The sequence below is a fragment of the Onychomys torridus genome, chromosome 18, assembly GCF_903995425.1.
Source record: "Onychomys torridus chromosome 18, mOncTor1.1, whole genome shotgun sequence".
Lineage (NCBI taxonomy): Eukaryota > Metazoa > Chordata > Mammalia > Rodentia > Cricetidae > Onychomys > Onychomys torridus.
In genome coordinates, this window is record NC_050460.1 from 51,868,115 (window position 1) to 52,011,547 (window position 143,433).

Sequence of the window (143,433 nt, forward strand, 5' to 3'; positions counted from 1 at the left end):
TCTCGAAAAACAATAACAACAAAAATTTAATTAGCATATACACAATATTAGGTTTCACTATGACATTTTCTTTCTTTTTTAAGATTTATTTATTTATTATGTATACAGTGTTTTGCCTGCAGGCCAGACAAGGGCACCAGATCTCATTACAGATGGTTGTAAGGCACCATGCGGTTGCTGGGAATTGAACTCAGGACCTCTGGAAGAGCAGCCAATGCTCTTAACACCTGAGCCATCTCACCAGCCCCCTCATTATGACATTTTCAAATACAACTAGTCACTGTTGATTCTTCCTGAAACCTTTCCCTGTGTTCTCTGAAGTGTTCTTCTGATGTATTTGAAACCTTCTATATTAACAACCAAACACACAGTAAATAGTGATAAAAATCCTACATCCATTCTTCCCCCAACCTCAGTAGTGATTGTTACATGACTGTTTTTGCTTGACTAACATCTCCCTCTTCCAAACCCAACGACTGCCTGTCTCTTGCCCAAGTTTAACCCAAAATCCTTTCCAGGCACACAAACTCCCTTCCTTTCACCTTGCCCTGCCTCCCACAGCTGCAGCCTTTGGGCTGTTTCCCAGCTGCCTTAAGGATGCTCTTGCCTTGGTCCTGGCTATTCCTCCTCATGCTTGTTCTCTCTCTTCCGTCCAGTCTTCACCCACAGATTCCTAAAGCCTGACCCCGCTAACGGTCTACATGTAGCAAACAGAAGCGTTCCTCTCTACCCACAGGATTTCCTAAAACTTGGCTGCTAAGGATAACAGTTTATATGTCTGTCTCCACCTCACCCCGGCTTGCCCACCTTTCTACACTGAAATGAATTCACACGATGACCTATCTGGGTGAAGCTGCCCTGTGCAAGAAGGCTCAGTAGCTGTCTCCCTGAGCTGAACAATTCGGTCTCATGTATATAGGTAAACTGGGTACTAGCATGCACATGTTCAAAGAGTGAACCTTCGATCCTGCTCTGAGCTAGAGATCTCATTTGCAGGCTAGGGCAGGGATTTTGAATTTTATTCTTGGTGTTTGCAGTGATTGAAGTAGGAAGTGTCACCCGTAGGCTTGGCTATTTGAAGAGCTGGTGCCCAGAGGATGGCACTGTTTCAGGAGGTGTTTTAGCCTTGCTGGACAAAGTGTGTCACTGGGCGGGGGGGGGGGGGGGGGACGGGGGGAGGCTTTGAGACTTTATAGCCTTGCTCAGCTTCCATTTTGTTCTCTTTGCTTCGTGTTTGAGATTGAAGATGTGCTCTCTCAGCTGCCTGCTCTGGCCACCATGCCTGCCGCGTGGTGCTTTCTTTCCCCCACTATTACGAACTCTCTGTAACCGTAAGCCAGAATAAACCTTTCTTCCATAGCTTGTCTTTGGTCTTGGTGCTTTATCACAACAGAAAAGCAATTAACATAGTGTAGTTGTGTAATGTCTAAGATCACAACAAACGTTCTCTGTCGTCATCCATACTTAAGAACGTTGAAGGGTGTGCTTTGAATAAAATGTTATGCCTTTTGTCATGCAAAATGTATAATGATGAGGACAAGTAAAACTTGTGCTTTTCAGGGAGAGTGTAACACAGAATCACACACTTCCCCTCCACCACACCTGAAGGCTTCCACTGCTCCCAGGACCCACTGAAACCTCAGAGGTTTAGGTGCAAACATTGCCTGCCAGAGGCCAGCCACATCTGGCTGCCCACTGGGTCCCCTGCACCTGTCAGAGTTTGGGTATAAGCGCTGAGTTTATTCACTTGTACACACATTCATCTATAGACTTGTCTTTGTCTCTACCCACTGCTCAGGAAAAGGTGAGGGCCCTGGACTATGAGGTGCCAGATCTGTGAAAGGAGCCATGTCATCTTTTCCCAGCATCCTCTGGGGTCTCAGCACTTTCTGGGAATTGATGTCCTGCCACAGAAGGTTCATGCTGTGCCTGGGATTATAGATTAGGGAATGTGTGCAAGTGTAACTCTTTAAATTAGTATAACTAGAGAATATTTATCTAGTTGACATGGTAGTTGGTTAATACCATTTCCTATGGGTCAGTCACTAGACTAAAATGCGTTGATAACCACTAAATGATTTTAGCCACCAGGGAGATGGCTAACCCCACACACCCCACACATTTATTTATTTGTTTATTCATTCCTGTGTGGGTGTGCATATGGAGGCCAGAGACAACCTGTTGCTTTTTTTCCTTCCACCATTTGAGGCCTGTGAACAGGAGACTCAGGTTGGCAAGTTGGCAGGTGGCACCATTTCCTGCTGAGCCTTCTCACTGGCCCCAGCCCTTGTCCTTTTAGACAAGGTCTCACTGAATAGCTACACAATGGCCCTGAATTTGCTATGTGACCCAGGCTAATCTCAACCTTGTGACCCTCCAGCCTCTAGCTCCCGAATACTGGGGCTGTAAGCGTCTCACTAAACTTTACAGTGTTAACTATATAGTTATGACTCAGTTTAACAGCGGGGGAAGCTGAGACCCATGTTCATCAAATAAAATTCCCACAGCCACACAATAGGTTGTCAAGGGAGATGCCATTTGAACATCAGCAGACTCCAGTTGTGGCCCCTGCTTGGTGGCTACCCACACTATCCTGGCAATGACCTAATGGAGGATTCTGGCAGTCTGCCATCTGATTAACAGTTTGAGTAAAGATTACATGGCATGGTGATCAAATTCACATATAACCTAAAGTGTAAGAAGGACCTGTATTCACAGAGGTAGGATTTCACAAGGTGAATTTGCTGAGAAAACAGACCATAACAAATGCACTCCTGAGCGTAGGCTCCTTCACCTCGGTGCTGTTGACACTTGGGGCTAAACAGTTTTTCCTTTGTGAGAAGCTGTCTGGAACATGGTAAGAGGTTTGGCAGCACCCCGGCTTCTGGTCACTGGATTCTACTAACAACCCCCAGTTGTGACAACCAGAAAGATTCCAAACATGGCCAAATGTCACCCGAGAGATAAAATTGCTTCGGGTTGGGAACAACTGACTTCATTTTTATCTCACAAGGCAAGAGGAAGGTGGAGTTGAAACTGAAATCAAAGTCACCTGACTCCAGATGGCAAGCTCTTATCGTGATGGGTTAACTTGCAATGAAGGTAAATTCCTGTAGCTAGAGCCCAAACCAAATAAAACAGAGTATAAGCCAAAGAGAGACTTGTACGAGTGAGTAAATGCAAAGAAAAACAGGTGGTTGGGCCAGGAGAGGGCCAGAAAGCATGAGCGTGTCATCCCGGCACCAGGAAACAGTCAATGACAAGAAGAAACGCTTCGAGATGGAGGCGCTGATGAGAAGAACCTTGTCTAGAGAAAATCCAAAGTTGGAGCAGAGAACGGGAAGAGGCCACACACACTCAGCCCAAGAGGGGAAGCAGCGGAGGCGAGACTCGCCTGGGAAAACCTGGAGATTCCGGAAGTAAGCCAGTATATGTCTTTTAATGGTTTCTCCTGGGTGAAATAAGGACCGGAGGCATTTCAAAATTGTGATGCACAGTTGGCTGAGGTGGGTCGAAATTAATGTCTTAATTAATTTTTTTACTTAATGAATTGATTAACAAAGAAAAAGGAAGGACATGGAGAGAGACATAAGGAAAGAAAAGAGGAAACTGCTCACTATGAACAACCTGAAAAGTTCAACGGACCTAAGAATAAAGGCAATTAGTTCTCCAAACGGCATAAACTTCCGTAACAAATCTGCCTCGAGTTTGGACTGTCTACACTTACTATCAATCCATATGGCTTCTGCCTCACCCTTGGTGACAGCCATGCACAAGGCGTCTCTGCATACATCAAGGAGGTTGTTAATGAACTTGTACACTCAGACGTTCGGTCCTCGGCCTGGGAGCGATCATCTCCCTTCTCCCAGAGCTGTGCACCTTGGTGACTGAACCTAAGAAAAGACTCCTCTAGACAGTTGTTTTCATCCCTTCAACAGCATCCCCAGGCTCTCTCCTTTCACACGAAGATGTATTTTTACAATTTTAACCTTTCTCTGGTGGGGTCTTGTTCTCAGGACACCTTTTCAATTTTCCCAGTAAGGGCACAAAATTTACTTTTAATGGTACTGATCTTTTTGTTTTGTTTTGCTTTGGTTTGGTTTTGGTTGAGACAAGGTTTCTCTGTGAAACAGCCCAGGCTGTCCTGGAACTCACTCTTGTAGACCAGGCTAGCCTCAAACTCACAGAGATCTCCTGCCTCTCCCTCCCAAGTTCTGGGATTAAAGGTGGTGCAGTGGCCGCACTAATCTTCTTAACAACTGCAGATGCTGGCTCTGTGCCCTCTTTTTGTCTACAACAATAGAGTTTCTCACATTCTTCTCCTCATCAAACCACACATTCCCCCCATCCCCTCCCCCCCCCCACCCACCCCACTCTCTCTGTTCTTCCACTGTAGATCTGACCAAACGTAGTGAGCAGTAACCATGCCACACCCTGAATGCTGTGCTATCTTGAACTGTCCTCTGCCAAAGGAATTATTTCATTACAACCTCACCTGAATTCTTGGAACATTAAGTAGAATGCAGCAAAATCCTTTGCCAGAGTGCTATCTATACACATGGCCTCTGGTACAGTTCAACATAGGCCTGTTGACCTCTGAAACCCCATGAACACAGTCCCCACTGCCAGCAGTTCTCTTGGGATTCTTGTCTTCCTCACTCCCAAACAGAAGAGCCCACTAAGCTCCGCTTGTAGAACTCTAGGGTTTTTCTAGCCTGAAGCTCCAGGCTTCCCGTGGAACACTGCAAAGGCCTAAGAAAGGCATGTTTATGCTTATCAAAGCAGAGACCCCACTCCTGGTACCAATTCTTAAAAGTACATTTTTATTACTTTTGATGATTTCCATACACGTATACAATATAAAATATGTTAACCCCCATTCCTTCCCCAAGCTCTCCCCAGATTCATCCCCACCCTTTCCAAGTTGATACCCTCATTTTTTTTTTTTGATAGTCTACTTATTCTAATGTGTGTTACCCATATACTCATGGGTATGAGGCCATCCGCTGGACCATGGCCAACTTAACCTGGTAGTCATTTTATGTATTAGATACTTTTTGTTGTTGTTGTTGCTATGACCAATGGACCTGACAAGAAGCAAATGAAATGATAAAATACATTACACATATACATGAAATTCTCAAAGAATAAATAAAAAAAAGATTTGAAACAAAACAATCAAACAACAGAAGAAGCAACTTGAATGAGGGTTTATTTTAGCTTTTAGTTTGAAGAGACAAAGACCATTATGTCAAGGGCAGCATGACAGAGTGTGATGTGGCTGGTCACATTGTGTCCACAGCCTAGAGGCAGAGAGAGAGGGAAATGACAGGGCTTGGATTGTTTCTCCTTTTGATTTAGATTAGAATTCCATGGCCTGGAATGGAGCCACCCACACTCAAGGGACATCTTCTCACCACAGTTAAACATCCTCACAGGCAGACCCCAAGGCTTGTCTCACAGGAGATTCTAAAGCCTGTCAAGTAGATAATGAAGATTAATCTTCACAGAAGGAAGACAAAGAATGACAAATCTGGGTGAGGTGGTGTATGAGGCTTTATGCACTGGGCTTAGTTCATTACATGCAAACATGCATTTTAGAAACAACCTAAGACGCATTCCTTCTTGCCTGTGGAGCCTTGAACAAATCCATTGGCTTTATACCTTATCTTTCTCTCTCAATTTCTGAAAAATACAAGTCTACTTTGTATTTGTATGGATATCCAAACCTTGGCAGTTCACATACATAAAATCCTTTTTCTAAAAGCCATATTTGAATTTATGTGTACAAGTGTGCTGCTTACATACATGTGTGTACAACAAGTGTGTGCAGTACTAGAAGAGACCAGAAGATGTCAGGTGTCAGATCTCCTGGGACTAGAGATACAGATGGTTGTGAATCTCCCAGAGAGGATGATGGGAACTGAACCCAGGTCCTCTGCAAGAGCAGTAAGTGGTCTTAACTTACTGCTGGGCCATCTCTTTAGCTGCTAAAGTGAAACCATGTGAGGAGTGTCTTTCACTCTTAGTTTCTTTCACTTAGCATAGCATTTTCAAGGCTTGTGTGCTCTGTGGTATGAATCATTCTTTCTTATAGTGGTTAAATAATATCCACTTATGGATCTGCCTCATTTTGTTTATTCATTCATCAGCTTACTAGCATTGGGGTTATTTTAACTTTTTAACAAGGTTATGATCATTTGTGTGTAAGTTTTTGAATGGACAGCTTCATTTCTCTTGGATGTGTACTAGGGACAGGATGGATGAGTAATAAAATTCTCTTGTTGAACATTCATAATCTTGAGAAATTGCCAACTTGTTTTCCAAAATGGCTGCCAGTTTTATAACCCAGCCAGCAATGAAGATCATAAAAGTTTTTTTTTTCTTCACTTTCTCCGCAATAGCTTATAATGTCTGTGTTTGTTTTCAGTTATCTGAAGGACTATCTCATGGTTTTCATTTGCCATTGGAAATGTGAAGCCAGGCATGGACACACCTTTTTGTCCCAGCACCTCAGGAGGCAGAGGTAGGTGGATCTCTGTGAATTCAAGGCCAGCGTGGTCTACACAGTGAGTTCCAGGACAACCAGGGTTACACAGAGAAACCCTAGCTCAAAAATTGAAAAAGAAAAAATATTTTGTATGTCTTCCTTAGAAAATATATATTCAAAATCCTTTTGTCATGTTTTTTTTCTCATTTGTAATTAGATTGGATCATTTCCTTTTTATTGATGAGTAATGGGCTCTTTGTATATTTAGGATAGAACCATTATCAGACATGTGATTTGCAAATATTTTCCTTCCATTATTTAGGGTTCTCTTGCAGAGGTTTTCCTGGTGGTAGTCTTCGAATCACAACTTAAATTTTTTTTTATGAATTCTAGTTTTTCTGTTCATTTATGTCTGCCCACTTGTACTAGTTTTTAAATTATATATTGTCTAAAACAACCTATGATTAACTTTACAAAGGCTTTTTCCTAGGAATATATAGTCTTATGCCTTTTACTGTAACCTATCATCTATTGCAGCTAATTTGCCCATGCCACTCAATAGATGGGTCCAATGCCATGACTCCGCACTTTGCCATGAAGCTACCCTCTCAGTCTAACCCAGAGGTTAGTCTTCGTTACATCTGTTACATCCACAACCTACATCACTCAAATGTACACGTAGCCCATCATAGGGAACAAGCTAATAACCCCACATCTGGGGACGGGGTGCATCTGCCCAGCTGGTGGCAGACTCTGCAGACACTTATCCTCTGCACTTGGCATTTGATCATCTTTGTGTCTTAACTGGCACATTCAGTTACTGCTGGACACTTCCTAATAGGTCTGCATAACTCACTATAAATGTATATGTGGTTTCTATTCATTCCCGTTTCTCTGCTCCTCATCCCCCCCTCTTTTGATCTGGATAACTTTTCATTAGTTGAGCAAGTATTGGATGTTGTGCTTTATTCTGATTGACTGGTCTGGAAGGGAAACATTCCACTTTGGTTTCATTAGTGTCTTATTTAAGTTTTTAAATTTTTATTTATTTATTTATATTTTATGTATGAGTGCTCTGCATGTATACCTGTGTGCTGCACGAGGGCATCGGATCTTATTATAGATGATTGTGAGCCACCATGTGGTTGCTGGGAATCGAACTCAGGATCTCTGGAAGAACAGCCAGTGTTCTTAACCACTGAGCCATCTCTCCAGCCCTCTTATTTTAAAATTTTAAGCTATCTGGGCACACGCCTAGTAGTGCACACCTTCAATCCCAGCACTTGGGAGACAGAGGCAGGTGGATCTCTGTGTTCAAGGACAGCCAAGGCTACACAGAGAAACCTTGTCTTGAAAAACCAAAATAAAATATTAATATAAACTGTTCAACAAAATAGTGATAGTAGTGAATACTTGCTACTACTTTATTATTTTCAAAATTTCTTCTTCTGTGACCTGCAAGGCTTTGAGATTGACCTGACTGGGATGACAGGGATGAAGACACGACAGATCCATGGTTAGCAAAGCTGGGCTCAGAAGGGCCTTGTGCTCGGATGGAGACACAGCAGTAGCAGCTAGGAAGCTCAGAGCTTTTCTGCTCTACAGCTAGAGGAGGAGGTTGGGTTAGCAAACCTCGGTAGGGGGTCCCAGTAGGGGGGCAGTCTCAGGCAGCAGTCACCAGGAGGAGGCAGCTGTGGTTGATGGCTTCTGCACACAGTCAACATCTAGACTTGGACCAGGACAAGGCATTGCCTTTCCCATCAGTCTGAGGCACTGGGGTTCTTGACATGGCCATGTTCAGGTCAACAGTACATGTTCACCCAGGATATCATCTGCTCACCAGTCTACAGAATTCTCAATTCAGCTTTTCCTCTATCCTCATGTTATTTAAAACTCCCCCAAACAGGTCGTTATTCTCATTGTTGAGATTTAAATTGCCCTTACCTCTCATCATTGGCTGATATTTCTGTAGCCAATGGTTGTCTTTTTGGTCTGGTGTCGGATAATATTGTTTTTATTTATCTGTAACTGTTCTTTGCATTTTCATGTTGGGTTGTGACTTCTTGAATATGAATTTTTTTTTTAAAATGAAAAGTTCTCAGCCATTCCCATTTTAAGTGTTGCCCCTCTGCATTTCTCCAGTGGCCTACTAGATTAACAGTGGGCCTGTCCCTTAAACATATCTCATCTGCTCTTATGTTCGTTTCTTTGTTTTTAATCTCTGGACCTCTCTGTGCAGCATTCTAAGGTTCTAAGTCCTTTTTCCTTTTTGCTAAGTCATCTCCTGAGAGCTTTAAATTTAAATTTTAAATTAAAATACCGGAATGGGGGTTGGAGAGATGGCTCAGTGGTTAAGTGTGCTGGCTGCTCTTCCAGAGGACCTGGGCTCAATTCCCAGGACCCCTATGGCAGCGCACAACCATCTGTAACACCAGTTCCAAAGGATCTGATGCCCTCTTCTGGCCTTGACAGGCACTGCACACACAAGGCGCACAGACTACTAAACACCCATGTGCATTAAAAACAAGTTCAAGCCCAGCCTGGTCTACAGAGCAAGATCCAGGAAAGGCGTAAAGCTACACAGAGAAACCCTGTCTTGGAAAGAAAAAAAAAAGCAAACAAATGAAACTGAAGGAGTTTTCAGGTGTCCGAAGCAGCTAGGCCAATATGTTCCCATCTGGAACAAGACAACCAACTCTACCAGAAAAAAACTGCCTGGATACATCCACTCCATGCTGGCGGTTAGAACAAAGCACAGGATGACGCCCAGCCACACAAGACAGAGTAACCCTCTTGACTAAAAGTGACTGATTTGTGTTCCTTTGTCAACTATTTGCCAGATGATAACTTGGAGACACCTACTCCATAGTCAAAACATCTCAGGACATTCAATTACCAAGCGCAAAATCCACAGTTATCTTGTCCCACATTTCCTCTAGTGTGTGTATGGTCGTATCTACAAAGAACTAAATAAACCTAACTTTTGTTTCTTAAAAACTTCAGGGGCAGCTGGGCAGCAGTGGTGCACGCCTTTAATTCCAGCACTTGGGAGGCGGAGCCAGGTGGATCTCTGTGATTGGAGGCCAGCCTGGTCTAGAGAGAGAGAGATCCAGGACAGGCACCAAAAAACTATACAGAGAAACCCTGTCTCGAAAAACCAAAAACTCAGGTGCATTCCTGGTCTTTGTGCAATGACTTAAGGTTGACTGAGTTACAGAATCTTGCCGTGCAGTCTAGGAACTCATGACAAACTGAACGTTAGGTGTTTCTTTGTTTTCTATTCTATTTAGCTCATCTGTAATTCTGTCTGTTTTTATGTTTAACGATCTTCCCTTCTGTGCTTTCCATTGCATTGTTTATAGCTGTGATTCTTTTAAACAATTTTATCCAACTCAGTTCTTTCTGATACTCTTATTGACGGAAGCTGTACATAACATCCCGCTCTTCTTTGCCTGAGGATGTTTGTTCGGAGTGGATTATAAGTCTGCATTATGTAGTTTTCATTGTAATTGCATCTTCATTGTGAAGCTGAGTCCTGTGTTTTCAAGGTACCCCAAGGATATTAGCAAGCCAGTGCCAACTTTTTTTTTTTTTTTTGAGACTGGAACTTGCTCTGTAGACCATGCTGGCCTCAAACTCACAGAGATCTTCCTGCCTCTGCCTCCCAAGTACTGGGATTAAAGGCGTGCACCACCACTGCCCAGAGTCAACTATTTTTTAAAATTAATTGATTTTTATTGTCATATCGTACACAGAGTGTGATTCACCCTTTTGGAGTGTGCTTGACGAAATCGAAGAACTGTGGCCATCATCCATTATCTGAAGTCCCTAGGCCACTTTTCAGGAAGGCAAGATGTTTTGGAGATTGTAGTGTGTATGGACTCTCATCCTTCATGAATCTTCATCCAAAGAGAAATGTCTCCAAAGATATTAAAACACCCAACTCTATGGGTCACAGGTCCCATACTGCCGCCGCCTCAGGTTCAGACCCCACGCTTACCACCCTCTTGCAGCCTTGTCTCCTTCCTGTTTGTATTAATATATTTTCCTGAAATATAACATTTATGCAGAAACATACACCATCCTAGGTACACGTCTAAACACCATTTTGTGATTGAACACACATGGGCACCCAGATGAAGATGAAGAATACCACCAGGACTTTCCAGACACTTCTCTCTCTCACACAGAATCATTAGTCTCACCTCTGACAGCACACATTAACTAAACAGCTTTGTGTTTATGCTCTTCTGCTTACCAAAAAGGATTTAAAGAGAATTTTTTGGATACCAGTTCTAGCCAGTCCCGTGCAGGACAAGTTTCCAGGAGTAGAGGCTGACAATCCCTACGCGTAGTCATGGGTTTAATATATTATCCGTTCATAAGTGCAACTACACAGCAGATTCTGAGTCTGGCTTCTTTTGTTTATTATTTACTTATTTACTTAGTTGTTTTGGAGACAGGGTCTCGCTATATCACCCCAGATATCCTAGAACTCACTGTGTAGACTAGGCTGGCTTTGAACTCACAGAAACCAGCCTACCTCTGCCTCCCAATTGCCCAGCTTCCTTCCTTCCTGCTGTATGGTGAATAGGACTTAAATAATTTTTTTTTTTTTCTGGCTAGCAGTTTTACATGGCCTACCTCAGGACAATTTTCATATGACTAGGCTGGATGTATCTTCAGACATACATCCTATATCAGTAGTTTTTGCAGATCTGCCTCTTTGAATCTCTTTAATCTATAACTTAAATGTAAAACACACCAACACAAAAGAGGAGTGAAGAGAGAGACATACCACTAACTCATCTTCTGGTCATGACCTCCTACCTGGATGGGACGTTAACAACATTAAAGGCAAAGCTAGTGAAAAGGTGGGCTGAAGAAGCTGAGTAACCAGAGGACAAGAGGATGTGCTAGCTCGGGGACAGGCTCTCAGAGAAGTTGACACACACACAAAATGTGGACAAAAGGGTCCTGGGGGCTCTGCAGTATGCAGAGCCCAACGGGGCTACCTCAGTCTACTCCTGTTCTAGACTTCATACACTAGTGACATCCGGGTGACATTTGCAGAGGAAGAGATCTCTAGCAGCGTTTGTGTGATTCTGGTTAATGCCCGAAGAAGAGACAACCATGAGGAGAAGATTTTGGTAACTTTCATACACTTCTGGCCTATGCATTCTAGAAACACTATCAAAACCCCTTTCAGGTTCCCGGGACCCCAGGTCACACTTTGAACAATTTAAACGACAGGAGACTGTCTGTCTGGCCTCTTGGATTGGCAGAATTATTTCTTACGTGCAGCAGTGCTCTTGTTTCCTAAATAGCTGATACAGGGGTCATCTGGCCCACCAGACAGACTGATGCTTTTCCTGATAAGACCACAGGGGACTTAATGGCAGACCAGGCTTAATGGTGGCTGTGACCCTGTGCTGACCCCCTTGAGCTGACCCTTAGAGGAAGGTTCTTTGATATGGGGATGGGCCTAATGGCTGGTAAGTCAGGGCTGCCTCCTCTTTTCTAGGGATGGAGCCTCGTAATTGGAGGTCAATCCTGGTGAACAAACATTCACATCCTAGCACCCTAAACTTCCCTTATCTCTAACAGGTCTGGTTGGTGCATTTTAGCTGAATTCCACTTGTGTGATTTACTGCCTCCTAAGCAAGTCCAGCGGCAAGTCCTTTATAGCACCAATTCTAGACTTTCTTCCTTATCTCTAGCAAAGCAGTTGTTTCTGTGGTGGGCGGGTGGGAGGAGGTGATCCTGGCAATGTCTGAAGACATTTGTGGTTGGCACACTCCCGGCATCTAGCAGGCAAGGCAGAGGTGCATGGATAAATAAACAAAACAGACATCTTAAAATGCACACTAGAGCTTACTCCAGCAAAAACTGTCTAGCCCCAAGAGTTGACACGGTCCATGTTCAGATGCCCCGGCAAGGCCTAGGGGCCAGACAGGTTCCAAACAGTGTAGGACTACCTTTCTGAAAGCGATGGTCCCACAGGAGCATTTTCTACCTCTAGCCAGCTACATTTGGGCCACTCTAAGTCTGTTTAAAACGCTAGTGGATCCCGAATCCCACCAAATCATTGAGAGTTTGAGTGATGTCACATGGATCTGATATTGACAGAACCAGTGATGCCTGGGGATATATATATGTAGTCATTACAATTAAGCGACAAAAATTTCCTATCACTTATGCTGCCACTATTTTGATATCAGCATTGAGAACATTCAAGTTTTAAGGGTACCCAGAGAATCAAAATGCAAAATAAAATGGTATTTGAGAAACAAAGATTTCGATGTCCCCCCCCCACACACACACACACCTTCACCTGCAAGGTACCATGTTCCTTCCTTCACATATCTCGGGACTTATGCTCAGCGTGAAGCAGCGGATTTCACTATTTCTGCTATGGAGGTGGTAATTTACACTTGCCCTTCTTCCTCCAGGGAACTCAGGCTACCGCTACCCTCTGATTCATTCCCACTGGAAAGCTGAGGGGTGTTATAATGATCCGATCTATTTTGTAGCTGGTGTTTCCATTGTAATGCTATTACCGAACCAGTGTCGTGACAAATCGTCTGTTTATGAGGAGAATCACTTCTACAAGAAGTAGAAAATTAGACATGCAGTAACAATAAAATCCTGGAGGGGGGGTGTGGAAAAAAAAATCTTCCAATTTATTCCCATCTGTAGCAGCAGAGAAGCTTTAGAAGATGGACTTCCTTCTAACATCTTCTAAAACCGATTAGCAACTACAAATACGACGTTAAAAAAAAATGCAGTTCCCCCAGTTCCTAACGAAGACCTAGACATTCTCAAGCTTATACTGACATGGGCCCTTTAAGAAAACCCAGTCACTTCTTAACTCCACCCCTCTGCCGACTGGAAGCCTGCAGGTCGCTTTCCGAAGGCTGTTAGTTTTAGTGATAAACACCAGCGAGCTCATTTGGCCCCCTACTCTGCCTGGAAGGAATGTTCCCGGGGCTGTAAGCCCTCTCGACGTGGCAGTCTGGAGGTGGCGAGGGAAAAGAACAATAGGAAACTTGTGAAGTGTGGAGGCCACGCCCACCCCAGACTAGCCCTGCGTTGAATAAAGCGGAAAGAATGCACTTAAATCCCAGTCCCAGGCAGTGCTCCCCTTACCCCGTCCATCTCACCCTGAGTCGGCTTTCCAGAAGCTTCCTGGAACCGAAGGAGCCGAGTGTCTCCTTGTCCCGGACCCAACATGGCAAAGTCAAAGGGCTAACTTAGGTGACAGCAGAGGAATATTTAGGTGGGCTCTACATTTCTGTAGGGCAAAGCCAAAGGCTTTCCAAACCCTCATGTTCAACTGTTATTGTTAAATTCTGCTTCACCGATGGTGTTTTCAGAAGCCCCCCCCCCCCCAATAAACTCAAGAATGTCAGGGGAAGTTTGGGGGGGATCACTGCAAATTGGCATTTCTGAGTTGACCAGAAGCAGCCATCTTGGTAATGATGAGGTCAAGGCTCCACCGTTGGCAGGCTGAGTTTATTCGAAGATCAAATTTAGGTTAAAAGGGCACGGGGGGGGGGGGGCGGGGGGGGGGGTAGTGGGGCTGGGAACCAAGAAAGCGATTTCTAAAGTCATACTAAGTGCTTTAAGAAAGTCCTGGAGCAGTTGACAGCTAGAAAACACACTTCACCCCCCCCACCTTCCCACCCCCTTTTAGCATTTTGTTTCCATGAGTTTGTTCTTCCGTTGACTAAACTTGGATAATAAAACTCGTCTAGTCAGTTTCACTTTCCAATTTTTTTTTTTTTTTTTTACCCATAAGTGAAAGCTGTTTTGTATCAGCGGGGTGAAGTGTTTAGACCCTTTTCACCTGCTAGGCCCGTTTCCTGCAAGCCTAGAACGGAGGGAAGGGGCCTAACAGTAAACGAGTTTGAGTTTCTGATTGTTTGAGCCTGGCTCTCTACGGCAGTAATTACGGTTTTATTTTTACCTCCTGGAGATTTTGTAGGAGTTGGTGAGTGGTAATAATGGTTATACAGTTCCCTCACTTAATCGTGGCTATTTGTTTAGCATTGTGCCTGCAGTTACTTTGGAAAATTGGCACTTGAAGTGCGTTGCAATCCTTCTGAAAAATACTCCCCTTTCTTGACTAGACACATCTTGGTGGCTTAATCCTATTTCGTGACCTGTGCACAGAGGGTTTGCAAGATGCAAGGGCGGGGACTGGGGGGGCTGCGCCTGGGTTTAAACAACTGGACGAGAGGGGCTTGCTTGTCTTCTCTGCAAAATTCTTTGCCAAGCAAGGCTAACCTGTGGCTCTTGTCGTGACACCCCCACCCCCACTCCACCCCCCGACTCCCCACCCGGGGCCCACTGCACGGGGAACTTTCTGTTCCTAGCTCCAAGTGAGCCTCTGCTTGAAGCAGCCAGAGAGATCCACGCGCGCCGGCGCCGACGGAAGGTGCCAGGCTACAGCTTGGCGGGGGTGGAAGGGTGGGGTGGACTGAAGAGCCCGGCTGCCCCTCCCACGTGTCCCGGCACCTGCAAGGGCTGGCGCGGCGTGGAGTCCGCCTTTCTCCGGAAGAGGCGGCGCGCGGCCGTGGGTTGGGGCCTGGGACGCAGGGGCCCGGGGCGGGAGCACGTGCGCGGGAAGGCGGCGCGGGCCGGAGCGTGCGTGCGTGCGTGCGTGTGAGTGTGTGCGTGTGTATGTGTGTGCGCGTGTGTGTGTGCGCGCAGCTGGTCGCCCAGCACGGGGTTGGGGCTTGCGGGGCCGTCCCCCCAGCGGAGCGCGCCAGATCCCGGCGCTGCAGTACTGCCCGAGTCCGGGCGGGGTCTCTGTTCCCTGGCGGAGCAGCTCGCGCGGCCGCGGGAAGCGCCCTCTCTTTCTCCGCCGCCGCCGCCGCGCGTCTGCGCCCTGCCGCCCGCGCCGCGCTCTGAGCTCCCCGCTCCCCGCCGCGCGCCCGGCCCCGCGCCCCACTCGCCGCGCGCCCGCCCGCCCGCCCGCTCCTCCGCGCCCCGCTCCCGGCCCCGCGCCCACTCGCCCCGCCATGGCGGACAGTGCGAGCGAGAGCGATACAGACGCGGCGGGCGGCGGCCCGGCAGCCATGCAGTCGTCCTGCTCGGCGACCTCGGGCGGCAGCGGCGGGGGCGGCGGCGGGAAGTCGGGGGGCATTGTCATCTCGCCGTTCCGCCTGGAGGAGCTCACCAACCGCCTGGCCTCGCTGCAGCAGGAGAACAAGGTGCTGAAGATCGAGCTGGAGACCTACAAACTCAAGTGCAAGGCGCTGCAGGAGGAGAACCGCGACCTGCGCAAAGCCAGCGTGACCATCGTGAGTGGCACCCCGCGGACCGGGGGGCGACCCTGAGCGCGCGCCCCCGCGAGGGGCTGCGGGCCTGCGGGCACAGGGAGCCGGCCTCGGGTCCCACTCGTGCCCTCCCTCTCTTGGGGTGTTGGAGGTGCCCGGGGAGACCCCCCACGTCTCCTCTTCGCCCCGGGCGGAGGCCCCTCTGAGGCTGGGCTGGAGGCTGGCGGCGTGGCTTGGGGGGCGGGGTGGGACTTTCTCAGCCCTCCGGCGCCTGAAGGCTGAGAATCGGGGGACCCCCTCCCCTCGAGCCCTCATGAGTGGACGAAGCTGGGGTCTGTTCGAAGGTTAGTGGGGGAGGCGGGGTGTGCCGCTGGATTGGGCACCCAGTTGGCAGGAGGAAGGCGCTTTGCTGGATCGCCGGCCCAGGGGGAGGGAGAGAGTGGCCCGGAATCCGGGAAGTGGAGTTTTCTGGCCAGTATGGAGAGGGAAGGGCGGGCACTGGGGCTACCACAGTACCTCGTTCGGAATCCCTGTCCTTTTGGACTGAGAGGGTGGGCGGGTACAGAGTAGGGGGGAGTGTAGCGTCTGGCACTGGCTGGGACAGGGTTGGGGCTGAAACCAGGATGGAGGGGTGGCCGCTGGGACTGCCTGGCTGAGCGAGGATGTAAGTGCGTCTCCTTCATTGCTGGTGGAGTGCTTAGGAGTACTTGCCTGTGAGTCTAGGTACTTGACGGGAACACAGGCCATCTGTTCTGTTTCTACCTGGCCCCTCGAGGCTCCCTGGAAGAGGGTAAGATTAGTCTGAGATCAGCCTCCTGGTCCAGCCGAGTGGAAAGGCCCCCGTAGCGGTGATGAGGCGAAACGTAACTAGAAAAAGTACGCGTTGTGCTCTCACCTCCCACCCTTGCCAACTCCACATCATTAACATGCAGAATCCCCCACAGACAACCCTATTCAGATCAAAACAGTTTCCCAGCCAGCGGCACGGAAGAAAATGTCAAGAAATCAAGGAGGATAAATTGCCAGAGCCTCTTGCACACAGCTGATTAGACGAAACCGTCCATTGGAGAAAAGAAATTTGGTGATGGGTCAAGGATCACATCCTGGAGACGAAAACGGGACAAATTTAAGCTGCCCTGTGCCAAGAAAAAGTGAAGTGTGTGTGTGTGTTCCCTGTGCCTGGCTTCTGCATGGCCTTTCCTGGTTTGTGTGGATAGCAGCAGATTTCCACCAGGGAGGCAGTGTGATTTGCAACCTAAATAGCAGTTGATTTTGTAGGAAGGCATCTTTCTTGCTCTCATCCAGTCCCGTTCAGTGGAACTGGACCCACAAGCATGCGTCTCCTGGCTACAAGTTGTTAGATCGGCCTTTTGATGCGAAAGGAAAGCGATGTGTGGAGGTGGCCGGTTGCAAGCCTCCAGTCTTCCTTGCCTAAGAGAGGACGTGGCAGAGTTGAGGTTGGAACCGAGAGGACATTGGTGGAGGTTGTTGGTTTAAGATCTGATCTAAATGAAAACTATTTAAAGTTAGTTGGAAAGGAGAACATTAGTCTTCTGCAGACCATGAGCCGTGGAAGGAAAACTTACACGTGAGGGTACCTCTAACCTCTTCCCTGCAGTGAGCAGCAGGTTAGACTGCTGTTTGTGTAGAGGCAGGAGACACGGGGGAAAGGGTTATCTGTTTGACCTGTTGACCCATAAGTAGGCCTGGCACTTGTACACAGACACGGTGGCCTTGCAGGGACAAGCATGTTCATTTCTGGCGTGCAAGACCAGAAGCCTCCTGAATATTTGGGAACAGGGGTTAAGGGAGCAGCTTTGTTTCCTAGCACTCAGTCTCAACGACAGCTCACAGGCAGGCAGGTCAGCTTCCTTGTGTCAGTGTTTTGTAGTCCTATCCAGTAAGGGTCTTAATTGTTCATGCTGACAGTTTGCAAGTGTGGGGCAGGTCTCCGGGTTTGTTTTTTTTTAATCCCTAATGTATTCAGGGAGCTAAAAGTGCATGTGGTCCACCTGGGTCCCTCATTCTTGGCCGGTGTTAGAGAATTGTCGAATGCAGCAGAGAGATTGCTGAGGTTTTTGGGTGAAGGCTGGGGGTGGGGTCGGGTCTGACCTTTCCATCTGCTTCTGGATGCCCAGGAGAATGCCACCAGTTGAGTTTGTGCCAGCGACAGGCTGTGTGCAGTTCCTGACAGACCCTCCCTGGGAAGGCTATGACAAGGCCGAAGGAGAAATGGGGGCCACGGCGATTTTCCACAGTTTTAGTTAATTTGACAGGAAGATCATCCTATTTCTTGCTTAAGTTCTTCTGATTATAACACTAACTTGTGTGTTGATGAACGATACAGGTGATGAAGGCTATACTTGGACCCTTTCAGGAAGGCATATTGGAGAGAGGAGAGAGAGAGGAGAGAGGAGGTGGGGGGGGGGTTTATTTTTCAGGGTAGGTTTAGGTTTTTGGTAAAAATCAACAAAGTAGTTTCTCCTACCTGCTTGCTACGCCCTCTGTAGGCACAGCCTCCTCCACCACCAGCCCCAAGAGTCCCATGGTCGCCCATATGTGTTACATCAGGGCTCACTGTTAGACTTGTATATTCTATGGGCTTGGCCACATCTGTAAGGACATGGCTCACTCACTGTAAGAGCATTAGGAAGGAGAATTCTTCCATCGTAGGAATTCTCTGTTCTCCTTTTTTCTTCCTTTAAGATGCGGATACTGCTGAGCTCTTGTTGTAGTTTTGCCTTTTCTCAGGATGTTCTGTTGGGTGTGGAAACAGGTTGGGCTCTGTCACTTGGTAGAATGAACTGAAGGGTCCTCCATGCTCTTTCTTTGTGTGTGTGTGTGTGTATGGATGGAGGCCTGATACATGAATCTCCCTTTGATTCATCCCTCTTATATGTTAAGGCAAGGTCTTTCCCATTTGAACCCACAGCCTGCAGATTGGGTTAGTCTAACTAGCCAGCTTGCTCAGGGCCCCCTCTCTCTCTCCACCTCCCCAGGCCTAAGATTACAGGCTGGTACTAGGTCCATCCAGCATTCATGGCTTTTTCTTGGGTTAAGGGAATTGGAACCCAGTCCTCAAGACTATGCAGCAGGTACCCTCTTTCCAGCCCCTCTACAGTATTTATTTTTGTGGTTTGTTTCTTTTTAGTTCTTGGGTGTAGTAGCCATTTCTCTCTATCTACTGGAGGACATCTTAGTTGCTTTCAGGTTCTGGCAGTTGTGTACACATCTGTCTGAAACATTCACATCCATTTGTCTAGACTAAAGATTTCAGCCTGTTTGGGTAAATACCCAGGATTAGGGTCGCTGGGTTATGTGGTAATTGCATGTTTACTTTGGTAAGAAATTGCCAAACTGTGTTCCAAAGTTCCTGGAAGTGTTTTCACCCCTCCCAGTGTTAGGTGAAGTTTGGGGTGCTCTTCCCCTCCACTGAATGCCATCCTGCGGCTTCCTGAATTCTGTCTTTCTCACAGGCTTGGAGCGGGACCTCTTTTTCCACAGTCAGGTTCAAGGCAGAAACTTCAGCCATTAAGCTCTTCTGTCTCTTCTGGTGTAGGCAGCTCATTCCACCATGATTACCATTTCAAGAAAGGTAGATCCTTTGGTCTGTTTCCTCGGCATCTGTGTAGCAAGAGGTAGCCATTGCCTGTGGGGAGAATGACCTGTTACGGGCCTCTTCTCTCGGACTGTACATCATGGGGGGGGGGGGGGGGTCAGAGTCTGCAGTGTAATTTATCTGGAGCTTAGAGGGGGCTAAAGTGTTCTGAGTGATTATACAATTTTACTCGTTAAATCAGCACTGGAGCCAGGCTACTGATTATAGATGACGATTTCTTTTTTGGGAGGGGGAAATCATAAACACAAACCCAATGTTTAGTTTGCTTGGTGTTTATGTGCTAGTCCAGATCTGTCTGGCAAATCCTGGGAGAATGTGGTCTCTGATTGTCTTGACTCAGAGCCTGAGGGTGGTCCGGGGGGTGGTCGGCCCTGTGCAGGTGTGGAAGTGCAATCACGGGGCAGGCCCTGTCGAATTGCAAAATTCTCAGGCAGCTGCTGGTGTTACAGGTGTGAGCCATGGTCAGCTGCCTGCTCCAGGTGTGTGTCTTTTCTAGATAGGCTCAGACATTCAGTATGTTTAGTTTGGAAATAAAGGCCCGCCATAAATCACTAGGATTTAAGTGTCTTTTCTGACTATAAAACAAATCCCTTCTTTATAGAAGTTTAGGTCAGTACAGAAGTAAAAAGTTGGGTTTGTTTGTTTTTTTAACAGATTCTATTTGATGTGTTTGCCCATATGCACATGTGTGCACCACATGCCTGCAGTGCCCTCAGCAGCCAGAAGAGGGTGTTGGATCCCTTGGAACTGGAATTGAGAGATGGACGGGGCTGCTATGTGGGTGCTGGGAACTGAATTAAGGTCCTCTGGAAGAGCAGCCAGTGCTCTTAACATTGGAGTCATCTCTCCAGTCCAATGCAAAAACATTGGCAAGTGATATCGTAAAACAGTGGCTGAATGCCATGTTTAGAAACCCCGATGCTCTGTCCGGCAACCATGGTGTCCTTACCCAGTGAAGGACACCCTATGTATAGTTCATATCGTGTATTTGGAATTATTTACTGTGGAGCCTAACTCAGGTGGCAAGTTTCCACATTTAAGGCTTAATTTTGGCAAGCCAATCAGTTTTGCCCCTGGAAAAGGGTGGAATGTCATTCTTTCTCTTTCTAGAAAAACAAAACATATTTTAGGTTCCTAAGGAGACACCACCCACTTAAGGCACAGTTTTGAGAGAGATGAGAGCTCAGTGTTGGGTCTGTCTGTACACTGCTCTTAAAGAGGCTGTCCTTGCATATCCTGCATTGGAAGTTTGTTTTACATCTGTGTGAGTGCCTTGTGGGTGTCTCAGACAGAGCGTCCCAAACCTGAAGGAGGTCACTGTATTCTGTTGTAGTCTTCTTGTTATCTGTGCGCTCGAAATGGGGACTAGGTAGAGAATCCACAGTGTCAAGTTCGTGGGGACTGCCGTTCAGGACTAGAGAAACCAGAAACCTGTCTTAAGCGAACAGCCAAGCCGCTGAAACTTTTCATGTGTGCTGTCTCTGTCCAGGTCGGCGCTCTGTTGGTTTCTCAGGCTGCGTGACTGACCCTTCTTGCTTCTCAACCACACTGTTCTCCTCAGCTGCTGGCCCGTGTGCTTTTTCTGAGCGCACACAGGCCTGAACCGAGTTCCCCCGCCCCATCTGACTATCCCCCGGCTTCTTTTTGCCCTCTCCTACTCTGCCCTGGATTCTTCAGTGTGAATTCTAGTAGCCTGTGCTAGTCTCCACACCCAGTATGTCCCGGCAGTGATGCTTTGTGAACCATAATGGGTAATCTCAGAACCCATCTGCTACCAACCTCATCTTCAGGAGAGGTGGGTCTTCCTGTAGGGCCAGACTTTCCCTTCTTTGTCTATGTCTCTGAGCATCTGGCATCTGGGAGACACATGAGGGTTGGTGATTTGTTTTTGTTTTTTTGGGTTTTTTTGGGGGGGGTTCTCTGTTTATATTGGTCTTCTGGGGTGAGGGTTTTGTCACCTGAACTTTATGTGCATAGGCCACTCCTACCATCACAGCAAACCCCATCTTCGAGGTTTGCCTGATAGAATAGGTGGATGAGTGGATACACTGTATATTGTGGGGACTCACTGAGCCTGTGTGCCCGAAGCCCTGGCCTCTACCTTGTAGGCTACCTTGTAGCACATACCTGGATGTTGCTGCTACATTTCATTCGCAAGGGGACAAAGTGTCTTCAGATTGAGTTTCTGAGGAAGGCCTGGGACAGAAGCAGGCCTGTTGGAAGTGCTCATGTTCACATTTGCTGCTTTGATTGCATCGATGGTGACACTATTCCAGATGGTTCCTATGGCTTCTTTTATATAAAAATCACCTCCACTGCCTCTGGGAAACACCCATAGTCATCATAGGGCAGTGAGATTGTGCACATGAGACCTGGCTATTGAGGATGGGTGTGAGAACAGGATCAGGAGGCTTGAGTCCAGAGCTGTCCATTGTTAGCGATACTCTGAGTGGAGGTGGGGAGTCCATGCACTCCGTAGGTGCGTTCTTCACACTCTGCTCCCCCTGAAGTCATGCCTTGTGGATGTACGGTTACACCTAGCCATGCTAATGCTTGTGTTTAAAATGCAGCCAGGCTGAGTGAGGAGGAGGAAGCCCTGTTTCTTGTCCTTCGGCATAATTTTTTTTCCTCCGTGGGGAGGCATTGCATTTTCTCTTCAGTCACAGCGCCAGTTGCTTTTAGGTATATTGAATTATCGTCAAAGCTAGCCAAGTAAATGCTCACAGGTTTTAGTGTGTTCCTGACAGGAAGGGATGCTCTAGAAAACACTTGGAATGGCCAGAATCTTGGAATGGAAGCTTGCAGACTTGTCTTGTTTTCCACAGATTATCGTGTGTGTGCGTGCGTGCGTGCGTGCGTGTTAAAGTTGTCCGATGCATTGTGAAGCTTATCCCCCATACCCATGTCAGTGGGTTGCAGATGCCACTTTTCACCCTCTGAGGGATGAGACTAATGAAGAATCAGGGCACAGGTACCACATTGTGACTGACGTTGTGTAGAATCAGTGCTCCTTTTGGGTCTCTAGATCCAGTGTGGAGTGCATTTTATGTAAAATTTAATTAGTGTCTGTTTGCTATACAGGTTGGTACATTTCCGTTCCCATATGTCATATGCTTAGACCATGCCACCCTTCGGTGTGAAGTGTGTTTCAGTGATCCAAAGTCAGGATGCTTCTTTGTTTGAGGGCAGGAAATTAATCCACGAGCCCTCTACCCTGTACCTTTATTTCCCCAAAGGCACAAGACAAGTAGTAGGTGTAGCTTCAAAGCGGCAGGAGCCCATCCCCAGTGACTGTACCTGACCTTCTGTGTGCCAGGAACTGAAAAACATCCAGAGGGAATTTGGGGGCTCCTCAGATGCTCACCCAGGACCACACCTGACTTGACTTTATCCATCTTGGCCCTGGCTGGGCGCTGCAGGCGGTTGAGTGCAGAGGGAAGTGTGGTTTTACCTCCAGCCTAGAGGGCCTGATCCTCAGTACCCCCATGCAAGGAAGAAAGGAAGTCAGTACATACTCCTTCAGGATTTCTGAACCAGGGCATGTCTCCGTTCAGTTTTCTAAAATGAAGTTTCTCTGTCTTGATAAATATCTGTAAGGAAAGCATGGTGTCTGAGCTCTTCCCAGCTCCATTAGCTCGTAGTTTATCTTGTAAGGGGGAGATGTCGAGAGCTGCTGCTCGGTTTACCCGTGCTGAGGTGGCTCGGAGCCTTCTGTTGATTTTTCATTTTCATTTTTATTTGGTGGTGATGGAAAAGAAATGTCACTGATGTTTAAGTTATGTGATTTGTGTCTGGCAGTATAAGCAGACAGTCCTCCGTGGTTCTCTCCTACCCTTCCTTTCACAGAATGCTGTTGGAGGGACCAGACTGTCAAAGTTTTTAACCCCAAACTGTGGGAAAACAAAAGACAACTTAAGGTAAAGTTAATTAGCGAGAGGATTTTTTCTGGGCAGGTTTGAATCCCAGCCAGTTAAAAGCCCAGTGCTGATGGATGGGGCTAATCTTCCACACATCTGTTTCAGATCAATCCAGCCCCCAAGGAGGCCAGGTGTGCCTCCAGCATGATCTGCTTAATACCCCCCGGGGCATCTCAGGACACTGGGGAATCAAATGAGGCCATGCTCAATGGGGAATGGAGGTGGGGTGTCCTCACAGACATAGGTCATCCTTCAAAAGGGCTCTCCAAAGAAGGAAAGAGGAAATGAAAGCAAGAATACTGGATTAGGGGCATGCTTCGGCTTAGAAACCTTAGTTGCCTGTGTGGAATATTCCATGTGGTGGTCAAGTGGAATCTTGCATGGCATTGGCCTTGAAAAGTTAAATGAGAGGGGGCTAAAAGATGGGTGTTCGGTGTAGAAGCGATTCCTCAGCCTACAAAACTATTGTGTTTGTTCAGTTGTCCGTAAACACCAAAAAAAAAAAAAACAAAAAAAAAACTTGTATTCTGCAGAGAGTCATTTTGTGCGGAAGGGGGCAGGTCACTTTGTCCATTCAGAGCCCACACACCACCTGCCTCCAGAGGGTTGAGGCCATGAGATTGAATACAAGATTGGCTAGGAGCATTTAGTGTCTCTGTTACCAGAGAGCTCATAAAGCAGATAGGTGGCCACATTCCGCCCAGGTACCACTGTGAAGGCATGTGTCTTCTGGAAAGAACGTGAACTCCTGCACGCCTCTTTGAACCTTGAACACCAGGAGTTCATCACGGGAAACTGTCAGGCACCGGGAGGAGAGGCCAGGAACTTTTTCTTACGTGTTAAAATTCTCAGTGCGCACTCTGCTATGTCAGTCACCAGGTTGCAGTGTAAGATTCAGGGCCTCAAGGGCGTTCAGAGTATTGTGTAGTGTCACTGCTAATCCCAACCAGAACTCCGCACTCATTAGTGGCCCCACTTTTCCTCCCTGGTGGTGGGTGATCTTGTTTAATAATCATATTTATTTATTCACGTTATTCATCTGTGGTGTGCCCGGTGGAAACCATGGCCTTCAGCATACTAGTCAAGGACTCGCCCATTGAGTGACATAATCGGCTCCATATTTATCTATTTACTTGTATGTGTGTGTGTGTGTGTACACCTGTGTAGGAACGTGGAGTGGGGAGAGGCAGGCAGAGGTGCACATTCCTGTGTTGCTCTCTACTTTTTTGAGATGGGGTCTCACAGAACCTGGAGCTCATGGCTTGGCTAGACTGATGCCAGCCCTCAGGGCTCCTCTTGCCTCTGCCTACACAGTGCTGGGACTCTGTTTTCCATGGATGCTGCTGCGCAGGCGAGTTTTATGTCAGCTTGACACAAGCCGGAGTCATTTGTGAAGAGGGATCTTCAGTTGAGACGATGCCCCCACCCGGTTGGCCTGTGGGCAAGCCTGTGTGGTGTATTTTCTTGATTGGTATGGGAGGGCAGAGCTCACTGTGAGCAATACCACCCCTGGGCAAGTGGTCCTGGGTGCTCTGGGAAAGCAGGCTTGAGAAAGCCGTGAGGACCAAGCCAGTAAGCAGCATTCCGCATGGCCTCTGCATCAGCTCCTGCCTCTAGATTCCTGCCTTGCATTCCTTCCCGACTTCCCTGGATGATGGACTACAAGCTAAAAATGAAATAAACTCTTTCCTTTCCGTGATGCTTATGGTCTTGATGTTTTATCACAGCAGTAGAGACCTAGCCGAGACACTAGATCTCTAAACTTAGGTCTTTATGCCTGAGGCCAAGGTCTTTACCCTACTGGCCCCCCTCTGTTCAGATTTTCTTTTTTTTTTTTTTTTTTAAGACAAACTCTGATCTACTAAAGCAGTTAGCTGTTTTGTTAATGTCCTGGAAATGAAGTTAGAGTTGAGGCTTCAGGATGCCGTTGATCTCTTGCTCCAACAGAAGTTTTACGTGCCTGTTTTTCTGCCCTGCGTCTGGTTTTTCCTGACTGTGAAACAGTCATGCACAGCGCTCTGGCCCTGTACTGGACACCGATGCCCTAATTTGTATGGGCACCTTGAGTGAGAAGGGTCTTGGTTGCCATACCACAAATTATTTGCCTTTTTGTTTTTATTTTTGTTTTTTAATGTAAATTCATTAATATTAAAATGAAAAGCATTGCATTTTCTGAGCCAAATTTTGAGTCATCTTTTACTTCAAGGGTGAAGGAACAAAGAAATAAACCTAAGAGAAATCTTGCCAATATTTTTTCCCACTTCCAAGTTTTTTTTTTTAAATGCATATGAGTGTTTGCCTGCCAGTATGTATGTGTGTTGTGTGTGTGTGTGTGTGTGTGTGTGTGTGTGTTCGTTCGTTTGTTCGTTCCATGATAGGCATGTAGAGGTCAGAGGACAGCTTGAGGAGTCTGTTCTCTTCTCCTATCATGTGGGGCCCAGGGTCGGCAGGCTTGGCAGTAAGCACCTTTGAACCTGCTCTCGGGTACCGCATCTACTCACTGCATCCTCACTGTGATCCTACGGATCAGTACTTCTCATATCCTTTGCTGTGAACCCACAAACAGGTGTGCTGAGGTTTCATTATTTGGGGCTGGGGGTCTCGTGATGTTTCAGGTGAGGCCATTGTTGGAACTTGAGTCTGGCTTCCAACCTAAAGCTCAAGGTAACAGCCAGTGGGAGGGTGGTGGTACATTTCGTTTAGACGGTTTGGTGTTGATCTGGTTGTAGGTGTTTGCTTTTTGGTTTCTATACACTTCATTCACCCACTAAGGTCATCGGGGCCATAGCCCTATCCACAGCGAATTCCCCAGGATGCTGGGCTTCGGGGAGCGTTGCCAGGGCAGCAGACTCTGTCTGGGAAAAGCAGCCACAGCAGAGAGGGTGTCTGTGCTGTCTGGGGCTTGTTCTGCTGCCGTTCTCTCTGGTCCACCGCCCAGCGCTGCATCAGGGCGCACCGCATTTATTCCACTTCTACACCGCGTCATTTGTTCCCATCCCAGGCTGGAGCCAGTTTCTAATTCTTTGCTTCCGTTAAGAAATAGCCTGGTTAGCATAGCACGAGAACCCCACCCCCACCAGATACACTGAGTACCTGCTGCATGTCAGAATCCATGCCTGTACGTGTCGCTGAGGAGAGACTCTTAGGGAGGCGGGTGGTTGGCCTGGCTTGAGATGAGAGAGAGCTTTGCAGTCAGATGGCTTGTTCTAGAACACTGGTTCCCAACCTTCCCAATGCTGCAACCCTTTATTTAATACAGTTCCTCGTGCTGTGGTGACCCCCCCCAACCATAAAATTAAGAACCATAATGTATCTATCTGATACGTAATCCAGAGGGGTGGTTATGACCCACAGGTCGAGAACCCCTGTTCTAGAAGAAGGCCAGTTTTTAGCCAAGGCATGAAGGAGAAGCTGGATTTAACCTAGAGGAAGAGGGGTCGATCTCACGCCCAGACAAAACCCAGCTGTCTAGGGATGAATGCATCTTGGGAGGAGAGTGGGGAGCCGGTGGGCACATCTGGGCTCTGCCCCAGCCCTTGGGTAGAGGTGGGGAGGGAGATGTCAGGGCATCCTGCCTTTTAGACACTTGCCTTGGTTGCTTATGGCTTACATGTGTTTGTTTTCTGTAGAAGACTCAGTGTTTTGTTGCGGTAAAATGGTCTGTCATATTCCTCCTCATGGTACGAGCTGCATATTGTCACCTTACATGTGTTCTCACCATACTCTTTGTGGGTCTCCCAGCCACAGGTATAAGGATGTTTTGACACCTCGAAGATAGCAGTGTGTGCTTCTGGAACAGGACCTTGCGTGATGCCCTGCATGTGTGAAGACCCTGCTAGTATGAAGAGCTAGTTTTGTGGACTAGGAACTTAACACAGCTCTTCAATACAGTGTGTGCTGTGCAAACTTTTGAGGGGAGAAAGACATAAATACCTCGCCGTGCTCGAACTTCCCACACATGGCTTGAACGGTGTGGTGAATTTAGAAAGGAAGCCGAAGCTGCCGGCTCTGCTCAGCTCAGGGTAGCAGCTTATCGGCAGCACCCTGAGATCTTCCCATCGGATCCCTCAGAGGTCTTTCTGACTCCTCCCAGGAGACATTCATTTTGTGTCAAATCATTGGGATTGTGCAAAGTATTCTGTGCAGTTGACGTCTTTGAATCCTTCTTGGTAATAGTTACTAGTATGCAACAACATCTGTGCAGAGTACAGGCTGGGTATTACTCCTGGGGAATGTTTTATTCCGTGAGTGCCTATCAGGTTTCAGTTTTTAGTTTCTGCCTTGTGGATTCTGATGGCCTTGCACCCTCCATGTGTCCCCTGCCCTGTCCCCTAATGTGAGTTTTAGAGATCATCTCAGCCCATCCCTCTCTACAGTTGCCTAGAGTACACTCCCAAAACAGCCCCATTCTAGCTGATCCTTCAAGATGACGGTGATATTTTGAAAGCTGAGAGAACAACTTAAACCACACCTGGATGCTGGAGACCTCAAGCTAGGGAGAGCCTCACCTCAGCTCAGTTTCTCAGCACACACACTTCTCTGGCACCAGGGGATGAGATGCCTGGGAACTTGGCCAGTGTCCAGGGCTTGGTAAACTAGGCTTGTAGTAGCCCCATGGGTCTATGCTGTTACCTAGGGGGCCAGCTGGCTTCCTGATTGATCCCATTCCTTCCCACCCCCAGGGCTGAAGAGCCCTTTCCATCCTTTCTGGAAAATAAAGCCAACGTCTACCTTCCTGACTTGAGCACTGTGGAAAGACAGGGCCGTCCTGGTCAGCTTCTCTGATGTGTGGCCTTTGTCCCTGCTCCAGGCTTCCAGAAGGTGAACTTTGGCGGGCAACACCCTAGTGCAACGTGTGCTTGAGAGCCGGTTTGAAGAAGAGAAGCCAAAACATAAACCTTTGCAATGGTGGTAGCATGGATGGGGCTTGAGTCCCAGAGAACAGCTTGAAGAATAGGAGCATGAGCCGGGAGGGGGGTGGGGGCAGGTCTGGTAGACCGGCTGTCTGTCACCTGCCCTCTTTTTTTCTCTCCATTGTGTCAATCTCCTCCCTAGCTGCCTGGGAAAGTAGGAAGGTTGAGGTCTGTGCAACGCTTGAGCTTTGGGGATGGTGGTTAGGGCAGGACGCACACCTTTTCCTCTTTGCTCTCACCAGCTACCAAGCCCGCAAGGTTGCCTTTACCTCCTGCTGTGTCGTCACTGGGGATGCGGGGCTGCAGCAGGGGCTAAAGGACCTTGGGGTTTCTGTCTTCAGGCTCCTCTGAATGCCCGCCCACTGAGCTGAGGGAGACGGAGCACTCCGTCACCCCGTTCCCTCGCTCCGCCCATACTTGACCTGCTTCTTCCATACTTGACCTTGAGCTCTGGGGTGCCGAGTCACTGGTACCTGCTGGGTGATATAGGAAAAGGAAAGTGGTCTTCATGTTGGCCAGCAGTGGCTGCTTCCTGTGAGTACACGGCCCTTTATGTCTCCAGGCCTCCCAAGTCCTCTGTGGCTTCCAGGACCTTTGGTTCGTGCTTCCGGTTTTATGTGCCGCCACTCAGCTTCTGGTAGGTTAGCTCTGTTAATAAGTCCTCTTTTTGGTTTTATTTGTTCTTTGAGGGAGATGGAAGATAATGGGGAGACACCTGGAAACTGGGAAAGGTTACAAATGAAATAGGATATATATCCTTTATACACACACACACACACACACACACACACACACACACACACACAAACACAAAGTTTTTATGTATACCTTAAATGTTGCATAGGATAGACATTTAAACATTATTTGCTCTTTATCTGAACTTGATTTTAACTGGGTGTTGGGTGCTGTCTGGCAATTCTGAGCCGTGGAGGTGCTTTCCAAATCCGGGCTTTTCTTCTGATCCTGGGCCATCTCACCTCTCGGGTAGAGGACATCACTTAGGAAGACTCTCAGACCTGTCCGTGGGACTTCCGTTTCCTGTTTCCAGTGGTTGTGAATTTACCTCTTGCCTATTTTCGTACTTGCCCTCCCTTCTGGCCATGGAGGCAGCCCAACCCCGTGAGCCTTCTCCACTGGGTTCTGGACACTTCTGATGGGTTCCGGGATGGCGCCTCTTGTCCTCACCTCACCTTTCCTGACCCTCCACCCTCAGGGTCCTCGTCTCCACTTCCGGCTTTCACTGTATGCGTCAGGTATCTCTCTCTACCGGCCACACGTGACCCCGTCTCTTTGGTTCTCCTTCTCTCCTGAGCTTGTGGATGGCCCGGGGAGAACTGGCCTCTTGGCCTTTTACCATTTGGGAATCTACCTCTTAGGACCTCACTTTTCTCTTCAGCATGCTGAAGGGTATTCGGAGTTTGCTTCAGACACCTACCAGTGTTCGGCCCACAGGCGCACGCCTTGGCTGCTGAGTTCCAAAAAGCCCTTTCCAAAGCGATGTCTTAGGGCAGACATCAGACCTACCTGCACTGGGACTCTGATGGTCTTTGGGTCTGAGACCCTTGATGTAGGATACGGAGAAAAAATGAAGGCAACTAGTGTGTTCTCTTTGGACAGGGCCTTGAAGCAAAACTGGGGGACACAGTGTTGCTGCAGCTTTGGAAACTGAAGAACTAAGGTGGAGGTGTTCCTTGGCCAAGGCTATTCAGCTGGTTTGGTGGCACCTGGGTTTGGCAGTTTGTGTCTGTGACTGCCTGCCACTGGGGGCCTGTGGAAGTCCTCAGATGCTAAGACCAGCGCAAACGGTTCTGTTCTTATTTCTAAAATGAATTCAGGTGCTCACCCTGTTAGTCTGACAGTTGCTTTAATTTTTAGGGAGTGAATCCTTAATAGAGAAATACTTCTTAAACCCGCTCTTTCTTAGACATGCTTGTAAATGTGTTCTTGTCTCGTGGCCTTCCTGCTTAGCTTTTATAGATGCCGAAATGCCTGTTTATTTGACAGGACAGTTTTTGGACACCTGGGAAGTGTTCGCTGTAAGCTTAAGATACCTCTTTTGGGAGCGAGTCAGGGAATGAGGAGTAAGCTGGTGCCCCACCCATCCAGAGCTTAGGAGCCTCATGACTCCAGTGATAGATGGCGCTAGACTCTTGGAGAAACAGGTAGGGACAGTGTGACTACCAGGGTGGTCATTTCATTCAGGATTCACCGAAAGCATGAGATCCTGGGAATCAGCAATTCACAGCAGTGCTGTGAAGCCGGAAGCTGAGCAATGAGGCAGCCTCGGGCATTGCAGGACCAGTAGTCCCACGCTCTCTCTGATGCAGGAGGATGCAGGAGGCAGCTGGTGTTTTTGGAGTCTGTGCGCATCTGTCACCCAGAAGATGGATTCACAGTGGGGAGATGGGGCAAGGTGGGGGAAAGAGAAACACCGGATGTGCCCTCCCACCTTCTGTCATGATTGCCTGGCGTCGGTAGAACACAGTTGTAGGTGACTTCAGGAACTGGTTACTACTATGCAGACAACCCCTGCCTTACAGACCAGGAGAAAGCAGTGGAACCCTCTCGGGCTGCTTGTTCAGAACTAATGGAATGAAAAAGAGAATGGGTTGTTTGCCCTGGGCAGTTAACTGAATGTTTTGCAAATGGTAGACTACTAAAGACGTCTAGATTCTTCACAAGAGAATGGGGGTGGGGGTGGGCATTCCAGGGAGAGGGAAGAGTGCAGACAAAGGTATGTCATCCTGTGCAGCCCCAGATGGCCGGACCAGGGCTAGAGTCTCTCCTGTCTTGTTCTCCTTTAGGACCTTGTGATGGAATGTTTCCTCGCCAGTTGATGTTGTCACTTCTGGCTGACGTGTATCCTCCCAGGGGATGCCTGTGGGAGGCTTTGCACATGGATGTCTTACAGGCCATCTGCTTCTGACACACACACACACACACACACACACACACACCATTTAGCTAGTACCGAGTGGCTTATGATGCTCCGGCAACGTTGGGAGGAAGTTCATGGACAAGAATAGAGATGCTGCCAATGGGCTCTCTGGTTCCCTTGTGTCAGCATCCTGGAGAGAGGGCTTCCCAGCCAGTGCCCTTTGAGGACTTGTCTCTCAGCCCCATGTCTGCTGTTTGACCTCATGGGTAGGATCTGCACAGTCCTCACAGTCCTCTACTGTGAAATTAGTTTCTCAGTGCTAATGAATTTTATTTTAATTATGGGTAGAGGGTGTGTGTGTGTGTGTGTGTGTGTGTTCAGATACTCAAGGCCGGAAGTGTCAGATCCTCGAGCTGGAATTATAGGCAGTTGCTGCTCACCAACCTGTGGGTTCTGGGAACTGAACTAGAAGAGTAAAACACATTCTTAACCACCAGGCCATCTCATTTCCCCAGCCCTATGCTGATCGTGACTTCTGTAGTCAACTCTTAAAGATGTATGTATTTTTACTTTATGTGTGTGACGGCTTTGCCTGTAGGGTGTCTGTGCATACCTGGTGCCTACAGAGGCCAGAAGAGGGTTTTGGATCCCCTGGCACTGGAGTTAGAGGTGGCTGTGAGCTGCCATGTGAGTGATGCGAACCCAGGTCCTTTACGAGAGCGGCAAGTGCTCTTAACTGCTAAGACCCCCCCCCCCCCCCCCATGTAGTAAACTTTTTATTATGCAGAATTTTCAGGCATACCCCCAAGGATGTATGGAACTGCACACTCCCCATCTTTCACGAATGACTGATAGCTACATGACCAGCCTTGGGGGAAATGTATGTTTGGAGGGCAAGGAGCACAGGCATCTCTGGGCTTCTGTGTATTGTCCGTGTGTGTGTGTGTGTGTGTGTGTGTGTGTGTGTGTGTGTGTGTGTGTGTGTGTGTGTCTGTCTGTGTCTGCACGCGCACGTGCGTGCTCTCCCATCTGTCCTCGTTCTGACTCCTCACCTCTGTGCTGAGCCCCTTGGCCTCCATTCTCTCCTTTCCCCCTTGAGCTGTTGACAGCAGGTTCAAGGGCCTTTTGCCCTATGCCCTGCTTACTGCTAGCAGTCCCCCAAGCATCTAAGGCATGCTACTTTAGCCCTCAGGAAGGTGTGCCAGCTGGCATCCCAGCACGCAGCAGTAAGTCTTCCAGGTACCTTGCGGGTGGAGCAGGAATCTTGGTTTCTGGAGCTCCACTTCAGGACGTCTGAAGCAGGCATCTTACATGGTCTTCCCTGGGAGCTTTTAGCTGAGCAAGGTCTGACAAGTGCCCCGAGGCTGGTTCCCTGTGGCTTCCAGAAAGTCTGGCAGGGTATTTGAACCTCACAGGCTTCTCCACACACTGTAAACATGCAGTTGTCACTTACAGGATATATTCTGATTATGGTTTCTCCCCCAACAGTGCCTCCCAGATTCTCCTTGTCTCCCCACCCACCCAAATATTCCCCCCCCTCATCAAAATGCAATGGGTATTTAGAAATACTAATAGTATAAAACAAAATAAGATTAAAAATAAACTGGAATGGGATGGAGCAAACTAATTACCAGGAGAAAAATAGCCAAAGAAAAAGTTCAAGAAACACATATAGCGGGGCTGGAGAGGTGGCTCAGCAGTTTAGAGCATTGGCTGCTCTTCCGTTGGACCTGGGTTCAATTCCCAGCACCCACATGGCAACTCAGCAACTGTAGCTCCAAGATCTGACACCCTCACGTAGACATACATGCCAGCAAAACACCAATGCACATACAAATTTGAAAGAAAGAGACACATGTAGACAGAGATACATACATTTTCACACACAGAAATCCTGTAGAAATGCAACACCAGAAATCATTATATATATATGACCCGTATGGGGAAAAATACTATGCCCAGGCAAAGCATTGTGAGGCAAGAAACCACTGAGTTCCCTTTCATTTGTCCATCTACTGCTGGGCATGGGAGTCTGTCCTGAAGAGTGAGTGGTTTGTGTACCCAGTGAGGCACTGTTGGAGAAAACTAATTTTTTCTTTGTGAGTGGTTATCAGCTGGAGATGGCTTTTGGGTTAGGGATGGGGGGGGGGCACTTGTGTCCACTTCCCTCTCAGTGCTGGGACCCTGTCTGGCATAGACCTGCACAGGGGCTGTGCATGCTGCCATAGTATGTGAGTTCATATGTGTGCCACTCCTGCTGTGTTTGAAGGCCTTGTTTCCATGGTGTCCTCCATCCCCTCTGGCTCTTAGAATCTTTCTGCCTCCTCTTCTTCAGGGTTCCCTGAGCTCTGAGAAGAATGATTGGATGGAGGCAACCCTTTTGGGACTGAGTGTTCCCAAGTCTCTCACTCTCTGCAGTTTGTTCCACTGTGGATTTCTGCTTTTGTTCCCATGTACTTCAGGAGGAAGCTTCTGTGATGATGGCTGAGCAAGGCCCTGATCTATGCATATAGAAGAATGATGTCATTAAGAACCATTGCTACATTCCTTCAGCAGAACCACTGGTACTGGATTTCTCCAGGTCTCTGGCTTGTCTAGTCTTCTAGAAACTTGGCCACATGCGAGGTGTCCAGTATGGGTTCCATCTCATAGAGTGGGCCTTAAGTTCAGTCAGGTGTTGGTTGGTTGCTCCTACAAGCATTGTACCACTATTGCACTTGTGTATCTTGTAGGCGGCAGGTCACCATTGTAGATGGAAAGATTTGTAGCTGGGTTGGTGTTTACATTTCTCCTCTGTTGGCATACTGTGAGCACTAGTCAGTAGGGGTGAAGGCTATCTGTAGGTGCCTGATTGACTTCCGTTTTCAATGAGTTGTGTAGGTGTGATTTATCAGCAGTTGGGCCTTACCATCAGTTTTTGGAAAGCAACTGATAGTTTGGGCAATAGCCTGGGTTCTTTGGGGATTTCCATGGGGCTCCTTTGAGTGACAACGCAATGAGATGTAACCCATTCCCAGAACTGGAAGTTTCATTTCATGACAAGAGATGTCTAGTTGGGGCTTTGTTTCCCATGTTATTTGGTGAATCTATTTATATTTCTTTCATGCGTGTATATATTTTAGGAAGCTTCTACTGTATCTAGTTTCTGTACAACCCCTCAAATGGCCAGTTTTAGCCGTCTCTTCCCATATTCCGTCCCTTATACCCTCTTACCTCCCACTTCCTGTTTGATCCCCCTGCTCTGTTCTTCCTCACAGACCTTCCATAAGAATCTCTTCTAGTTCCCCTTCCTAGGGAGATCCATCCCTCCACCTCCAGTCTCTTACTTTATACCTAACTTCTGTGGTTATATGGCTCATAGCTGACTTACCAAGTACTTAACAGCTAACATCCACATACAAGTGAATACATACCATGTTTGTCTTTTTAGATCTGGATTACCTCACTCAGGATGATTTTTCTTATTTTTTTTTTTTTTTTAGATTTATTTCTTTATTATGTATATAGTATTCTGTCTGCATGTACACTTTCCCAGCAGAAGAGGGCACCAGATCTCATTATAGAGGGTTGTAAGCCACCCATGTGGTCGTGGGAATTGAACTCAGGACCTCTGGAAGAGCAGTCAGTGCCCTTAACCTCTGAGCCATCTCTCCAACCGTGCTTTTAAAAAATTTTCTTTATTGCTATTGTTTGTTTTTTTTTTGAGACAGGATTTCTTTGCATAATAGCCCTTGTTGTCCTGGAACTCACTCTGTAGACCAGGCTGGCCTAGAACTCACAGAGATCTATCTGCCTCTGGCTGTGCTTCCTAAATTCTGGGATTAAAAACTTAGTATGATTTTTTTTTTTCCTAACTCCATCCATTTGCCTGCATATTATTTCATGATTTTGTTCTTTATAGCAGCTAAGTAGTATTCCATTGTGTAAATGCACCACAATTTCTTTATCCATTCTTCCACTGATGGACATCTAGGCCTTTTCTAATTTTTGGCTATTACGAATAGAGCACCAATGAACAAGTATCTCTGTGGTAGGATGAGGCATCCTTTGGGTACGTGGTGAAGCGGTGTATTGCTGGGTCTTTGAAGTAGATCTATTCTAGCTGCCTGAGGAACCGCCACACTGGATGAGTGTTCCCCTTGCTCTACATCCTAACCAGCACAAGCTGTCCTCTGTTTTATTAATCTTGGCCATTCTGACTGATGTTAGTAGTTTTGATTTGGATTTCCCTGGTGACTAAGGATGGTGACCCTTTCCTTAAGTACTTCTCAGCCATTTGCGTTTCCTCTTCTGAGAACTCTCTGTTTAGAGCTGTACCCTCTTTTCCAATTGAGTTACTTGTTTTCTCGATGTTCAGGTTTTTGAGCTTCTTTTAGATATCAGCCCTCTAGCAGATGTGTGGTTGGTAAGAATCTTTCCCCGTTCTGTAGCCTGCCACTCTGTCCAAATGATGGTGTGTGTCCTTTGCCATGCAGAAGCTTTCAGTTTCATGAGACCCCATTTATTGTTGATCTTAGTGCCTGTGCTATCAGTTCAGAAAGTTTTTTCCTGTGCCAGTGAGTTCAAATTTATGCCCCTCTTCCTCTTCTGTTGGCTTCAGGGTAGGTGGCCTTATGTTGATGTCTTTGATCCATTTGGAGCTGAGTTTTGTGCAGGGTGATAAGTATGGATCTATCGGCATTTTCTAGATGCAACTGTCCAGTTTGACCAGCATCATTTAATATGCCTTTCCAGTATGTATTATGGCTTCTTTATAAAAAAATAAAAACAAAACAAAACAGATGTCCATAGGTATATGTACTTATGTTTGGGTCTTTAATTCAATTCTGTTGATCAGTATGTCTGTTTCTGTGCCAATGCCATACTGTTTTTATTACTATAGCTTGGTAATACAATTTGAGGTCTGGGATGGTGCTATCTCCAGCAGTTCTTTTATTATTCAGGATTGTTTTGAGCTGTCCTGGATCTTTTCTTCTTCCATATGAAGCTAAAAATTGTCGTTTCAAGTTCTGTGAAGAATTGTGTTGGAATTTTGATGGGAATTGCATTTTATCTGTGAACTGCTTTTGGGGAGGATGGCCACTTTCACTACATGAACCCTATCGATCATGAGTGCGGGAGGTCTTCCCATCTTCTGATGCCTTCTTCAGTTTCTTTCTTCAGTGTCATAAGGTTTTCATTACACAAGATTTTCACTTACTTGGTTAGCATTAACCCAAGAGATTTTAAATTTGTTCTGGAAGCTACTGTGAAAGGTATCGTTTGCCCAATTTCTTTCTTAGACAGTTTGATTGTATATAGGAGGCCCACTGATTTTTGTGTTAATTTTCATATCCGGCTAATTTGCTGGAAGTATTTATCAGCTGTGGGAGATGCCTGGTGGAATTTTTAGGGTCGCTTGCGTATACTATCATGTCATCTACAAATAAAGATACTTCTTCTCTTCCTATTTGTATTTCTCTGGCCTCCTTTTGTTTCACTGCTCTAGCTAAGGTATATTGAGTAGGTATGGAGAGCGTGGACAGCCTTGCCTTGTTCCTGATTCTAGCGGAAAGGCTTAAGAGAGTCTCTCACTTGAGTTGATGTTGTCTGGGCTGTCTGTAAGTCTTCTTTATTGTGTTGAGGTATACCTATTATATCCCTAGTCTCTCCACGGTGTTTTCTCTGTTACTTTTCTCCGTAGCACTGCTTTGTATTTCATGTAAGATCTTGAATTGGGACAAACAACCCGTGGCTGGTTGATCAGATGCTGAAATGTTTGCCTTCTAGATTCATTTATGGCAGCATTTTTCTCCTCCCAGAAGCTCTGTTATCTCTCAGGTTTAACTGTCTCTGTCCTGGGCGAGTTCGGGCTGTTTATCTGGCGGATTTCATTCACTCGGCCGTGTTTCCCCTTTCCTTAGCATGGATTTTGAGCAGTGGACCATCCGTCCACTTACTCTTCTTCCATAGTAGCCGGTCCTTGTCCATGACACAGGCGTTGGGTTACTGCAGCTGTTCTGTGTGTCAGGGCTTGGAGGATAGGTAGGCTCTTCCTCTTTTATAATTGGCATTTTCCAGAGAGAGAGGCAGACCCCGGACAGCTGACTTTAAATGGTGATAAGCCTCCTCAGAAGACGTGACTAGAGCTCTCAGGCTTGGGGCAGCCAGGGAGAGAGTCCCTGAGGTGACAGGCCGATTGCCACCATCTGTAAACTGACGACATTGAACAACAACAAAAAAAGCTCGTCATGCGGAGAGCTGGTCAAAGAACGTTCTGGGCTAAGGGAACAGACCATGGCTATCTCCTGAAAATGTCAGAAGCGTGGCAAGTTTAGGGAAGTGAAAAATGGATGTCTGGGCGCCATTGGGATGTGGCTAAGACAGATCTAGGTACGAGTGGGGTCGTCTGCGACCGGGCACACAGTCCCACATCTAATTCAAAAGGTAGCGCTGGCTGGAGTGCCTTTTAAGTTAGGAGCTGGTCTTCATTTACTCATGTTCTTTTTCAGGTACTATGCCAGAGTAGACCTACTTTCATCTGAGCAGAATCAGGCTGAAGGGGGATGGGTACTCCATCTTTCCTTTTTTTAAGTTTTTCATTAGGGTATGTTTGTGCCTGTCATCTTCATGCCTTAAAATCCAGATGTGGCAGAAGGATGCAGCTGTGTTAAGCAAAGCTGCAGCTGAGTCTGAAGAAGGAAGTGGAGATGGGAGAGGGGGATGTGCTGTAGATGCAGCCCAGATGGGTGTCTCCCTTCAGCCCCGTGTGTTTTCTCTGCCCTTCCTGTCTGTGTGTGCGCTGAGAGGCGCATACACACTCCTAACCACCCTGTTTCCCCCTGGCTGTTGGAGTCTGAGGCTTTCCTGGCTCACTCTTCACCGGCTCCCTCGTCGGCATCCTTGGCCTGTGGACAAACCCTTCTACCTGCAGCCCAGATGAGTCAGAGGCCAGACTTTCCTTATCTGGAGGAGCCTCTTGGTGTGGTCATCTCCAAGATGACTCAGAGGAACACTTTGAATCTTGGCCAGCATATTAGGATTGGAAAGGAAGCCTGGGAAAGAAAGTTGGCTTGGCGGAACTGGAAATGAGGTGGGTCAGTGGCTGGGGCCGGAGAGTAAGTGCAGGCAAGCAGGGAGGCATAGTGCATAGTATGTGGAGTCCGGTGTAAGAGGATGCTCTCACCCATGGGTCAGTCACTTAGTAGAGAGGTATGTGGATAAGGACTGGGTGTCTATGGATGCAGGCCACCAGGCGGGAGTCCATAACTGTGACATATGTGTTTCTCTGACATGCCAGTGGGTTGCTCTCTGCCTCAGGGACTAGATTCTGTAGGTGAAGACAAGCAGATTTATCCCCTGGCAGCTTCTAAAAGATGCATCATGTGTTTCTCTGATGTGCCGTCTTATCATTAGATATGATTTATTGCTCTTCTCTGTCCCCACACCAAGTTGTCTACTGTTACCTCGCTATGTGGTGACAGGAGAGGGGACACATGGCTTCCTTAATGGTGGGAACCACGTCACATGTATACAGCATAGGTAGTTTTGTATTTGAGGACAGGTTTAAGCAGCGAAGAGCTGCTGCCTCTCAATCTGAGACCAGAGCAAAACCAAGGATGGGATCTCCATCCTTGCCACATCTGTCTCCATAGTAGAGACCACTGATCTCAATCTTAGGCTTTTTTTAAAGATAAATTTTATGCAGATAGAAGTGTGTCCTTTTTGAAAGCTATTCCTGAGTGAGCACGCACTGTACCCGTTGTCCTCCCTCCACTTAAGGAACACTGCATTTATCCTTCCTCTGGGCATAGTGCTGCGACCTTCAAGGGCTGGATCTGCAGTGGTTGGCAGCAGGTCAGCGCCGCATTAAGCATGCCCTCTGTTACGTCAGGCGTGTTGCTTCCCACAAACTCGTCCCCTTAAAACCATTTCACGCATCAAACCCGCAGTGGTCTCTGTTGCCTGTTGGAATATCTCGGAGTGGAATTGCCAGTTCAGTTAGGTGTGTGCTTTCAGATTTTTCTGTTGATGTTCACTTGGATGCTCTGGCTGATTGGTCTCTGTATCTTTAAAATATATATATTTTCAGAAATTTTATTAGCTGTGTGTGCATACGGGGTGTTTGTATGTGTGTGTGCGCACACACAAAACATCATACATGTGGAGGTCAGAGGACAGCTTTCTTAGGGAACAGATCCTCAGTTTCCACCTTGTTTCTTCAACTCCGTGCACTCCAGGGTCCCTGGGCCAGCAAGAGCTTCCAGATGGTTCTCCTGTCTATGTCTCCCATTAAGTTGTACTGGGATACTGCATCTGTTGTTCTGTGGGTTCCAGGGATTATACGTGAGTCATCAGGCTTGCATGGCCAGAGTTTTTACACACCAAACTCTTCTCTCCTACCTGCCCAGTCCTCTTTCAGCCCAAAGACCTTTTTTCTCTCTTCACACTTCGCCTTCTCTTTTTTTTTTTTTTTTTTTTTTTTTTTTTGTAGGAAGAAACATCTTGTTTTCTTGGAGTTTGGAAGGTTCTGCTTTTACTTAGAAAAACTGCTGCATTGCTTCCATTTGCTCCCCACCCCCAGGATTACTCTACTTTTGCTTAAATGATGTGAAAGTGAATGGAGAACAATAATGTGGTTTTTCATCACCAACATTCTTCTCAAAAACAACTTGCAAATTTGTAAATACTGGGAGTTGGAAACCATGGAAGGCACATTTTAAACACCTGTTGATAGTAATTTCCTTTGACTTTAAACATCCCATCCTGGGGGAAGACTTAAAGTCTCAGAAGGCAAACAACTCACAAATCCCAGGAAGTCCGTGAAACTTACCAGATTCATAAGGCCTCTCTTTCTCCCAGGTTATACAACAGTAAGGATGGGTAAGGAAGAGACTCTCCAACCTGTCCTGTTGGAGTGCAGTATATAATGTGATGATCCTTCCTTAGTGATGATCACAGTGGGGACAGTGGTCTTTGAAGAATCTTAGAATCTATTAGGAGCTTTGCTCAGTTTAGGGCTTTATGTTAAGAGTGTGTGCTTTAAGTTCTGGATAGCCACTGACCTTTCATCTGGTGTGTACCTTGTCTAGAGTTTCTTAAAAGAGGCCCTGCCCTAACGAGTGTCATTTCACATGATAGCAATCGAAGCCCTTTGTTCTCAAATATGTTTTTTAGAGCAAAGCGCATTTGGTCATTAACTATATAGTCAATTGAGTCTATGCCAATTTATGTAGGTCAAGCCAAGCAAGGAATACAAGTTTTTATTATTACTGTTTAGTTGGATAGGATTTGTAGTTTGAGCAACTTTGCAGTGGAACTTTCTCATTTACTCACCCAAAATAAGGCATAAATGATAGACCAAAGAAATGATCCCACTCAAGTCCAACTTGTGACCCAGTTAGTTTATTGGGACAACTTAGGGGTGTATGGGTGAGTTACTCGCAGCGTGGCTGACTCAAAGGCAGCTGGATCCCTGAAAGGTCCCAGCCTAGGTGCCGACTCACAGAAGCTAGGAATCCTGGAGTCCTCTGCAGTGTTCAGGTGGCTGAACAGGTCAGAGAGTCTCTTCCTCACCCATTCTTACTGTTGTATAACCCGAGAGAAGGAGGGGCCTTGTAAATCTAGTAAATTTCAGGGACTTCCTGGCATTTGTGAGTTGTTTACCTCCCTGCCTCTGGGATGTGATGTTTTAAGCCAGAGGAAATGACTACAAACGGATGTTTAAAACGTGCCTTTCTCTCTCTTGGTTCCTGTTGAATTAAAAATTCAATTAAAATGTAGACAAAGTGCTCTGTTGTGAGCCCTCTTGTGCATTTCATATGAATTCACAGATATTTATCATTCACTCCCAAAGGACCCTCTCTGCACCCCTCTCCCTGTCCCTCTGCTCAGCCATCTGAAAGTAGGGCTCCAGTATATTGCTCCATTCCTGCATCCTCAGTGTGTCTCCCAGGGACACAGCTGGGAAGTGAGGGTGTTTCACAGTTGACCACCTACCCTATCCTGGTGTCCCCACAAAGAAGAAATTCTTTTCTTCTGTCTGAAGGGAAACTCCTTCAGTTGCAAAGGCAGTGGACTGCCAACCAGGGGACATTCCGGACCAAGATTTCTGTTTGATGAGGGGTGGCTCTTGATCGGCCTCTCTGTCACTTCCACTTTGGGTTGCATTTGACTTTTTCCCTCTCTTCCCCATGACCGTTCGTGTCTATTCATCCTTCAAAGATGAGAACTGTCTTAACGAATTTTAGGATGAATTGGTATATAAACAGACTGCCCAGAACAGATCTGAAATTACAGTAGACCCAGGCTGACTCTTGAGAGAGTCAAAGTTCAGAGCCATGTCACCCCCGTCATGGCCCTCAGGGACAAGCTGGTAGAGTTTCCCTCCTCTGCAGCCCGCGGCACTTCTTCTGCCTCGGATATGCTGCTTTGAAGTTCATCTTAAATCTCCAGAAGACTTACATACATGACACCTCATACTCTGGCTCACACCTGCTTCTCACGGGGGTGCCTGGACCCCACTTTGTCTTAACAGCAATAGCCCCTCCTCTGGCCCTCTTTCAGTGTTGTGCTTGTGACAGACAGTAGGAGGAAAGGGGGGTCTCGGCTGAGTGATATAACTGGTCATTGCTTGTTGACAGTTGAGAGTGGGTGATGGATATTGTGATGCGTGTGTTGTCATGGTCACAGAATCTGGTGTCACCTAGGAGATGAATCCCCCCCTCCGCCGCCCAGAACTGCAGGGGATTATCTTGATTTGGGTTCATTGATGTGAGAAGACACATCTTGACCGAGGGCAAGGCATTCTGGACTATATGAAACAGAGACCGCAAGCTGAGCAAGCTTTCACGGCTCTGTTTCTTGACTGGGTGTACCAAACGTTCGAAAGCATGGCTGCCTTGACATCCTCACCATGACGGGCTGTACTCTGAACTGTGAGCCGGAAAAACCCAGTCTGCCTTCTGTTGCTTTTGTGAGAGTATTTTGTCAGCAACAGGAAAAGAAACTAAGTCGGAGGACAGAGGATGGTCAGCAGGTAGGTGCAGCGGGAGGGCGTCCCTGGACCTGCTGAACACGCTAGAGGTCACAGGCAGGGGAAGGAGGCAGAAAGGGGGTGTGGCAGGGGAAGCTGGACATTGATTTACTCTTTTCCGGGTTAAAATAAGAGAACCATCTCGGCCGGGTGGTGGTGGTACATACCTTTAATCCCAGCACTTGAGAGGCAGAGCCAGGCGGATCTCTGCGAGTTTGAGGCCAACCTGGTCTACAGGGTGAGTTCCAGGACAGGCACCAAAACAACACAGAGAAACCCTGTTTCGAAAAAAAACTTAAGTAAGTAAATACATAAATAAGTGAGAGAACTATCTCTTCTGATGCTGTCACCACAGAGCGCCCCTCCCAGGTGGCACAGAGCAATTGCAGAGCCCACAGGGGATGACATCCCATTGGTTGAGTGTTGAGTGCTATCCCGAGAACTCTGTGTCAGTAGTTCTACTCATGAGTGGGTGGAAAATCAGCCCTAGAGAGGCTCAGAACGGCCAGACAGTGGACACACACTACCTGCAGAGTTTGTATGACTGCCGAATCTCTTCCTTGAAAAGACATGTTGTAGTATAAACTGACCCATGACTGTGATTCAGTGATAGTTCAGGGCATCTCCGGAGAGTGAACATAGTTGTATGGTACGTTTCCAGGTCACATAGCAGAACAGTCCTGAGACCCTGGACACCCACCTCCCAGTTCGTCATCCCAGCCACAGTGGCCACACCCCAGTTGTGCAGGATGCTGTTCAGTCTTTCCCCCTTAGAGAAATTCCATATAGTTTCTCTTTTCCCTTTCCAAATCGGACCTTGGGTCTGGGGCCATACCATGGTGAATACACGAGTTTGGACTAAGATTAGATCTCAGGAACTAGACTCTCCAGAAAATCCACTTAGACGCTAGGGCTGTACGGTCCCTTTTAGCATACTGTTGGTATTTTCAGAATGTGGACATGTAGAAAATGGGGTTTATCTGGATCATCATTCTGTGACCCTTCAGCTCCCCGGCTTCTCTCACTATGACTGGAAATGGGGCTTAATCAGTACATGCTTTCTTAGTGTTGTGTGTGTGCGCGCGCGCATGCGTGCACACATGTAAGTGGAGTGGCTGGACTGGCCAGCTAGGATTCCTCTGGTTTCCACCTCCCCTGTGCTGGCATTCATTACTGGTGCACACTATTATGCGAGTACCAGGGGAACTTGGGTCTTCATGGCCGCATTGCAAAGCCCTTTACATGACCAGCTATTGCCTCCCACCTCCCTCCCAATACTGCTTTCTGATAGCATTCAGCCATTTGATTTCTGGTACGAGCATGTCATGTGTCTTTCCTTACCTGTGAGCTGCCGCTGTGTGGCTTTTCTGGTCTCGAGAGTACAAAACCAGTGTGTGGGAATGGTGAGCCTTACCTCGTAGTATGCAGCCCAGCCATGTAAAAGAAGTGAGAAAGTGCTTGGGGCAGTTGATTCCAAGTCCAAGGCACTGTATGCAATGAAAGTCAGCAAGGGGAGGGCTGGAGATGTGGGTTCTGTCCTTAAGTGCAATGTATCTGTGTCTTCTGTCTCCCTCCTCTTCAGCGTCTTCCAATCTTTTATGTGTCATATGTGTCACTGAATGTATTCTGGTGTTTGCAATGACAAGCCAGGAGACAGTAATCATTTTAACGGCGTCGGCCCCCCTGCTACGTCTTACTCCCTGAGTGTAAGCCCGGGGTTCATCTCCTTGCCTCAATTGGAGATGTCAGTTTTGTTGTGTGCGTGCGTGCGTGCAGGCCTGAGTAGAGACCTGTGCACTGAGATGCCTGTGCATGTGGAGGTCAGAGGTCAACCTGGGATAGCATCTGTCAGGAGCTGTGCACCTCGTCCTTTTGAGACATCCTCTCACTGGAATTCACTGGTGAGGCTGGCCTGGCTGGCCAGCAAGTCCCAGGGACCCGCTTGTCTCCATCTTCCCGTCACTGATGTATGTCAGGGCAGCCACGACACCTGGCTTTTGATATGGCTTCTGGGGTTCAAGCTCAGAGTCTCCTATTGGCGTGGCAGGCTTTTCACCTACTGAGCCCCACAACTTTCTTGTTTCTTTCCACCGATGCCTGTTCTCTTTGTTTTGTTTTTAAATAGAACAGGATCCACCCACCCAGCTCCACCTCTTCCCTAACTGTACCCCAGCCATACCATGGTCCAAGAAAGCCCAGCTGCCTGCTGTGGTCTACTTCCGCACTGACCTTGGGCCCTAACCCTCCCCTAGGAAGCACTAGCACTCTCTGCTTTCTTTTTATGGCCTGAGCCGGGATGTTCTGTACCGTTCTGTACCATGCTGAAGGATGCCGAAGGATGCTGACGGAAGCAGGCACCCTCCTGTTCTGCACGCGTATGGGAGTGCACCAGTAAAGTTGTTTGGGAGTTCTGGCGAGACGCTGGGAGTGCTCACTTGATTCAGTTGGCTGTCATGACTAATACTTTATACTCTTGGGTATTTATTTAAAAAATCCCAGCATCAGGAAGTATAGCAATAAATCATCCAGTGTTGAGCTACCCACTTGTTCTATGAGCTTTCTTAGGTTGGAGTTTTAAAAAATGCGTTCTTTTTTGTTGTTGTTCCTTTTTATGTTCGTTTGTTTTTTTGTTTTTCGAGACAGGATTTCTCTGTGTAGAACCAGGCTGTTGTGGAACTTGCTATTGATCAGGTTGGCCTTGAACTCAGAGACCCATCGACTTCTGCCTCCTGAGTGCTGGGCCACTACCGCCCAGCAAAAAATATATTCTTGCATTGAAAAAAATAATAATGCTAAAAATTTGTTGTTATTGTTGTTATTACAGGGGATCAGACTCGGCCTCACAGACTAAGCGAGCGCTCTGCCCATCCCATTCTGCTAACATTTTATTCAAGACATCTATGTGTGAATTGCACACGCGTTACATTTGTCCTTTTGTTGTGCAGATTGGCTGTGGGGCTAGTTTGGTGGCTTCCCTTTTTTTCTTTTTTCCCCTTTAGTTAACAGATGAAGTTTATGTAACATGGTGGTCAGCTTTAAGTTTGGTGGAACTTGGTGGAAAGAGCTTGCTTGATGATCTTTGTAGGCAGAGCAGCTTTTCAAGAATGCCAGAAAGTTCCATGGTGGGGAATAGTGGTAACTAAGTAGTGAGGTCTCTGGGTATTCAGTATGGAAATATGTTGGGTTTTGACGGCTTTTATTTGTTCTTTGACGAATCTCACACATGTATATAGTCTCTCTTGAGCCTACCCACCTCCAGCTCCTCTCCGCCTCTTCTTAGACACATTCCCTTCTGTACTCATCATACCATCCTCCTCCTCATTGTCTAAAGCACGGAGTCCAGCGGTGTGCTCCCTGCTGGGATGTGGCCCATCCCGTTGGCTCCGTCTTGTGTAGGGCTCCTGCAGGTAACAGCAGTGAGCTCCTGGGCCTCTTGGCCATATCCTGTCCAGATGGCAGCATTTCCCAGCATTCCCTCCATCCACCAACTCTTACGTTCTCATATGGTTGACGTGTGCGAGGATGTGTCGGTGCCAGTGTGTGCTGCTTACACACACACTTGGGGTCGTGAATTGTGTCGCTTCTTGGGAGTGTTAAAATCACCCTGTTTCCGTGTGTGCAGAATGACTTCCGTATTTTGGCAGGTGTGCATACGCCAGACTTTCTTCACAATAACAGCACACTTGGCACAGCAGAGAACACACGTTCTTTGCTGCTGCATGGTAGATGTTTGGGGTAGTCTGGTGCCACTGAGTCAGTCTGGAACGTGGAATTGAGAAGCAGGGCTTTTGCCCTAATATGACCTCTTGTTTCAGAAAAACCACACACCAGAGATACCAGGGCTGCAAGGACATAGGAGACCAGGGACAGGGACTTACTCAGACTGCGTGGTGGTGTTAGAACTAAAGAGTCACTGACCAGTGTTTGCTTCCCTGAGAGACACAGCTTGCACTGGACATTGTTTTCCACAGAAAACTTGCAAATGTAATTCCAGTGTCTGGAATGCCTTCCAAGGTAGGAGGATGTGGTCTTGGAAGCTCCCCTGGCCATGAATCTTGGAACTTTCTGTCTTCTAGCTCCCTCTGTGTGATTCTTCCCACTCAGAAAGGTTATCCCAGATCTCCTGGCTCGATCCTGGAGAGCTTGTCACGGTCCTTTTAGATGTAGAGGTCTCTACCTGACTGTCTAAAATCTGTCTAAAATCAGCCAATCTGTCTATTTTCCATCTGTTTCAGTCAGTCTGTATGATCTCTTTTGTGCGTATATGGTGTGTGTTTGTGTGTGTGTGTGTGTGTGTGTGTGTGTGTGTGTATGTGTATGCCACAACGAACATGTAAAGATCTGATGACAACCTCAGGGGTCTGTCCTTGCCTTGTAGACCTTGTGGGTGCGTGTATCAGGCCAACTAGCTGGCCCACACGATCTTCCAAGCATTCTGTTTTCTCTGCACTTCCCATCTCGGATGAGTGTGGGAGTTACAGATACCTGCTACTTTGTGTGACAAGCTTTAAGTGTCAAGGCCCAAGAGTCTTGGGGCCTTGACTTCAATCCTCACACTTGTATGGCCGGCGTTTTACTCTCTCTGCGGTCCTAATTCATCATCAATTCTCCTGCTGATAATACGCACTGTGGGTTTACCCAAGACTGGCCATCGTTGCTGTCCTTGGAAGCACCTTTGACCTAGTTTCCATGTTCTAGTCTTTAGTAACACCTGAGGGTTGACTCGAAGCCCTTCCGTGAGGACGTTGGGATCCTGGTGTGTTTCTCAGCCTGCCTTTTTCCCTGCTGAGGACTGATGGTCTGAACACGGTTGACAAGTTTTCACTTGTTCTTAATTATAGCGACATTTTTCTACGGTCGGGATGAGTTATTTCCCAGTGCCTACATTAATTCCTTCTTGCCGTAGCAAATTTCCACAGACGTCGTCGCTTAATACTGTATAGATTTATTATCTTAAAGTTCTGTTGGGATAAAGTCTGTGTGGACGGACAGCAGAGCGTGGCAGGCTTGAGGACCCACAGCGTCTAGAGCAGCGGTTTATCAGCACCGTCTTGATGCTACAACCCTTTAATACAGTTCCTCATATTGTGCTGACCGCCCCCCCAACCATAAAATTATTGTCATTGCTACATCATAACTGTAATCTTGCTACTGTTATAACTCATAATGTAAATGTCTGATATACAGGATATCGATAGGGGTCATAACCCACAGGTTGAGAACCTTTAGTCTGGCGTCTCTTTTCCTGGCCTTCTGTAAGTTCTATAGGCCGCTTGGATTCCTTGCTGGTGGCTCCTCTCTTCCTCTCAAAGTTAGCCCTGTGCCTTGAGGCCTCTCATGTGGTGACACTCTGATCTCCTCTGTTTCCATTTCCCACTTTCAGGGTTTCTCTGGCCCCACCCGGAGAAGCTAGGATCATAGTAGGTCAGTAGATCAACAACTCCAACGGCAGCCGTACCCTCTGCAGCTTCATGGGAAAAGTCTACAGAGCTGGGGGTTGGACATGGGCGTCTGTCTGGAAGTGAGGCGGACATGATGGCACCTCACACTCGTGCCCCGATGGCCGATGGGTGGAAAGGTTGTTTAGATTCCAGTGAAGGACATTTCTGTGAACACATGAATGTCCGTCTCTCGACTGCTTAATCCATGTAAAAATGTCCACACGGGACCTAGGGAGATGGCTCAGTGAGAAAAATACTGAGTTCAGATCCCTAGAGTCCATGTAAATGCCAGGTAGACATAGTGGCCCACCTGTAGGTGGAGGTAGAAACAGGATCCTCTGGCTGGGGAGACTATCTGAATTGGTGCGTTCTGGGTTCAAGTGAGAGGCCCAGTTTCCATATGTGAGATAGAGAACGATCAAGGGAGATACCCAGTGTCAACCTACCTCTACATACATGTGAATCACAGCCACATACACAAAGGGCTCCACATGTGGCAGCACCCCCCCACAGACACATACACACACACACACACACAACCCCAAAGCCAACAAATGTCTAAATGCTACTCTAGTGCTTGACTGGGCTGGCGAACAGGAGGCAAGCTGAATGCCAGCGAGGTGTTTCCAGAACTGAAAGGACACTAATTTGCCCCTTTGTTGTCTTCCTAGTGAGAATGTAATGCCCCGCCTCTTACTGTATGTATCTTACCACCATTTTTACGTTACTGTGCTTGTGGCGCTGTTAACTTATTGGCGTGGATTTGCCGGGTAAATGTGCAGGGAAACATCTGCTCATCTTCTCCACGTTGTTTCCTTCTAGTATGCCAGCCAGCCAGGCTTATGCTGTAGTCTGTGGGATGCCTGTTGTGTCTGTATGTAACTGCCACACCACCACTGAGTTGGGGAATGTTCTTTCTTCATAAAGATGTACTTGGATGGTCGTAACTGTTTTTGCTAATTTTGAAGGCCTAAACATACCTTCCCCCAGTTTATTAGACAACCTCCACAGAGGATTTGTGTGTGTGTGTGGGGGGGGGGGGGCTTCTGGAATATGCTAGCTGCCCAAGGAGTGTAAGAATGTTAAAATGTATTTCTGTCACTCCTTATACATGAGCTGTTTTAGAGAAAGGGTGTGTGTGTGTGTGTGTGTGTGTGTGTGTGTCTGTCTGTCTGTCTGTCTGTCTGTCTGGTGGAATATGCTTGTTGCCCAAGGAGTGTTAGACTCCATCCTCTAGTCTTGGGGTTTACAATAGATCTGCAGTTTCTACCCAGCTCTGGAAGCTGGAAGTCCCATGGCCAGATACTGACCAGGGTGGGTTTTTTTTTAGTGAGCCTTCAGGGAATCTTTGCTGGTTTCTCCTAGCCAGCTGTTTCCCCCGCCCCCACCCTTGTTAGGGATACCAGGAGTTAGAGTAAGGCCCACCCTAATGACCTCATCCTAACTTTATCTGCAGCCTTTACTTCCAAATAAGGACACCCTCACTACTCACTGGTGCTTGGGAATTAGGACTTTGACCTATCTGTTTGGAGGGACCCAGTTCATCCCATAACTGGTAGTGGACTATGGAAAACCACCCTGAGCAAGCAGGATGGATAATGTAACACTGCCGGTGGGTTGGACCAGTAGATCCCTGAGATGCATCGCCCAGCTGTGAACAGTCACAGGAAGTGCGATAAAGCCGAGAGCCTGTCTAGAGTGGCAGGCGGCTTGTCTGGGTTCTTGGCCAAATGACTGCAACTCTTAGTTTTCAGTCTTCGAGGAATTGTGTTTATGGGATTCTATACCACCTGAATCCACTGCAGTGGACATAAGGCTTTCCAGGAAGCTCCTCCAGGGGAGACTTGGGTCTCAACTATCTGTTACTCTCCACCCCTCAATCTGGGAGGCTCCACACTCCAATGGAACACACACCACTGAACTCGGGCTTTCAAGGAGGTAACATAGTCAGTCTCGCCCCTGTACCCTGGTGTCCAACCAGACGAAAACCTTCACACTGGAAGTTAATCCCTATGGAGCAGGGTTCAATCTACTGGTCCTCCTCCCTCAGGAAATCTAGAAAGAGCAACACATATCCACAAAACACTAGCCGGCTGTCTGTTAAGCCAAAGCCAGAGGGGTTACTATCCATAGGAAGCCAGTCTCTGAAGCCACGCCCCTAGACACTTAAGAGCAAGCACAGGAAACAGCTATTGGCTGAAATGAATACCCAGGGCCGAGGGATCCGTGAGCACAGTGTAGGTTACTGCTTCAGTGTGGTCTTGGTAACAACATGGCGGAAGCTTCGGAAACAATGGAACGGCTGGAAGTAGATAAACACCGCCCCCAATGTTTTTGCAGTTGTGGGTGTGTAGTTAGAGACTTCACTGTCAGTTGCTTGTCTGTCTGCCATCAATATGACTTCTTTTCAAAAAGTAGATCTGTTTCCTGCACCTTGATCATGCTGTTGATCTTAGTTACTAGTTCAGTAGAAGCTGGAGCTGAACGCAGATCCAGTGCTACCAAGCTAAGGGACGGGCAGCCAGCCCATAGCACGGCCTTGCTGTTTCTTCGAGCCTGGGTGTGGTTAGGAAGCAAGGAGATGGCGTGGTTCTGGTGGGGATCTTGTGACACCTTCTTATCTCTTCACACCTCAGACAGAATCAAGGTTGGGCAGTTTTTCCACATGGTAGAATAATTCAGGTCAGTTTGATAAGCCTCTTTCCAATCCCCAGCAGGATGGGCCACCAGCATTGCTGTGTGAGGGAGAGAAATTGGCTGTTTGGAGGGGGAGGATTCATTAACAGGTCTTCTGGTTGTTAGAAACTAAGGTAGTAGTCTCCGACCTGACTGGAAGTGGGGCAATAGGTGGGTCCGGATTTAAAGAGGAAGGTAAACTTCCGTTCTCCAACATAGGCAGAACCGGTGTTTTCCAAACCAAGATCCAGGCCATTTTCTTTTCACACCATACTCTAGTCACTTCGTGGCATGGATGAGTTTTTGAAAGCAGGCCTGGGGAATTGAATTACAATGAGATTGCAGTAGAAAATGTTATCCTAACTGACATACACACTAGAACATTTTTTAACTTGTCAAGCATTTATAAGATGGAGTTTGCCTTAGAGCATAGTAGAGATGATACTTGGAGCATGGGCTAGCCATTTGTCTAAATGTGTCAGGATGATAAGTATCAGGCATGTCTAATAATTATGGAAATTCATGAATTGTCTTAACCATAGGAATTTAGAGCCTTTTCATGTTTTATTATGTTATAAAATATGCATCTCTTTTTCTGCCTGTTTTGAGGCAACTGTGCATTATTATTTCATTTCTGGTATAAACAAAAAGCATAGGTTGGGTGTAATAGTGCACACCCATCATCCCAGTACTCAGGAAGCTGAGGCTGGAGGATCAGGATTTCAAGTACAGCCCAGAGCCACAGTAGACCAAACAAACAACCCACTTGCTTCTTAGAAACAATTCTGTTTTTAAGAGTACAGTTCTGCCCCACTTTATAGTTGTACATGTTATGTGAGCTATTTCCTTTTTGAATGAAATTTTGTGTATTAAAGGTGTACGGGTCCGTAGTTTTTTTAGTATTGTCCTAGTTAGCTTACTTGTCATTTGATACAGTTGAGAGTCACCTGAGAAGGGAGTCTTGGGTGAGGGATTGCCCAGATCACAGGAGCCTGTTGACATGTCTGTGGGGGATTAGCCTGACAGTTACTTGAAGCCGGAGTGCCCAGCCCACTGTGGGCAGCATCATCCCCTGGGCAGGTGGTCCTGGGCTGTGCAAGAAAACTAGCTAAGCTGAGCCTGTGAGCAGCACTTTACATAGACTCTGCTTCAGTTCCTGCCCTGCCCGCCCTCTGTTAGACTGTGACCTAGAACTGTAGGTAAAACAAACCCTTTCCTGTCCTAAGATGCTTTTGACCTGAGTGTTTTATCACCACGACAAAGAGGGAATTAGAATAAATACATTGTCAGGGTTTTTTTTTTTTTTTTTTTTTTAAGTTATTTATTAGCCTGTGTGCTGGGTAGTTTTATGTCACCTTCACACAAACTACAGCCATCTGAGAGGAGAGAACCTCAGTGAAGAAAATGCCTCCATAAGACTGGACTGTAGACAAGCCTGTAAGGCATTTTCTTAATGATTGATGGGGGAGGGTCCACCACTGTGGGTTGAGCCACCCCTGGCCTGAGTTCTAGAAGAAAGGCTGAGAAAGCCAGTAAGGAGCCCCCCTCCAGGTTCCTGGCCTGTTTTGAGTTCCTGTTCTGACTTTTTTTTTTTTTTTTTTGGATGATGAACAGTTATAAGGATGTGTAAGCCAAATAAATCTCTTCCTCTTCACTTGCTTTTTGGTCATGGCATTTTATCATAGCCTTAACCCAAAGATTGCATATATTAGTTATGACATGTTTACGCACCCATCTGAAATGCACTTAGATAATTTCTGTTCACCCTTGACTTTCCCTTGGCGCTTTCCCCTGAACTGACCCCTCGTTCCCACCTAGTCCTCTGTCTACTTGTAGGTCTGTTACTGTTGTTGGTGTGTCAGAGCAGATCTCTCTGCCCGTCCCCAGATCCTCGGGTCTCTAACATGTGGTCTTTTCTGTTAGGCCTCTGTTGTGTACTTTTGGAGATTTATTCATCTTATAATATGTCTCAATACTGACGGGAAGTGCTTCTCCACCATGGCTCTATAACTTTTGGCTAACGTTTTTATTATGTAGTAGTTTATTCAGACAAAATAAACGGACTATAAGACATGTGCCAGTTTCGAGAAGAACTGGATTGCCTAGGTCCGCAAGCCAGGATGGCTCCCACAGACCTGGAAGCACCCCGATGTCATCCACCCACCCCTTATTTCACAAGGGTATACCTAAGCCAGTAACTTTCCAAAATCTATTTTTATCTCTCTAAGTGTGTGTGTGTGTGTGTGTGTGTGTGTGTGTGTGTGTGTGTGTGTATGTGTATGATTGCAGTGCATGGAGAGGACAAAAGAGGGGTTTCCCTCAGACCCCCCAGAGCTGGGTTAGAGGCCGTTGGGAACCATCTGACCTAGCTGCTAGGCACCAACTCGGGACCTTCTGCGGGAATCAAAAGGCCTCTTGACTGCTGAGCCCTCTCTCTAGTCCCCTTACGAGCCAGTTCATCTTGTATTCTGTTTTTTTCTCCTGAAGCTTCTTTGACTGAGTACTGTTTCTTAGCTGTTTGTTTGGACTTCATAACCTTTTAGTTCCTTTGAATCCGCCCTATTTGAGGTGCTTGTGGTATTCATGTACAGGAAGAAGCTATCTCTTGATGAACAGGGCAAGATTTTTTTCCAGGCAGACATCCGGAGTGGACTTGGTACCCTGGAGAGAATAACAACATTCAGTTTTCAGAACATCTGAACCGTTTCACACTGCCAGCTGTATTGCATTGAGAATTCCCATGGCTCTTTGTTCTCATCAAAGTTTGATTTTTATGGAACCTCTAAATTTTCACCAGTCTAGAGTGTACAGGTGGTGGTCTTCATTTCTACTCTGTTAATTGCTTGTGGGGATGATTGTGACTGTTTGAAGGGTTGGTCATTCAGAAGGTAGGCCGTGCAGCCTGCTGTGACCATCTTCCCTTTGGAAAGTTTCTTTTTTAATAGTAATAAAGCCTACTTTGCTACTATGAAGGTAGATTGAGATTGGGTGCCTGTGCTCTAGGGATGTTATTCGGGTCTCTTGTCCCTGATCACACCTCACCCCTAGTGGGATGACCCCATGGAAAAGCAGCTCCTTGGCTCTGATTCCAGGAAATTGTCCCTAGTGTTCCCTCTGAGTTTCAGTGTCTTCTGTCTGCTGAGATCCCCGTTCCCAGCCTTCAGTTCCCTCTTCTGCCGGGTCCTTTAGCAGTCTGTCATTACTGCTATAAAACCCTGAGTTCCTGTATCTGGAAGATCACATCCAAATCTTCTCTCCTGTTGATAGTTTGACCACTTGATTTTTTTTTTTTTTAAATTTGTGCTTGAATTTTTCTGATTTTTGTCATTCCTGAGAGAATGGTAAACAACGTGCATGATCCGAAGTCAGCGCATTCATGCCGTACCACCTCCTCTGTTTGGGCATCCAGTTCCAGCTGAATCTATCTACTGAGCAGCTACGCTGGCTGCTGGGCTTTGCTGGGACTATTTTCTTCCTTGTCCTGCAGGCTGTAAATTGGTCCAGCTGAGGGCTATAGACACCCTGTTCTGTACAGACCCACGCTCCCATCCTCACGTTCCATCTTCTAAGCTCTGGGAGTCTTTGTGTCCCTGGCCTGCTGGGTCTGGGGAGAGCTGTGGATCGTGGGTGGGTTGTTCCTCATGGCTGGGGCACCTTGTGGAGGCTGAGGGTGGTTCTCAGTTCCTCCAGGAGTGTTAGGAGGTACAGCCACAGAGACAGACAGGGTCTTTCCTGTGTATCTGCCCATCTCCTCCTCTGGTTCCAGAACTCTGCCTCAAGTCTCGAGTGTGTCTTGGGCAGGACAGAGATACCTGCTTGTCCCGCAGGTGGTTCATTGCCCAGGTCACAGGGGTAGCACTTGAGGTCAATCTCAGGGTGTTTGGGGGCATCAGGAAGGCAGAGTATGCCATCCATTCCAGTGTCAGTTACTAGGGTATGTGTAGGGCATGTGAATATTCTACGCTACTGTGCTCATCCTGTTAAACAGTATTTAACACTTTCATCACCCCACGGGGGTGCCACCCATTGGTGTTCATTCCTCCCCACCCAGCTGGAGTCAGCTCTTGTTCTTTCAGTCTCTAGATGTGCTCTTGATGTGGCATCTTACAGCAGGTGGCCTTTTATGACTGACTTCTTCCCTGGGTGTAACACATTTGAGGTTGACTTTGTAGTACGGATTGTGACCTCTTTCTTGGCGATGGGATGACATTCTGTAGATGGACATTGAAGGTGGTTTCTTCTTCTTGGCCTTCACGAATGGTGCTTTGGAACTATGCTTCTGTGAACATTCGCATATGAGTTTTGTTTGGAAACCTTTTGTTTTTCCAAGAAAACGGAGGTGCTATGGTGAGCTCTCTATGTGAAGAGTGTGCACGCATGCTCACACTCACTTGTGCACATGGTGTGGAGGCCAGGTGTCAGGTGCTTTTCTTTTTTTTTTTTTTTTTCTCGAGACAAGGTTTCTCTGTGTAGCTTTGTGCCCTTCCTGGAATTCACTTGGTAGCCCAGGCTGTCCTCGAACTAACAGAGATCCGCCTGGCTCTGCCTCCCAAGTGCTAGGATTAAAGGCATGCGCTGCCGCCACCCGGCAGGTGCCTTTCTTAATCATGGCCCACTTTGTCTGTCAAGATAGGGGTCTCACTATGCAACCGTGGCTGGCCTAGAAACTTGCAATGTAGGCCTGTCCGCCTCTAACTCAAAGATCCTCTTCCCTCTTCCTCTTGAGTGCTGGATTTTAGAGGCTTGTGCCACCAGGTCCAGATCCACTTTTTTTTTGTTTGTTTGTTTTTTTGAGACAGGGTTTCTTTGTGTAGTTTTGGTGCCTGTCCTGGAATTTGTGCTATAGACCAGGCTGGTCTCGAACTCATAGAAATCCACCTGCCTCTGCCTCCCGAGTGCTGGGATTATAAAGGCGTGCACCACCACCGCCCAGCCCACCTGTTGTTGTTGTTGTTGTTTTGTTTTGTTTTGTTTTGTTTTTGAGACAGTCTGTCCCTGAACATGAATGTCATCAATTGGTGAGACTGTCTGGCAGGCAAGCCCCAGGAATCCTCTTGTCTCAGACTCAACAGATACCAGTGTGGTCAGCTTTTTAAGTGGGTGCTGGGCTTCCAGACCCCAGTCCTGAGGGTTGTATGGCAAGTGTTTACTGGCTGAGCCATCTTCTCGCCAGCCCAGCCAAATTATTTCAGTGTGTCTTCACAAGACCTCAGAGGGAGGTGACATTTTCATTTAACAAGGGAGAAAACAATGCCTTGAAGGAGTCCTGGCCCCACTGGGCCACACAGTTAGAAGTAGCCACCCACATCCCCATCTTGTGAAGCAGGTAGCCTGCCTCTAGGGTTTCATGTTGAATAGGAGCCTCCCTCAAAGTGTGGTCTGTTTGCCACTGATCTGTTAGGCCAGTCCAGTTCATAGCCTTGTGATGTACCCAGACAGGTAAGCAAGAGTTTCATCTTGACTCACTTGTGCATTCGGTGGTGTTGAATTTATATGCTAGGGTGAGATGTATGTGTCTAAGAGCTAGGTTATTCTCACACACAGCAGCTTGTGCACAGGAGAGTATGTGTCTATCCTGTGCCCGTGGTGGTGGTGGTGGGGACACTAGCCTCTCTCACTTGACAGGTACCCCAGGCTGATAAACTTGGTGACCATTAGGTTCCCTTTAACCTCAAGATCTTAGAGTTCTTGTTATCTAGAAAGCAAATGTGGGTGTTGTCTTCCTGCCCTACATACAGTCTTATGACCATGGTCTGGGATAGAGTCTATACGGTGGCACTATAGTCACTGTTCATGAAGAGCCTGCAAGACAGTCACTCTCTCTGTCTCCATCCATCTGTCTGTCTGTCTCTCCCTCTGAGTGTGTGTGTGTGTGTGTGTGTGTGTGTGTGTGTGTGTGTGTGTGTCTGTGTCTGTCTGTCTCCATCCTGGGATAGAATTAGTAAGTGCTTTAATCTGTCAATTGCTTTTGCTGCGGACTAGCGTGCAGGATGGGGAGGGAGCATGTGCCAGCTGGTACAGCCAGGTGAGGAATTGTAATTCATAATTCTCAGGTATAGAATGGGAACCCTCTCCTTGAGCCTTACGTTGGAACGGTGACACATCTGGCTTGTGGTTGGTGGCACTGCCACCTTCCTTAAACAGATTCCTGCAGAAAAGTGGTTTGTGTTGATAAACCTATTGGTATAACCAGTGTGTACGCTAATCCCATGAGACCCGCCAGCTGGCAGTCTCAAGGGATCCTGTTCAGTTCTGAGCATCTGCCACGGCAGTCAATACGTGCAGGCCGCACCTCGCAAATGACACTTTTGGAAGAATGTGATTTGACCCAGTTGCCTGGCATTATGTTGGGTGGTTCTTGTTGCCCTAACAGTATGTTGTCAGATGCCATTCAGACTAATTTTGGGGTATGGTGGGTTTTTTTGTTTGTTTGTTCGTTTTTTTCTGAGACAAAGTCAGACTCTGTAGCCCAGGGTAGCCTAGAACTCACTATGTAGCCCAGGCTTACCTCAAATTCAGTCCCTTCCCCAATTCCCCAACTGCTGAGCAAGGTTTTAAGCTTTTTCAAATGTAGATCTGGGGATGGCAAGGTAGCTCAAGGGAATGGGGGAGTGTGCTGCCAAGACTGACACAATGGACTCCCACCAAGGCTTCTCGGACCTGGACGTGTTTGAGAGGGCATAAGTGCCCCCCCCCCAAGGTTAAATTTAGATCATCTGTGACTAGACAACAGGATAACAATTTAAATATTATTATTGTTGTTGTTGTTGTTATTATTATTATTATTTGAGTTCATGCTTGCTAAGTCATTGGACACCCTGGAAGTGGAGTTACAGATGGAATTGTAAGTCAGTATGTGGGCTCTAGGAGTCGAACCCAGGTCCTCTGAAAAAGCAACCAGTGCTTTTTTTTCTTTTTCTCCAGACAGGGTTTCTCTGTGTAGTTTTGGTGCCTGTCCTGGATCTCACTCTGTAGACCAGGCTGGCCTCGAACTCACAGAGATCCGCCTGGCTCTGCCTCCCGAGTGCTGGGATTAAAGGCGCGCGCCACCACGGCCACCCGGCTACAACCAGTGCTCTTAACTGCTAAGCCATCCCTCCAGTCCCAGAACAATAATTTTTTAAAATAATTAGAGTAATATATACAAGTATAGTCATAAATTTAAATGATTCCAGTAGTCAATGGATCCTGTCTGAATTCCTAAGCATCGACAGTTCATAATTCTTGATAACTAAGACAAATCACTAGCCAATGTCAAGATAATGTTTTTAAGTCGGTGCCGTGAGTTCTCTTGGTCATTACTGGGTTCTGGTTCATTCAGGCACTTGGATGTCCTCAGCAGCAGTGAATGCTATCGTAGATTGTTCTGGAGTTTTCCAGAAGGGCCACGAGTAACAGGCTGAGAACGGTGGCCCGTCATGGTAGGCACTTCTGTGGCAGTGACTCGGGAAGATCCCATCTAAGGGTTGCTCCACGCTTGCTTTTCCTAAGCAGTTGATACATCTCTCCCTTTGTTTTTATTCGCCTTCTGTTATATTGGAATTATATTTGGTAGGATAAGAAACGGAAGAGCTGGGCGGTGGTGGTGGCGGCGGCGGCGCACGCCTTTAATCCCAGCACTCAGGGGGCAGAGGCAGGCGGATCTCTGTGAGTTCGAGGCCAGCCTGGTGTACAGAGTGAGTTCCAGGAAAGGTGCAAAGCTACAGAGAAACCCTGTCTCGAAAGAAAAAGGAAAAAAGGAAAGGATTGTGGAGAGCGGTTGTTTGGTCCGTTTTCACATTGATAGACTGAGTGCTCACTAGTGGAAGAAGCCCAGTGTGTTACAGAGACACTAGTCCATGCCTGATTGCTCAGATGTCCTCATTTCAGAGCGGCTAGATTCGTACTGGATAGGAAAACAGAATGGTATGTTTTTCCTCATCTTCAGGTCTCCAGATACTCAGAACAATAAGACTTTCTTCTTTGAGTTCCTAATATGCTTGTTTACATTTTGGTTGGAGACTTCACAGAGAGATAGATAAACCTGGATTTGTTTGTTCAGCTTTGAGACGCAGGTTGGATTTTTGAACTGAGATGTGCTTAGGGGCACTGAGATTTTCAAATATTTCAGCTAACAGGGGAGATAGCTGATGTAACTCAGGGATGAGATTTCACAAGGAACCTGATTTATCTCTCTCTCTCTGCCAGCCTGTTGGTGTCTTGGGACCACTCCGGCTTCCTCTTTGGTCTTTCTCTGCTTTCTCTTTGCCTCCTTCCTGACCTCTCAGGGGGAATGCATTGCAAAGATGTCTGTGTACAGATTAAATACAAGAACCTGTTTTAAGTTTGGGATGTAAAGTTGAGGTGATGCTACACACTGGGGGTTGAAAGCCTGCTGGGGGATTGGGTGGACATAGGGTGCTTTTCTGTGATGCGTGGCTTCTGTAGTGATCAGGTGTACCCATATCGTCAGGACACCAGCAGGACGCTGGATGCCATGTCAGATTTTCTCGGAACATTATTCTCCAAGGCAGTGTGGAATACATCTTGCCGTTTGTCTTCAATTATGAACTCATGCCTGACATAACCTGTGCCAATCAGATGGCCCCAGCTAGAACTCAGAACTGCCAGGAACCGTAGCTCAAGGGGTTTTTCATAAGCTCTGGTAGCCCCACTGGGCTTTTGAGACAACGTCTTGGCTGTGTAACTCAGGCTGGCTTTGAACTCATTGTAATCCTGCTTCAGCCTCCCAAATGCTAGGATTATAGGTACGCACCAGGACGCCCAACTTCAGATAGTCTTCAACATGGTAATTATTGTTACTCAGGGTTTCAGTAGCATTTTCTACTAATGGGCTTTGCCAAGAAATAATGTCTACTCTCAAATGGCGAATATATATACGCCACAGACCCAGCTTCCCGCCCCTGTGGTGGGTCAGTTGGGAAGGAACTTCACAGCAGCTCCTTAAAAGTGTGCCCCTTTGCCTGAGAAGAACTGTGTAGAAAAACACAGCCCTGTAAAAAAATGTACTTTGTTATTTAGCGGAGTCCTTTTGTTAATGGTATAAAAAGGATAAAATTCACCCTTTTAGAATGTCTGTTTTGATGGCTGCTAGTGTGTTCAGAAGAACTGTCCATGCAACCTAGTTCCAAGATGCTCCCCTCAGCTCAGCAAGCAGCCCGGGCACAGCAGTGGCCATTCCCTTTGCCTCTTTGGCAACCACAGCCCTTATCTATCTTTAAAGTTCTTGTTTATAAGACATTGCAGCCTGCCATCCCTTTAACTTGATATGAAATGCTGAGACAGAAGGAACTTCAATAGATGAAGGCTGGAGGTTGGTCTCCCGTGTCAGGAGTATGAGCTGGAAACCTCTTACCGTTCCCTGTAGGTCCCGTGCAAGGGAGGAGGTGGCCTGCCCTGCCTGGCTGGAGCCTCCTTTACTGCTTGTGATGAAACTGCCACTCAATTAAGATCATGTGTGATCGTGTGTAAGCGGTAGATAACCCTTTTGAGAGCTAAGCCCAGCAGCAGCTCCACCAGCTAGGCAGAGCCCCCCTCTCTTTCTCTTCTATGACATTTCAAATAGTCAGAATTGGACCGAGTTGGTCAGAACCAGAAAAGCAAGTAGCTCGGGCAGATTATGGTTTAGATAGATAGATTAGCTAGCTAAATACTTGGGATTCTTGCCAATCGTGTGAGTAGAGGATCTTGAAGTTTCTGGAAGAAAAAGGTTGAGTTCTCACCTCTTTCTCTTGACTCTGCCAGGGAGGGTGAGATCATGCCAGGGGCTGGTGAAGTTAGAGGGAGGTAAGGGAACCAATCCCCAGGGGACTTAAACGACTTCTTCTGGTGTCCTTGGCTGTCTGTCCCTGGACTTTATAGCTAGTGGACATGCTCCTTGTGGCTCGACTTTCTGGTGCTGACCCGTCTCCAAGGGCCTAGCTTTTGTGTAGTTCTGGATTTCAGTCCATGGATCACGAGTGTATTTGGCAGTTTTCTAGGGACTGGAGGGATGGCTTAGCCGTTCAGAGCACTGGTTGCAGCCGGGAGGTAGTGTACACCTTTAATCCCAGCACTCGGGAGGCAGAGCCAGGCAGATCTCTGTGAGTTCGAGGCCAGCCTGGTCTATAGAGTGAGTTCCAGGAAAGGCACAAAGCTACACAGAGAAACCCTGTCTTGAAAAACAAAACAAAACAAGACAAAACAAAACAAAAAAAGATAAAGGTAGTGGCTACTTAATGTCAGACAGCCTCCTTTTCCCTGTCCTTCTGGCTGTCTGGTGTCAGGGATTTATGCATTTCTCTCTCCCTGGACTTGGCTGTGTGCTTTCCACTTGTAAAAGCCAACAATAGAATTAAAATATCTATTTAAAATAATAAAGGGCAGGGCTGGGAGAGATGGTTCAGCAGTTAAGAGCACTGGCTGCTCATCCAGGGGATCTTGGATTGATTCCCAGCACTCACACAGTAGTTTACAGTCGCCTATAACTCTGGACCTAGGGGATCCAATACTGCTTCTGGCTTCCACAGGCCTAGCACACACATGGTGCACAAACATCTACCCACCAAATACCCATACACGTAAAATAAAAATCTCAAAATTAAAAAAACAACCTCAAGGAATGTATGTGGACTAAATATATCAAAATGTTGGTGTCTTTTGCTTTGGAGAGAGTTGACTCCCTTTCTTTCTGTCAGGGATTTACCTCTGGAGTGGTTATGTTTTGCTGTTTAGTAAAGCTTTTTAGGAGATGAGAGGTAACTCAGAGAAGAATGCTGTCACCCAGTGCATTATGCTTGGCCTGTTTTGGTTGAACATTTCCAGTGTGTTTTCAACTCAGGAATGACTGCTTTGGCAATCGATCACCCCACCTTCCACTCCCGAGTCCTAGTGCGGAAAGAAAGTAAAATGTGAAATTTCTCTCTGGTCTTACCGTTGGCCTGTAGGCACCTCGCACCTCGTGATAAGTACTCTTGCGGGCTCGGTACCTCTCCTCTGTAACAGTTCCACAAACACACCGATGTGCCTCGGTTCATTTGAGGCATTGAGGGAGTGTTCACTAGTCAGGTGTGTACGGCACAGGCTGGGTCCTGTCGGGAGGGACTTTGCACGTTCAGGTATGAAGACTTCACGAAATCTAGTCTTTGGTAATTTGAACTGGCACTTTGAACTGGCACTTTTAAGAAGCATCATGCATAGCCTAAGGAGGCCCTTCGGGCTCATAGTGTGAAGTTGTACCTAGAACCACTGCTGAATCCTTCAGCTGTGTATGGAGGGGTCCGAAGGTTCACAGTTAAAAACCGAGCCCTTGTTAAGATAGGAGCCTCTAGAACGAAGAGCTGCGTTACATTTGGGAAATTCTCTGTGTCCTCACCACATGTTTTTGTTTTGTTCTTTTAATTCTTCCAAACAGCAAGCCAGGGCTGAGCAGGAAGAAGAATTCATCAGTAACACTTTATTCAAGAAGATCCAGGCCTTGCAGAAGGAGAAAGAAACCCTCGCCGTGAATTATGAGAAAGAGGAGGAATTTCTCACCAATGAGCTCTCTCGGAAGCTGATGCAGGTAAATGGTCTCTGTGACCTTTCCTACCACACATGCTTGCCTCCTTTTCCTCCCGCTCTCCTGGGGGGGAAAATGGCTTTAGAGTGTTTCATCTTACTGTGTGCCCATGCGATTGGCCTCTTCAGTTCTTTGATTTAAAAACGACAGTTGTCTCTGGAGCCCAGGCTCAGGAAGGCGGGAGTGTGTTGCGTGAGTCTTCACGACACTTCCAGTGATCGCCAGGGAAACACAAGCAAGGCTGCAGCTGGGTAGCGGTGTGGAAATACGGGGCTCGAAGCCTACTGAAGCCTACTGCGAGGCTCCTTTCTGCTTTGCTCTTGTGTCTACAGTTGAGTCACAAACATCTCCCTCCCGCAGTCAGAGGTGGGTCTGCTGCACTCACGTGTGTGCCTGTGAAGTGAGGCCATGTTCTAATAGGTGCATGGTGATTTATTGCCTGGATCAGACTGCCACGTCGTTAGTCATGGAGTAAAGCCACAGCAGGAGGGCTTTGGGTCCCCATTGCCTCCTTGCTTGTTTGCAGTTGGAAAAGTTACCAGCAAAATAGAACTAAAAACTCTCTATGACAGTTTTTCTCATATATGGCCGTTGCAACCCGTTCGGGCCGAACAGCTGTTTCACGGGGGTCACCTGAGACCGTCGGAAAACACAGATATTTACATTACTATCCCTAGCAGTAGCAAATACAATCATGAAGTAGCAGTGGAAATAGTTTTATGGTTTGGGGTGGGGGGGTCACCACAATGTGAACTGCATTAAAGGACCAAGGCATTAGGGAGGTTTGAGAAGCCCTGCCCTGTGAAAACAGTATGTTTATTCATACGAATTGAAGAGTCAGATACAGGCAGTCATTAGAAGACCATCTTTAGCTGTGCTGAGATGTCTCTGAAGGAAGCAGGTCTCTGTGTTTTCTGTTCAACACCACGCACAGGTTGCATTCATTACAACGGAGAGTGTGTTTTAAGCGAGGTCCCTGGTAAGAAGGTACTAGAAGCTTGTCACCACTGTGCTAGGCTCTCGACCTCCTCACACGGAGGGTTCCTCCAGGAAGCTTTGGTGTGTGGAGCATCAGCTTTTTTCTCCCTCTTCTCCCTCTTCCTTTCCCAGTCTTTGAGTAAAGACCGCGCTGGAGCGTGTACAGAACTGGATTCCAGTAGTAGCTGTCGGTAAGGGACTGGTACAGGTGGCCAGGGCCAGTCATTAGCAGAGGCGCAGAGCAGAATGTTTTGCATGGTTTTGTTTTTTTTTTTTTTTCAATTATTCATTTGCATTGTGTTGTAGGGAGGAGAGGGAGGAGGCTAATTTGACTTGCTGTGGCCCATGTTGTCAAACAGTACATGGCCTGTTCTCCATGCTGTTTGTAGGGACACGGACACAGCTTGTTTCTCCCGTGTTCAGCTGCATCCTCAGTTTTGTTTTTTTTTCTTCATTTTTAACAATGCTTGAGAAGCCCCCTTTCTTACTGAGCTCACATTGTTGTTAGCATCTGGCTGAAGTGATTTCACAAAGCAGTTAAAACCTAGCCAGTGAGATTGTTTTCTCTGTAAAGATTCACCTGGGGGTAGGGGGGCGGGGCGAGGGGCTGTGTGCTTTGTGTGATTGGCTTTCCCACTCACCAATCAATGTTAAGACTTGGACTTCAAGTGTGTTCTTTCAGTGTTTTATGAATTCAGCTCCACCCTGGAGAGATTGTTTCCGTAATCCTTCAATTTAAATATGCATATATTAGAAACCTAAAGCCACACCCCAAAGTTTTCTTCCTAAAGAGAATAAATTAGTGTTTAAGCTGTATAATACACTAAACTGATCTCCCCACCTGCCCCAAGTCTGAGACTTCATGTGACTGCGTCTCACGTCCACCTCAGTCATGGTACAGAGTGTCTCAGAACACACGGTCAAACTCTCACGGTTGGAAGTAGGGTTGGTTAGCATGTCCCTAGACAGTTTCTCATGAATTTTGGCTTGGCTTATAGACCTCCAGGTGGTTGTTGGTTGTCTGCTTGCTGAAATGTGGTGGTGAACCTGTAGTCTATTTTTGAGGGTATAATTCAGTGGCGGTACATACATTAACATCTGATGACGTCACTGCTCTCTATCTCCAGAATGTTTTCAAATTGAAACTCTTTAACTGATGAACCATACTGCCTCATCGTCTTCTGGGTCTTGGGATTTTGAAGGCAGTGAGTAGTGTGGCATGTTGCGTGAAGGTGGGCATCTCTGGCTTATCTTCAAGTAGGGCTCATTTTACAGCTTTATAAACCCGTTCTGTTAGCGATCCGCTGTAATGGTTGGTCTCATTTGAAAACTTGATAGGATTTATACTGTGAGGGCATTTCCAGATGGGTGTAACTGAGGAGGAAAACCTACCCTGTTTGGATGGTACCGTCCCCATGGGCTGGGGGTCCTGGACTGTGTAAGGAGGAGAAAGTGAGCTGAGCACCCACGTTCATCCTTCCCTGCCTGAGGATGCAGCAGGACCACACTCTCACTGCCATACCCTTCGGTGTGATGGACATGCACCCTCAAACCATAAACGAGGTGTTTCATCACAGCAAGTAATCCATACACATGCCAAGGACCTGCCTCCATGGTTGGCCAGTTGGAGGATTCTTAGCTCCGGGAGAGCACTGTCTGGTGTTGGATCCTCATTTTCCAGGCTCCTGGTGCACATTTTCCTTAATGGATTCAACTGGTCCTTTGTCGGATACTCAAACTCCGAACCACCCAGCGTGGAAAGACGTTTTCCATCTGGAAGATTTTTAGGGTAATTGAGGCCAATAGGCTTTTCCAGTTGTGTAATTACTTTAATATGGCTTTTGAGGTGTTTGCTTCTGTTTACGATGTTTTGAAATAAAAAGCTTGCTAAGAGGGACTGTGTTGTAGGTGCCACAGACAGACGAGTGGCGACTGATCTGTTCTCTGTGTGCTTAGCACCCAAAGGCCATTGGACATCTGTTTATAGGACAGTGTGGTTTCTCTGTCGTGATTGGACATTTCCTTACTATATATTTCAAAGGGATTCCTGAGAACAAGAGACTTATTAGCGGAGGCCCCATAGAGAGCTGGCTGCCTCTGCCTCCAAGGATTGAAGGGAGCGCCATGGCCACTCCGGCCCCTGAGATGCCGTTAAAAACAAAATCCAGTTCATGTAACTGTAGATGAGGGGCCCTTCAGAGTACCAATCTGGGAAGCAGATATGCTGAATCCTCACAGCAAACCACACAGCACCCTCAGGCCTGCAGCATGTACCTCTTCTCCCTACATGCTTTTCTGTCGTATGAAAACTTTATTCTAAGAAATACATGTTTTCCGGAGCCGGAATTGTGGGACCGGCTCCTCGATTGGAGAAAGACTGACCTGAAAGAGTAGGCATTTTGGAAGGCTAGCATACAGTGAGGCTCTGCTCTGTGGTCTCCCAGAGAAGGCGACATTGCCATTATTTGTAAAACGAATCTGATGTTTTTAATGAACAGACTCAGACTGACAGGCGACACATATGTTAGAAGTCCCAAAAGCAGTTCTCCAGAACGTTAGCAGTGACTTGGCTCGGGGCTAAGCGTGCCGTCTATTATTTCTTTCTTAATTTATTACCTTTTGAGGCAGGGTCTCCGTAGTACCCCAGCGCACAACTGCCCTGCAGTCTTTTCAGTGCGGGGATTGCAGACATGCATGGCCCCAGTCAGCTAGGTTATAATTATTGTTTGGACATGCCTTCTCTCACCGGATGCAAGCCACATGCATTGTTTCTGTAACCAGACACTTTTCCAGTGGGATTTTCAAAATTCTTTCAGCTGGATGTCTTTGCCTTTTGAAAACTCTCTCTGCCCCTCTGACTTCAGCCCTCAGCACCCTGCTACCCTGGTCAGGAGTTGCAGGGAGGCCCCTGCACTCAATCAGCCTTATCCCTGGGTGATAAAAGATTCTCACTTGCCCCCATCATTAAGAACTAGTAGAATCAAAATGCCTCGTGGGATTCACTCCATGCTGACCTCTGTTACTAAAAACAAAGTTCCTAATTGCCCTGGTTGCCGACTACTGCTCTTGAGGGTTACCTTGGCTTTAGCAGCTGGATAGACCCCCACTTGGTTTCATGCACACCTGATGAATAAGGTTCATGTCTTGTATGTGTGGGTTGAGGGGGTAGTTGTTACCCTGTTTCTGATATTTGTCTCGATTCCTCACTACAAAAAGTCAACAAATACTTTGGGTCCCAGTCTTTCACCATAGAATAATTGAGGATAATTAGGAATGCTGGATTTTCTATATTCCTCAGTTTTTAAAATCTGCTCCAGTTTTATTTGCTTACCTTAACAACCAATAGGTTCATGGTCTGGTTTTGATTTGCATTTGAAGTAGGATCTGGCCCAGAGGGAAATGCTGTTATTCTAGCTAGAATAGAAATGACTATACTTTTATTCTACTGAGACATCAATGCTATTTTAAAATTATGTTTATATGTGAGTGCAATGCCTGCCGAGGCCAAAAGAGGAGCTAGAGTTACAGATGATTGTGAGCTGGCCAATGTGGGTGCTGGGAATTGAACTCGGGTCCTCTGCAAAGAGCAGTGGGTACCTATAACTGCTGAGCCATTCTCTCTCCAGCCTCTCGGGTGCCGTTTTGGTTACCGGCTTGGCCCCTGAGGTTAGAGTGCCTTCTAGAATGACAATAGTTCAGGTAGTTTTCTAGCATCTGCAGAAACACGGAAGGAAGTTTTGTGCAAAACTGGCGGTAAAGCCACTAGCACCAGGAGATTGTCAGCCGGTGCCGCGGATGGATGGGCGTCATTCAGAAGACGATGGCCAGTGCTTCAGACTGGTGCCGTGCAGCAGCAATAGCATCCTCCCATCTCTCACCAGGGAATAAAAACATGAGCGGTGCCCAGTTCTTGTTTGCCCGCCTGCCCTTGCTGTGGTGGGTAGCTGGCGTGAATGCGCCCCCCCCCCCATCATCTCCTGTATGTCTGGGTACTTGATTCTCAGTTGCTGCCTGTTGAGGAGGATGAGGAGGATGGTCTTGCTGGAGGAAGTATGTCACTGGGGACATGCTTTGAGGCTTGTGCCATTTCAAGTTCACCCCTCCTCTGCCTCCTGCCTGTGGGTCAGGATGTGAGCTCTCAGCTGCTCCTGCTGCCACGCCATTTGGTGACCATGCAAGACCAACCAAACGCTTTCTGTGATACGTTGCCTTGGTCATGGGGCGTTGTCTCAGCCACAGAAAAGAAACTCACCCCCTCCTCACTGATGGAGAAGTTTTGTTTCCTTTCAGTACCGCCAGATTGGATGTATTTTTCCCAGAAACCCCTAAGCGTTAATGCCTCTGAGTAGCCTGGTGTGGCTGTCGGCACTGGAAGTGAGCGGAAACTCCCAGGCCTTCGTTTTCAGAGACGCACACTAGGATTTGAGGCCATTTCCTGGCATTTCCACAAAGGTGGTAACTCATTTTATACTTTGTGCAGGCAGCAAAATCACATGACATGGTGATAATAAGAAGCGGTTTTGTTAATTTCAGGGTCACCAAGGTCAAGAATGTCTTGGCATCCATTCAGATGACATCTTGGCCTCCCGTGGGAAGAGGTGAAGGGACCTTGCTGTATGTTTTCCATTAGGTTGGCTGGACCCGGGGTCCTTGTGGCCAATGGTGTTTGGAGATTATACTGACCGAGCGAGATTGCTTTTACATTATAGCTATCAAAACAGTTGGAAGGTTTGTCTTTCTCCTTGCTTCTCATTCCCAATTACCAGACTCTCATCTCTGTCTGGTTTTCATTTCCTTTCCTGGAGCAAATAAGTTCCATTCATAAAACAGCTGCAGGGAGCTGCCAGATTGCTTAAACTGCATCTGAAATGCCACAGACCCACCGGCGGTCAAAGCATAAATCCAAATGCTCCAGTAAATAGCATGCCGGGCAGCTCTCAGTGGAACGGGATCAGTATGAGGACAAGAGAAAACAATAAAGCTCTTCAGTGAGAAAACATTGTCCAGTGCCTGGGGAAATGACTCCATGGTTGAGAACACTAGCTGCAATTCCAGAGGACCCGGGTTCGATTCCTAGCACCCACACTGTGACTTAACCGTCTACTCTCTTCTAGCCTCTATGGGCACTGAACACGTGTGATGTATAAGACATACATGCTGGCAAAGCACCCATGCACATACAATAAAAGTAATGGAAAGCCCACCATTGCCACCTTTCTCTAAAAGTCTACACGCGAGTGTTCGCACACACAGTTCGTCCATAAGTGAGTTAGTAGTCAGTCTGGAAAAATGGTTAAGGGGTCAGAAGCTTCTGTGACATTAAATGTGAAATAGTATAGATAGTAAGGAAAATAAAGGTTAGAGGAAAAGAAAAATAGTTAGGTAAAGCCAGGGCGAAAGCTTGCTGGATTTATGAGAGGGAGGGAAGCATCGTTATTTCTGGCTGGAAGTGTGCGTCTTGTGTCTTGACAGATGGTTGACTTGACTGGAAGAACTTTAGCCATCCTTAGGAACATCTTTCAAACAAAAGAGGGGCACAGGAGACCCACAGGTGTCGGCCTCCATGGCTGGAAAAGCAGTTCCCATCATTCAAAGTGGGACAGCAGCTGGCGGAGTAGGATGGTGTAGACGGCTGGAAACGTAGTAGAGATGTCTAGACTCTAGATGGAGAAAACAGGCCTTTGGACAGAGGCCCTGGCTCAGTGGAGACATCCTGGCTAGTGGGGATAAGTCAGGCTGGAGGTACTGCCATTAGGAGTTACTTATCTCTATAGGAATCAGTCCCATCCTAGGAGGTGTGCCCTGAGGGTCAAAGATACCTCAGGTGTGCCCTGAGGGTCAAAGATCACATAAGGAGGAGTGCAAGGAGAGGGACCAGGACCAGGTGCCCGGGACACACACAGCCACTGTGGAACTGCAGTCCTGAGAGACAGACAGACAGACAGGAGGAGAAATTGACCAAGCAGCTCTTGTTGGTAGGTAGCTAAATGGCCAGGACACAAGTGAGAAAGTACAGAACTCCGCAAAAGTGCTAACAGCTTATCGTGCACCCGCTGCTCAGAGAGACATCTTTGGATATGACATCTTTGGAGGAGATTGGCATTTCCTAAGTAAGCTGGGAGTCTTGATTCCTGATGATGCGGCAGCCACACTCGTCCCTCGGGGTCACCCTGTCTGCACGTGGACACCCCACTCACCCCTGGAGAGGAGACTCTGTTGTCTTATCATTCCTAATAGCCACCAGCTAGAAATAACTCGGTGTCTATGACCACCAAAGGATGAACACGGCACCCTCATTTAGTTGGACGTTCAGTGCAGTAAACGTAAGAGCCACGGTTTGACTTATCACCAGTACCTTTAATATTTTAACAAAAGCTAAAAAGAACGCACAAGCGTGCAAAGCTGTATCTCCATATGGACAGGCCGTCGAAGAGAAGGAAACAAGAGGATACGAGGAAGTGACTGCCGAGAGAATGGGGTTTGAGGACCTTAGGGGTGGGGTGTGGTCAGGGAGAGGCTTCACACGGGGCTTTGGGGAGCCTGGATATGTCGATTTGGGTGGTGGCTCTTGGGAGGACAGTGGCAGGCATTAGTTGCATTCTGCAGCCTCCTGCTGTGTAGTTGAACTTCAACACCATCACAGCTTTGCTCTGGGTATTGATTTGGTGCGCTCAGTATGGTTTCCTTGGTACATACCGCGTTGTTATCGCTCATCCCGAGGCCTAGTCTCGGGCAGACAGTGCCCACAAAGTGTGGGTGCCGTCATTCATCCAGCCACTGTGTGAGTCTTGGAGTAAAGAGTCCTGGTCCCTACCCTTAAGGGCAATACAGTGTGGGCGGCCGCTTACGTCAAGGCAAAGGGCAGAGCGTTTGAAGCCAGCGACCTTGGCTGGAAACCCTGCATTTCCCTTTACCTGCAAGGCTGCTGGCTGGCTAGGTGCCAGCCTGTGACGGCACGTTTCTGTCCTGTACAGTGCACGGGGTCACTGTTCCCTATACACAGAGCCTCCGGGGGTTCTCCGGCATCTGCCTCCCACCTCTCTTAGGAGCACTGAGATTGCAGATGCATGCTCACACCTGGTGGTCTTCCGTGGGTTCTGGGGATTGTTTCATCAAGGAGCCATCTTCCCAGCCCACTTATTTCTTTTTTGAGATGGCTTCTCTCTGAACCTAGAGCTCTCTAATTCAGCTCTTCAGTCAGCCAGAGGGTGAGCTTCCGGGATCTGCTTGTCTCTCCCCCCAAGCCCCAAGCTCTGGTATTATAGGCAGGCCGACACCTCGCCCAACATCGTACATGGGTGCTGGGCCAACAGCATCCTCAAGCTTAACATGGCAGGGGCTTCACCCACTGAGCTATCTCAGTAGCCCAAGATTTACCTCCACAGCTGCTCCCTTATTCAGGCCCATCCATTTCTGCTTTGGGGAAACCTCATTGCTGTTCCTTGTACTAAGCATGGAAGAAAGCCCAGCAGCTGACTGGATTAGATTGCAGAAGGACTTGAACGTTACGGAAATGTCTTTGGACTTGATTTGCAGCTAGTAGGCAGTTATTTTAGGGTATTGAAAAGGACACTGGATTATCAGGGCTTGCTTGCTGTGCTGGTGGCCAGATTGATGTCAACTTGACACCAACTGTAGTCATCTGAGAGGAGGGAGCCTCCATTGAGAAAATGCCCCCATAAGATGAGGCTTGTAAGCATGCCTGTCAGGTGTTTTCTTAATTAGCTATAGATGGGGGAGGGCCCAGCTCATTGTGGGTAGTGCCATTCCTGGGCTGGTAGTCCTGGGTTCTATCAGAAAGCAGACTGAGCAAACCATATGGAGCCATCCAGTAAGCAGCTCCCCTCCATGGCCTCTACATCAGCTCCTGCCTCCAGGTTCCTGCCCTGCTTGAGTTCTGTCCTGACTTCCCTCAGTGATGAATAGCAATATGGAAGTATAAGCCAAATAAACCCTTTTTTCTCCCTAAGTTACTTAGGTCATGATGTTTTGTCACAGCAATAGAAACCCTAACCGAGACATCTGCTGATCCAGATCTGCTGAAGACCCAGATCCAGGGTCATCAGTGGATCTGGGGATATCCACTGACATAATCTCATGAAAGGTAGTAAGGTCTCAGCTACACTGGGTCCTAGAGGGTGTTTGACAGCCGTAGCAGGAGCTGAATTGGTGTGGTGGAGGACAGAGAGACATGAAGGAGCTGCTGAGCTCAGGAAGGACGGGACCAGCCGTGTCCGGGGTTGGAAGTCAGAGCACGCTCTGAATTAGAATTGAATTCTGAATTGAAGTCAGAGCGCGCTCAGACCCTAATGGGATTCCAGGGCTCACGGTGTGCGTCTGAGTTGCCTCTCAGTCGAGGGGTGATGAATATTCTCAGACATTTTGGGATGCTTTCTCAAGGACTAGGTGAATGACAGTCCAGTGACTGTCCTGTGGTAGGTTTTACCTGTTCCCGTGCAGGTAGGTGGCTGTGGCCCTCTGAGCCGTCAGTCATCTGAGGATATCGGTGGAGAGCAGGAAGTTGTACACAAAGAGGCAGATTACTGTTGAGTGGGGTGCCTCGGGTCTCCTTGAGGAAGCTGGGTCCTGGGGTGGCACTCGGATACTGGTGAGGGCTGCATCCAGGAAAGGTAAGACCCCTAGCATTGCTGTGCAGCCTGGGACCTGGCAAGGGACCCCTTGTGGGCACCTGTGGCTGCTTAGGGTGGTACCCAGGGCCAACAGTTGCAGCTCCCCCCCCCCCCCATCATAGCAAATGCTCTGGAGAGCTCAAGGTTATCTGGTTCTGTAGGCTTGTCATCCCCAGCTCCTCAAGAGGCGGAGGCAGGAGGTTTACGTGTTCACCTGAGCAACTGGGATCCTGTCTTAAAGTGAAATCTGCTAGGTGAACTGTCTTACTATGTAAAGTGATTCTAGTTTCATAGATTTGCTGTTGTCAGTATTAACAGTATACACCATAACTGTTAGAAGTTATTGCATAATCATTGAGATGGCCTTCTATAGAGTGCACTTAAGCCCTTGATTTCAAAACATTATTTCATGCGTATGTATGTGGATCACATGCGTGCATAACCTGGGGAGGTCAGAGCAGGGCATCAGGTCCCTCTGGAACTGGAGTTAGAGTTGGCTATGAGCCATCATGTGGGTGCTGGGGACAGAGCTCTTGCCCTCTGTAAGGGCCATTAGGGGCCGTCTTCAGCCCCTCAACTCTTCAATTTTCAAAACGGCTCTTTTCATCCCAGGAAGCATTTAGCAGTGGAGACGCACTAAGGAAACACCGGTGGTTGATTTCAAGCATGTTGGAGAGTTTGCTCGCTCACTTTGCTCAAATTTACTTCAGTTTTCGTAAGAATCAGAGACCTTACCGGCAGCGTGTGAAGGGCTCTGATGAGATGTATTTGAGGTTTTCACCCGTGTTGGAGACAGAGCAGAGAGGGTCCTGGAGCTAATGTCTGGTGACATGTCTCAGGTCTGCCTCGACTAGGGTTCCTGGGAGCGTATGTAGTGTCATGAGCTATGGTTTGAATCAACAGGTAGAGTCAGGGTGTCCATTCAAGTCCAGGATGGTTTGAATTAAGGTGAGGGTAGGTTGAGTGTCTCTTCTGAAGTGCTTGAGACACAGTGTAGGGAAATTCAGGTATTTTAGGAGTTTGGATTATCTGTTAATTCCTAATGGACAAGGGGACTCAAGTCTGAGCATGAAGTTCATTGAATTTTCGTCGCACAGTGTGAACATTGCACCCAGCCTGGATATGGGTTCGGTGTTGAGTGCCCCTTAGTTTTACCCTGACATGAAGGTAGGTGTGACACTTTCTACCTGTGGGGTTCTCTCGGTGCTCAGATAGTTTCAGATTTTGAAGCGCTCGAGGACTTTCAGGTTAAGGGTACTCAGCCTGAATCTGCCTGAAACGGATAATTTTTAATTTTTATCTCAGGCAAACTGTGTAGTCTTTTGAACATCACTGACAGCGTGCCACGTACACACACACACACACACACACACACACACACACACACACACACACACACACCTCTCTCCCCCTCCCTGCTCCCTCCTCCTCCCCGCTCTTTCTCCCTCCCTGCCTTCCCTCCCCCCTTCATCTTAAATCTCGTCCCATCCCTGTGGGGGTGTAGGACATCCCTGTGCTCCTCTCTTGGAACCGTTTTTTCTGTTTCCTCTGCTCAGAAGCTCCATGCCCTGCCTTGAATCACCTGAGAGGTGGCCGAGGAAGCCGCAGAGGGCTGCTGACTCTGTTCTCTCCTTGGGGGACAAGGACAGCTGTGAATCTCCAGGAGCCTAGGAGTTTGGGGTAGCTTGGTAGCTTCCAAGTGGTTATGGGAACCTGGGGATCTTGTCCTGGTAATGACAGCTTTAGCATCCCGTTTTCCATAGGACATGGCTCTTGAGGAAACCGAAGACGCAGAGCCTCTACGGCCTTTGTTCCAAGTTCACTGTGCAGTCTTTTAAGGGAGACGCCTCGCCTAGTTATTGACAGCAGCCGAACATCTGTCTAAATATGACTTCCTGCCATCAGCCGGAGCCTCTCTGTTCTCGGATTAACATTCTCTGACAGATGATGCTGGTTAGGCCAGAAGCTTTCCCGAGTTAGATTCCATTCTTGATTGTTTTCATTTACCTGGGGCAGAATCAATAGTACTCTTAAAAAAAAAAAAAAAGGAAAGGAAAGAAAAATTATAGGAGCCGTTTTTAGCTAATAAAATGTCTGCCGTTGAGAAACATGTTGGATGTATTTAGAAACACCTTTATGCAAATGGATTAAAGGGTTTAAGACTTAAGTGCCTCCTGCCCTTACCTCACAGACAGGCCTAATGTCGCTAGTCTGTTTCGAGGCACGAGGACATCTTCACAGTGGGGTCACCTGCCACCACCATCATACCTCCAACCACACAGCTGTAGAATATGGCGGCAGTATTTGGTGAACGCCCTGCTTATTTTCCAGGGTCCGATGCTCAGAGTCTCTTCCCAGGGCTCTGTCTGTTTTAATTACTGCATGGTCTTGCAGAACCCGAGTTTTCAAGAATGAGCTAAGAATAGGTTTACCCCGGTAAGCATCACCTCACATCTGCTTTCCGTTATCCTTCTGGGTCCCTGCAAGGGTGACCAGCTTGCTTTTGAAGATGATGTTTTGGAGCAGCTGTTTGAGTTAACGCTTCCCATGGTGGAAGATGGCATCAGATTGAAAAGTTGCTTTTAAACAGAGTGCGCACTTCCTAAGCAGCAGAAATCCTGCCAAATGTGAGTGTGTGGTGTCCCTTTTGGAGTGATCTGGCCAGGGTCTCCCAGTCACCCACTGTACCTTCCCGAGGAAGAGCGGCTAGCCTAATTTTTCTTGGATTTAATCATTTGACTGTCCAAGGGTCAAACATGTCTCTAGGCACACCTGGGGGCAGAGTCTGAAGGCGGCCTTCCCGGCCTGTCTTGGGTCTGCTGAGGGATGGGGTCAGGAGCAGGGTGTGGTTCCGGAGCTCTGTTCGGTGAGCTGTTGTGTTCTATATAAAAATGGAGGTGACTGTCATGAGCCCCACTGCTCAAGGAAGAGCGTCGTGTTCAGCCAGAGTTAAACTTTGTGTACTTTGTTTCCAGCACCTTTGGCTTAGTTTCTCCAGGGTTCTGAAGCAGAGGGCTGACTCTCGCCGTGGATTATTGTCCCTCTCTCATTGACCCCACCCACCCAGGAGAGTGCTGGAGACCATGGCTAGTTATTAGTGGGCACTCTGGCCTCCCCTGTGGCCCCTGGGTTTCTTTAATTTCCTTTTGGTTTTGAAGGTTGGTTTTTATTTAAAAATTACGTAAAATTTTTACGTAAAATTTTACACCATAGCTTTAACGTTTAATTGCCTATCTAAGGTTCCGCCCTGTTTCTCTCCCCCCCCACGCCCCGGGTTCTTTAGCAAGACGTAGGAGGTGTGATGGATGATTTCATTATGCAAAGAAAACTAATGTTGCTGATTTTTGCCAACACCAGCTTACGCGCACCTTGGGAAATCGCATAATTCTGAATAATTTGCTAAGTGTATTTTTGGATTGTGACATCTCCTTCTACAGACATGATGCAGATCTGAGTAGATTACAGTTAATTTGATGACTGGCAGTGTACAGTTTCTACATGGAAAATTCCTTGGGCTGGTGAGATGGCCGAGTCGGCGGGCAGAGACCCTTGTCACAAACCCCAGTGACGTCAGTTCAGCCCCAAGTCTCCGGGCAGAAGAGAGCTCACCTTCTCTTGAAAGTTGCCCTTTGACCTCCACATGCTCTTGGCATTCGTGTGCCCAAAGTCCTTTAGTCTTTCTGTCTGTGATGCATAACTTAGATGGCAGTACATATTCTAAGTGCCCTTCCCTTCTGTTCCCCGAGTTCCCAGTTCCCCCCTGCAGAGACATCCACTGACCTCTTTTAGAATAGATAACCATGCTTAATTGTGGTTTAGTATTTGCTCTTTGGATGATGCCCGGTGTTGACAGGGAAGCAGCTACCAGTCATGCGCTAGTGAGCACAGGCGGGCAATGTGGTTGTGTGTGTGAGTGAGCAGCGGCCCACTGGTGCAGCCCTTCAGAAGCCCGCATTTGCATGGTGTTTATGGCGTTGGAGTTGCTCAGGGCCCACACCCATGTCCTTCTCTTCCAGCTGCAGCATGAGAAAGCGGAGCTGGAGCAGCATCTGGAGCAGGAACAGGAGTTTCAGGTCAACAAGCTGATGAAGAAGATTAAGAAGCTGGAGAATGACACCATCTCCAAGCAGCTCACCTTAGAGCAGGTGAGCCCCAGCTCCCTTGGCTTTGTCTTTAAGCCTACCTTGGCGGGTGGGGGGTGGGGTGGGAGGATTGGGGGGTGGGGGTACCACAGAGAAGGAGGAGAGGGAGACTCCTTTCAGCTCTTCCCTCCCACAGCAAAGGTCGGTGAGTTTCCAGAGTCCCTGTTCATTCTCTCACACGCTCGCTCACTTTAGCCACAGTTAGTCTGCTTCACAAACACTTTGGTGAGCTCCTGATTTATAGCGGGGGAAGCATCGGGGTCCTTTTCTGTGAAGTAGAGGGGGAAAGCTCTAACACCAGGACGGTTTCTGGGTCCGTCCTATGGCAGGCTTGTGGGGACCAAAAGCTGCTTTCAAGAGTGGTTCGGCAGGAACAATGGACATCTTCCCACAATTCTAGCCCTCTCGCAGCAACAGGATCCACCCAGCTAGCCTTGCGAAGACTGATAAAGGAGTGCTAGACCTGGTCGGCTCATCCTGGGTAGTATGACCTCCATTAGCAAACAAAACCGGGAACGCTGGTATAACTGGACCCATCCTCATGTCTGACAGGCTGGGGTGGGTGTCCGTTCCTGAAGTAGCCTTAGAAGCACACACTGGTCCATCTACGGAAGTCATACACAGCTGTGGCAGCCGCCATCCTTCCGTTCAGGCTGCTTTTCCCCAGCACTGTGACCTTTGGTGCCTTTTCTCACTCAGCAGCCCGAAATGACACTTCCCTAAGACGCATTCTAAAAGGCCGTTCACGGTGTGCGGCTCTGGCCTTCCACACAAAGCTGAGCCAGGTAGGATAAGACATCCCAGCCCCGTCTTACAGATGCTGAATACTGTACAATGATTTGGCTACACACCTCTTAGGCTAGCACTCTGATCCCTTCCGTAGCCTGCGTCCTTTCTGTTTGTCCATCCCTGTGCTGACCCGTTTGTCCGTCACTGTAACTCTAATAACTCTAATTGTGAACAGTTGCCTGAGTTGAAGCCGGGATGGGAGTGAGGGGTGTTTTCAGCCTACAGTGACTTTTCTTTTTCTTATTATTTACATAGACACCCCCCCCCCCCCCCCCCCCCCCCCCCCCGCACAAAGGTATCAGAGGAGGGGACTGATTGATCCTGGGTTTTGTGGGACTGAATGGTTTCTTTAAAAATGTCCTCATCCCTTCCATGTCAGATTTGGTTTCCAAGGGCTGGTTGTTTCCGAAGTATACCTAGAGCACTCTATTTCTATTAATCAGCTTTCAAGGGTAGATAGGATATCTGAGTTTTAGAAGACTTGTTTCCCCATTTTTAAACCGTTTTGTTCCAGTGTTTATCATTGCCGTGACGGTAAACAGCCCTGCTAGGTAAACCTCTGAGGATTTGTGTCTTCATCCGGGATCCAAGTCCCAGGCATCTAGACCATTTCACTGAGGGACATCCAGGCAGCTCCATAAGAGTCTCACAGTGTCGGTATTGTTCGAACTGTGCTGGGATGTTACAGTGTTGGTAGCCAGTATTTTAAGCAGCCTCTGCCTAGTATGTGTTCATAAGCTGTGACCCTCTCCCCAGGTGTCCCATTGTAGCCACAAGGTGGAGGAAGTAAGTTAGCGTCAGCAGAAAGGGGCTGTGATCTCTCATAGGCCTTGGGGAGGTAGGGAATGGATATCCGGTGACATCACTTTTCCAGGGGAGACACAATACACATGTCTACCCACCCCAGGTAGGGACCTCACAGCAGGCAAGATATGGACACCACCAAAGTCCAACCTGGTGAACCAGTGAGTTTTATTGAGGTTGCCGACAGGAACGTGGGTGAGGGGTTATCAGAGCAGAAATGACTCAGAGACAGCTCTATCCCCAAGGCCTACCCCAGCACTGGCCACAGCTCACCAGATCTGGAAATGTGGAGCATACTGCACAGCCTGCAGGCATGTTCCACAGATAGCGTCCAGACCTCTCTCAGGCAGGTCAGCCAGTTTCTGCCAGCTTCCAGGCAGCTGGTTGGGCCTCAAAGTCTTCTTTGCAGCTTTGGTTCCTTGAGTCTAAGGTGAGGGACTCTAGGTTTTTATTGCTGACTCTGGCATAAGGGGCCTAGTAAATCGAGTGGATTTCAGGGACTTCCTGGAGCCCTTTTGAGTTTGTTTACCTTCCTGCTTCAGGAACTATGGTGCAGGGTAGAATGTATCAGTCTCAGAGGAAGCTTACACAAAAGGGGGTGTGAAGGCCAACCTGGAGCAGGGATGGTGGAACCCAGTGTCTTTCGGGGTCTAGACTCTTTGCAGGCTGTACATTCTGTCTGTGAACTTGCTTCTGACTAGGAAAGGGTCTCCAGCAGAGTGTGCCTTTGCAGAGCCTCTTGGTGGAAGGGAATCTGAGGTGAGGTGTGTCGAGATTATATTTTCATTAAAGTGGAGAGATGTAACATTGCCTAAAATTTGTCTCGCATTCGTGTGGGTGGGTCTGGGTGGTCAAATGTGAAGAACTATCTTTTTAACTCTGCAGGTAATCTTAACCAACGTGTGGGAGGGATGTTCTGGTTCCTTGTGAGCCACAGTGGGGCCTCTACGGTATCACCTGAGCAGCTCTGTGTATCTGTATGGTATCTGAGTGGGGTGCCATGCCGCCTGTTGCAGGCAGCATGGCTTTGCACGGTGTGTGCTGTTCCGTGCTATGCACACATGGCCCGTTGCCGTCAGTGGTGTGTGCGTTTGTGTTTTCAAACGGTCAGCCACTGTTGTAGCCGTAGGTGCTAGGGGAGAGTGTTCTGTCCTATGGCCCCATGAAGACACCATGGTTAGGCAGAACCGCCCTGAGTGTTGCCTTGAGCACAAGGGCGCTGTCGTTTACCCGTTAGAAGACAGCATGAAGTGGGAGCAGTGTTCAGGACCTGATAGTGGTGTGAACGGAAGGAACCAGGTGTGAAGCTGGGTTCCTCTGTTTAGGTTTTCCTCTTGTTCTGTTTTTGAAGACAGGATCTCAGGTCACCCAGGTTGGCCTCAAACTCACTGTTGGAGCCGAGGCTGACCTCGAACAGATGAACAGTCTGGCCCTGCCTCCAGTGGGATTAGAGGTACAGTTCACCACACCCAGTTTCTAACCCAGGGAATCAAACAAACCCAGGCCTTCCTGGCATGCTAAGTGGGCAGGCATTCAACACGTAGCCCGTGCTGCTGACCCGCACCCCGCTCCCCATTTAGACACGGTTCTATTGAGATGTAATTCACGGGTCACATACTTTGTTTCGTGTGTTCACAGTTGTGCCACCGTTGACTAGTCAGTGTTGGAACAGTCCCACAGAATCAGGCAGAAGCTCTGTGCCCTCCACCTGTCTGTCCCGCTCCCCTTAAGCACTGCACTGCCTTCTGTAGCTGGATCTGCCTACTCTAGGCATTTCTTCCAACACACACCATACAGTATGGGGGTTCTTGAGAGAAACACCCTTCGTTTAGCATAGGCATACCATGTCTGCACACTTCAATCCCTTTTCTGGCCAAATAATTTCCTACTGTATGCGGGATACCACATCTCACTTATCCACTCATCTAATAGGTGTTTGAGTTGATTGTTAACAGTGTTTTACAAAGATTTGTATATAGTTTGTTATTCTTTTCCTGTGTGAACAGCAAGAAACCCTCACCTTTATGACCATAAGAACCTACCTAGGAATGAAAATTGCTGGATCACATGGTCACTATTAAAAATCGCACAAAACATAATTTTAGCATAATTAACACGGTGGATTGAACCTGAGGAAGGGTTCTTGGAGGGCATTCCACCAGAACGCTGTGTTCCTTGGAAGGTGCAGCTTAGGCTGGAAGGGTTTTGAAGAGGTGCATCATCCCTGTTCTTCATGAAGAGGAGGTTGTTACCTGGCCATGAGCTGTGCTCATGGGCTCCCCCTTCTGGAGGCCACACTGAACCTCACTTACACGAGGACCTTGCTGTCAGTTGATGGCGTTGAAAGTTAGGGCCTCCTCACGACAGGTTAATGAGTCGAGTTGGGTCTTCTCTTAGATGCAGGGCCTGGATTCTTTCATCATGAAGGCGGGGGAAGGTTAGCAGCCCAATGAGTAAGGCTCCTGGACCATGCAAGCTGCTGCTGCTGCTGGGGTTTTTGTTGCAGCTTGTGAACTCGTAGTTGAAAGGCCCTGTTGGTGGAAAGATAAATGTCATCCTCAAACCCTATGGGGACCCGAGACAATAAGGATTTGGGGAGATCAGCTCTGCTTTCAGAAGTCACAACAATCTTCTCTCTTTTCCTGTTGCACCTCCTGCAGAGCATTCTGCAGAGGAGGAGAGACTCCTGGGACTTGCTCCCTAGTGACAGATAAATTTGGCCAGTCAGTGGCCCATCCCACTCGGGCTCCCTTCTCAGAGATGGACTCAGAGAGAGACAGAGGTACCAAGCTCTCTCCTGTTACGAAGGTCACATGACAGGTGAAGGGAACGTCCCCAGTCTGGTGTTCTAGACAAGGGGGCGTGTTCTGTGTCCCTCAGGGAACTCACCTTCTGTCTATTCAAACAGCCCACACAGTTCCTGTTTACTTAGGGTTCACTTCACATTCTAAATGCTTGATGCCGAAGAGAATAGGTTTTTTGTTTTGTTTTTTTTTGTTTTTTGCCAGAGCTGAGGACTGTACCCAGGGCCTTGCGCTTGCTAGGCAAGCGCTCTACCACTGAGCTAAATCCCCCAACCCCAACTGAAGAGAATTTATAAGCAGATGTTTGAGAGCCTGCAGAAGAGAGTGGCAACCTGCGGGGTCTTTGCTGAACACAGTAGTAAACATGACTAGTCTGGCCAACATGGCCTTTAGTAAACACTGTCCATTGCCTGTGAATCCTCCTCAGTAGGTCTTTCCCGACAGCTTGGTCACTATAAGTCTCTTGGCTTGCTCTTCACATTTTCTCAGGGGACAGTAACAGCATTTAGAAGTTTTTCCTTTTCTTTTTCTGTGTCTGAAAATCTTGATCCAGAAATGGTTACTGTCACCTGGGTAAGAATGTCCTCACCTGTCTACCAGGCAAGTCACATGATAATAGCTTATTAGGTGGAGCCCAGCTCCCCAGTTACCAGGGCCTTCTCAGCACTTGGCTCAGAAAACTGTCTTGTCTCACGAGAAACGCGGTGCCTTGGATGTGACCAATCGGTGCGGCAATGCGGTGCTGCTGGCATGGCCTGGAACCTGTAGGAGCTGGCAGGAAGGAGTTGGGTCACTGGGGGCACTGCGTTCAGAATGCTGTAGTTCTGGTGTTGGAGAGAGAAACCCACTAGCCTCTGGTTTCCTATCTCTCTGTCCAGTATCCTACTGTGATGCTACACACCATGTTGAGATGCCAACCCAGGGGACCCTCTTCAGAAGCGAACCCAGTCTTGGACTTTGAGCCTCCAAAGGTGTATACTGACTAAACTTTCATCACTCCCTAGCTTTGGGTATTTTGTTACAGGAACACCAGATGGACCACTGAAAGAGATAAAGAAATAGTGGCCATCCAGCACCCAGCATAGATGCTCAAATCACGAACAAAGCAGGAAGATAGTGGAGTAAACTCAGTCATGTGACTCTGCTTGAATGGCACACAGTTGCCTGCCATGGGCCAAATGCCTGCCTGCCCTCCCTCCTTCTGTCCCTCTCCCCCTTCCTTCCTCCCACAATTGGCCCCAAGTAACTCTATCCGTTATTCACGGGATTTTGAGTGTCTTCTTATGTGAGTTGTCTCTACTCTCTCAAAATCCATATGGGAAGGGTGGATTCTGGGTTGGTGCAGTCACTGGATTTCATTAACAACTATAATGCCAGCTCTTCAGCCAAAGTAACTTCCAGACGTTTCCCTGGGATCCATTCTCCCTCTCTTCTGGAATGAGCCCTGTGACCCCAGGCCTGTAGTTTGACCTTTTTGTGAAATAGGCATAATATCTAATTTGCAGGTTTCAGGGAGTTTCTTCACCCCCACCCCCCCCCCCCTCACACTCCATGTAATTGGTGGCCCTCTCTCTCTCTCCTCTGGTGCTCGGAAGAATCAGTTCACACGATCACCCAGCCCAGGACCCATTGTTGTCACAGTGTGTGACTATGGTGAGTTTAAGAAGGTAGGCGCTCACGGGCTGAGGGTTGATTCTTCAATCCTGCCTCATTTTTGGAAGATGTGGGTCACAAAAGACAAGGCCAATTTCACAACCCAGCAACGGGCTGTGACCTGCAGGTGGAAAAAACGTGCTCAGATGCGTCAGAAGCTTTGCTGTTTCCAGTGCCTTCTTGGGCTTGTTCCCTCTGCCTAGAACACTGTCTTCCATGCCCCTTCAGGCCTCCCAGTCTGTCCTCCAGTGAGCCAGGCATCTGCACATGTTGTAACATTCCGCACTTGGCTCAGTTGTGTCTCCGTCGTAGGCTCCCTAGAACGTCAGGGAGGTTAGACACTGTGCTGACCCCGTGATCACATTCCCCGTGACAAGTCTCACAGCAGCTGCCCTTAAACAGTGGAGGTTGTTGAGCCGGAGAGATGGTTCAGCAGTGAAGAGTCCTTGCTGCGTAATCGTGAGGAGTGAGTTTGAATCCCGTCACCCACCCAAGGCTGCTAATTCACAAACACCTGTACCTCCAGCTCTGAGGGATCCAGCGCCCATTTCTGGCCTCTGGACACCTACACACATGAGTGCCCATACATCTACATAGACATAAGTGTGAACGCTCATGTTAAAACAAATCTTAAAAAAAAAAAAGTTGTTACCTGTCCCTTTGGGTATTTGGGGCTACCCGTTTTCCAGGAACATGAGCAACAGACATCTCCCCCTTCCTCTGCCTGTTCACCCACACTTCACTTTCTGAGGCTTCTCTCCTCATGAGTCCTTGGGACCCGCCTCCTTGGACTTTGATTTTGCCCGTACCTCAGTTGCGCTACTCGGATGGCATGATTCTTTATGAGCTCACGTCTTTATCACGTACCCCCCGGTTGTCACAGTCTCCCAGGAAAGATGATAGAAGTTTTCTGGCCTGGAGCCTTGTTCTGGGACAACAAGTGGTCTCCAGTGGTCAGTGATGAGGTTAGTGCTGGATGGAGGCCGGCCGTGGAGGGAAGCAGCCACGGGGCAGCAGAGGAGACTGGGACATACCTAGATGAAGGCAGAAAAGACAGACCCAGACCAGCTAGAGAGAGACACCCACGTCCAGTCGAGTTCAGGGAAACAGATGTCCTGGCAGGAAGAAGTGCTCCAGAGAGAAGGCCACCAGAGTGTCAGCAGACCGCACCGCCATGCTGATAACAGAAATGCTGGGGAGTGGTAAATGGATCCTTCCTCGCCCTCACAGGGTGTGGAGAGAGACAGGCTGTGGCAGCGCACTTTTGAGGGCATAAGCTCGTCGTTAACAGTGAGTCATTTGGGCCAGACCTTGGTGCTAGCAGTGTTCCATGGTATTACCCTCAGTTCCTAGTCCTAGCGGGTGACTCACACGGGTGTGCTAAGAGCCCAGCTTCTGAGGACACTGCCGAGTGTCCTGTGCCGTCTACAGCTGCAGGAAACTACACCTGCCAGTACAGCACAGAGTCGGAGTCCTTGGGAAAAGGTTTCCTTTTTGTTATATTTTTTAATTGATTCATGTTGTGACTCGGCAGTTTCACGCACGCACACGTGACATTCCGATTATTTTCTTCTGTGCACCCTTGTATCTTCCTTTAATCCTCATCGACCTCCCTCATCTTTATTAGTACCTCTATGCCCCATGAACCCCCTCCTCCCTGCCACCCCATTCCATCCTGTCAAGCTTCCTGCTCCCTGTCAGTGACCTAAATCCCTATTAAGGACACTTCCTCTTCAAACCCCCTTCCTGTTAAGCGCCCCCCTACTGACCAACTCCCCTTTTCCCTCCCTGTCTCTATGTGAGACTGACAATCGTTAATTTTTTTTCAGGCAAAACAGGGAAATGTTTAATACATTTTAAATTTACATTTTGGATTCTTGCCCTTCAAATTGGGGCTGTTCTTGTGTTAGAAAACGCCTTTTATGTTGCCCAAAAGGTAAGTGGCTCGCAATAAAAGCCAAACTGTGACACCCCACTCGTGACTGGAACACATAGCCACCAGAGTGCATGTTTTATAGTGTGAGTGGATGAAGAGAGAGCACTGACTGGTCAGTGTGTTCGTGGCTTGTCCCTGCCTGTGATTTATACAGGAGTGAAGTCCTTGACTTTGTTGTTGTTGGAGAACAGAGTATATCTTAAAGCCATAGCTGTGGAGAACCAGACAAGGTCTGTTAGCATCCCATTCACACTGACAACTGTGCTTGAAGATTCCAGCAGCTGGAAGGGCCTGTTGGAAGGGGGCCGGTGGTACCTGCTGTTTGTTGGGTGTTTTGAGGCAGGGAGAGTAGAGGACTAACCTTTAGTCCTTGAGCATTCTCCTGCACTCAGGCAGTAAAATCCCATGACCTCCATACATGTTTTGAAGCTCAGTTTTCAACATCAACCTCAAATTCTGGAAGTTTTGAAGCCTTTTATTAGACTCCGTATTGGCATTGTAATGACACTGTCTTGTTCTCCCAAGAATATTTGGGAAAAAATTTACGAAGAGACACATTAAAAACGGAGATATTACATGACAGCACCTGTGTTTCTACACACTCTCCCCGCTGCCGTTGATAGGTTTTCATCTCCCCCTCTTCCTCCTCTTTCCTGAAGCAGTAGCAAGTCTATCATTTCACAATTGGATGAGAGCTGATCTTTGGAGCTATGCCCGTTACTTGCAAAGCTTGGGTCCAAGAGTCGTGCCCCCTGCTCCTCCAGGAGAGGGATGGAGAGACCTCCAGCCATGCTGAAGAATATATAGGATCCTTATGCCCTGGAGGTAGATGAACTGGGGTCATTACCTTCTCCCTAGAAGCCTTGGCAGTCTGCATCACTCCATTTGTTCTGTCGAATTGAGCTGCTGAAATGTCACAGTGTCACCTGAGAGGTCTCTGAGCACTGCCATCAAGGAAGAGAGGTGTGTGTCCTGCAGCAGTTGAAAGGGACATTTTGCCGCCGCCGCGCCCCCCCACCCCCATGCACTTGAATTTCACTTAAGTACAAAAATTCAACTGTGGGGTTGGGGATTTAGCTCAGTGGTAGAGCGCTTGCCTAGCAAGCACAAGGCCCTGGGTTCGGTCCTCAGCTCTGAAAAAAAAAAAAAAAAAATTCAACTGTGGTCCTTGTTGTTGTTTAGCATCCAGTAATATTTCCATGTGGGTCCATTCACACAGGTGGCGGTACATGATGGATCTTCGCAGCGTCTGCCCTGCATAGGGGAAGGCAGCGGCTCATCATCCAGTGGTATACATTGGGTGATCAAGCCTTGAGGGTCTAATAAATGGCACTAGGGTGCTGTGGCGAGGGCAGTAAAATCCAGAGCCCCCCCTCCTGAGATGGCCCGCTTATCATTTGAAGTGCATCAGGTACCTGCTGAGATCCTGATGAATGTCGGTTGACTTAGAAAAGACGCGCTGAGCGGTGCCCACGCAGGAAATAAATGAAGGGCTAAATTTGGCCCCACACAGGGCAGTGGGATGAATGTGGCGATAATGAATGGTCTTGTGTTAAGGAAACTTGAGTTTTGGATACAGTGCATCTCCGGAAGTTTCGTTGGCTTTATTTCCTTAAAGAACATTGTTTTAGGGCTAGCGCGATTGCTTCCGGGTAAGGGAGCTTGTCCCCAAGCCTGGTGACCTGAGTTTGAGCCCCAGGCCTTACATGGTGAACAGAGAGAGCTGACTCCTGTGAGTTGTCCTTCAAGTACCCCAACAGTAAGTGAACCACGGCCTGTGACAGTCGCAGGCAGGATTTCTGCAAGGACATGGCCACGCATGTGTGCGGAGTGATTTAGGAGGGCCACCTGCATAGGGTTGAGGATCCCTTGAAGGCGGAGATACGGGGGGTTGTGAGCCATCAGGTGTGGGTGCTGGAGACTGAACTCAGGTCCTCAGACAAGAGCAACCAGAGCTTTTAGCACTGAGCCATCCCTCCAGCCCCTCTGCTGAGTTTTTGACATAGCTAAAACCAGTGGTTTGCCTCCCGCTTTCCATCCACAGTAATTATATGGTCAAAAAGGGAAGAAAAAAAAAAATCCTGGAGAGTTACGGACCAGCGTGCAAGCTTGTGGTAAATAGAGGGCTGATGTCACGGGAAGGGAGACCCACATGTCTGTTTTTGTTGTTGTTTGTTTTTAAAGTTCCCGCTGGGCATTGTGGCCCATGCTTTTAAATCCCGGCACTTGGGAGGCAGAGGCAGGCAGATGTTAAAACAGTGGTTCTCAACCTGTCTAATGCTGCCACCCTTTAATACAATTCTTCATATTGTGACCCCCCCTTCCCACCATAAAATTATTTTTGTTGCCACTTCATAACTAATTTTGCTACTATTATGAATCATCATATAAATATCTGCACATTTTATGATGGTCTTAGGCAACCACCCCCACCCCCCCCCCCGCAAGGGGTTATGAACCACAGGTTGAAAAACCCTATTTTAGAAGTTCTTTAAAAATAAAAATGATGTAGGTTGTATTATACAAGCCTAACTCTGGGCTCTCTTGCTGTCTCCCAGGGAGGTGAACCTTTGCACACTTCTATCCTTGTAGGAAATGATCTATCATCCCCTTAAGGGTGCTTAATACACATAAATTAATGCCAATTTATTGCTGGATTGCTATTGGTGGTTGCTGTGTTGCTTCTGTTATGAAATTACAGATTTCTAAAATTAGATGCCTTTAAATGTTTTTCTTTTAACAACAAAAATAGATGTTTGTTTTTAAAAATTGGGTAAGGCAGGAAAGGAAAAGAGACGACCATCTCATCCAGTGAACTATTCATCATGCTAGAGAGTTTGTTCAACACCCCACCCACCCCACCCCCGGTGCAGAAACATTTTCTGCCTCTAGAGTACATAACTGACCTCCAGTGATGGTTGTAACTTCGGAACCTGGAAGTGGTCTCCCTTCCCTCTTAATGTTTGTTGGTTGGCTTCTATGAAGCTTCCATGTGTATGAGCCCTGGGGATATCCTAGGACCTGGCCTTAGCTCTGAGAGAGTTGCTGATTGGTTGGTCAGGTAAGGGGGTGGAGCAGTAGCAGTGTCTCAGTCTAGAACTAACACAAATGGACTGTGTGGGTTTTGTTGTTGTTGTTGTTGTTGTTGTTGTTTTAAGGACTTTTCTGGAAGGCAAGGGCCGGAATCAGAGGTGTTCCCTGCTAAGAGGACAGTTGCCAGGGCTGAGTAATCACCCGGAAACCAGCTGGTTTGTCTCTGCAGGTTTACCCAAGCAAGGGTTACGTTATACTGTCAGCAGCTGTTGTGACCACCCCCCATGAGTCCTCAGAGGTGCTTTCTTCTGATGTATATGCAAAGGTTAGATTAGCTTACTGGGAAGGATGATAGAATGAGGCAAGACCTATGCCATCCGTACTCCAGCAGTGAAGTGCACACAGCCCGTTCCTGATTTGCCTGGGTCATTTTCTAAATACTGTGCTTGTATTTTTCCAGGTGGATCTGATCTACCACTAACTAGGTCAGCACTCTGGATGCCTGGTCATAGACGATATTGAAAGGACTAGTGGTCGGAGTGGGCTGAGCTGGTCTGACCTTCAGCTATAACCGCTCTGAGAATCTCATCATCTCCTGTTTTCCTTAGGCTTTGTCTTCATCTCAGTCAATCAAAGTAGAAGAATCCTGCCTACGTGTTCGGTTGAGGGAGTGCTTGTATTTGAATAGATTATGTTCCCTGTGTCCTTTGTGTGAGTGGGGTCTTGCTGTGTGGTGGCTTCAGACTTGAGCACACCTAGCACTTCATGAGTTACTTATTGGGGAGGGGGGGTGTCAGGTGTCCTCTTTGGTCACTCCACTTTATTTACCGAGGCAGGCTGTCTCATTGAATCTGGAACCAGCTGACTGGATCCATGTAGCTAGCCGGCTTGCCCTAGGGACCAGCTGGCCCCCAGTACTCTTTCCTCCTGAGCCCTGGGATTACAGGCAGACTTCCACGCCATGTGAATGGTGGGGATCCAAATTACAGGCCTCATTCTTGGACGGTGAGTGTTTTGTCTCCGGAGCCAGCTCCCAGCACATCCTTTTTAGTGCTTTTTGTCTTCCTTCTCTCTTTAATTTAAATTACAGTGATTTATTTGCGGGGAGATGGTGTATGCACCATGGCATGCGTGTGGAGGTCGCATGAAAAATCTGCAGAAGTCAGTTCTCTTCTGCCATGTGGTCCCTGAGGAGCGAACTCAGGTTGCCGTTATTGGTAGCAAGTGCTCCTATCCATTGAGCCATCCTGCTGCCTGCCTGACCCCTAGCCCCAAGTCGCTTTGAGAGAAGCGTCATTGTAAGAGACTTTGTGTCTGTTCCGCTCGCTCATAGGGAATGTCTCCTCTCAGCTGCTTCTTTTATACCTAGATTAGTGATGTCTGAGTTCTAACAGGCTGCTTTCTATATTTTAGTTGAGGGGTCTGATCTTTGGAGTTCAAAGTGTATTTTCTCTTAGTCGCACTGATGAAATTGTACTCAGACTAAACCTTTGCAAGGTGGATTGGGAAAACTTTGGTGAGTCCTCACAGCTGAACCTGGCATGAAAGGGGGCAGTTCCCCTCATTGCGTTTCCCCTGTCCCCTCCCCAGTATGAGCCCTCAGTTTTATTTTATTATGCATTTTGTTTCATTTCAGTTTGGGCCTCATATTCTCCATCCCCCTGCCTCAGCCTCTGAGTGCTGGGATTACAGGTCTTCTTAGTCTGCTCTAATAAGGAGTGAACAGTGGGAGGGAGCCACAGTGGAAGCTGGGCCTCCCTGCCCTTTCTGTACTCCCCAGGCACAAGCCTGGCAAGCTAGGGGGTCCGATATTTATCCCGGGCATACTTCCGTACACTGTTTATCCACCGAGGAAGTTTCAGGTTTAATGGGGGGCTATAATAGGACTCCAGTCTGACGTTAATTAACCCGAAATGAGGAACTGCTGAACACCAGTGAAGAATCGGGCATGCCACAGAAAGACTTAATTAGGAAGCAGCTTTTCAAATGAGCTCTCTGCTCCTGAGCTCTAGCCCTGGATCCTAAGGGCTGCAGAATAACGTGTGTGTGTGTGTGTGTGTGTGTGTGTGTGTGTGTGTGTGTGTGTGTGTGTGTGGCGGGGGGGGGGGGGGGGGGGGTGGCGGCGGCAGCGGCTTGTCCTGATACGTAGATTTTTGACTGTGGGTAGAGAGGGTGCCAGTTGTGGGAACTCTGAATTTAAAACTAAATAAAAATGAGCAGAAAAACCCTGAGGAGGGTATAGGGGAGATAATTACAGAAAACCGAACATTTTTGTATTTTTTGAGATGGAAGCCGTTCTTACCTGGCACTCAGGATACCCTCAAACCTCACAAAGCCCCCTGCTGGGTCACCCAAGGCTTCTGAAGTATTCTGACTCGGCTCCCTCCTGTTTGTTGCCCTTAAGCCACATTCCACCACGAACATGAGATACTTTCTGTTTTCCTATATGATCCTGGCTCATTCGCTTGTCCAAAAAACAAAACAAAACAAAACAAAACAAAACAAAACAAAAAAAAAAAACGCTGCTGTTTACTGATTAAGTCTTGAATCTAGACACTTAGGATTCAGTCATGAACAAAACAGGAGAATGAAGGGAGATGAAAAGAGGGTGATGGGGCTGTGTGGTACATACAATCACAGAATATTACATGGGTGTGCATAGGTATCATAATGAAGCCCCCTTACTTTGTAATATATTTTGGTAATAAAAATGAATGAAATATAATAACATCTCACAAAACTATAGCAGCATATTACAACCAAGATACTAACATTATATATATATATATTAAGCAAGAACAGGGACCTGGGGAGTTATACCCTAGATGGTTGGAACAGGATAAAACATATAACCAGAGACTGTGACAAATATTGAGCACAGGATTCTAAGTGCCATTTACTAATGATGCCTAAGTTAAGTCACTTCAACTCAGTCACCCAGACGTTATGCTTATCCTTTACAAATGGTGGATTCCCATCTCATAACTTCCCATTCCCCCAGCTGACCATTGGTGGAGCTGGGATTTGAACCCAGATATGTGACGCAAGGGTTGTGATCACAGCTCCTTGGTTCTCTCTCTGCTTTTGGAGAAACGGAGATGAGTCTGATCATGGAGGTGGATTAGCACTGGGTTAGCTGTCTTGCTGAAGAGGTTCCAGTTGTAGGAAATAGCTGGATTCAGGGCCCTGTCATTCCAAAGCTACTCCTCCAGCTCTTTCCTCATCCCTTCCATATGGTGAGAGCCAGTCAAGGATGCTCCTGTGCCCTGACATTCTCGGTAAAGCTGTTCCCTTTTCCTCTAGTTGAGACGGGAGAAGATTGACCTGGAAAACACCCTGGAGCAAGAGCAAGAGGCGCTGGTGAATCGGCTATGGAAGAGGATGGATAAGCTGGAGGCTGAAAAGAGGTCTGCTTAGCCTTGCTCACCTGTGCGTGCGTGTGTGCGTGCGTGCGTGCATATGTGTGTGTGTGTGTGCATGTGTGTTTAGAGGGCTCCTGGCTGTTACTAGGATAACAGTGAGACATTTGAATTCCTTGGGTGACACACACCAGCCTGACTTGTTAAAGGAAATACATGTTGATCTCTCCCCTGGCAGTGGTGTCCTCTCTGTGCCTGGCTTTTCTCCTCCCACATGAAATAGGGATTCTTTCCATTGGCTGGTACAAGGCCAAGGTGGAGTCAATGTGGTACCACAGGTCACCTGTTAATTAGTGCACATCTCTGGGAACGACTTAGTTGGGAGACTTGAGTAGAAAAATGGCTATCCATTTGCTTTTAAACACACTGTAAATAGATACCTGTGGATATTTAATACTTGTATGTTCAGTGTATGTACACAGATGTAAAGTATCACCCAACAACAAGCCAGTTCCTAAATTGCCTTGTTGCAAATTGCCTTGGTCCTTGTTTTTGACCACTCTGTACTTTGGGGTTGGAAGGGACAGAGCGTATAAAAATGGCAGGAAGAGCTTGCCTCAGAGCTTTGTGTGGAGTAAAGGTGAGTTTCCTTTGAAGTTGATTATTAGCCCCCTGCCCCAGAATCTTGTGTTTGCTGCCCAGAAGCCTGTACTGTATGTCGCTGGTTTTAAAGTGCAGTTCCACACTGTTCCGAGTTCACGTGTAGAAATACAAACACCAAACCAACCACAGAGCCTAAGAAACGTGAAGATTCTAACTATATGTCTAGGAGAAATCCTCCAGCCGTAATCAGAATGATGGTAGCAGTTCTAATAAATTGAATTATGAAGTTATCCTGTGATTGCGACCATATTTCCCTGTTAATTTCCTCAGCGAGGGCAGAACGACAGGTCGGTCAGTTTGCAGTTGAGCAAATTGAGAGGTAAACAGTTCAATATAAAGCAAACCCCGGGAGCCCCAGCGGCTTTTAGAGGGAGGTGAGAGATTGTTGCAGATAGACTGCCTTTTTGGAACACAGTCGGAGGCTTTTACATACATATAATTGTATTGTTGCTGAACTTAGCTGTAAGAAATAGTCATTTTGTAGGTAAAATGCGATTGAGCCTTTTCTAAGTTATATCTGAATGGTAATTGGTTAGGGAAGTGGGTGCGCGAGCTATTAACCAAATAATTCTGACTCGGTTTGTTTTTTTAACATTTTATCATTGGCCCCAGTTTTCCAAGCCTTCCTCCTAGGTTTTCCTGGGAGGAGCTTTAGTGGCTGGAAGTGATTCATAGTGGTTCCTAAATTCCACCCAGAGAGGGCATCAAGAGAGTAGAGTTTCCTCATTCCCTCTTTTCCTCTACAGCCAGCTTGCTCACCACGTCGTTAGCTAGGTCTCTGAATGTTTGCTGGACTCTGGCATAGTAACCAGAAACGTAGCCAGAAACAGACTTTACAGTTAGGTGGGCTGCCAGGGTCACTCACAGAGCAGAAGGAACAGGGATGATGGCCCGGTGGTGCCGTACTTGCTGCACAAAGCTGAGGACCTGAGTTCAGATTCCCAGGACTGACAGACAGCCAGACATGCTAGTCCATGAGTGTAACCCCGAGCGTGCTCCTAAAGCGAGATGGGAGGTGGAGACAGAATTCCCAGAAGCCCTGGCCAGTTGACCTTGCTTAGCAGCAGAGAACAAGAGACCTTGTCGCAAGCCAGGGGCAAGGGGGGACCCACCCCTGAGAGCGCCCTCTGACCTCCAGGTGTGGGTGGCATGTGTGCACCTGTACTAACCCGTGAGCGCACAGTAAATGCTAAAGACACGAGATCTTGCCATTCTGCCTGTTTGGCCTGTGATCATTGTAGCTGAGGGTGGTCAAAGAGGTTGTGAGACAGACTGACAGGCATCCGTCTGTCCTGTGGATGCTTTTCAGGCCAGCTCTCGGCTCGAGTGCTGTGTAGTTGTCTGCTGTAAACTGTTCTTCATTGTTGCTTCTTTCTTTTTTTTTTTTTCCTTCTTTTTCCTCTGAAGAATCCTACAGGAGAAATTAGACCAGCCTGTGTCTGCCCCACCATCGCCTAGAGACATCTCCATGGAGATCGATTCTCCTGAGAACATGATGAGGCATATCAGGTTTTTAAAGAATGAAGTGGAGCGGCTGAAGAAGCAGCTTCGAGCAGCCCAGTTACAGCGTAAGTGGCGTCCCGTCCCCTCGTTCCCATCTGTCAGATCAGTGCGTGTACCAAGTCCACATCAGTCCCTGCGTAGCCAAAATCACAGTGTGCTTTATTAGTGACACGTAGACATTTGTACATGAGTACCTGACATTTCTGGGATGTATTTTTTAAAAGGAAGCTATCGTAGGGAAGGGCCCGTAATTTAGAATACTTCCAGAAGATAATTCTGATAATCTCAAGAGAGAGACACTGAATTAGTGGGATCCCGGGTATCTTCTTTCCTTGCTGAGATAAAAATTCTCTGACTTAAGGGAGAACTTGCTTATTTGGCACACAGATTACAGCTCATCATGACATGGGAAGTCACAGAGAAACCGGTCACATCACACACCCATGGTTAGAAACATAACAGTTGATTAGTGCATACCTATGCTCAGCCACCTTGTGTGTGTGTGTGTGTGTGTGTGTGTGTGTGTGTGTGTGTGTGTGTGTGTGTGTATTAAGACTTCTTTGATAATTTCATGTCACGTATTTTGATTGTTGTCACCTTTCACGTCTCCTGGTAACTCCTGCCACACCCACCCTCCATCACCACACTTCCAACTTCCTGTCTGCATTTTATTTAACTCCCTGAACCCACTTGTGCTGTCTAGATACTCAAGTGTGGGGTCATCCGCTACAGCAGAGTCAGCCTACCTACCAGGGCCTGACCCTGACCCTAGACCTCAAGAAAACTGATTGGGAAAGGGGCCACTCACCATGCATGTCCTCCCACATCCATTAATATAATTAAAATAATCCTTCCCATACACTTTTTTGGGGCTCCTTTCCACATGGTTCTGTTACCAAACGTGGCTGGAGGAGTGGGTCACAACATGTCACCCCAAATCGGGTCTGGCTACCTGTCCTCAGTGAGACAGTAAAAACGTCAAGTTCACAGTGGAAAGCAGGAGAGGAAGATTTAATCACTGGCCACCTTGGGGAAGGGAACAAAGAGCTTAGGAGTCAGGGATGAGGGCCGAGGGGCTAATGCCACAGCTACACCAAAGAAGGTGTGCAGGCCTCCTGATACACAGAGTAGGAGACAGGATAGAACGGGTCAGTAACACATTTTCCTCTAAGCCTTACTGACACCAGCTGAGCTGAGCAGTGCTGATGGCCTCTTTGGGCCAGACTTCTACCCTGGGAAAAATCACACTCACACTCCTGATGCCTTCAGCAAGATCTGCAGGCCTTTCAAAGACCAAGCAGTGTAGTGAGCACCAAGGGCTGAGAGTAAAGCACCCTTCCCTTGGACCAAGGATTTGCACATCTAAGCAGTTCTGGTCAAGGTGTGGTTCCTCCCACCTTGGATGCAACTTTGTCTGGGTTTCAGTCTCAACCTGTAGAGTGTGAAATCTCTTCCAGGGAGACGGGTTCGCCTCCAGCTATCTCTGTTGCCCTTCCCTTCTCCCAGTATGAGATTCCTGGGGAAATTCCAATTTCTTTGGTGCGTACTGTTTCAATAGTGTGCTAGTGAGAATAAAAGACAAAGGTGTTTTAGAATATTTGCATTTCTGCCTGTTAGAGTTCTAGACCATATCAAATCAACAATTAAAACTGTCAGGCCAGAGGTGGCCTTTGTAATCATGTTTATCTGAATGACGTGCAAATGAATCTGTACAGGATCCCTCCCTGCACTTCTGGACTATCAAGGGAGGGTAAAGGGTGTTTGCCTTCCTTACTGCTGAATCTAATCTCAGCTGACATTTGCCCATGGTATTTGCAGAATAAATGCTTTTGAAATGTAGACTTAATATTTGGAAAAGGCCAGGGTATGGAGTAGAAATCAAGGTACTGGGTTTCTGAACTTGTCTGGGTCTCTCTGCATTTTTTGGGGATCTGCCCTACTTCTGATGTTTGGTTGCAGACATTTCTTCCTTTGGGGTAATATAGTGGGGGGAAGGGCTTCCCTTTCCCTGTTTCTGCCAGGCACATATCTAGTGTTCATGCAGACATGTGCACGCTTACAGAATTGCTTCATACCCAGAGTTGCGCAGTGGGGCATGACCTTCTGCATCTTTCTCTTTGAAAACACTTTTTTGTTTTGTTTTTCAGGACAGGGTTTCTCTTGTGTAGTCCTGGAACTCGCTCGGTAGACCAGGTCAGCCTTGAACTCAGATCCACCTGCCTCTGCCTCCCGAGTGCTAGAGTAAAGGTGTGCATGACCACCTCTAGGCAAAAAACACTTTAAAAACGGATAGTGTTGCTGTTCTTCTCCCGGCTACCTACACAGCTGCCTGGAGCCCTCCCTAAAAGGCTGACTATTCTATCCATTCAGTGGTCCCTGAATATTTTTCTAAATATTTTTATTACATTTATTTATTTAGCACATGGCCTGGTGCCCATATGTTGGTTAGAGAACAGCTTGTTGGGAGTAGATTCTCTCCTTTCACCGTGTGAGTCGAGGGGTCCAGTTCAGGCTAGCAAGCTTGGTGGCAGGTGTGCCTCTTAGCCGAAGGGCCATCTCACCAGCCCCAAATGACCCTGTGTGGTGTTGTGCTCGGGCTGCAGTGAGCACGCTTGTGTGCACATCTCCCTACACACAAGGGCCTTGGACAGATCCCAGACAGACCAGTCCATTCACTAGAAGGCACACTGATGATCTCAATGGCTCACTTACTTCTCCACTGAAGTATATTACAAGTAGAGGTTCAGTGTTCTGTCTTGGATGATATCTCAAGATCCTGGAGTCTTGCAAAAGTATGGCATGATCCCTCTTTTTGCTGCAACAAGCCTAGGCACAGTGGCTCAGAAGGGCACAGGTGGATCATGTTGTAGCTCTAGAGGCCGGAGGTCTGACGTGGGGGGCTTCCAAGGCTGTCTATATAGTAAGTAGCACTGTGTGCCTCTGGAGATGTCCGGAGATTCCGAGGCTCTCCTCTTGGTCTGTGCCTCTTCAGGCTCCATCCATGCCTCCACTGTGGCTCTTCCTTGTGGGGAAGCTACTCCCATGTTCTCTCCCTGTTCAGGTCTCCTTTTCACACTGACTAAGCCTTGTGATTATCTTCTACCCACCATCCTGAATCCTTAACTTGATCACACATACAAAAATCCCTTTTGTCTTTGTGTCTGTCGTGCGGTAGCCTGTTGGGGATGAGTCCACCGGCACCGCCATCATTCCTGCCAGTGCTGGGTGGTTTTCTGAGTTCTTCCAGGGCTAGATGGTAGTCCTCTGAAATGTTTGTTTTTAATTTGGGGAATTCTGAGGTGTATCTCAGGTAACTGCTGCAGGTACTCCATGACACTGGATGAGCTAAATCAAAATGTGCTCAGTGCCGGTTTGTTCTGGGCTGGGTAGGCAGTATGTTTTTATCCCTTCTTCTAGGGCACCCAGCTCCCTCCTTCCTTCCTCATTCACGCTTGGCTAGTCACCTCCAAGGGAAGGGTGCTTTATTCTCATCTCTTGGCACTCACTGAACTGCTTGGTCTTCAAAAGGCCTGCCGATCTTGCAGAAGGCGTCAAGGGAGTGCTAGTGTGAATCCCCACCTCACCGCCTTCAGGACAGAAAAGGCTGGCCCAAAGAGGCCTTCAGCAGTGCTCAGCTGATGTCTGTCTGTAAGGCTTAGAGGACAATGTGTTAATGACCCACCCTATCCTCTGCCTCCAACTCTGTGCCTCGGGCGGCCTGCACCTCTTTGGGTGTAGCTGTGGCTTTAGCCCCTCAACCCACCCCTGACTCATAAACACTTGAATATCTGAAAAGTTCTCAGTTTGGGTTGAGCCTTAGACGCTGCTGGGGCTCTGTCTCCGCGCAGGCTATCGGCTGGGAAGGGGACAGAAGACCGTCCGCTTGTGGGAGCATTGCTTTGAAGCTGGTTTGGGTGACCTCAGGTGCCACCCTCCCTGGATGGCTGGCGCCTGTGGTTTGATTTCAGGACGCAGTGTAGACTAGGAGGGCTGTGCAAACAGTGGCCCCCCCAGGACTAGAGAGAGCTGTGCGAGAGAGGAGAGCTAACAGCAAACCAGCAGAGGGCACCCAAGGAATGCCTTGCTTCCAGCCTCCGGTGCCTGGGTCCTGACGTGGGAGAACTTGCCCTTGGGGCCTGCTAATGTAACTGAGTTGAATTGACAGGAAGTCCTGAAGTCCTACCCTGAGGGGACATTCTTACCTCTAAGTTACCGGCCTAAAGTTCCTCTGCTGAGTCTCCATGTGCTAACACATTGACCTCTCCTTTTAGTTTTGTTCTATTGTATTTTTGTTTGTTTTGAGACAGGGTCTCACTGTGTAGCCCAGCCTGACTTCGAACTCTCAACCCTCCTGCCTTAACCCACCCCACTCCCCGGGTGCTGGGAACATAGGCATGGATCCCATGTCCAGCCTGAACAGCAATTTTCTTTGAAAAATGACATTTCCTCTTAAATCACTGTTCTGGGAACTTGCTCTGTAGTCACCATCAGAGTTTGAGCAAGCATTAGGTATGCCCAGGGCCACCTGGTACTTCCTGTTCAGCTCAATGAGAAATCTGCACACACACGCGTACTTGGGGAGACTTAATTTAAGCCGTTCATATTAAAAATGAGCTTTGTAAGTATTTTCCCAGCATCGCTTCATTTAAAAAGACTTCGCATATGGATTAGGCAGCAGGGGTTTTCTGGCTGTATTCAAAACAGCTGAAAGATTTAGTGTTTAGTCGACATAATGGTGTCTAATAATCTGAGTATTTTAATTTCTGAAACAGGGAGAGTCCAGGCTGGAGAGATGGCTCAGTGGTTAAGACTGCTTACTGCCCACCCAGAGGACCTGAGTTCAATCCCTAGCAAGTGTAATTTCAACGCTAGTCCTCTTGCTGACATGGGCATTGCATTCTAGTGCATATACTAACCCACGGGCACATATCTATGCATAACTTAGAGGAAAACAATTTTTTTTTAAATTAAGAAATAAAGTTGCTGGGGATTTAGCTCAGTGGTAGAGTGCTTGCCTAGCAAGCACAAGGCCCTGGGTTCGGTCCTCAGCTCCAGCAAAAAAAAAAAAAAAAAGAAAGAAAGAAAGAAAGTTTAAAAGCTTTTGTATATTCTGTAATAATACGTACTTGGAAAACATTGAATAGTTGTTATCAGAAGTCGTTTTATTGGGCATGCAGGCTCAGTGGGTAAAGGTACTTGCCACCGAGCCTGAGGACCTGAGTTCAAGCCTCAGAACCCACGTGATTGAAGGAGTGAAGTAGTTCCCAAGGGTTATTCACACACACCTGGATGAGGCTTACACACACTGGTGGGAAAGAGTCTTTTGCTCACTGTGTGAAATTGTGTTTTACAAGAATGTTACCTGTCACCAGAAGTGCTTCTGGGTGGAGCTCGCCCTCCATGCAAGGTGGTTGTGCTTAATGAGGGTGACATCCACACCCCTCAGGGGGCCTGGCTAGAGTGCACAGACAGCCTATAGGGCAACCGTGGGCCAATCTATTCCCCTAACTGGGCTCCCTTCTCGCCAAGCTTCCACCGTGGAGAAAGAAGTCTGGCAAGGTGGTAAATGAAACTCAGCCCAGTTCTGTCATGTCTTCACCTGGAGCCCCTGTCCTGTGTCCTGTGTCCTGGGAATGCAAGGGGATGGGGTGAAGCCGCCTAGCCTGTCCGCTCTGCCTGTTGGATCATTTGCTGACAGGAACTCACTTGTGAACCTGATGCAGAGGATAAACTTTAAACCCCCGGACTCCTGTGAGGGGTGGGGTAATGATTGCCCACAACGCAGTCTAATTGCACTCTCTGGCTCTTCAGATTCGGAGAAGATGGCCCAGTACTTGGAGGAAGAGAGGCACATGAGGGAAGAGAACCTGAGGCTTCAGCGGAAGCTCCAGAGGGAGATGGAGAGGAGGGAAGCACTCTGTCGCCAGCTCTCCGAGAGCGAGTCCAGCTTGGAAATGGATGACGAAAGGTTTGCACCCCTGCATGCTCCCCTGCCTCCCCGTTGTCCCCCTGTGTGCGCGCGCGCGCGCGCGCGCGCGCACACACACACACACACACACACACACACACACACACACACACACCCTTTATAACTCGAGTCCCAGAGGATCCGCTGCTCTCATCCATGGGCGCCAGGGCTGTAGGTTGTGTGCTGGCATACTTGCAAGCAGAAACACCCGTATCCATAAATTGATTTTAAAATGATATATTCTAGAAGAGGAGAGCTTAAATGTCATACGGGCTGTGGTGATGAATAACCACCCCGCCCCCCAAGTTAAAGCACGTGCTCAGAATAGGGTATGTGTGGGATTGAATACTCTGCTTACCCTGGAGGAGAAGCTGCCCTTCTGGATTGGCGTGCAAGGGAGAGAAATGGGAGGCAAAGGCGGCATTTGTTTTGTTTTTAAATTTTCAACGTTGATATTTAAATGCAAGCAAAGATAGTAGAGAAGTATATTTGCTGCTGTTCTTATTTCCAGTAACAAGAATAAATAAGTTCACGTACTTAGATGCAAATATCACAGGCACATTTAGCAGGATTTCCTCCAAATCTGCTTTAATTGAATTGCAAACATTTCAGTGATTTTTTTTCCCCCTTTAGAATATTTATGTTACCTCATTTGTCAATACACTATGCCAAGCTCTTTTTTAAAATTCCTTGATAATTTCAAACATTTGAATATTGAATTTGGGCCATTTTCATCCCCCATGACTTGATCACTCTCTCACACCCCACCCCACTCAACAGTCCCCTCCTGCTCTGATGTCTTTGTTTTTAACCCACTGAGTTTAGAGTTTAGCTTGTACATGCATCCATATCCTTTGGAAATAACTCTTGGTTTTTTAGAGACAGGGTTTCTCTGTGTAGCTTTGCGCCTTTCCTGGAACTCACTCTGTAGACCAGGCTGGCCTCAAACTCACAAAGATCTGCCTGCCTCTGCCTCCTGAGTGCTAGGATTAAAGGTGTGTGCCACCACCGCCCGGCGGAAATAATTCTTACGATCTTAATCAGAAAGGCATCAGGCCATAGTTATTGCAGGATAATCTGTGGGGGGTTGGGTGTGTGGTTTTTTGGTTTGGTTTTATTTTAACAATGGTGGGTTTCATAGAGACATCTCTCTCAAGTATGTTATGTGCGTTGACCACGTTCACTTCACACATAGCCCAGCTTCTTTCTCCACTTTCCTTCCATCTCACTGGTCATCTTTCCTTCCCTCCACCTCTCTTCTGATTTCATGCCGTATGTGTACATGTAGTTTTGTGTGTCTGCAAGTAATCTAGAACCCTCAAATGAAAGAAGTGTTGTTCAAATCTTAGATGGTCTTTTAATAAAAAACCCAGAGCCAGATACCAGGGTGAAAGCTGAAAGATCAGAGAAGCAGAACAGCCAGCCACTAGTTCTTACCTCTATGAAATCCTCAGCCTAAAGAGAGTGAGATCCTGTTTCTTCACGCCTTATATACCTTTCTCTGCCCTGCCATCTTACTTCCTGGGATTAAAGGCGTGTGTACTTCCCAAGCAAAGGCATGAGCTCTCAAGTGCCGGGACTAAAGGTGTGTGCCCCCACTGCCTGGCTCTGTGTCTAATCTGGTGGCAGGTTCTGTCGTCTGATCCTCGGGCAAGTTTATTAGGGTCCACAATATATCACCACAGAGAAGATGCAATACTTGCTTCCGAGTCTGGACTGCCTTTGGTTTCCAGCAGTCTCTGTGATCCTGCAAATAGCATCATTTCTATCTTTACAACCACATGAATTCCGCTGCTTACACACACCACATTTCCCTTGGGGATGGACCTCCATGCAAAATCCACAACTCGGCTGTTAGGAACAGAACCATAACAGCCTAGGTATACAGACAACCTCTGTAATTCTGTGACTTAAGTCAATCTCATAGCTTGAGATGGACTCTAAACTCTAAGTGGCTTATGGAGGGACGCCTTACACAGTATTGATGCAGGGGGAGCGTCTTGGACCTGCCTCAACTGAATGTACCAGGCTTTGCTGACTCCCCATGGGAGGCCTTAACTTTTTGGAAGAGGGACTGGGGGTTGGGGGGGAGGCTGGCAGGGAGCAGGAAGAGGGATGAGAGGGGAATCTGTGGTTGGTATGTAAAATAAATTTTAAAAAATTTAAAGGAAAAAAAAAATGCTCCCTCTGAGGCCCAGCCCAGGTGTTTTGTACTTCAGACCCAATCTCCTCTGAGTCTTAAAGTTCTTGCTGAGCTATCTAGTGCATGCCGCCACAGAAGCGTGGAGGCACAACCCAGAGCTTCATGCATGCTTGGCAAGCACTCTGCCGGCTGAGCTGCATCCCCGGCCCTGCTTTTATTTTTTTGTAAATTATTCCAGGTACAATAAAGTTGCCTGGTTGAGTACTACTGTGCATCCTAGGACTGATAGTGATGTATGGGGTGGATCTCAGGGAAAGAAAACTTGAGACACTTCAAACCACTGGGTAATTAACCACCTGCCTGCGTGTACAGCACAGGAAGGTTCTACCTGGTATTGCTGTGGTGGGCTCTTTTAAAAGAGGGAAGAAGACAGAGAGGCAGGCATTAGACTGAGCCATGTGGCAATCAGGCTCCATTAACGCTGGGAAATGGCCATGTTAGCTCCTCATGTGAATGGACACCAGGGCTGACAGTGCTCTGGGATGAAAGTACAACCCCTGTTGAGCTTTAAGGCCAGGGAGGGCGGTTTGTCAGGGATTCTGTCAAGCAGAAATTCCCTCCCAGCAGCCCTCTGTCCTTGGATCACAGAGTGACAGCCGACTGGTCCTGATAATCACACTTCAGCACTTTCAGGGCTGACGTGACTTCCAAAATCAGGTAGAAAGAAGCTTTGACTCAGCACAGTGCGGCTGAGCGTGACCGGCGAAGGTGCTTAGCGTGGGTGTCTTCTGTTAAATTCTAACGTGTGACCAGCCGACCATCTGTTAGGCAGAGCTTGCCTGGTAAACACATGGCACTCAGCCTGGGGTTGGGGGAGGGAGAGAGGGGCAGCCTAGGTGTCTTTAAACGTAATGGGCTAACTTAAATATTGGTGAGCTTATTTGGTATTGAGTTTCAAACAGCAGTTGAAGCATAGATGTCTTTGCGCTTCTGGGGTCACCGAAGGGATGTGTGGCACAGCCGTGACAGGCCTCTGGGGGTAGTGAGATCTGTCCAGACAGAGCAGTTTGACTCAGAAGTCAGCACTAGAAATGTTCCCAGGGTACAGCCTCCACCAACTCCCTGGATTTTGACCTCAAGTTGACCTTTGCTGCTAGGATGTCTTCTAGGGACCACTTGAACGCAGGTGTTCCAATCCCTCCTCTCTCCTTCTAGGTATTTTAATGAGATGTCTGCACAAGGATTAAGACCTCGCACTGTGTCCAGCCCAATCCCTTACACGCCTTCTCCCAGTTCAAGCAGGCCTATATCACCCGGTGAGTCTGTCTTCCACTACCACAGTGTGACTTTTCCAGTGTGTGTGTGTGGGGTGGGGGACACGGTGGTTGCTGGGGATTGAACCCATGGCCTCACACGGGTGTAGCCAAGTGCCACCCACCGATTTTTCAGCTAGCTCTGCTGATGTGTTTCATCGGCACCCCTGGTTATGTTTCCCTCTGTTTTGTGTTTTTCAAAAATAAGTCGCCGTCGGTCATGAAGATCTTAAACACAAGGACTGTGTAGTTTTTTTATTACTGTTTTATTATGTAGTGTGTGTTTTTTTTTTTAACTTTGGAGGACTTCATACCATCTGCCTCCTCTTCTTCAATGTTCACTGAGCCTTAGGTATAGATTATTTTTTAACCTTAAATTTGACCTGAAAAACTTCTAGAGGAGGACTGTGTGTGTGTGTGTGTGTGTGTGTGTGTGTGTGTGTGTGTGTGTGTGTGTGTGTGTGTGGTGTGTGGTGTGTGTGTGTGTGTGTGTGTGTGTGTGTGTGTGTGTGATTAGTCCCTGGATGGGTAGGGTCCTGGGTAGACTTCCAGCATGCCTTACCGTGCGTCTTCTGTGGGTCCCCTCACTGCATCCCTACTCTGTTAATTTGCCTTTTGCTTTCAGTGGTACCTTAGCATCCTTCTTCCCTTGTTAATACAGAAGAAGAGGCCATTCATGAGTTACCAGCTCTCCGTCATTGGGCCAAGAAGAGGCCAGGGTGGGCTTCCTTGTCCAAAATCAGTGTTCTTCCTCACCGGAGCTTCCTCCTGATATTTGCAGGGATTTGTGAGCCAGGCCTGGAAGGCCAGGGAGAAGCAAGGCAGCTGATTCCTCTTCTGCTTTTTTTAACCCAAGGGCTTTCCTTTCCCAGCATGCTTGGCTTTATCTGACCCCCCGCAAAATACTCCTCAGTGTCCCAGGTCCAGCACCAGCGGCACTGCTGGGACTCCAGTGTTGGTGGGACAGTACGGGATCCACCTTCAAGGATGAGGCGGAAGTGATGCACAGGGTGGGTGGCGGGAGTATCGGGGAGAAGGCAGAAGCTGGCAGCTTGTGGAGACCTCTGTTTATGTGCTAGCTGGTGAACACGCAGCAGATAGAGTTGAGAGGCAAGTCTTTGGGGGTGGTGCCAGGTTGGAGGAGTGTCACCCTAGGGGTGGCCTTGCATGCAAGGCTTTGTTAGGACTGTGGTTTGTTTTGTCTGAGGTCATGATGAAAACAAGGATGTCCCTTAAGGTTGATGAAGGGGACATGATGCTCAGAGCCACAGCAGTTAGGACAGTGTGGTAGGAATGTTTTGGCTTTATCAGTTTGGGGTCTGGTGGCTTTATCAGTTTGGGGTCTGGCCAGCACTACAGTGGCTTTTAATGATAAATTAATATTATTATTGTTCCACGTGCGTGCAGCGCCCTTGGAAGGTCGAAAGGGAACATTGGGTCCCTTAGACTAGAGTTACAGATGGTTGTGAGCCACCATCCTGGGGGTTTACTTTGGGTCCTCTGGAAGAGCAGCCAGTGCTCTAACCACTGAGCCATCTCTTCAGCTCCCTACCCCCTACCCCCTTTCCCTCTTCAATGCTAACAGTAAAGAGTCTCCCACATGGTGGCAACTCTTCTATTATAGATGTAAGCTCTCTGAGGCCAAGGATGACCAGGGATTCCTCTCAAGATGAGCAGTGGGACTGGCCCTTGTTCCTTGTTCTTACCAAATAGATGTCCCCAAGTCTGGATCCGTTCCTCTAGTCTCCAGTGGCTGTCAGTCTGTCCCCAGAAGTGGCTCTTAGCTGCCTCTTCATTTCCCCCAAAATCGTGCCAGGCTTTCATCACCACAGTGAAGGTCTCTTTTTACCTGCTGATTTATTGGCAGAAAAGGAAACATAAATCAGGAGTAAGAGGGGAGGGTTGCTTTGTAGCAGGCAGGAATGCCAGCCCGTGATGAATGTAATTGAATATTGTTTGATCTGCTTGGAGCTGACAATATTTTTAGAGGCGTGTCTGTAGTAGGTACATTTCCTGTGTCCTGGCCTCTCTCCCACTTGCGTCCCCCAAGTAAGCACACACTGGCTTATATTATTTAAAACTACTTGGCCATTAGCTCAGGCTCACTACTGACTAGCTCTTACACTTAAACTCAGCCTATTTCTGTTCATCTGAATGTTGCCATGTGTTCCATGGCTTTGCCTGTGTGCCATTACATGCTGCTCCCTGGATGGCAGGCTGGCATCTCCTGACTCAGCCTTCCTCTTCCCAGAATTCTCTTTGTCTGCTTATCCTGCCTATACTTCCTGCCTGGCTACCGGCCAATCAGCGTTTTATTAGACCAGTGTACAAGAGCATTATCCCACAATACATGTCATTTCCAAATGATCAGAAAAAAATCCTGCAGTCATGGGGGGGTGGGGCACATCAACAAATATGAGAGTTTGGTTTAGAATAGTATGTCTGTTGTTGAAATGATCTGCAAAGCAATCCTACTGCATTTGTATAATGGTACTAACATCTTCTCGATAGCGTGTTTGGATGTGTCTAAATCGGGAATGAGCAGTAACTAGGTCTAAAAGCAGCTTTGTGTTCCCAATCACAATAAGTGCATCCAGAAGACAGATTTGGTTTCTATCTCTGTTCTCAGTTAAAAGGATCTTGGGCCACTTGGAAAGATGGGTGTGTGTAGATCTGAGACACCTTTGCAAAGTGAAGAATTTCTCGGAAACACTGGTAAGGATGCAGAAAATCAGGAGCCCCCAGGTACCAAAGCAGAGCAGTATGACCAGTAAGGACCTATGTCGGGATGTGACTGAGAGTCAGGAACCCTTGGGTACCAAAGCTAGGACAGTGACCAATTAATTATCTGCACTGTGGTGGTGATTCTGTCAGCAATGGACGTCAGAGACCACGGTACTTCCTAGTGGTGGTGTTCCCTAGCAGTTTGGGGACACTCTGAGCGCTCTCGTTGAAATTGCTCACAGACACATTGCCTAAAATGTGTCCCTTGTCCTTAAGATGCACTAAGTGTGTTCTGCTCAGCAGCCACTGTCTGCAGATTTCCAGCTTCAACAGAGGTTGATTACTGCTGTTGTTTATTTTCTAATATATTCCTGGGCCATAGGGGGAGATGCATGGTTACTAAGACTTAAGGAGGGGTCAGAATTAATAAGATCCCCTGACTTAATCTTATACGATCACCAGGGCCTGGGGAAAAGGGTAGGAAAAAATACACTAGTTACTCTTTTAGTCCTGGCGGTAATCTGAGGGTGTGAGAGCGGTCGTGTTTGCTAGTGGTGGGATTTATAGCGCCGTGAGGTTAAATAATATGTCCTTGTGGCTCAGTGACAGAGGTGGTCATCGCTTGCAGCCCTGGGCACCGCTCCCTTGATTGATTTGGTTTAAGGTCAAAGTTAGGGTTAGGGTCAGAAGGCTTGATGTTCACAGTTGAGAATTGCTGGCCTAGAGCATGTTTAGGTAGGCAATAGAGAGTCTTGGAAGATTCTTAGTGGTTTTAACATAATTGAAATTATTCTTCAGAAAAAATGGACGTAGTAAATAGGCTGGAATTTTTTGTTTCATGAAAGGGATCGATTTTTTTATTTTATGTTTTTATGTCTATGACTTCTTAGTGTGTGTGTGTGTGTGTGTGTGTGTGTGTGTGTGTGTGTGTGTGTATCACATGCATACCTGATTCTTTCAGGGGAAGAGGGGGTTGGGTATCCTGGGACTGGAGGATGGTTACGAGCCACTGTGTGGGTGCTGAGAATCAAACCCAGGTCCTCTGCAAGAGCAACTAGTGTTCTTAACCATTGAGTGCACTTAAGAGATTCCTGAACGCTCACTAAAATTAAGGAGTCGCTTTCTTTTAAATACATCTTGGGTTTTCTTGCCGGGTAGAGGTATTTATTCATTTGTTTCTTGTTTTGTTTTGTTTTTTTTTCCTGGTGGTGAGGATTGAACCCAGACCTTGTGCCTGTAGACAGCGATTTTAGCATTGAGTGGGACACCCCGACCCCAACCCTCAGCCTCACCATTACTTAACTAAGAAGCAGAATTAGGGTTTTGTGTCCGGGCTGTCGCTTGAAGACGACAGTCTCAGCGCATCAGTCAACAGCTTGTGAAATGACCACGCTGGTTCTTAGACTGGTGCTTCGTCTCAGAACACCACTTTGCAAATGTGAGTCGGAAATCAGTTGGCAATGGAGAAGTCTATCAGACAAAAAGCACCAGTGACATCGTCAAGGCGGGAAATAAGTTCTTGGCATTTGATGTTGAGGGCACAGAAAAGTCCTGTAGGACACTGGGAGTATCTTTACAGAGGGAAACAGACCTGCAGCTTGTCCCCGTGTCTTCTGGGCAGCAATAAGTAGTTAATACAGCTTAGCCTCTAGCCACCTACAGGTCCTTCAAAGAAGATGGTAACACACTAGTCCTTGTCCAAACCCTTCTTTACTAGGGTTTTTACTCCATCCGTTTGTATGGTTCTGTGTTTGTTTTTTCGAGACAGGGTTTCTCTGTAGCTTTGTAGCCTGTCCTGGATTACCTCTGTAGCCCAGGAGGGGCCTTGAACTCACAGAGATCCGCCTGCCTCTGCCTCCCGAGTGTTGGGGTTACAGGCGTGCGCCACCACCACCTGGCTAAGATTTTATTTTTTCTCCATTTCTCCCCCCCCCCCCCCCCCCATAGCTGACGGCCGAACCCAGGGCCTTGCACTTGCTAGGCAAGCGCTCTACCACTGAGCTAAATCCCCAACCTATTAATTACACTGTGACCAAACATTTCTGGACAGGAAGCAGCCTAAGGGGCAAAGGGTGGGTTACAGCCTGTCCCGTCAGAGAAGAGGCAGGCGCCTGAGGCAGCTGGTCTATTGTATCCTCAGGTGGAGAACAGTCGGAAGTGAGGCTGAACTCTATAAAACCTTCAGGTTCTCTCTACTTGACTCCCTTCTCTGGGGCCCTACCTCTTAAGGGTTCTGCAGTCTTCCCAAACAGCACCCTCTGCTGGGGACTAAGTGTTCCCATGAAAACACAGGCGCCTATGGTGGGGGGGGGGGCAGACGGTACACCCTGAAGCCACAGCAAGGTCTTACCCTGTGCAGTTTTTTCCATTTAGATGCTAGGGGTGGAAAGTAAGGTAGCTGGATTGATGTAGTGTTGCCCAAAACAGGTATAGCCTTCAGTACCAGCTCTCTAGCGCTTCTTAGAGCATCCACAGTTAAGTCACTCTGAATACCTCAAATAGGGCTGATTGGACCCTACCCCAGGCCTATCTAATGAGAGAAAATGAGAGTGTAAAGGGGTCTGCATGTGTGGGTGGGTACACGAACTTGAAGGCCAGAGGACAGCCTCAAGTATCGCTCTTTAGGAGGGACCTGTCCATCTTGTGTCTTGAAATAGTGTCTCTCGTTGACCCTGAGACTCACCAATTCAGCTAGGCTGACTGACTGGCAAGCCCGAGGGGTCCTCTTGGCATGTGACATGGGTGACGGGGATAGTGCTCGGGCCAGGTCCTCGTGCACGTACAGCAAGAACGTCACCACCTGAGCCATCTCCTCAGCCCTGATGGGTGCTATTGTGCTTGGCATCTTTCAGGGAACGTTGGCATGTGTGGAGCTTTTGTATCCTGTGTCAAACATTTGCAGGTGGCAGAGTTGGTATGCCTGCAAACACACACACACACACACACACACACACACACACATGCACACACATGCACACACAGTTGTCCTGTGTAGTTACTACTGATGAATCTCATCTCTCTTCTTTCTTTCCTTACATCTGGTTTTCGCCCTCTGGGCACACGCGTAAGGCAGGATTTCCCGCTGTACAACAGAACAGTGCTCACCATCTGTGTCGCTGTTTCCTTCATCCGCTCAGCCACTGGCGAGCACTCAGTCTCTTTCCACACTGCACGTTTTACCCACTGGTGACCACAGACGTGCCCTGCAACTCCACAATCCACCTGATGCCTGTGGATGGTGTAACATGAAAGGTGTTCCTTTCTGTTTGTAGCAGGCTTTCTCTTGGGCCGCCAGCCAGCTCCCAGATCATGACACAGAGGCGTCTTAAGAGTTACCAGGACTCGGCCGTATGGTGTTTGTCCCACTAGCTCTTATAACGTCACCTGTTTCTCTTCATCTTGGTTTTGCCTGGGGCTGTTTCTCCTCTCTTCCTTCTGTTTGTCTTTCTCCCACTGCTGTTCATGCCTGGCTTCGGGCCCTGGGCGTCTCCTTCTCGTCTTCTCTCGTTCTCTTCTCTCTCATTCTTAGATGTCTCCTCTTCCTCCTCCTCCTCCTCCTCCTCCTCCTCCTCCTCCTCCTCCTCCTCTCTGTCCACTTATCCCTCTCCCGACTAGCTATTGGCCGTTCAGCTTTTCACCAGACCGGTCGGATGCCTTAGGCAGGCCAGGTGAAACCGCCACACGTCATTACGTCATTAAATGCAGCAGAAACAAGTGTTTGCCTAGTGCAAGTGCCATTCCACAGCGTCTGTTCGTTTGCTCTTGCCTGTGGGTGTGAAGGTGTCCCAGCACCGTTGTTGAAGAGATCGTTCTTGTCCACGCCTTCTCCATCTCTTGTCGGCCCTGTGAAGGGTCTGTGATGGAATGACCACGTTCATGTCCGGACCTAACTGTTCAGCTCCAGGGCTTGATGCTTGGTTTTCGTTTGTTTGTTTTTATGCCGCTTGTTACCCAGCATGCCGCTGAGTGGCCACACACACCTCTGTTTGTCTGTCTGTCTTTCTTTTATGTTTTCCTAGATGGGTGCTGATTATTCTAGACAAGCAGGCTACAAACAATGTTGAACCTTGTTCCCCTTGTGTTTCAGGTCTTTCATATGCAAGTCACACGGTCGGGTTCACCCCGCCAACCTCACTGACTCGGGCTGGAATGTCTTACTACAACTCTCCAGGCCTCCACGTCCAGCACATGGGGGCCTCCCACGGCATCACAGTAAGTGTCCTTGTCGGGAGCGGGCATCTCCCCCACTCTCGGCACGGTCCTAGCTGGTCTCCGGTGGGAGCTGAGGATTACTCCTGTTCTCCACTTAGCACTTTGTGTCTTGGATCCCTTCTCTCTCTAGCTACAGAGTGTTCCCGAGAATTTGACACAGAGTTCTGGTGTTGAAACATACACCCAGGTGGTGAGACTCGTCTTCATTGGCGGAGCTTGCCCACTATGAAATGTCATTTGAAGTCTGGACAGTGACTTCGCTGAACTCTTACCAGCTGCTGGCCATCAAGCATTATGGGTGTTTCCATAATAAAGGAAAAATGCCTATTCTCAACACCTTTGCCATTCACTGACCCTTGGTGGCCTTCCTAAAAGTTGTCCTGGCTTCTAGTTTTAATTTTCTCTCTTGGATTCAGGAGAGTCGGGTTCACCCGGCTCTCGAGCTTCCCTCGGGAGAGTCGCCCCGCACTCTTGACTGTGTGCCTGGCTGAGAGAACAGGAGGACATGCCAACATAGGATTGAGGGGAGAAAATAGTTGCAGGAGCCTTCCTCTGTGAAATGACTCAAGGTGCCATGCAGGTCTTTTGAAGCTTGAAGGACGCTGTGTAAAGGTTGCAAGTGTTGTATCCTGATGCCTCGGAACATGAGAAAAAGCTGAATGATGAAGGGAAATAAGCAGACACGAGTGACAGCATTTTAAGGGGGATAATATGACATCTTTATTATTATTATTACTGTTTTTGTTGTTGTTGTGTGTATGTTCCATTAAAGGGTCCAAGTTGAGTGTTTGGCTGTGAAAGGTACATTTATCATTTTGTATTTACTTCTTCATAGGCACAGGTATGAACACTGCTTTGTGTCCCAATTAGTTCAGGAACCACTAACAGTGAAGAAGGAACCTATGGCTTTCTTGCCCTTGATGGTCTTAGGTTCGATTCTCCTCAGCCCTGATTCAGACTCTGTTGGAATTGAACCTATGCCCCTTTCCTCCCTCACAGAGGCCGTCACCACGGAGAAGCAGCAGTCCTGATAAGTTCAAACGGCCCACGCCTCCTCCATCTCCCAACACACAGAGCCCAGTCCAGCCGCCTCCGCCACCTCCTCCGCCCCCCATGCAGCCCTCGGTCCCCTTGGCAGCCACCTCCACACAGCCGGCCCCGCCATCTCAGCAGCAGCAGCAGCAGCAGCAACAGCAACAGCATTCGGTGCATCCTTCCTCCCAGCCTTAATGCATGAGCTTAGTCAGAATTTCAAGTCGGGACCGGTCTGATGGAGCCGCCTTCTCAACGCCAAAGGCTTCTTCTTCCCTGCCATATTTGGATCTGATGTGTTTGCACTGAGGTTGTCTAGCTTCCCTCTTCATTGTGTTGTGAATGTCTGTCGGAAACGCAGCCGGTGTTGTGGGTCTGCAACACTAACCAGACGACTTTTTTTTTTTTTTTTTCCATCGGTGTTTTACTTGAATCTCCGTGTCCGTCATTCCCTGGCTGGAACATTGCTATCTGGTGTTTGGTAATGAGAAGCAGTGTGTAAGCCCCGCCCCCACCCCTGGCCCCAGGGCTTCTTTTCTTGGCTTTTAGGTTTGTAAAATAGGAAGGGAAATATTTTTTTTTTTTTTTATGATTTTTTTTTTTCTCTGTGAATTTGCAGGAAATGACCGAGCTGTTAGAAACCTTCCTTCTCCAGTTCACAGTGGAGTTTCCTGAACATACCAAGAATTGAGCACTACAGTTCAGACCTTTGCAAACCTAACTCTCAGTATAGGATTGGAAGTTAGATGACTCGGTGCCCACATGTCTAGTCTAGAGCTTTCTACAGACACACTTTTTACAGATTGTTTTTGATGTAAATGGACCGCCGCTGCCGTGTCTCTTGTGAAACAGCCTACAGAAACAAATCACATAGCTGTATCTCCTCCACGCGTGCGTGGGAGGGGAATTATTGCCTATTGAGATGTGATTCTGTCCTTTCTCCTTAGAGTTAATCCACCTAAGCCAGTCCCTTCTGCCCTTTGGATAGATGCCTTCCCACCAGTGATCTTGACGACAGACTTGAATGTGGTCTTGGATCTCTGCTGTAGGAGCCATGAGATTGTAACAGAGCCGAAATGGTTGACCCCTTCCATTCTTTTGTGTTGTCCCAAGACAGAGGGTGAACAAGTATTTCCCAGGTACAAACTGCTACTAGGAAATACTACTGTCTGAAGTGTAGGTGGTACCTTAGCACCTGGCAGGAAGGAAGTGTGGCTGGCAAATGGGCTCATCGGCCTTGACGGCTGCTCGCTCTGCCCATCATACGTGAGGCAGGAGAGTTACCAGGAAGGTTCTCCACATGACTGCGGTTCACTCAGCACAAATAAATCCTTGGGTTTCACTTGGGGTGGAACCCCGAGTGGCTCTGTTACCACCTTCATTTCTGTTTGTCAGTGGTTATTTTGTGCTTTTGTAGTCACGTGCTTTCCCCTGCCTGTGTTCGCATATTTATATATGCCGTGGATGAAAATAACTTACTAGAGAATGTATATTTTATGATGAGAAACGTGAATCTGTTGGATATAATCAGAGGACTGAAAATTAATTTATCAGTAATTTTTAAGAGTTCATGTCTGTGTCAGCCATCCCTAATAGCAACTCCTCATGGAACACACTCCCGAGAACAAGGAACATACCCTGGTGACATTGTAGATATTTAATATTGTACAGTCTAGAAACCTCCATTTTTGCCTTCGAATGCATATTTAAGAGTTAACAGAATGAAAAAGTGTTATTGGATAATAGTGTTTGACAGCATTTTAAGAACTTGAGAATAAGAACAACGTAGGACCTTTGACCTCTCCTCTTCCGCCCCTAAACTGAGAATGGTATCCTCCGAGGACCAGGAAGAAACTGTCGGTCTATAAAAGTTTTATTTTTAAGGTGTGTGTGATGCATAGGCCGTAGTGCCCGTTATCAGACACAGGGTGGAGTCTGGCATTTCCTGTCAAGACATTAGGTTTTCAATGTCAGGCTAAACCCGGGCATTTCTCCAACAGCTCACTGACCCTCTGGGTACATGACCATTCCAAGGACATTCTGAGGCTAGGGCAGAAGAATTCTTCCTTCACGGTACAGTCTTGATCTTTTTTTTTTTGTCCCCCTTGTGAGAGAAATATGGTATGTGTTTACAAGACTCTTTTCTGGACTTGTAGATTTCAGTACTGTTGGCTAGCATCTACTCCAGCACACAAGTCCGGTCTATAAAGTTCTCTCCTTCGCTGCCCATCAGTCGAGTTACCTCCCAGAAGCACAAGAGTGAAGGCGCTGCTGTGCGCTGAGCAGGGGCTCTTAGAGATAGGTTCTGGATGTGCAGACTTGCCCCAGGAAATGCCCTGCAGCTTCCTCTCGACCCTCCACTTCACCTCCAGATAAACCCAGATCCTCTCACAGCACTTTCTAGCATAACCCAGATGCTTCTCCCTGCAGGTGGTAAAACCAAGAGAACAAACACTACAATCTGAACTTAGGATCCTTTGTGTCACTTTCGAAGCAAGTAGTGATAGGTAAGAGAATCGGCTGCTGAGCCCCCGGAGACAGGAGTCTCCTTACGGTGGGAAACGGACTTAGGACATGGCTCCTTTGGGGTCAGCTCCCCACTCTGACAGGCTAACCCTGGGTGAACATGGGTAGCCATCCTCAGCAGGTGAGATGAACAGTACCTTCAGTGGCTTCATTTCCTGTCTTGTTGACAGAGACCCTCGGGTACCACTGTGCTGCTAATAGGTTGAGGGTCTGTTCCCAGACAACCTCGCCTTTGTACAGAACCCAGTCCATGCACCTAGCACCGAGCACCTCTGGGCTCTGAACTGCTTTTTCTAGTCAAGCATGCTGGCATTCTAGACAGAATTCTAGACTTTTGGCTGATGTGGAAGTGTTTTAAGATCTTGTTTCAATGTCTTGGATTGGAAGGAGTTGTCAGTTCTGAGCTCCTGAGACACAGGACAAGTGACCATGGAATGAATGTGTGACCAGAATGTGGCTTTGACACCTTTCACTGCCCGTGCCTTTTGTCATTGGCTTCTGATTCGACCAGATCTAATGGAGCATGCGAATTTTTGTTGATCCTTCCTTGGTAGGAAAGCAGTGTGTATCCCCCATGGTTAGGTAGACACGAACTTGCCCAGTACAACGCTCTGCCCTTAAAGATAGCCCACTAAGACTGGAAAAAGCATGGTGGTGCGTGCTTTAGAATGTTGATTTTTTTTTTTTTTTTTTTTTTTTTATTTTTATTTTTTTTTAAGAAGTGCAGGAGAAAGTTTTCTGTATAACTCGATCTTCTGTCTAGTATGTCTAATAGGGTATCCAGTGCTGAGAGCTTGTAGTGATGACTACCAAAGATATGCATAGTAAAACTTGTATTTCCAAATTATTAAAGAGCCAGCCATTGATGCTGCTCCATGGTTTCCTTCTCAGGAGCCATTGTGAGAGACTAAAAGATTCTTAGGGGGTTTTTGTTGTTGTTGTTGTTGTTAAGTTTTAGTTCCTCTCTTTTTTAATTTTTGATTTAAAAAAATGTGTTAGCCTACCATTTTGGGGAGCATTTCCCAGAATGCTCAGCAGTTGTGATTACTGGCCACACCCAGATCGCCTCTCCTTGAGTGATCAACGGGATCCTCTGTGCGTGCTAGCATGGGTGCTGTGTGTGTGCACGTGTGCGTGTGTGCATTCATGCCTTAACTTGGGTTACTGCTCAGCTTCGCTGTTCGACTTGGTCCTCACCATCGTCAGATTGTATTGTGCATCTTGACCTGAACTTCATCCTGGAAAAAAAGCAAAACAAGGTTGCAGGCACCACAGGTTGGAATGCATTCCTTCAGAAGACTGTCCAGTCAGACGCACCCCGAGTTGTCTCCGAGGACTTGATTTGGGAAGAAAGCAGATGTCGACAAGGAAGAGAGGAAAGCCAAATGCTAGCATGCCCTCTGCCTCTGCATACCCGTGTGCTCTGTGTGTTGTTCTGATAGCCTGTCTATGGCTTCACTAGCTTGGAGTTCAGGTAATGGTGGCAATCCTGACATTCTCTGTTGGAGTTTAGAGAGATGTAAGATGTCTAGTTCATGTCTTATTTACTTTTATGTTGATCAGTCTTTAATACATGTGCTGAATCAGAAAAACCTAAATAAAGATAATTTTTTAAAACGTACCTCTTGAACCATAAACAACTTCTCATTCTTTCTGGTCTTTTGAGTTGGAAATGATCGTTGTTTGGTGTTGGTTCCAACAGACATTCAGAGTTAATTCAGTGATAAACTCTCAAGGCATCTGGAGGAAATAAATGTAGGAAGGCCACATAAATGGGGTTAGTAGGGTTTTCTTGTTTATAAATACTTAAGAGGGAGGGTAAAAAAATGTAGGTGTTTGGGTTTTTTGCTTGTGTGTAATGTACCACGTGTGTCCGGTGCCTGGGGAAGCCAGAAAGAGGGCATGGACTCCCTTGCAGCTAGAGTTAGTGGAAGTTGTCAGCCACCCTGTGGGGCTGGCAACTGAACTTGGGTCCTCCGGAAGAGCAGCCAGTGCTTTGAACTACTGATCTGTCCCATGGTTTTGTGTCTCAATGATAAGAGTGCTTGCTCCCCCAGTATGCTGTGTTTCAGGTTCAGACAGTAAGCCTAGAAGGTTATAAAATGGAAAGGAAAGCTATCGTCCCAAAAGGTCTCACATGGGCCCGCATGCACAGGCGTGTGCCAGAGGATATTTTGGTGGATGATGAGTCATCCTGAAAGAGAACAGAGATCTGGACAGCAAGGCTGTCGTGAAATGCTGTGCGTTGGTCACGTCTGTGATGGACCTGGTATGGGTAAGTCTGTGACACTAACCCTATGTGAACAGCACTCCTTGTTACTGCAGTATGTCGTAGTCAGTAGTTGTTTTGTTTTGTTTAGTGGATTCCTATTTATTAAAAAGTTTCCTCTTGGGCCAGTGAGGTTGCCCATGAGATAAATGTATCTGCTAGAAGCCTGAGTTTAAACTCTGGGACCCATGTGGTAGGAGAGAACCAACTCCTGTAAGTTGTCCTCTGACCTCCACACCCCATCAGTACATACCTATCCACAACTAATAAGAGGTAGTAATGAAATTATTCTTCAAACAGCTTGCTGTGTGACACCAGCAGCAGCCTCAGTACAGATCCTGTGACTGTATTGCAATCAATCGGTCGGGAAAATAACCACATCTGAGATGGTGTGTATGTACTAGAGAATATTTTGGGTTGGTATCTGTGTATTGGAAGGGTATGTGGCTTGTCAGTTACAATTTGATAAGGCTGGGGGGTGGCAGTGCACAATTGCAGAATCCTTTGAGGAATGAAGTCTTCAGGAGTTCCTGATACCATCTCATTGGGTCAAAACCTATCCCTCCCCGCCCCACCCCCCTTTTTCTTTTAAATACAAGGATATGCTTTGAATCAGAAAAGACTTCCAGGGCAGTGATGGCACACGCCTTTAATCCCAGTGCCTAGGAAGCAGAGAGCCGATCTCTGAGTTTGAGGCCAGCCTGGTCTACAGTGTGAATTCCAGAACAGTCAGGACTATAAACAGAGAAACCCTGTCTCAGAAAAACATGAGAGGGGGGCAGGAGACTTCAAAAGAATGGATTTTTTTAGGCAGGGTTCAGAACAGGTGGATGAACCCTGCCTAAATTCACTAGTTGGGGGTGCAGGAAGCTGGGAAGTGACTCCTGGACTTGGAGTCTGTGGTAGAAGGGGAGTCAGCACAGGTTAAGTGATCTAGCTGCCTGTTGATCAGTGAGGCAGCTGGAGCTGATGTCCAGTGGCTAAGGGCGACCTCAGACAAGCTTCAGAGTTATTCTAACATGAGATGGGGCTGCTAGACCATCAGCTCCTTTACCCATCGGATAAAGGCGACTCTGGGAAGAAGGTCCCTCCCTGTCTACATCCAGGTTTTCTGTGCTGTGTTTGAGTCTTGTGAGGCAGCAAAAGAATGTCCACCCATATACTTCATGGGGGATTCCAGCAAATCACCACAAGTCACCACGGAGAAGTCAGGTAGCCTGGGGGCTGGTTAACTATCTCACTATCACTTGATACATAGCATGTTGATGGGAAATTGGAATTCATTTTTAATTTTAAAAAATGAAACTTTTCCTGATTCCTTTTGAAAAAGTGAAGTGCTGGCAGGCTGCCACTGCATAATCATCTGGAGCTGAGGGGTTGGTGCACCTGCCTCTTGGAGTCACTCTGTCCACCGCTGTAGTTACTAAAGCATGGACCAGCAGGCTTTTGAGTTCATGACCTACTTGGGAAGGGCATATGTTGAGTACGGGAAGTATAGGACAGCTAGTTCTTGTGTGTGTACAAAGGAAAGAGGAACAGAAATTAAAGCCTGCTTTGGAGAAAGGCACATACCAGAAGTTCCTGGACATAAGTCCAGCTAATAATATAAAAATTAAATATACCCAGGGGGCCTTGGTAAATGAGTCTTCCTCGTGGACCCCAAGCTATAAAGTAGAATTAGTCTTCCTGAGTTCTTGTAGCTGGGGTATCGAATGCAGTAGTTCTCAACTTGTGGGTCATGACCCCTTGGGGGGTGGGGTTGAACAACTTTTCATAGGGGTCACTTAAGACTGTGGGAAAACACTGATATTTACATTATGAGTCATGACAGCAAAATTAACAGTTATGAAGTAACAACGAAAATAATCTTATGGTTGGGGGTCACCACAACATGAAGAACTACATTCTCTGTGTATCCCTGGCTGTCCTGAAACGCACATTGTAGACCAGGCTGGACTCAAACTCACAGAGATCCACCTGCCTCAGCCTCCAGAGTGCTGGGATTAAAGGCGTGCGCCGCCGCTGTCCTGGTGTGGGTTAGCTGGCTGAGCTGAGGCAGGACTCACAGGTCTAACATGATAAAGAGATCCAAAGAACAGTGTGTTTAAAAAGTCTGGGTGGGGACCGGACGGTGGTGGCGCACACCTTTAATCCCCAGCACTCCGGAGGCAGAGGCAGGCGGATCTCTGTGAGTTCGAGGCCAGCCTGGGCTACCAAGAGAGTTCCAGGAAAAGGCGCAAAGCTACACAGAGAAACCCTGTCTCGAAAAACAAAACAAAACAAACAAAAAAAGTCCGGGCTCCCCTGAGTATTCTGGGACATGCCTTTACTCCCAGCACTAGAGGGAGTCAGTGACAGAAGGATGTCCGTGAGTCCCTGGCTAGCGAGGGCTATCCTATGAGTCCAGGTCTCAGGACCAGCCACCCAGAAGTGAAAATAGCCCTCATTCGTATTGCTTGCTGATTTCTTTAGTGACTTCAGGCTGTAGTGTCACATTGTTGTGTTTTGTTTACCGGGTGACCGTGTTGACTATAAAGATTCTTGTGAATGTGAGAAAAGCAGGACAGAAGCTGGCATGGAGCTTAGTGGCAGAGCACTTGTCCAGCCTGCACACAGCCCGGGGTTCTCTTCCCCACACCACATAAACCGGAAGTGGTGGTGCATACCTGTAATTCTAGCACTTGGAAGTTTGAGGGTCAGGAGTTCAAGGTTCTCTTCAGCTACCTAGTGCATGAGAGGCCAGCCTGGAATGGAGGAGGGGCCATCTCAAAGAAAATAATAACAAAACTAGAATTAATTTAAAAAGAAATGTGTTAAGAATTATCTCTATCTCATATATTTTTTTTATCCTGATTCTGTGTTGTTTAAAGTGTCGATGTTCTACAACCAGATGACTGTGTTCCTAGATGTAATCGTTGGCTCTCAATGAGCTTTGCCCCAGCACATCTGGGCTTGAGGTCAGTAGAGGCTCTGCTGTCCCACAGGCATGTCCATCCCTTGGCCCACAGGCCACATGTGACTACCTGTGACTTCAATTGGCCCTGAATACAGACCAACGGAAAATCTGAAATGTGTTTAAACAGGATTTTTGCATTTGGGAGAGTGGTTGGTTCTGATTTCACTGCACTGTTCTCAAGCATGAACTTGGTAGACGGCAATGTGGAACCACCATGGTATTTCAAAGTCTGGGCATTCGGTAACCTTTGGTGCTTAGTGATGCCCTGGGGGTGGGGGACAGGGGTGTGTGGAGAAGCAGTGATTCATGGAGGAAACAAACAGACCCAGCACCGCTCCAGGCTTGGAGGAAGCGTGGAAGTGGATGTGGCAGAGGACATGCAGCAGAGCACGGTGAGACTATCTCGGGAACCTCAGGACCCTGAGACCGCTGTCATGTGTGAAGGGGCTCATGTACCAAGAGCTCTATCTATCACTAACTCTGTCTTTGTCCCAGTATGGTTTTCCCCTTCAGTTTTCCACTCTTCCCTGCCTTTGTCTCTCCTTCCCATCATCCTGTGCTTCAGTTAGGACAGGAGCCCAGAGACTGCAGAAACAGGAACATGAGTGGACTGTGGGAGGAGCTCGGGTGGGTGGTCCTTTCCTCAGTGATGTTGTGGTTGGCCATTCTAGATAAGAGTTGCCTGTTTCTCATCCCGTTCTCTATCTCATGTCTCACAAACTTCAAGTGACTTGCCTGGGATCCATTGGCAAGGTCAAGCAGTCTGGTTCCAGAGATCTTAGCCGCTTAATGGACAAAAAGTCTACATGAGATGCAGGGTGACAGGTAAGCCCTCTGATGGTGTGGCTCTGAGGTACACTTAGTGTCCCTGCTGGCCTCATCAGATGCTTGTAACATCTTCTACTGCCTTTGTCACTCTCCCTAGGTCCTCGTATTCAGAATAATAATGTGAAAATGTTTGCTAACTAGCCACATTGTGTCAACAGCATATTCCTTTAAATCAACCCTCTCCCCATGAATGTGGAGGTCAGGGAACAACCTTGGATATTGATCCAAACCTTCCACCTTATCTAAGACAAGGTCTCTTATTGACTTTTTCCCCCACTGTGTATCCAGGCTAGCTGTTGTGTGAGCAACCCACAGATCCCTTCCCTGCCTCCTATCTTTTCAGGAGTGTATTGGAGTCACAGACAGATAAACTAGTATGTCTGATTCTGTATTTTGAGGATCTGTGCTCAGGTCCTTAGGCTCGCACATCAAGTGCTTAACGCAATGGGCCACCTCCCCAGCCCACGGCAGCACATCTTTGACATTCTGAGCCCCTGTTCTGTGTGGATCACCGTGCCTTTCATCTTGGTTCTTAAAGCCAATCAAACTGAAAGTGAAGCACTCTGAGACCCAGAAACCAGCAGTGTCTGCTGTTTCTCAGCTGTCCGTGGGGTTGACGTCGGAATTGGAGCTAAAGTTTCTTCGGATTCTACCAGTACCCAGGTTTCCAGTCGAGTTCTTAAATCACATTCTGCCTCATAATCTGAAGAAAACTCCTTGGTTTTCCTTGCTTTTAAAACTTTGCTCAGCTCATCACCTCAGCACTGTATAACTGAGCGGGTTAATTGAACAGCCCAAGCAGGAAGGAGAGGGTGTGCTTGTAAAACAATTAAAGAGCAAGTGTTTATGATAGCCCTGTGTGCTTTAGGGAAGAAAAAAAAAAGGTTGCTTTATATTGGCAATCAGGTCCTTAGTTGATGAATAAATTTCATTGCCATTCAGAGAGAGGAGAAGGTTATTCATATTATTGGGCCACTCTATACAGACAGCCCCTCTCCACCCTTTGAGATTGGAGGAAGGAAGGAGACCTAGGTTTGACCTTGAATGTGCAAGAGCCTATGCCCTAAGTTACATTTTGTTTATTTGTAGAGAACAAATGGATTTCTTGTCATGCTTAGACTGGCCTGGTTATGTCTTTAAAGGAGAGTTCTGTCCATGAAGCATGGCTTGTGCTCATCCACGCTGAGCACCGAGTTTGTTTTGTGAGACTTTCAATTCAACAGGGTCTGGTGTCCTTGGTTCTGGGTCCAGAAACACCGGAATTCAAAGTTCATTTGGCTCTGGGCATGACTCCTTTGCCACAGATACTCCTGAGATCAGGATTCAGAACATGGTCTTGGAAACAGAATGTCTGCTACCAGAGCATGCTACCTCTGGCACCTGTGTCTTCGGATGGGTAATGTAGCCACTCTGGATTTGTCTACTTGTCTTGGCCATTAGGCTGCATGTAGGTAACTATCTGTGATTGAAGCAGAGAACTGTTACATACACCCATGTTCAGTAGTTTTTCCAGACCCAAGGTAGCAGCCAATGTAGTTTCTCAAGTCTTGTTTTCATTTATGAACTTGCAAATAAACACAAAAGAGTTATATTCTCCAACAGCGACCTGATGTTCCTGGCACTGACATAGGAATATTGCAGGTGAAATTGATGATACCACCTTTTAGAATTTGTCTGTCTCTCCTCCTGAGTGCTATGGTGCACACCTGTGATCCCAGAGTTTGGGAATGGTCACTTAACTTGGTTGGATTTAGAATCACCGTGGAAACGCACTTGTGGGTGTGTCAATAAGGGTGTTTGCAGAGAGGTTTAACTGTAGAGGAAAGACACATCTTGAATGTAGGTGGCAGGGCTCTGTGGGCTGAGGTCCTGGAGTGAGTAAGGATGAAGTGGAATGCTAGCGGACATCGGCCTTTGCTTCCTGACTGGACACAGTGTGACCAGCCACCACACGTGCCTGTGGTCACGACATACCCTCCATGACCCTAGGATGAAGAGCCCAGAAAGCCCCCTTATGTTCTTAAGTTGCTTTTGAAAGATGTCATTGGTAAAGCAGCCAAAAGAATAAAAATACATAGAGGCGGAAGGATGAAGAGTTCAAGGATGGCCCAGCTACACTGCAGCCTGAACCACTATCCTCTGTACACACAAAGAAATAATTCCCTTAGTTTTAGGCTGTGCATGGTGGTATACACCTGTGATCCCAGCCCTTGGAAGGCTGAGGCAAGAGGCTGGAGAGTTTGAGGTCAGCTAGCTACATAGAAAGACTCTATCTGTAGACGTAACCGTCTTGTTAAATAATAAACAGATCCAATTGCAGAGTTAAAAGCCAAGAAGTCAGAACAATAGCTGAGAGCTGAAAACCTTATCCTTCACTGCTGCTCTGTCCTTCCTCTCTGCAAGAGACCTACTTCTGTGTTTTTTCTTTTTTTATAGACTTTCTGTTCTGCTTTCTCATTGGTTGTAAGCCAGCCACATGACCTCCTTGTACACTGCCTCCAGGTCTTCTATGGTTGGTATTGAGATTAAAGGCGTGTGTCGCCATGCTGGCTGTACCCTTGAACAGAGATCCGCCTAGCTCTGCCTCCCAAGTGCTGGGATTAAAGGCATGCACCACCACCACCACCACCACCACCACCACCACGACCACCACCACCACCACCACCACCTCCGTCCAGCTTCTGCTATGGCTTGCTCTGACCTCAAGGCAACTTTATTAACATACAAATAAAATCACATTTCAATACAAATAAAATATCACTGTATCACCCAAAAGGACAGAGGCAGAAAAGAAGAAAGCACACTTTATTCATCTTGGATCGTCTTCTGTAGGATGTTTTGACTTGTTAAGAGTAACTTGCCAAGTCCCCACTATACAGGTGGCATGACTCATTCAGGTCCAAGTACTGCCTGGAACTCTTTGTCTCAGAGGTCCACATTTGCATCAGCCACAGAAGATCCCCCCACCATGGGCACAGACATCTGGTACCATCTTCTGTATACATAATAAACAAATAAATCTTTAAAAAAATGATATCAGAGGAAACCATTGAAAGATAGCTTTTATCCTTAATGTTTTATATTTCTGATACTCCTTTTTAGAAATTTAAGAAATAAAAAAGCGAGAGAGCTGTCCCTGGCAACAGTAACTAACGGATGCTAGAGGCAAAATATGTAAGTTTGCTGAGATATCTAGAGGCTAACTGACCTATCACAGTTAGGTTTGGTAAATACCATGTTTGGTCTGTGTACTGGCAACAGAATCACCTGACAGTGTACCCCATCTTTCATTAACACAGTCATCCATATGTACATGCATCCAACAGATACTCATGAATGTTAAGTTGATCATAGTGTAGATAATTGAAATCTGGAAGCCCGCTCACATCTCCTGAACCAACTGTTATTCCTGTGTTACCATAGTGTCTAGTTGATAAGAGAGTTTGTTTGAAAATAAAAGAACTGTTGACAAAGACAATTTAGGTACTTTATTGTTGCTTTGTTTCTCTCTGTTAAAGGGTCCAGGCCTTCACTGTAGAAAAGTCATGGCAGAAGGGACATGAGATAGCTGGTCGTAATGGGTACACAGTGGCGGAGCAGAGAGCTGGATGCTAGTGCTCAGCTTGCTTTTTTTTTTTTTTTTTTCTTTTTATCCATATCCTACCCATGGCATGGTGTGCCTTACTTTAAGGAAGATTCTTTCCTCCTTGGTTAACCTCTGTAGAGACTCTCTTACAAACATACCCAGAAGTGTGTCTCCTAGGTAACTCCAAATGCAAACAAACTCACCATGGAAGATTCACCATCATGGGGCCCGAGCTAGCGTAAAAGCCAACTGGAACCTTAAGAATAAGAACAGCTAATTGAGCACTGCCCCCCAAAGATGGCCACAGTAAAACAACATACTGCAATCACTGTTAGGTAAATGCCACTTCTCCTTTAACGCTCAAGACAACAACTGTGTTCATTGGAACTTGGGTCTAAGTTGCTCTGCTGATGATATGGATGATTTGATGTTCCGTGTGAGTGAGGGGCTTGGAGGCACCATCTGGAAATTTTTGAAATACAGATTTTTCCAAAGAAAGTCCCTCAAGCCAGAAGCCATATCCCAACTCTTTCCATCTGACCATGTCAATTCTGCAGGTTGCTTTGGGGATATGGTGTCACCCCCAAGATCCACTTCCCTCCCTCCTAAACAGTGGTAATATGATTTTAAGATTTTTGGGGGGATTCTGAAGGGAGAGCAAACTAACTCCAAGCAGTGCATCACAGAGCTGCTTGCTATGCAAGTATGGGGACGAATGCATATTAAAAAGCCAGACATGGTGGTAGTGCATGTATCCCCAGCACTGAGCAGGCAGAGACAGGTGGATCGCTGAGGCCCCATGGCCAGCCAGCCTAGGATACTTGTCAGGTTCTAGGTCAGTGGGAGTCCTAGTCTCAAAATAGTGGACTGTGGTGGTATTGTGTTCCCCGAAATATTGTGTGTTCCCTGAAATAAACTTATCTGGGGTCAGAGAACAGGACGGCCACAATATTAAACAGGATAGGCAGTGGTAGCACACGCCTTTAATCCTAGCATTCCAGAGACAGAAATACCTCTGAATCTCTGAGTTCAAGGCCACATTAGAAACAGCCAGGCATGGTGACTCATGCCTTTAATCCCAGGGAGTGATGGCAGAAAGTAGAAAGATATATAAGTCGCAAAGACCAGAAACTAGAAGCTTTTGGCTGGTTAAACTTTTAGGCTTTGGAACAACACAGTTCAGCAGAGATTCATTCTGGATGAGGACTCAGAAGCTTGCAGTCTGAGGAAACAAGACCAGCTGAGGAACTGGCGAGGTGAGATAGCTGTGGCTTGTTCTGTGTCTCTGATCTTCCAGCATTCACCCCAATAATTGGCCTCAGGTTTGATTTTATAAATAGAACTCTTTAAGATTCATACTACAATGGACAGTGTCTAAGGCAGTGGTTGTCAACCTTCCTAATGCTGTGCACACACCCCACATGACCCCATACAAACAGATATGTACATGAGATCAATAATAGACATTTTAAAATCCACTTGATAAATTTTGAAAGTGGAGAAATCAAAGTAGACTAGATTAAATTTATAAATATGAAAAAGGTAACAGAAAGGTGTGGTTGATATATTGTGCACCCCAATAAAGTTATCTGGGGGTCAGAGAACAGAACAGCCACAATATCAAACATATAGAGGTTCGGCAGTGGTAGCACACGCCTTTAATCCTAGCATTCCAGAGGCAGAAATCCACCTGGATCTCTGTGAGTTCAAAGTCACACTGGAAACAGCCAGGCATGGTGACTCACGCCTTTAATCTCAGGAAGTGATGGCAGGAAGCAGAAATGTATATAAGGTACAAGGACCAGGAACTAGCCTGGTTAAGCTTTTAGGCTTTTGAGCAGCAGTTCAGCTGAGATTCATTTTGGATGAAGACTCAGAGGCTTCCAGTCTGAGGAAACAGGATCAGCTGAGGAATTGGCAAGGTGAGGTGGCTGTGGCTTGTTCTGCTTCTCTGATCTTCCACCACTCACCCAAATACCCTGCTCCAGGTTTGATTTTATTAATAAGACCCTTCAGGATTCATGCTACAGAAAGGGGTGGGAATGGTGGCTCAGCAGTTAAGAGTGTGTACTGCTCTCATACAAGACCACGGTTGAGTTTTCTGAATCCACATGTGGTCACTCACCTGTAACTCTAGCTCCAGCAGCTCTGGCCTTCTTAGGCACCCACATACATACGGCATTACACACATACCGAGACACACACTCATAAATAAAAACAAAAACAATAAAAACCCAGATCCCCACAGAAAGGGACTGTTGAAGAGCAAAGGTAGTTCATTAGACAAGCCTTGTGCTTTCAGCATGAAGGAGATTTTTGTTGCTTGTTAATATTTTAAAACAGCTGACACGGGGACCTATTGATTGTGGAGGAAGCCATCCCCGCCTAATGGCTGACTTGAGCTTCTGTGTAAGTATATTTTTGTTACAGTCCAGCCCACCTGTGTCTGTCAGTTCCTTTCCACTTGCCGCCTCCCATGACAAACTGGCTCATGTTTCTGCCTCACACTGTAAGCCAGTTATTAATATCAGCCCAGTGAGCTCTGCATCCACCAAGAGCATATGTTGTTTTTGAAAGGCAGAGCGACCATTCCCGTGACTTTTGGACTTGGCCCGTTGAACCCCTGAACAGTAAGTGTTGGGTTTGTATTTTGTAGGTGGTGTTGACATAGGAGAGCTTAGTGTGACTCTTCTTTGTTTCTCGGAGGAAACAATGGACAGGAAAGCCTGCTGAGACTCACAAAACCTATTTCCACTGCCTGTATTTCAACATCCCTCCAAGTTTTATGAGCCTGATAAGAGAGATTAATGGATTAGAAGCCTACTCCTTGCATTTCAGCTTTGGCTAATGGCAGGAGAAGCGGGTTATTAATAATACTGGATATAAAGGGCTTGGCTAAGGCATGGAGCTGCAGCTTGACACATCTTCCTGTGTTTCCTCTCCAGAAAGAATCCCAGGGCTTCCAAAGGGTGTTTTCACTTACAGGAATCTATGTGGGAGAGCTGGAGGAGGCATGAGGCCCTCCTGTTTTTCCATGGTCTAGGTTTGGGTCAGAGAGGGCCGTCTTGTTGGATGGACCCACTGCTGACTAGTTTCATAGCCAAAGGGCTTTATCTTTGCAGCTCTCTTTGTAATGGTTGCTTCTCAGAGGCCTGTGAAGTAGGTCACTGTGTTTGCTGTCTGGCAAGGGAGGATCATAGAATTCAGAGAGTCGGATGCTTTGCCCAGTCCTCCTAAGCAGAGCTGACACCTGATACCCCAGTCCTTCTGTGAAGCCATACACCAGCATAGCTCTCTGTGGGGGTTGTATGAGTTCCATTCCTGAGCACGTATGCACTTCTAGATAGAATCTTATCAGAAGCATCATGATGAATTGGAAAGACGCAAGTGTGGGCCAGGCCAGGTAAGGGCAGCTGTGTACAGGGACTCAGCCCCTCTCAGCCTGTTTCCCCAGTTAAGAAATGCAAATTGTTACTTATCTTGCAGGGTTTTGAGTGTTTGCTAATAATGTCTATAACTGGCCATGAATAGTGACAACTATTTTAATATTGTCTATAAAATCCCTCATTCGATGTATTTTCAGAATCATCTACCATTTCCAATTCAATTGCAAAGCCTACAAACACCATTCTTATTAGGAAACATTAGTCTGAAGAACAAGCTGGTGTGGAACTGCCCCTCATTTGATGTCTTCGTTTTCAGAACAATATGTGCTGCACTAGTGTTGTGAGTGAATGGGAAGATCCTATCTTGCTTACAACTCAAGCCGTGAGGCTACAGCTGGGATCAGAGATAGTGGGGTAGCTCCACCCCTAAGCCTGTTGGTCCGGAACAACCAGCATCTCCCTGGTTCCCTCTGCTGTGTACTTCTGTGGAACTCTTTGCTTACACAGACTAGAACAGAAGATTGTTGGGACTCCAGAGGCAGGCTGGGATTTGTGTTTTCCTCTGTAAGTTTATACTATGCAAAGGTGTGTATTGCATTTTTGCTGTGTAAAGGCACAGTGCTGGGCCAGAACAGCCCATGAGCCATTCACGTGGTGGGAGAAAATGGTTGTTTTATGAGTAACTCCAATAAGAAAGTGGGCTTCTTTGTGATTCAGAACTTTGGGGGACCCCCAACCTGAGTATCATAATCTTCATAATGGCTTGATGAACATAGAAAAAATGACTTAAACCTTGTTGGGCATGAGAGATGGTGGCCAAGTGCTTGGCACACAAGCATGAGGGCCTGAGCTGAGATCTTCAGCATCTATGCAAAAGTTAAGTGTGGAGGCTGGAGATGGCTCAGTGGTTAAGACCACTTGCTCCTCTTCAAGAAGACCCAGGTTCAGTTCCTGGCACCCACGTGGTAGCTCACAACCATCTATGACTTCAGTTCCTGGAATCCAGGGCCCTCTCCTCTGGCCTCCATGGACACTAGGTATACACTTGGTGCACAGACGTACATGCAAGCAAACACCCATATACAGACAATTTAAAACAGAACAAAAAGAACTGTGTTTGGTGGTGCATGCCTGTAAACCTAGTGATGAGAGAGACCATGGAGACAAGCAGATCCTCAGAGTTCACAGGACAGCTACCTAGCCAATCAGTGAGTTCTGGGCTCAGTGAGAGACTTTGTTTAAAAAAGAAAGAAAGAAAGGAAGGAAGGAAGGAAGGAAGGAAGGAAGGAAGGAAGGAAGGAAGGGAGGAAGGGGAGAAAGAGAGAGAGAGAGAGAGAGAGAGAGAGAGAGAGAGAAGAAAGAAAGAAAGAAAGAAAGAAAGAAAGAAAGAAAGAAAGAAAGATGAAGGAAGATACCTGCTATAAACATCTGGCTTCCACACATACATGCACACATAAGCATGCACATTGATACATGTACCCCCCCCCACATACATGCACACAAAAATACACCTTACCTTCCCTGTAGCCACCAGAATAATTGAGAGTCAACATTGTTGCTGGTCCTGAAGGAAGCCATAGTTTCATTTAAACATGAAATGGTGTTCTCCAACCAGGCCCTCTGCATTCTTAGTTATGCTCTCGGAAATTTTATATATATATGCTGAAAAACATTTTACAACAACAATGGTGAGCTGTTATAAATGAGTAAGGCAAACCATGGAAGCAATCTAAAGCTTTTACCAAGTGCTTTTATGAGAACTCAAGCTCACGGATTCTCCCCTCTCCATTCCTCATTTCCAATCCAGGAATGACACTCATTTGGGCAGCGAAGTTCTGCATAGAACACCCCCACCGCCCCCACCCCACCCCCATCACCACCACTACCATCCAGTCCATCCAAAATCCCATACCTCTTTCTTCAACCCACCTGAAGGGTGGCTGCTGCTTGCACTCTGGGTCTCTCCTACCAAGCCTGGTACCAAGAGTATCCAATCAAAGCTCAGGGCATTTCATGAAGCCTTGTAAGAAGACACTCTGGCTGTGAGTCATAGCGGGTGGGAACTTAATAGATGATAACATTTTGATCATTTGGATTGCAGACTGTTTCTAATACCACTCAACAATACCTACAGAATTTAAGGGTCAATGTACAACTTACTTAGTGGTGAGAATGTGGTAGTTAAAACCCCCAGCCCTTCAGGAAGGAGCCTCAGTAGTGGATGAGGAAGAGGACACTTTTATTCAGAGTACAAAAGGGGTATATCTGAGGGCCTGCTGACATTCAAGCACCTGCGGCATGGGTGGGATATGATGATGCCATGAAAAGAGAGATATGATGAGTCTATGGGTGAAAGAAAAGGGAGAGAAATGGCTTGGAAGGAAAAGCATGGGCAGAGTGGTAAGAACCAGGTCCTGGAACCCCTCTGCCAGCTGGCGGGCACCTGACAGTCAGGTGGCCCTTCCCAAGTGCTACCAGCCAAAGTAGGGCTTTGCTGACCATGTTTCCATTGGTTTCACCCTCCTAGGGGACTCTCTCACTCTCTCTCTCTCTCTCTTGAGACAGGGTTTCTCTTGTGTAGCTTTGGAGCCTTTTCTGGAACTCACTCTGTAGCCCAGGCTGGTCTTGAACTCACAGAGATCCACCTGCCTCTGCCTCCCGAGTGCTGGGAATAAAGGCATGAGCCACCACTGCACAGCTCCTCCTAGGGCTTTCTATCCACATGTCTGCCTGAGCCATACCCTCACTCTTCTCCTGGTTGGGTACTGAGAAAGAAAGGCCGGCTTTCTGATTCTAACGATTCATCTCAGTATTTACTTTGCACCAAGCAGCATGCCGGGTCCTTGGCTTTTGTTCTTACCAGTCCTGAGAAACTACAGCGGTTAAGCCTGTGGCCTTGGTGCCTAACAGATTTCTTTCCAAATCTCGTCACAGCTTGTTCAGTATATGACCTTGGAGAGACTATCAATCTCTCTGAGAGGCTTTGGTCTCTCCAACTGAGAGAAGACTAGTGTTAATTTGCAGCTGCTGGTGTTTCATGAGCCTAACATCAAAGTCTGGAGGGTCAGTTCATGCTAGCGATGAAGCGAATCGTTCTAGACGCCTGCCAGACAAACGTTATTCTCTGTTCTCCCAGATAAAGTAACATTCCTCTTCCAAGGACTACAGAGCCAGCCAGGATCTAAACCAGTTCCATCCAGCTCCAGATCCTCCTCTTTTTCCTTCTTCTTGTTCACTGCCCAAATGTGGCCAAATATGTCTTTGTTTTTAGTTGAAGTTGGCTATGTCAAATTTGTTGTGTGAACCTGACCTGCCAGATTATTTCCTGTGTTCCCTCATGTTTTACATTACATTGAACATTCTGGTTATATGTTGGCTGAATCAAAAACACTGGGGGGTGGGTGTCCAAGGCAGATTCTTTACAAATAATGAACTCTGGTGAAACACAGACCAACTACTTTAAATGTCAAAAGGTTGCTGGGCCATTATGGCTCCAGCTTTGAAAACAATGACCAGTGGCCCTGACCAAGTCTGTACCTCACAAGATCTCATGTGTCAAATGAAAAGTTGATGAAAAATGAAATAGCATTTCTGGTGCCAGCATCTCTCTAATACTTTCACTACTAATTATTTTTCTTAGCTCCAAAGAGGAAAATCACCTTGAAATTATGACATAATCACTAAACAGGCTACAGCAATCAGGACAGCAATAATTTTAATGACATAGGTACTTCCTTTATTTTCAGACATGTTTTCTCCTATCCAAGGTTCATACTGCCGAACAAAACCTTTGCTCCATATTAAGTCCCTCTCTGATATGATTCAACTTTGGGCATCCTTACTATTGCATGTGTATACATTTCCAGTGAATTCCCAGACCACTAGAATTTGGGGACCTTAGTGGCTGCAAATCTCCACTGTGCCAGATAACCACCTGCGAGCCCTGACAATCCTGTGCCAAATGTTTGTGGCCTGCCAGCAACTTGACTCAGTTCCTCAGGTACAAGCAAGCATGGGAGAGAAAGAGAGAGAGAGAGAGAGAGAGAGCGCCAAAACATCTTAACAGATTTTCATTGGCTTTCTCAAGTTCAAAAAGACAGTCTTAGTGAACATAACCCTCACTCGAATGCCAAGCACTTTCCAAATTAAGACAAGTTGAACATACTCAACTTTGGGGTTTTTTCTTGTTTAAACAGTTTTCCGAGAAAAGTAGTCTGTTTTTCCCACTGTGATTTTCTTCTGAACAAGACCATCAAGTCTTCCAAGAAGGTGTCTATATTTTAAACACAGTTATGACATCAACATGTGTTGAGAACCAGTTAGTGTCACAGACTGTTGGGCTTGTTACCCAGGATCAGCACAGTGGCTCCACCTTTTAGGAACCTGGACCCGCTTCTATGGGGGTCGTTCGTGTAGGTGACAGGCACGGCTTGGTGATGTTTCTGATAAATGCAATATCAGTTCTGCCTGAGCTCAGAATGGAGCACAGAAGAAGTCATGCTGAGTCTCCTGGTGGAGAAGAGTGTGAGCCATTTTGTGTGTTTTGGCCCCGAGCCTGTGAGTGTTTCGCTGAAGGGCAACGTGCTGGGTTATACCTAATAATTACTGCTATCGGGTCTGTTTCCTAGACACGAATATTTATTGCATTCTCTCATCACCCTAAAAGGAAGATGCTCTTCCCACCTCAGGTTACAGAAGTGCTAGCTGATGCCAGGGGGGTGAGTGTAACTGGCTGAGGTCCCACGGCAAGAGGTGGACACGGAGCTCAAATCTTGTCAGTCTGAACCCCGGTCTTTCAACCACCATGGCCTAGAGTCATTCTCTCTGTCTAGTGAATGTTCAGGAGAGGGCCAAGGAGGGAAGCCCTGCAGGTGTAAGGGACAGTGGTTACGAAGAAGATGACAAACACCACCTGGTGGCCTACTCATACGATCCTAGCACTTGGGAGGTCCGGGAAGATTATCAGTTTGAGGCCAGCCTGGGCTACAACTGGAGCCCAAGGCCGATCTGAAGTGCAAGGAGACACGAAGCCAAACAAAAGAACTTACTTGCTGCTGACCTGATTGTGAGGCAGCGGTCGTGACCTGTGGTCTCGGCATGTCCCACTCCCTGGCTGAGGGCAGACTGCCCGAATATGAGTCACTGCTGTGAAGATAGTCTGGAAAATTCAGGGTTGTCAGGCTCCAAGTGCACCCCCACTGTCCCACAGGCCATTCACACTTATGGAGAGGAACTGCACCAGCCGAGGAATGTGGCTATTAGTATCATCCAGTTTCCCCTGCAATTATGACCCTTTCTGAAGCAATGTCTCATCCGAAAGCGTGACCCAGTCAGTGGAGATGAACGTGTGAGGTCTGGAGGCTAGTGTTCTGGGTGTGTCTGGACCATTTAGTGCCCCACAGCTCTCCAGAGTACGCGGAAGGGCCCACCTCGATGCAGACCCTCGGGGAATGGCACTCCAAGTGTCTTGCGGCGGCATCTCTCAGTGGCCTCACTCTTTCAACTTGAGTCTCAAGGGAGCTTTGGTGAGTATTATCTTAGCCATAGGATGTTGATGAAGACACAGAAGTTTGTATCTACCAGGGATTCAGAATTGGGTTAAGAAGCTCTTGTCAAAAAGAAATATTTTTGAAGCCGTGACTCATATATTTAAGACTTTTCACTGAATCTAAGGAAAAGCGTTTTTCTTTTGGTAGTAAAAGAGACTCAAAAGACATGCTCTTCTTTGCCTTAACAACAACAACAACAACAACAAAAATCCACAACTAAGGATGGGGAAAATGATGGTTGAGAGAAAAGACTAAACTAGAAAGGCTATTATGTCATAGAGTTTTTTGTTTGCTTATTTTGCTAGGGGACCAAAACAGTTAGGAATATATGCTTTTCTTGTGGTCCCAGGAATCAGTATTATTTCAATATAAAAATAAGAGGGATTGGAGAGATGACTCAGGGCTTAAGAGCACTGACTCTTCTTCCAGAGGACCCGTGTTCAACTCCCAGCACCCACATGGCAGCTCACACCTGTCTGTAACTCCAGTTCCAGGGGACCCCAACACCCACAGCAAAACCACAAATGCACATAAAAACAATAAATACGATAGTTGTAGTTTTGAGGCAAGGGCTTGCAAGCTGGGAGCATCAGGAAGGAGAAGAAACTAATCGTTGGGAACCAGGAGTCAGCATCCCTTTCCATCCACCTCACTTTCTTTGGAGGATGCCAGTGGCCGAGCTACCCAGTAGACAAATGAACGTGGCAAGGGATTACATTATTTGCACCAATATTTTGATGGAGTCAGTGAACAACTTCAAAGTTTGTAAGACTCCTTTATCTATTATCTCTTATATTTTTAATATAATAGCCTATCAAATGCTCCACAAACTCCCCTTGGCCTCTGAGAATGGGGAAAAAGATAAGCAGAAAGTGTTCATGATGGGGGCAGGTTATTTTTGTGCTTCTATAGAAAAGAAACTTGGCCCCAAATAACCTTGAGTGTCATATCAGAAATCAAAGATCCTGTCCTGTGATTTTAAAATACATTTGAGGTAAGAACAAGATCTGGAGAGGTTGATAAAACATGCAGCAAAAAAATACATCAATTTCAAACAAGTCAGCAAGCTAAAAACTGTGCTGGAAGGGTTGAGGATTTAGCTCAGTGGTAGGGCGCTTGCCTAGCAAGCGCAAGGCCCTGGGTTCGGTCCTCAGCTCCAGTAAAAAAAAATAAATAAAAAAAAAAACAAAAAACAACTCTGCTGGAACTCACAGATTGAAAAACAACAACTAGGAAGTATTTTCTCCTGAAAAATTGATTCTGCTAAATAGCTTACTCCCAGGAATACTCAGTATACCCCAAAGTAGAAAAAGAAATTGATATCAAAGAATTGTGATAGTCTGCGTTTCAATCCACAGTAAAATCTGTGTGTGTTCATGCTGAGAGTTGATACTGGGACAAACAAGTTTGTATCTACCAGGGATTCAGTTCTGGACTCAAGGGGAAGAGACAAACAGGACGTGGCCAAGTTCCTGTTTGTCGTGGGTGTTTTGAATGGAATGAGAACATGTTTGCTTGGTGATTTTATCGACCGATCTTCATGGGAGCATCTCACTGACTAATGTTCTTTGTTCCTGTTTGCTATAGTGATAGTTTCAACAAGACCAATCAATATGGACTACTTTTAATTTAACAGAGCAGGAAGAAGGCTGTCAGCGGAATACTGTCTCTGGTTACCTGAGATTGTAGGAGCAATAGTCTTCTGCCTAAATGGACCTGAGAAATGGAAACTGCATGAAAGATGGGAATCCCCCATGGGCCTTCCACCTAAGCATAGACATGCTGACCACTGTTGGCATGTGTATTGCCTTTTCCCCCTCAATACTTTAATTATGAAATCCACTTAATTACAGAAGGGTGCACACAAAACTTGTATGCTCAGGGTTTCCTTATTTCCTTTTATTGAGGGTGTGTATGTGAGTGATTTTATTTAATTTAATTTATTTGTTTATTTTTTTTTTGTGTGTGTGTGTGTGTGTGTGTGTGTTGAGAAAAGGTCTAGCTGTATAGCTCAGGCTGGCCTGGAGCTTTCTATGTAGCCCAAGCTAGCCTTCAGCTTATGATCTTCCCATACCATGCTCTCTGCATGGAATAACAATCGTTTAAAAGAGATCGTGAGTGTATTGACAAGAAAGGAAACCTGGCTAGAAGCTCTTCCCATCCCTCTTCTTCACCTCTTCCCCGTGATAGATAATCTTGACTGTTAATGTGAGTATATTTGGAACTACCTGGAGACACACCTCTGGGCATATTTTTAAAAATGCTTTCAAAGAGGTTTAAAGAAGAGAGAAGACCCACCCAGAATAGGGATGCCCACAGACTGAATTCAAAGGAGAAAATGAGTTGGGGACCAGTATGCATCTCTCTTTGCTTCTTGACTTCAGTTATAGCATGACCAGCTGTTTCATGCTCCTGCCTCACCATGATGGACTGTATCCCCTCCAACCATGAGTTCTAATAAAACCCACTTCCTTAAGTTGCTTCTTGTCATGTATGTTTGTTGTTGTTTATTTTTACTCTTTTGGGGGCCTACACACAGCTCCCAAATAAATCACACACAGAGGCTTATTCTTAGTTATAAATGCCTGGCCTTAGCTTGGCTTGTTTCTAGCTAGCTTTACTTAACTTTAAATGATCTCATCTACCTTTTGCCTCTGGGATTTTCTGTTCTCTTACTTCTATAAACCTTACTTTTACTCTGTGGCATGCTGTATAGCTGGGTGACTGTCCCCTGGAGTCCTCCTCTGGCTACTTCTTTTTCCTCCCAGATTTCTCCCTTTATATAGTCTCTCTGCCTGCCAGCCCCACCTACCCCTTCTCCTGCCTTGCTATTGGCCGTTCAGTTTTTTATTAGACCATCAGGTGTTTTAGACAGGCAAAGTAACACAGCTTCACAGAGTTAAACAAATACAACATAGACAAAAGTAACTAACACACCTTAGAATAATCTTCTACAACATATGTTGTCACGGCAAGGAAAACATTAACTCAGGATCCATTCCTCTCTTCATATTTACCCTTTCAGCCATTATTGCCCATACACATACTCTTCAACTGGACATGGTGTCCAAGCTCTCTACCTTGGGTAAAAGTGCTGACACTGTGTGTTTGCTTTTGTGCCTTGCTTTGTGGGGTCCAATTTTGTCTTTGTAGGTTCATCCTAGTCTTATCTATCACTGTAGTTTAATTGTCAGTGTGGTATGGCATTCCATTTCATGTCTATGCAACCATTTATCTCTGCCACCCTAGTTGTAGGGAGTACAGAAAGCCCTGAGTAAGTGAAGTCCTGAGGGAATGCATACTGTCAACATGGGCATAGCCATGTCAAGGATCGGAGAACCCCAGAAACGTGTGGAATATAGCAAAGCTTTCTCCCCTGGAGTGAGGCTTAGGGGGCAATGGTATGTGCTCTCTGTGTGGATGATGATAGTGTGTGCAGACTGTTTGCTGTAGCTTTCTCTCCCTGGATGTTTAGAGCATGAAGACTTGTCCCCTCAGATAGTGCCCCTTCTGCAATTTGTTAAACCTGTCCCCTTGATTCAGCTGTATACCATAACCCTGCCTCCTGGTCTGTCTGTATGCAGTAACCTCTCCTCCTGGTCTATCTGTCTGTAATGATCCCGCCTCTCTTCTCCACTCCATATAGATACCCTGAGTTTCTGGAATGCTGTGGTTTCTCGAGGAAAGAGCCTAGACTGCCTGATCCCAGCTTGTCTGTGTTTGTGTCCATCCGTATCTGTCTTCTCTTTCATTCCCTTACTGCCCAGTCAGGTCCAAGGCCATAGAAGCCGTGCATGGACATGGCACTTGTCTGTGGCTTAGGCATTTGTATTGTCTCCAAGTTAAAGATGCTGTGAAGGTCATGTGGATACATGCTTTTCTGAAGGAAGCCATGTGGTTCTTTCAAAGAGTATGATGTGTAAGAGTATATAGGGTATTGTGACCACTGTAAAATATTTAAGCATCATCTTCCAAGTGATGTTTCTATGACTTCATGTGTGTATTAACCATCATTTTAATGCATATATTATGCTCTATCCATGACTGAATAATAGTTTAGTGACCATCTTATTTTCCAATTTATCTTATATAATTAAAATAATTTAAAATTTACTTGTATGTATTTACTTATAAAATACATTAAAAATGTTAAATATGTGATTTATTTCTCTTGACCTTCACCTATTTGCCGGATGTGGAATTGAGATGGCGACCTGCATCCTAAGCTCTCAAACTTCCTGTTAGGCTCCCAAACTGGAAGATTCCAGGTCTGATTCTGATGGGCTGGGTTGTAATAAAAGGGTGGGTGTGCTAAGAGCACTGTTTGTTTATAGGTGCTATACACTGAAACAAGAATGAACTTTGGGTGTAGACTCAGAGCCCACACCCAACGTAAATCATGTCTATAAAAAGATTCAAAATCTGAAGAGAAAGGAATCTGAAAATTCACTGGTCCCAATAACTTTTGAAAAGAGGTCACTCATCCTGTACAGAGAAATAGCTTATTGGAGAGCTGGGATATGATGATTGGGGCAGGAAAAAAACCCACAGTGAGCAATGTTGAGCACAGTGTCTTAATATTCAAGACACAAAGTACTCAAAGGATAATTACATGGTTGAAGGGTATAGTGGCCATGTTTTACAGCCCTTTGTTTATTATCATAAGCCCATTCCCCTATTTTTTACTTTGTAAAATTTATAATATTTAAAAACCAGCCCTGCAATCTTGTAAGCTATAGTCTCTTACATGAAGATGTAGTTACATTTTGTTGTGAAGATATTGAAGCATTTGTTCAAATATGACTTCAAGAGATTTATTTCCTTAGAAAGTGTGGTGGAGCCGGGCGGTGGTGGCGCATGCCTTTAATCCTAGCACTTGGTAGGCAGAGGGAGGCGGATCTCTGTGAGTTCGAGGCCAGCCTGGGCTACAGAGTGCGTTCCAGGAAAGGCTCCAAAGCTACAGAGAAACTCTGTCTCAAAAAACCAAAAAAAAAAAAAAAAAAAAAAAAGAAGAAGAAGAAGAAAAAGAAAAGAAAGAAAGAAAGAAAGAAAGAAAGAGTGATGGATGTTTACCCTACATGGAAAATCCTTCAGTTTGTCTTAATATTTCTGTCGAGTTTTCAGTTTCCAAGTCACCCAATTCTGTTTTAAAATGAAATTAGAACATCCTCTTCTCCCATCTTCAACAATCCTCCCTATGTTCTTTGTTTTTTTGTTTTTTCCGAGACAGAGTTTGTCTGTGTAGCTTTGGAGCCTGTCCCGGATCTCAGCCTGTGGATCAGGCTGGCCTCGAACTCACAGAGATCCGCCTGCCTCTGGGATTAAAGGCGTGCGCCACCACCTCCCAGACTCCTCCCTGTGTTCTTTAAAGTCCTCTCATGGGGTTGGGGATTTAGCTCAGTGGTAGAGCGCTCGCTGTAAGGCCCTGGGTTCGATCCTCAGCTCCAAATAAATAAAGTCCTATAGCAATTTCCAGTGCAGGTGACTGCCACTCTGTTTGCTGAACCACTACTGGAGTCCAATTAAACCTTCCGTGTGCTTTGACACAGGAGCCGAGGTTGCTAGGAGAACATCTGTGCCCGCAGCACCTTGGTCCAGCGAGAGCAGGAGAGGAGAGTTGCAGGGTAGAGCTGTGCTGCCTGCCGCCACCTGAGGATCTCAGGTGAGACATGGGTCTCTCTTGCCATCCCTCTGTCTCTCGAGCACTATCTATTAGTCTTTTCTGGTTTTGGGGAGAATGGAAAGGCCTGCAAGGGAGCCCTGACTGAGGACACCCAGGCTAAAGGCTCAAGCTATGGGAGGAAGGGAAGGTGACCCATGAACCTATGTGTCCTTCTTGCCCCTCCCCCACTTTGGCTGAAACACAGGCAAAAGACATTGTTGAGTGAAGAAAAGACTCTCTAGGTGCTTGCCTTGCCAGTGACGGCTGCATAACTCTGATAAGATGTTCCCTTCTGTGAGAATACGGAATGGAGCCAGTTGTTACAGAAACCCAATGAAGATTTCTCCAAGTGGGAGGAGATTTGAGCACAGCATTCATCTGTCTCCTTAGCCCTCACCTTGCTTTTTTGGTTTTGAGTGAAAAAAAAAAAAAAAAAAAAAATTACCGATGACATGGCTCATCCTGCAAATCTTGCCTCTCTGTTAAGGTATTTGTGGTCATTTGAGAGGGCGTACAGAAGTCTCAGTTTAAGGTTTGGAAATGGGTTCATTTGCCTGCTTGTTTTCTGGAAAGGAAGTTAAGAATGGTGTTAACCCTGGTGTTAACCTCTCCACTCGATACTCAGTTAAAACGTTCCTGCAGTGTGGAAAACCAATCGCAGGTAAGCCCTGGTTGAGATTCCAGCTATTCAAAACAAAGTGAAACAGACACAAGTTTCTATAACCTGGAGATGTGGAGGGAAGGGAACATGATGATATTCTGCTTGGTGTCCAGAGGACACAAGACAGGTCTTGAGGAAAGTTCCAGAAGTCAGAACGACCCTGTGCCATTCATTTTTGAAGATGTTGTTCCTACTTGCATCTCCCGTGTCTTCATATGCTTCTCTCGTGGGAATCCCAGTTGGTGACTTAGACAGCATAAAAAGAGAATGATCATTATGGAAGTCTCTTGACCCATTCCTTGCAGAGAGAAAGGCAAGTTGGCATACAGAAGAACCACACAGGGCTGGGGCTAGAGAGATGACGCAGTGGTGCTCTTTCAAGGCACCCCAGTTCAGTTCTCAGCACTACATCAGATGGTCCCCAACTTCTATAACCCTAGCTACAGGGGATCCAAATCCCCTTCCAGCCTCTAAGGGGACTGCATTCATGTGCACACACCTAAACACAGACATGCATAAATTTTAAAAAGTTAAATCTTAAATCTTACAACAATAGCAAAATCCAATGACTATCACATAAAGTCTCCAAAGTGAGTGGGAGAAAAAATATTTTAGTTCACTGGTTGGCTATAGATAGGTAGAGCATTCACTGGAAGGCTTGTCTTCACTAAAGAAATAAGGAATATACACGTTCTTACTGCAGGATGCTGATTGCCCTCTTTCTATTTTCTAGGAAGCAGGAAGACCTGAAAATGAGTGGTAAAAACTGGATATTAATTTCTACTACTTCACCCCAAAGCCTGGAAGATGAAATTCTGGGGCGACTTCTGAAAATTTTATTTGTTTTGTTTGTTGACTTAATGTCCATTATATATGTCGTCATAACTTCCTAAAAACCTGACTTCCTTTACTCCGTGTGTACATTTCCAACTAAATCCCAGTGAATAAAGATCTGCATTTTAATGTGATGAGTGGCATTAAGTTGGTGACATCACCAATTTGTTCTAGAAACTAGACACTAGGCTGAACACAATGTAATGAGTTTCTTAGTTCTTTATGGTTTACAAATAAGATTCACATAAATTGAAGTGGGATTTCTTCTTGTGGAACTTTCACTGTTAAGAATAAAAACGTTATCTAGGAATGGTGGCGCACGCCTTTAATCCCAGCACTTGAGAGGGAAAGGCAGGTGGATCTCTGTGAATTCAAGGCCAGCCTGGTCTACAAAGTGAGTTCCAGAACAGCCAGAGCTGTACAGAGAGACTTTGTCTCACCTCCCCCCCCAAAAAGAAATACAACATTAATTTTTTCCCTTTGGACGTCATTGTTACTTAGAATGCTAAGTAAAGCTGGTAGTGGAGTGGACTTTTTAAGGGTGTATACCATCTATTTTGGGGGTTGTGCACGTGTGGGGGCAGGCAATGAGTGCATCCGTGCTTGTGGCTAGAAACCGAGGATGGCCTTGGGTGTGTTCCTCAAGGGCTCCCCATCTTGTGTTTTCAGACAGTGTCTCTCATTGATCCTAGGAACTAACTCACTGTTTTTGCTAGACTGACTGACTACTTGGGGAGCTGTCCACAATCCTCTTGTCTTCCAGTGCTGGGGTCACAGACATGTCCTCCCTGACTGCCCTAGTATCTTAACTTAGGATCCATGCTTGCATATCAAGCACTTTGAATCTTCCCATCGAGTCATCTTTCGGGGGCCCGTGTTATAATAGTTTAAATGAGAAATGTCCCCCAGAGGATATTTCAGCACCTGGTCCCCAATTGGTGGCCCTCCTTTCAGAGGTTGCAAAGGGGTGTGTTTCAGATATTTAGATTCTCCCCACAACTTCTTACTCACTCTGCTTCACGGTTGGAGATAAAGATGCAATCACTCGGATCCTTCCTCTTGCTACCATGCTTGCCTGCTGCCATGCCTCCCCTCTCAAGATGACATAAGCCTTTGAACCATGAGCCAAGTAAACGGCCCCTTCTGTAAGTTGCCTTGGTCATGGTATTTTATCACAGCAACACAGAAGTAACACATTGTCATTATGTTTTTAACACAGCAAGCTTACACTTAACATCCCAGAAGCATTCATTACCTATGTAAAGCATGCAATGTAACAACAGACTAAACACATTAAAAAATACAAACACGCACACTTACATACTTACAAACAAATAGGAACATGGTTTTTCTTAACACTGTACAATTAAATAAGAAATATTGCCACCAACATATATATAAGATCTAGGAATAGAAAAAAATTATTGTTATTATTATTATTATTATTATTATTATTATTTGTTTGTTTGTTTTTTTGAGACAGGGTTTCTTTGTGTAGCTTTGCACCTTTCCTGGAACTCACTTGGTAGCCCAGGCTAGCCTCGAACTCACAGAGATCCGCCTGGCTCTGCCTCCTGAGGCACCACCCGGCAGGAATAGAAATTTTTGAGAGAAGCTGGGCAGCGGTGGAACACGCCTTTAATCCCAGCACGCAGGAGGCAGAGGCAGGTGGGCCTCTGGGAGTTCAAGGCCAGCCTGGTCTACAGACTTAGTTCTAGGACAGCCAAGGCTACACAAAGAAGCCCTGTCTTGAAAAAACAAACAACAAACAAATGCTTGAAAGAGAGTCTGAGTAAAGGGGAACTCATGGGAAAAGAAGATAAACAGACTAACGCTTACCTGTTTTAAGATAAACAGCTGCTGAATGGTGTTTACTGTAGGCTTACAGTCACGCAAGGACACAGGTGTATTCTGTCTATGTTTAGCCAATGAAGAAACCGAATCTCGGAGGATGTGTGCCAGCTTGAGGCCAAAGTGAGGATGTGGCAAAGCAAGGCCTTGATCTACAATATCACATTTCCTCCAAAGGTAAATAAAAGTACATGAATAAGATAAGCTTATTAAAACCAAATCTGTGCTTGCTTTTTTTTTTTTTTTTTTTTTGCCACTCTGGTCTGTTGCTGTATTTTATATATCATTGTCTTATTGCCCATCTGAAAAGTCTTTCATCAAGAAGACAAGTTAAATTTACCCTTTACCCACATCCCACCTGCCAGGGCATTCTCTTTCTCTGTTTTCTTAATTTCCAAATTTTCTAACAGTTGGTATTAAAATATAACCTTTGGTTTTTTGGTTTTTTTTTTTTCAGAGCAGAGGACCAAACTCAGGACTTTGTGCTTGCTAGGCAAGCGCTCTACCACTGAGCTAAATCCCCAAACCCCCCTCCCCGCTTTTTTAAGGCTTTTGAAAAGCAAAGCTCTGTCCTTTAGACCCTGGTTTTTGTTTTGTTTTGTTATTAGACACACATGCTTCACAAAACTGTGATTTCTTCCAAGGGATGGCTGTTTTCTCAGACTTGGTCCAGTCTTTAACGTAAGGTTTCATCAGAGGCCTAACGAAGTGTAAAAGGAATTGGACCTTTGAGACATCTTCCCCAGCTGTCTCTTACCTAACCTTTCGGAGATGTTGGATATTTAACCAGAGAACAAAGAGAGATAAACTGGGCATGAAATGAAAACTAACAAGGTCCTACTTTTTCTCAACACTGTATTTTTAGACTTCTTCATATGAGGTTTCCTCCTGTATACAAGGGATACTTCTGCATGCTAGGATCCTTTTCTGAATACAAGGGCTCCTTCTGCATATAAAGGGTCTCCTGCATACAAGGGCTCCTTCTGCATATAAAGGGTCTCTTTCATACAAGGGCTTCCTCTGCATATAAAGGGTCTCCTGCATACAAGGGCTGCTTCTGCACATAAAGAGTCTCTTGTATAATAAATAGGGTTCCTGCATACGAGGGCTTCTGGATATGAGGGTCCTCTCTTGGAGATGTAATATGTTTCTCCTCAATCACCTAACTGGGTTTTCTCAGAGCCTGTATCAGGTCACTGACAGCTGTGTAAAGTTGCCCTGTGTTCAAGCACTTGTTTCCTGCCCCTGGGATCACCTTTCTGCTATAGGCTATTCATTAGAAACATGGTATCTAGAGCTGGGTGGTGCAAGTATGAGTCCTGGCTTGACTTCTTAGAGTTCAGTTCCCCCATGTCTTAGCTCCCTTTCATCGGGGAGAAGTGTCTGTGTCGCAGGTGTGTAGAGAAAATAAAGGGAGATGTCAGCACAGGGCATATGGCAAAACAGTTTGTTCAGAGGTTGTTGTTATTGTCCTCTAGTCACTAGAGTCTAGTGGGAAAGTGACACATCCTCCTGCAAGCCTCAGTCATCTCCTGCTCTCCCTTCTTCCTACATGCAGAACGACCACCCGGTCATACATAGGTTGGCCCTGATGGGTTCCTTCCTCTGCCGTTTGTGGACCTAGCAATTACAAGCAGGCATCGCCATGGGCCTTCAGAGAAGGAAAGAGGAGAGGCACTCTTTCTCAGCAAGCAAGTACATCATACCCTGCCAAGAGGTAGCAGGGCAGCCAGGTCGAAGGACCAAGACACATGCTCGCTCTTGTGGACTTTCATAGTCTCGGGGTGGGGGGTGCAGCTGAATGAAGACTCAACAGAGCAATGGCTGGGACTGTTAGGAAACATGAGAACATCGTGGGGATGATTCAAGGACTCAGCAGCAGCTTCTGGAAGCTTCTTAATTACATCTCACCCTAGAGCCTCCAAAACTCCTTGAATCCTGAACCTGCACTGTAAAAGGATCCTCAGTGGTTCGTGTGTGGCGTGAGTGGTGTGTGTGTGTGTGTGTGTGTGTGTGTGTGTGTGTGTGTGTGTGAAGTAGTTTAAGAGTCATTCCAGATGCTGGACAGTGGTGCTGCCTTTGGGCAGGAGGCTTAGCCACCCTGCGTCTCATGGTGCTCTCATATTGGACAAGGAAGGATGGGAGGGGCAGAGGAGGGAGGAGGGGAGGGAACGAGGGAGGAAGAAGAGCCATTAGTAACATCTGCTTTGTATATCATGTCTATACAATGGATATTAAATGATGTATATCATGCATGTACCATAGATATTAAACATTGTGTAAATCATGTGCATTCCATAAATATTAAATGAACTAGGCTGAAACTTGCATGAAACCAAGCAACAGAATGTAGTCATTGATAAAGAGCTGAAGATTACTCAGTGGTTAAAGCTCTTCCTGTGCGAGCATCCCTCGAGACAGGAGTTGGGATCCCTGGAACCCACATAAATGCCAGGTGGCTGTGGCACCCGTAGTTACAGCCTTGGAAAGTGGAGACGGGATCCCCAGAGTGAGCTGGCTAGCCAGACTAGCTGTATCAGTGAGCTCTGGTTTTGACTGAGAGACCCTGCCTCAATGAATAGGATGAAGAGGGGTTAAGGACAGTTACCAATATCAACCTCAGACCACACCCCGTGCATGATAACACATATACGCGTGTGCATGCACACTTGCAGACATGCATAGGTGCACACACACATGGAGAAATAGAAAAAAAAAGAGAAAAGAATAGCTGTGTGAGGTCAGGTGCCTTCAGCTCCCATCGGCGGCACTGGGAAAGGGCTGTCTTCATGAATTGCACCAGTGGCTACAGCATAGACGTGTGTGTATGTGTGTGTGTGTGTGTGTGTGTGTGTGTGTGTGTGCGCGTGTGCGCAATCTAGATTGGGTAACATGTTTTTGTTTTTCTGGTGTGGATTGCTATGGCATTTCATAGAACTTAATGTCTGCCCATGTGGTTGTAATCAAGCCTGGGTTGAAGTCGACAGTGTACCTTGACTTGCCACCAGTAAGTATTAACTACTGTGACTAAGCATGGTTATCATCATGCTCTTCATTGCGTAATCTCTTGATACTGGTTCAAGTAGCCTCGTGGTTCTTCTCAGTTCTGCTTCCCTGAAAGGAATTGTCTTGCACTGGAAAAGAGTTCAGACATGCGCCTGAAAGAAACTTACTTTCTCTTTTTGGTTTTGATTTTTTTTTTTTTTTTCTGACAGAGTTTCACTATGTAGCTCTGGCTACCCTGGGACTTGATATATAGACCAGGCTGTTTTTGAACCCACCTGCCTCCGCCTCTGCCTCCTTAATGCCACCATGTCTGGCTTGCAGAAGCTTTCTTACTTACCAATGTCTAGAACTGGAGAGCCCTGTGCTGTGTGTTTTTACATAGTTTATGAAGTGTAATATGTACACTTCAGCTGGTTTGTACATATTTCCATTTATACAGAGATTTATACAGAATTTCCATTTCTTTTTTTAAAAAAATAACTCACTTATTTTTACTTTATTTGTATTGGTGTACTACCTGCATGTAGGTCTATGAAAGGATGTCAGATCTTGGAGTTACAGACAGTTGTGAGCTGCCATGTGGGTGTTGGGAATTGAACCCGGGTCCTCTGGAAGAGCAGCAGCCAAGTGCTCTTAACCGCTGCGCCATCTCTCCAGCCCCTGAATTTCCATTTCGTAAGTGAGAAAACACAAGTCCAAAGGAACTGACGCTCCCGCAGGGGATCCTATCTGTGACAGCGCAGCCAGAGGATGACAAAACCAGGACGCCAGCTGCGGACCACCTGCCCTAGGACCCCGCTCTAACCACTCACCAGGACCCCACTCTAACCATTTACCAGGACCCGGCTCTAACCACTCACCA

General features: G+C 47.0%; 2 protein-coding genes across 2 annotated transcripts; both read left to right on the plus strand.

Moving 5' to 3' along the window:
• The first annotated feature begins 15,466 nt into the window (after positions 1-15,466).
• Ccdc6 (coiled-coil domain containing 6) lies at positions 15,467-113,604 on the plus strand. Its single transcript, XM_036168221.1, has 9 exons — positions 15,467-15,798; positions 61,625-61,774; positions 75,396-75,524; positions 89,844-89,947; positions 91,970-92,130; positions 97,877-98,033; positions 101,392-101,492; positions 108,301-108,425; positions 109,425-113,604. The coding sequence occupies exons 1-9, from the start codon at positions 15,517-15,519 to the stop codon at positions 109,653-109,655; spliced, it is 1,440 nt and encodes a 479-aa protein (XP_036024114.1). The 5' UTR covers positions 15,467-15,516; the 3' UTR covers positions 109,656-113,604.
• Positions 113,605-136,104: 22,500 nt separating this feature from the next.
• Positions 136,105-137,781, plus strand: Mrln (myoregulin). Its single transcript, XM_036167259.1, has 2 exons — positions 136,105-136,219; positions 137,614-137,781. Exon 2 carries the CDS (start codon positions 137,633-137,635, stop codon positions 137,771-137,773), a length of 141 nt encoding a protein of 46 aa, XP_036023152.1. The 5' UTR covers positions 136,105-136,219; positions 137,614-137,632; the 3' UTR covers positions 137,774-137,781.
• Positions 137,782-143,433: the final 5,652 nt, after the last annotated feature.

What these genes read in the sequence shown, in the direction of transcription:
- Ccdc6 (XM_036168221.1), top strand. Translation starts at nt 15,517, where the DNA reads ATGGCGGACAGTGCGAGCGAGAGCGATACAGACGCGGCGGGCGGCGGC. An exon ending in TCTCTCGGAAGCTGATGCAG is followed by an intron (nt 61,775 to 75,395) that starts GTAAATGGTCTC and finishes CTTCTCTTCCAG; the next exon opens with CTGCAGCATGAGAAAGCGGA. An exon ending in AAGCAGGCCTATATCACCCG is followed by an intron (nt 101,493 to 108,300) that starts GTGAGTCTGTCT and finishes CTTGTGTTTCAG; the next exon opens with GTCTTTCATATGCAAGTCAC.
- Mrln (XM_036167259.1), top strand. Translation starts at nt 137,633, where the DNA reads ATGAGTGGTAAAAACTGGATATTAATTTCTACTACTTCACCCCAAAGC.